Source organism: Lycorma delicatula, chromosome 1, assembly GCF_047948215.1.
Source record: "Lycorma delicatula isolate Av1 chromosome 1, ASM4794821v1, whole genome shotgun sequence".
NCBI lineage: Eukaryota > Metazoa > Arthropoda > Insecta > Hemiptera > Fulgoridae > Lycorma > Lycorma delicatula.
This window is the reverse complement of record NC_134455.1, coordinates 134,939,934-135,084,112: the sequence shown is the minus strand read 5'-3', so window position 1 is coordinate 135,084,112 and position 144,179 is coordinate 134,939,934. Positions and strand designations below refer to the sequence as shown.

The window sequence follows — 144,179 nt, the reverse complement described above, 5'->3', positions numbered from 1 at the left end:
AGATAGATCGACTCTGCTCATCGTTGAATGTTTCAACCAGAATCGATCCGTCGCGTAATTTCCTGATATTCTTCGGGGAGCCACTTGCACCTGTTATGGTTTTGTTTATTAAAAACGGTGAGACCTTTTGAAGGGAGCCACCTTCCTGACTATTTTTGAGAACAACGAATCTGATATTTTTATATTTTGATTTTAAGAAATTCTGTTCAGTAGGACTTTTATCCTCGTCAGACGAAGCTGATCGAGGTCTCTTCGCAAGACTTAAAATGGTGGTTTTTTCAGATGGACCACCAACCATCATAGTGTTTATTATTGGAACTGAAATTTTGGTCCCACGAGTACCGGCGAAAAATGGACCACTCCAGCAGAGCGCACGCGTACTGGAGCTAGAGCTAAATACAACTGGGTTCGCCCTGGTGCCCAGAGGACATCGTTCGAGACTCACTACGTAGAGCCATTCACCCATCGGCACGATTTGTTCCCACCTTGGGTTACGGTTGCGTTTCGTAAGATGTCGCAACACCACCGAGTGTAAATGTAAGAAATATCAGTGTAGGTTGTTGTTGTGTAATTGTGTATGTGTGTATGTTGTAATTTATGTAGTGTTCTTGGTGTAGTATATGTGTAAAATGTAAAGTGTTCCGCAGCTCATTGTATAGTGGGAAAAAAAGCTGCGGAGGCTAGGCCCGTGGGGACGCCAACCCCCAAAGTCTTAAAGAATAAGACTCCCCGTCGGGGATCAAAAGTTGTTGTAGTGCCGAATTAGGAAGGTGTGAAAGCATGGAAAGGTGAATGTTGTCTGGTCCAGGGGAAGTGTCCCGTGAATTTTTAAGTGCATGTAACAATTCTTTAAATACGAATGGAGTGTTTAATTCACCAACCGAATCACCAATGTTTAACGATAATACTTCTATTTGTATCTTGTACCGTTGAAAATCGTTATTATATGATGAGGTGAGAGACACCGAGGGGAAAGATTTTGCGAGACTATTTGCCACTTCCGAGGATGATGAAAGGAGTTCTCCTTCATCAATAAGACCAAGAATAGATTGTTTCGGTGAACCGAAGATTGCACGAATTTTCTTCCATACAGTAGACGTGGAAGTAGTGCGTGAGATAGTGCTCACGTATTTCGTCCATGAATTCCTCTTAGCGTCCAAGAATACTCGACGGCACACCGCTCTAGCCCTGCGGTATAAATTTAGATGTTCTGTTGTAGGCCTACGATTAAATTTACGTAGTGCCTGCCGTCGGTTCCTAATAGCATTTTTGCATTCATCGTTCCACCATGGAACGAAAGGACGTCTAGGATTACCCGATGTTTGTGGGATATATCTATTGGCATTCTTAAGTATCAAGGACGTAAAAGAAGAATATTGGTCGAGGATGTTCGCTCCATCGTCATACTGAGATTGGAATGCTTTATGGTATCCGTTCCAATCTGCCTTTTCAACAATCCATCTCCGTGGCCTTCTTTTAATCTCGCAGTCTACACCGAAACTAATAATAATTGGTCTATGATCACTGCCGTGAAAGTCATCACAAACCAACCAATTAAAATGAGGGAGCACATTCGGTGAGCATATGGAAAGATCAAGGTTAGATACAGTACCAGTTGATAAGGACATGAATGTATGTGATCCATTATTCAGTAGGCAAAGGTCAAAGTCTTGTCTCAATCTGTTTATCATATTTCCTCGAGTGGAGCAGAAGGTTGAGCCCCAGGAAATATGATGGGCATTGAAGTCTCCTACTATTAACGATGGTGATGGTATTTGTGTGAGGAGATTTGAGACATCTAAAGCACTGAACTCAGTGTTCGGTGAGAGATACAGATTGCAGATATGCAATTTGAAGGGAATAGAGATCTTTACTGCAATAGCAGGAATGACAGTGGTTAGTTGAATTCTTGTAGCTGATACCCCATTCTTCATGAAAATCGCTACTCCACCACTTTCCCTACTGTCTACTAGGCAGTCGTATCTCTCGCAGGAGTATCCTCTAAGTGTAATTCGGTCATGTTGTAGAAGGTGAGTTTCTTGGAAACACATGATTAGTGGATCATGTGTGTGCGCTAGTACTCTAATATCTTCAATGCGGGACCGAATACCTCTAACATTCCACTGAATAATGTTCATAAGTGTAAAAAATAAATAAAAAAATAAATTTCGGAAATTATATAAAAATTAGTTGTATGTGATTCGGTTTTTCTTTTTTGTATTTTTTATTTTAAAGAACTCCGATGCCCTAGGGTCGGGTGGTTCTTCAACCATATCCTCCAGTATATGAGGTGATGGTGGAGGAGATTTATTTGAATGGGATGTTGTAGTTGACATCCTAGAGGAGATAGTTATATTGGTTCCCTTTATGGGGAGCTTACTGCCAGCTGTGATAGTCGCTATTCGTGGCGGTACGACTTTGGGAATAGGAACTTTCGTATGTATCATACTGTTTGATTCACTAGCTACGACGGTGGACTTTTTATTCATTTTTGTCAGCTCTGAGATAGTGGCTGTAAGTGAAGCTACTTGATCAGATAGCATCTGAACAAGTTTTTTAAGTTCATTGCAGGATCCGCACTGCTGATTATTAGCATTTGTAGGAATTTGCTTAGATGTAGCGGTGGCAAAAGATACGTCTGGTTTAACCAGGTTCCGTGAATTTTTTATCTTTTTATATTCTCTACGTGTAGCCGGAAAAGATAGTTTTTGCTCCGTACAGATTTTGAGAATTGCCTTTTCTTCTTTAAAAGTTGGGCAATCTCGGGAGCGAGCTGTATGTGGACCACTGCAGTTTGCGCATTTTTCACTTTCTTCGCAGTTAGTGTCATTGTGACCTTCTTTAGCACATCGAGCACAGATCTCGGTTTTTGTACAAGATGTTGTAGTGTGACCTAAACCTTGGCATCTGAAACATCGCCGTGGGTTGTGTATGAATGGTCGTACCCGAACCGAGAGGTAACCCACTTTAATCTTCTCTGGTGGAACAGGGAGATTGAATGTTAATATAAAAGACGGTGTCGGTTCTTCTGTTCCGTTCTGCCGTCTCATTATACGCTTCACCTCAACAACATCTTGGTGGCAAAGCTCATCAACTATTTCCGAGATATCTATATCTAGAAGGTCTCTACAAAAAATTACACCCCGGCTCATATTTAACGTTTTGTGGCATTCTGCACTTATATTTATACCACCCATATTACGGAGACGTAAGATAGATCGACTCTGTTCATCGTTGAATGTTTCAACCAGAATCGATCCGTCGCGTAATTTCCTGATATTCTTTGGGGAGCCACTTGCACCTGTTAAGAGTTTTATTTATAAGGAAAGGTGAAACCTTTTGGAGGGAGCCACCTTCCTGACTATTTCGGAGAACAATGAATCGAATATTTTTAGTGTTCAAGTCTAAAGATTTGTAGTTCTCTTCCATAGGACTTTTATCCTCGTCAGACAAAGCTGACCGAGGTCTCTTCGCAAGACATAATTTGGTGGTTTTTTTCAGATGGACCACCAACCATCATTGTGTTTATTGTTGGAACTGAAATTTTGGTCCCACGAGTACCGGCGAAAAATGGACCACTCCAGCAGAGCGCACGCGTACTGGAGCTAGAGCTGAGTACAACTGGGTTCGCCCTGGTGCCCAGAGGACATCGTTCAAGACTCACTACGTAGAGCCATTCACCCATCGGCACGATTTGTTCCCACCTTGGGTTACGGTTGCGTTTCGTAAGATGTCGCAACACCACCGAGTGTTAATGTAAGAAATATCAGTGTAGGATGTTTTGTAATTGTGTGAGTGTGTATGTTGTAATTTATGTAGTGTTCTTGGTGTAGTATATGTGTATAATGTAAAGTGTTCTGCAGCTCACTGTATAGTGGGAAGAATAGCTGCAGAGGCTAGGCCCGTGGGGACGCCAACCCCCAAAGTCTTAAAGAATAAGACTCCCCGTCGGGGAGATTTTTTCTTGTGGGGGTACATCAAAAGAGTTGTTTATACACAAAAAATTTGCAACCTAAACCACTTAAAAAAATGATTAATGAAGCAATGACAACCATTAATGAAGAAATGTTAACTAATGTTTGAGAGAAGTTGAGTATCATTTGGACATTTGTCGAGCGACTAAGGGCGCACATTTTGAAATTTATTAAATATGTAAAAAATGTTTGAGACGACAAATTTGAAAAATAAAAAACAAACTGTAAGTAATTCTGTTTTAATTTAAACCATGTTCAAAACCGCACCATTCTTTTATGATAACTCGTATTTTCTACCAGCCTGCTTCTTTCTCTTCATATACTTACAAAGAAAGCATATTTCAGATCGGTTGAGTTATATCCTGACAAATACTTAATGCATCACCAAACACTGAATAACAAACAGGACATACAAAATTATATTATAAATTAAAATTAGAATTTGGATATGAAACTTATAAAGATAAAAAAGCCTATCAACCTTGATTGATACACTAAACTATTTGGTACATAACTACAATTTACAAAAATATCTATATATATAATTTTTTTATACAACTTTCCATTGTTTTTGTTTTTTTCAATAATCATAATTTTTTGGATCCATTGAAGCCGGGTATTGTATACCAAAAATGAGTTTAATTTATTATTTGAGATGTTCTTTTAATGCAGTATCTAGCTTTTTAAATATTCTTCAAATGTTTTCCTTCAAGTAGATCTAAAACTAGGGTTTGCTTATTTACTTTTAATTACTTAACAATATATATATTTTTTTTTTTTTAAGTGGTATCAACTGATGTGGTCAGTATCTACTGGATACCATGAGAATAGAGTTACATGCTCAGGAACAACCACATCAAAGCCAGAGTAGTAGTATTTATCTTTCTAATGTCTGTCATAAAGGCAAATAACCTTGCAATTTACCTTTGATGATTAATAATTTTTAAACATGGCTTTCTCCATGTTAAAAACACCTAAATATAGTAGGTCTTATTTAATATAAGAATATATAACAGGGATTAAATACATAAAGGGAATATATTTAAGAAATATATTTAGTACTGTATATTTCGCATATACATCGATTAAAGAAATAAATATATATTACAAGTATACACTTGACCACCACGGGACTTGTACTAATGAATCTGGATTTTCCGCTAGTGATCGGTACATTCCAGTGCCTGTTATCTGAGCACAATATTACTTATTGTTGTACGGAATGACATCACGCGGATTTCTAGTGTTTTATGTGCTAAGCTAAGGGGGACGGACACACAACAGACAGACACACATACAGATGCCCTTTAGTAGGGTAGGATTAACACTGTTAATGCTATAAAAGTATGCAATTTTTTTAAAATAAAAGTAATAAAAAAATAATTACTTAACATAATCCAAAAAATTTATTTTCAGAATAACATAATTAAATAATTAACTTTTATTTTCGTAACATAGTTTTCAAAATAACAGTAATTATTATTATTCTTTTAAAAATTAATCAAAGAAGATATTCGTTCAACATTTCTAAAGTAATAATTGTTTAAAACGTTCGTCTAAATCTTACAAACATAAGATTTTAATAATTTAGTTCAGAAATTAAAAAAATGGTAGTACCTATTACGAAAAATAACAGCGTTTACATTGAACACAGGCTGATTTTCAAAGTAGGTGACGTGGGGACACAATATAATGAACAGTGTTAATATCGGACACCGTAACATCAGCAGACAAACAGTATCATATAAAGGAAGTTATTAATCGACGCAAAATATAATAATATTTGAAGTGGTAGTCGGGGTAAAGATTGAGTGAGAAGAAATAAATCTTAACTGACAATAGGAAAAGACATTATCAGTCAGACAGTCGGTGTAGCCGACTTAAAATATGAAATACGGTCGAATAGAACGTTGAAGAGTAAAGAAATGGCTGAAATGCTGAAAAGCAATTCTAAAGCGGCTTTAGAATTTCCTTCCCTTAATAATGTTAATATAGATCCTGACCGAACCTGGAACTGATAGTTGGTGTATTACTTAAGAAGGAGCTGCCGCATCAGTACCATCGCCTCATCTCCTTTATTCACACATCTTCTACAAGTAGTGTATCATTTGAACCCCGCCTTCTTTCATTACTCTTCTTGTTTGTTTGATTGATTACAGACATTGTTAATCTGTACCCTCTACAACAACCCCTCTCATCTCTTTCTCTTTAATTTTGAGTTTCAATTAATTTTTCATATAACAGCACATTTCAAATCACGTTAAAATATTCGTATTTAATTATTAAAATGAAATTCTACTAGTATTAGAAAAAAAATAATAAATGAAAAGATAATAAAGTTTACATATTTCTTCTCTAGTTGTATAACTGAAAAAAAAAAATCTTAACAAATATAGATTTTTTGCAGTAATAAAATATATAAAAAATATATATTGTGTATATTATAATAGAAAACTAAAAATAAATTTAGCTATTTAATTCGTTTAAAATACTAATTGCTAATTAAACAGCGTATATAATATTAAATTAATTACTGACACAGTTTGATTCAAGTTTACCAAAACAAAAAAGATTAGATTTGAAATTTATTTTTATCTTATCGGCAATTAACTGTTGTTCAGTTAGATTGAAACATCATTTTATAGCTTTGAAAGTATATTTGTTGCCGGGAAAAGTCGTTTAATAGACATTGCCCGGGATGTGTTGTGTGTACTGCTACCAATACATGCGATGTCTCATTATCATAATATAATTACAAATTAGCATAAATGTAATTAGCATGAAATCAATGTATTAAAAATATAAAATAATGGGTAACTTACCAATAACATTAATTTCAACGGATGTAACACAGTATTAAATAATAATATTTACAATTATTAAATACAATATTTTCTCCACCAGAAATATTACCTTATTCTGTAATACTCTGTTGGTTACTCAAAACTTAGGAATACTGGGAGGTATAAACAAGTGTGGTTCTACGTAATTACGAATTTACTACGTTACGTTTGAAATTTACTACTATTTGGTTTTTTTTTTTTAATTTTGTCCGCCATTGGATCTGACATTTTAAATAAAAATTTTTCAGAAAGGTGGATGTACTGATATTTGTTTTAATTATCAAAACATCTTAATTAATAAGTTTAATTCTAAACTTAGTTAAATGTTTTCGGTCCTAAATTATTTCATGCAATAAATTTTGAAATCATAGCTTTCTACGAGAAATATTCAAAATTTACTCCTTAACAGACTATGACAGTGGTAAAATTGAAAGACCATATAAATTGAACTGAGGATATACATAGTACTGAGGATGTACTTCTTTCAGGGTTGACTAGTAAGCTAGTCTAGATAAAAGTCTAGTAAGCTAGTCTAGGTAAGCTAGTCTAGGTAAGCTAGTCTAGATAAAAAAAATTAAAACACCTTTAGGTCCTAGGTGAAAGTTAAACCCGTGTCCAGTCCCCTTATCGAGTATAATTTTATTGAACATAAAGTGATGTGATTTAATGAACCAATAATTTTGAGTTCCAAACAAATAATCGACAGCTACTTAAGCGGGATAAGAATCTGTCGCAAAAATGTACAGACACGAAAAGTTCTCACAATATACTTTTATAAAACTATTGCAGATTTTACACGTAAACATGCAAATTATAAAATTTACAGCGCAGCTAAACCAACCATCCACTCGTAGACCATTGACACACCACGTCGTAACATAGTGCACCAATACGCCCGCAGTAGACCGACTAATCGATAAATTTCAAGTTGTACATGTGTGTACTCTTTCTATATGTGACCGTTGCAGTGACTCATCACTTATACTATACCCATAACGAGAAAGGAACTACTAAGCGAAACTAGTTGCATCGTAGACCTAATTACGGCGAGTCCTTCAATGACCCACCGACTCTAGGACGTAGCTCTACGAGCACGTTAGTGTGCGAGAATTGTAGCCACATACATCAGAGAAATGAACCATTAATAAACCAAATGGCGAATCGTAATAAACGTCAATTTGATCTAGAATAACATCCATTCTGATCTGCGTAAATCACATCAAGCTTCCACCATGACGACGGGAACATGTAAACATATTCGACCGTCCCCAAGCGTCACAAAATGCAACTTTTATCCTAAAATGATCAATCTTATAAAAGCATGGAAAAGATATGAAATAAAACCTACACTTGCCGGGGGTGAGGCCCTCGCCGCATTTCCCCTCTCGCAGTTTCAAATGTTTTTAAGTGAGTATTACTTGGTTTCATTACTACCGCGATTTTTCCGTTTTTTCAAAATTTATTGCTTATAATTTGAAAACCATGTCATTTAACGAGACATGGTTTTTACCATCGATTTTCTCACTAAACGTTACATCAAAACCGCATGCCAACCTTCTTATGTAAATAAAACTTTTCAGTCAATATGGCGGGCGAAACAAAGAAGTAAAAAAACATTCACACCAAAAAATAGTAATTTTGTAACTGTAAATCCGCAATTGTTTCAACAACCCAGTATCTTAAATTTTGAAATATGAAGCCGTTTCTACGCTCTAATATCTCTTTGTACATATATTTTCGTTGAAATCTGAAAACCGAAATTTTCCGCGATTACAATACTTCCTTTACTTCGTGCAGAGAAGTAAAAATGATATCGACCAAGTAACCTACGTCGTTACTCGATTTATATTCAAACGAAAACAAAAGGGACTTTGACCGTACTTGAGCGGTCCGCCGAAGGAGATTTCAGAGTAAGTTAATACTCTTATTTGGAAAAAATTGGACTGTTTGGACGTGTAATGTTTTTGTATTATGGTATGTCTTTAAAATTCTTGTACATATTTTATATTCTCCTTTAGCATTGAACTAATAAATGCGGGAAAAGATTATATTTAAATCGTTTTAACTATGACATCTAGCTGACACTGATTTTATCATCTCCACTAACTTCAGATCGCATAAAAGTTCGTGTATACTCGCTTGGACTAATATTTGTCCTTTCTTTAATTTCAGATCGCTCCAGTTCCATTTAAAATGGACAGGATGCCGAGAAACCTAAATTATCTAAGCAAAAAGATTTTTTCCGCAAGTACATTTCTAATGCAGAGCCTCAAACTCCTTGAAGTTAAAAAAGGTACTGAAGCGGTGATAGTGGGAGAACTCATCCTATTATGTACGAAATTCAAATTATTCAAATTAAAAGGTAAAAGTGAAAATTAGTAATTCATTAAAAAACTCTTAGCATACTTGGATACACTTCTTAGATGCTTCAATCTCTTTCGGCGGACGTGTTTTCTGTAAGTAACTCGAGTAACGATGTGGGTTACTTGGTCGATTCCATTTTTTCAAAAAAGGATCCAATTTTAATACAAAACATATTCTTTTTTATCCTACAACGAATTCTACAGGATGAATTGAGTAAGATACGGAACACGATTAAGAATACTATTTAAAAATACGTTTTGTTCGTCACATATCTTTCGTTGAGCTCTAATATGTAAACAGTTTGAAGAAAACATTAGCTCAACATAAATATCTTTAGGCGTGGAGTTGTATGTAGAAAAAATGTCTTATATTGAAATATAAAAGAAACTTCATGTAGTAGGAAAATAATCGAATGAAAGTTTAAACTTGACAGAATGCGTTTTTATTTCATTCTCTTCGTACAGAAGAAGATGGAATTGTTCATGTAGATAATTTTTGCCCCTAAATAATTTTTTTTTTTTGTAAAAAAAAGAATGATCACCTGATTTTGAAAATAAATTTGGAGACAAATCTCTGTTTTGAATAAGCATGGTTGTAATCGTGAACAGTGTGCAATATAAATATTAAATAAATCATGAATCTTCGGTGACTCAAGAAGAAATGGGTGATATTTTGTCATTAAAGAAAGGAGTAAATGATGACATATATATTCGTGTGCAAGGTTCAACAAAAGCTGCCGAGCTGAAAACGCTACTGAAAACTAAGGCGGCTGAACTAAAAGTCGATCTCAGGTCTCGTGAAAGTAGGCGGACGGTGGTACACATTAAGGACATTGCCATGGATACGTCAGAAGAGGAAACAACCACTGCGTTATCACGAGTACTCTGTGAGGACGAAGACTTTAAAATATCGTCAATAAGACAAGCTTACAGTGAAACTACAAACGTTACCGTAATAAAGAACTTCCGGGCTGCGAAAAAATTGACGAAAGACGGGTTCGCATCGGCTGGGTCCATTGACGAACTTACATAAGAAACCTGAAGACAGATGTTTTAGATGTTGGTCTTTTGGCCACGTCTCTGCGACCTGCAAGGGTGTGGACCGTACGCAACTGTGCTTCAGGTGTGGAAAAGCGGGTCATCACAGAGCACAATGTAAAGACCTAACGACGTGCATGTTATGTGGTAAGGAGGGCCACAGGACCGGTCGGTGTACTATTGCAAAATAAGATTTCTACAAATCAATTACAATAGGAGCCGACAGTCGCTGGCTATATCGTGGGACACCGCTTTGAAGGAGCGATCAGACGTTATTTTTGTGTCAGAGCCTCCTTATGATCTTACTAGTGGAACAGGATGGCTAGTGGATACGACAACGACGGCAGCTATTGGCTTTCCGGTGTCTGGGATCCCTATAGTTAACAACGGCAGCAGCGATGGTTTTATATGGCCCGACCTCGGTGAAATCGTGGTATTTTCTTGCTACCATTCACCAAATGCGGGAATAGATAATTTTATAGTATTCCTAGAAAATCTTGCAGGAGAAGTTACGATGCATAGAGGTCGTAAAATCTTAATCGCTGGGGACTTAAACGCCAAAAGTCCCGAATTTGCGGGAACTGTCAACAGTCTAAGAGGACGTCACCTGAGCGAGTATGTTAATATACTAGGGCTGACGTGCATAAACGGTAAAGATATGACGTTTCGTAGGCATATGTCTTGTTCGGCAATAGATTTAGCTTTTGCAACGAGTGCTGATATTAACGACTTTTTTGATTGGAGGACTATCGATAAAGAGAGTCTATCGGACCATCTACTAATAGCATTCTAGTCCCGACCCAGGGAAATTCGTGTAACACCGGGAAGGATGATCGTCTCCAAGAAAGGTTGCTTACGGTTTAGGGACAGAATAGTCGTAAAACTTGCTGGTGACATGTCCCCCGTAGACTTTGTGGAACAAATTCAAGATGAATGCGGAAAAGCCGGGGTCTTAGTTTATCCCCGAAGGCAGCAGCATGCTTATTGGTGGTCGCCTGATTTGGAACAACTACAGAAGGCAGCATGGAAAGCAAGAAGAGCCTACCAAAGATCGGGTAGGCAGAATGCTAGATTAAGGGATGCTGCGCGTGAGGATACGTGGAAGCAAGGAAGGAATATGGCAGATACATTTTACCCCCCCCAAAATTTTTTGGGGGGCACCCTACCTTGTGGGTACTCTACGGATGCGGAATTGTCTCCGTAGTTCATTTTTGCTACTATGAGACGCAGAGGATCTCTCCCAACTGAGGAAGACATGAAAAAAGCCTCAAGTTCACAGAAGACGGTGTTACCCAAGAAGGCGGAAGGGAAGTGTAAAAAGAGACCTCGTCAAGGATCTTCTGAGGAGGAAGAAGGGTTACCGGAAACCCTAGGCAGCCTGATTTATCAGTTGGGCCTCACAATGGTGGCCCTTAAACAGCATATGGGTCCTGGACTTTCCAGGTATATTACTGTACATGAGCAAGAGCTCAAATCTATTTATGAGGGTCTGAATGCGTTGACAGAGACATCCAAGCCGATTACGTCGATAACACAGGCCACGCAGACGGATCCTATGGCTAGAGAGGATGATATGGAGCAGATTCTGAGCAGGGAACTGAGTGACGAGCAACTGCTTGAATTGCTACCAAAAAGGTGGCCAGATAATCTAAGGAATAAATTGGATGCAGTAACTGAATTATCGGCTGAGGGAGATGTTTGTAGCATCATTGATATTAACAAAATTAGAGGGAATGAGGATCTGGAGGCCTGTAAGACAATATATAAGGCTGGTGATGTGCGAAGGGATGAGCAGATGATACTGGGAGAGAACGAAGAGAGTATAAAACGAAAATATAGAGTATACTATGACTCCAACGCCACAGATAAAGAAATAATGGAGGTCATATTGAAGGCTCTTCGAAAGGTGGTAACCCAGACAAGGAAGGTGGCGTTCATTGTGCCGAACAATAATATTGGAAATTTTTTAAAGAAGTTAGTTTCTTACTTGCTTAGGGAAGAGGAGGGGAAGGTTAAAGTTTGAACGCTTCCCGCGGAGGGTAGAACCCTGAGGACAGGGCAGACGCATATTAAGAAAGCTACGCCTCCGGCTGCGGACAGCAGAACGGTGGTGGTTAAGGCGGCAGGTAAGACATATGCTGATCTGTTGAGATCAATGAAATCGGTGGTTAGTAGCGAGGAGACGAAGGAGGTTATATCGCTTAGGAAGGGCAGGAGCGATGAGTTACACGTGAGGATATTGGGGGCACAGAATGCAGAAAAATTTACCAGCAACCTGAGGGAGAGGGCAGCAGACCTACGGGTCGATGTGCGATCGCGTGCTGGTAGACGAACTGTGGTCCATGTCAGAGACGTGGATTTGGACACAACAAGGGAGGAGATAATGGCTGCCATCACGGAGCGTGTGGGGACCAATGAGGAAGTGAGTATCACGTCGCTCAGGAAAGGGTTTGCTGAAACGCAAAATGTCACTGTTGTTACATCCTATAGAGCTGCGTGTAAGTTAATTGAGGAAAGAATACGTATTGGCTGGGTAAGCTGCCGTGCCTACATTAGGGACGATACTGAGAGATGCTTTAGATGCTGGGGATCAGGGCACCAGCGACATGAGTGTAAGGGTCCCAACAGAATGGATCTATGTTTTAACTGCGGCAGCAAAGATCACAGGATTAAAGACTGCAAGGAACCTATGATTTGTCTTGATTGTGGTAGTCATGATCATAGGACTGGGGCCTGGAAATGTCACAAACATGATTAGATTTCTTATGGTAAACAATAACAGGAGCCTCCTTTCTAGCGACCTTGTTGAGGAAATCGCTGTTAGAGGAGGCTACGAGTTTGTGGTTGCTACAGAACCTAATGTATACGCTGTGGCTAGGAGGCAGTGGGTGTCGGATATGGCTGGAGACGTGGCTATCCGTAGAATTACTGGCAACAGGGGGTACTGCCTTTACTACAGAGCTGAAGGAGTGGTGGCCGTCGAACTAGACAAGTACATAGTCTTCGGTGTGTACATCAGTCCTAATATTACATTAGCTAATTATAACAACAAGATAATTCAGCTCCAGCGAATTGTGATGCAGTCTCCCAAGAAAGTCATTATCTTGGGTGACTTTAACTGTAGAACTGTCGCTGCTGGCGTGTGGTCCTCTAACGCTCGAGGGGAGGTGCTGGAGGACTTTTTGGCGGCCACTGGAGCAGTATGCCTCAATGACGGTACCCCCACATACAGAGCTAGGGGTCATGAATCCGTTCTTGACTTTTTTTTTTTTTTTTTTTTTTTTTTTTAAGGGCGAAAAACGGTTGAACGTTATCATCGCCCGGAAAATAAATAAATAGATAAATAAATAAATAAATAAAAAAATAAATAAAAATAATTTTAGGTTTTTAGATAACCCACCGGGTTGGTCTAGTGGTTAACGCGTCTTCCCAAATCAGCTGATTTGGAAGTCGAGAGTTACAGCGTTCAAGTCCTAGTAAAGCCAGATATTTTTACATGGATTTGAATACTAGATCGTGGATACCGGTGTTCTTTGGTGGTTGGGTTTCAATTAACCACACATCTCAGGAATGGTCGAACTGAGAATGTACAAGACTACACTTCATTTACACTCATACATATCATCCTCATTCATCCTCTGAAGAATTATCTAAACGGTAGTTACCGGAGGCTAAACGGGAAAAAGAAAGAAAAGAAGAAAGGTTTTTAGATAAAATTAAAACTTAAAACTACTATCACAGAAACAAAATCCGGAATGGGTGTAAAAGGCCCATTCTCGGATAACAAAAACACTAATATGTAACTTAAAACTCTGTTAAAAACTATCACATTAAAAATAAATAAAACTTAAAACTATGTTAAAATCTATCACATTAAAAATAAATAAAACTTAAAACTAAAAAAGGAGATAAAACTTAAAACTAATATCACAAAAATCTTACAACTAATATCACAGACGAATTTAAAAAACGAACAAAAAAAACAAAAAAAATCCGATAGGGAGTGTAAAAGGCTGCCTACTCGGATAACAAAAACAATACATAGGACAATACATACAATTATGAAAGAATACATACTTATTAAATTTTTTGCATTAACCCTATACTACGTAAAAATATAAACATCCGGTTTAAAACCTCCTTATCGTCACGCAAGATACCACGGATGTTACTAGGAATTTTAAATTTACGACGCAATGCCGCATAACATATGCAGTCCACGAGTATGTGGCGCACAGTCACGCGGCAGTTGCATCTTGTGCATAGAGGTGGTTGTCCTCTTGTAAACAGGTACTCGTGTGTGACTCTCGTGTGTCCTATCCGCAATCGACAGAGAACTACTTCCTCACGCCGGGGTTTTCTGTATTAGGAGTTCCATGGTAACACAGACTCTTTAATCTGACGGAGTTTATTATCAACAGTAGCTGTCCAATCACCTTGCCACCTTGTTCTTAATAATTGTTTTACATAGTTAATGAAATCAGAAGTAGCGACTCGGGTGGTGAAAGGAGGCTGGGTACATGCTTCTTTGGCAGCGGAATCTGCATGTTCATTACCTGGAATCCCTACGTGGCTAGGGACCCAGCAAAAACTTAATTCTGTGTTGCGATTATTCAACTCAGCGATTGCGTTGTAAATTTCAATGACGATAGGATGTTTGGAATAAAAGTTCTTTAAGGCTTGGAGAGCACTACACGAGTCACTGCAAATAAGAATTTTTCTATATTTAGGGTTAATGATGTTTAGAGCCTTATTTATAGCATATAGTTCAGCGGTAAACACACTCGTAATACTGGGGAGACCAAACATATAAGTTCTCTCATTAACAACAAATGCACACCCAACTGTATCATTTTGTTTCGATCCATCAGTGTATACAACCGCGTCTGGTTGCATCTTGGAGAGAACACACTGAAACATTTGCTGAAAGACAATAGATGGTGTTGATTGTTTATTGCATGTGGTAAGGTCAAAATTAAAATTTATAAGGTTTATTCTCCACGGAGGATATGAGCAAGGATATATAGGAAAGAATGACGGTTTGTCAACATTTATATGCTGCAGCAGACGCCAGGTACGGATACCTACCGGTGCAGTACGACGTGGATGGTCCTCATACTTTCCTAGATTAGGATTTCTAAAGACAGACTCAAGAGCCGGGTGATTTGGTTGTCCTCTGAGACGAGCAAAATACGATAATAAAAGCTGGTCTCGTCTATCCCAAAGTGATGGTTCACCACAGTCTACAAGTAAGCTTGCAATAGGACTAGATCTAAACGCGCCTGTGGCAAGCCGAAGGAAAGCATGATGTACACTATCCAGCATTTTAAGCACGGTTTGACGAGCTGATGAGTAGGCCACACAACCGTAATCTAAACGGGAGCGAACAAAGGAATAGTAAAAACGTATCATACATGATCTATCGGCTCCCCAGTTAGTGTTAGTAAGGACTCGCATCATATCTAGAATTTTGGAACATTTTGTTTTCAATTCTTTTAAGTGTTTGACCCAAGTAAGACGGCTATCAAAAATTAAACCTAAAAACTTAACGTAAGTAGAGATAGTAATAGTCTCACCGTTCAGAAAAATTTGCGGAATAGAAGGGTTTCGTAGCCGAGAAAAAACTACACATTTTGTTTTTTCGGGTGAAAATGTGAAACCAGTAATCCTGGACCAAGCTTCAAGGTGATGTATAGTATTCTGCAGTAGTCTCTCTGCTGTAAGTACCGAACGGCTTGCAATGTAGATAGCAAAGTCGTCAGCAAATAGAGAGCATGAGACAGGAGCCTGAACACATTTGGTAATATCATTTATGGCTACAGAAAATAAGGTGGCACTTAATACACTACCTTGGGGCACTCCATTCTCTAAGATGACACTATCTGAGAGCGAATCATCCACACGAACACGAGCCGTTCGGTGATTTAAGAATCCCCGGATAAAAGCAAGCATATTGCCCTTGATTCCCCATTTTTTGAGAGTGTTAAGAATACCACGTCGCCAGGCTGTGTCATACGCCTTTTTTGTATCAAAGAAGATAGCGACGAGGTGTTGCCGATTGAGGAAAGCGTTTTGTATGGCTGTTTCTAGTGACACTAAATGGTCAATGGAAGATCGTCCTTGTCGAAAACCACACTGTTCTGGAGATAGAAAGCCATGTTTCTCCAAGTACCATGTAAGTCTGCGGTTTACCATTCTCGCCATTATTTTACACAAAACGCTTGTTAATGAAATAGGGCGATAGCTTGAGGGGTTCGTCAGGTCTTTACCAGGTTTTAGTACTGGTATAATAAATGCTTCTGACCAGCCGGGTGGGAAGACTTGTTCGGAGAATAAACCGTTGAAAATATTCAAAAGTTGTTGTAGTGCCGAATTAGGAAGGTGTGAAAGCATGGAAAGGCGAATGTTGTCCGGTCCAGGGGAAGTGTCCCGTGAATTTTTAAGTGCATGTAACAATTCCTTAAATACGAATGGAGTGTTTAATTCACCAACCGAATCACCAATGTTTAACGACAACACCTCCATTTGTATTTTGTACCGTTGAAAATCGTAATTATATGATGAGGTGAGAGACACCGAGCGGAAAGATTTTGCCAGACTATTTGCCACTTCCGATGATGATGAAAGGAGTTCTCCTTCATCAATAAGACCAAGAATAGATTGTTTTGGAGATCCGAAGATTGCACGAATTTTCTTCCATACAGTAGACGTGGAGGTAGTGCGTGAGATAGTGCTCACGTATTTCGTCCATGAATTCCTCTTAGCGTCCAAGAATACTCGACGGCACACCGCTCTAGCCTTGCGGTATAAATTTAGATGTTCCGTTGTAGGCCTACGATTAAATTTACGTAGTGCCTGCCGTCGATTCTTAATAGCATTTTTGCATTCATCGTTCCACCATGGGACGAAAGGACGTCTAGGATTACCCGATGTTTGTGGGATATATCTGTTGGCATTCTTAAGTATCATGGACGTAAAAGAAGAATATTGGTCGAGGATGTTCGCTCCATCGTCATACTGAGATTGGAATGCTTTACAGTATCCGTTCCAATCTGCCTTTTCAACAATCCATCTCCGTGGCCTTCTTTTAATCTCGCAGGCTACACCGAAACTAATAATAATTGGTCTATGATCACTGCCGTGAAAGTCATCACAAATCGACCAATTAAAATGAGGGAGTACATTCGGTGAGCATATGGAAAGATCCAGGTTAGATACAGTACCAGTTGATAAGGACATGAATGTATGTGATCCATTATTCAGTAGGCAAAGGTCAAAATCTTGTCTCAATTTATTTATCGTATTTCCTCGAGTGGAGCAGAAGGTTGAGCCCCAGGAAATATGATGGGCATTAAAGTCTCCTACTATTAACGATGGAGATGGTATTTGTGTGAGGAGATTTGAGACATCTAAAGCACTGAACTCAGTGTTCGGTGAGAGATACAGATTGCAGATATGCAATTTGAAGGGAATAGAGACCTTTACTGCAATAGCAGGAATGACAGTGGTTAGTTGAATTCTTTTAGCTGACACCCCATTCTTCATGAAAATCGCTACTCCACCACTCTCCCTACTGTCTACCAGGCAGTCGTATCTCTCGCAGAAGTATCCTCTAAGTGTAATTCGGTCATGTTGTAGAAGGTGAGTTTCTTGGAAACACATGATTACTGGATCATGTGTGTGCGCTAGTACTCTGATATCTTCAATGCGGGACCGAATACCTCTAACATTCCACTGAATAATGTTCATAAGTGTAAAAAAACAAATAAAAAAAATAAATTTCAGAAACTATATAAATATTAGTTGTACGTGATTCGGTTTTTCTTTTTTGTATTTTTTATTTTAAAGAACTCCGATGCCCTAGGGTCGGGTGGTTCTTCAGTCATATCCTCCAGTATATGAGGTGATGGTGGAGGAGATTTATTTGACTGGGATGCTGTAGTTGACATCCCAGAAGAGATAGTTATGTGGGTTCCCTTTATGGGGAGCTTATTAGGTGGCTTACTGCCAGCTGTGATAGTCGCTATTCGTGGCGGTACGGCTTTGGGAATAGGAACTTTCGTATGTATCCTACTGTTTGATTCACTAGCTGCGACGGAGGACTTTTTATTCATTTTTGTCAGCTCTGAGATAGTGGCTGTAAGTGAAGCTACTTGATCAGATAGCATCTGAACAAGTTTTTTAAGCTCATTGCAGGATCCACACTGCTGATTATTAGCATTTATAGGAATTTGTTTAGTTGTAGCGGTGGCAAAAGATACGTCTGGTTTAACCAGGTTCCGTGAGTTGTTTATCTTTTTATATTCTCTACGTGCAGCCGGAAAAGATAGTTTTTGCTCCGTACAGATTTTGAGAATTGCCTTTTCTTCTTTAAAAGTTGGGCAATCTCGGGAGCGGGCTGTGTGTGGACCACTGCAGTTTGCGCATTTTTCACTTTCTTCGCAGTTATTGTCATTGTGACCTTCTTTAGAACATCGAGCACAGATCTCTGTTTTTTTACAAGATGTTGTGGTATGACCAAAACCTTGGCATCTAAAACATCGCCGTGGGTTGGGTATGAATGGTCGTACCCGAACCGAGAGGTAACCCACTTTAATCTTCTCTGGTGGAACAGGGAGATTGAATGTTAATATAAGAGACGGTGTCGGTTCTTCTGTTCCGTTCTGCCGTCTCATTATACGCTTCACCTCAACAACATCTTGGTGGCAAAGCTCATCAACTATTTCCGAGATATCTATATCTAGAAGGTCTCTACAAAAAATTACACCCCTGCTCGTATTTAACGTTTTGTGGCATTCTGTACTTATATTTATACCACCCATATTACGGAGACGTAAGATAGATCGACTCTGCTCATCGTTGAATGTTTCAACCAGAATCGATCCGTCGCGTAATTTCCTGATATTCTTCGGGGAGCCACTTGCACCTGTTATGGTTTTGTTTATTAAAAACGGTGAGACCTTTTGAAGGGAGCCACCTTCCTGACTATTTCTGAGAACAACGAATCTAATATTTTTATATTTTGATTCTTTCTCTTTTGTAGGACTTTTATCCTCGTCAGACGAAGCTGATCGAGGTCTCTTCGCAAGACTTGAATTGGTGGTTTTTTCAGATGGACCACCAACCATCATTGTGTTAATTGTTGGAACTGAAATTTTGGTCCCACGAGTACCGGCGAAAAATGTACCACTCCAGCAGAGCGCACGCGTACTGGAGTTAGAGCTAAATACAACTGGGTTCGCCCTGGTGCCCAGAGGACATCGTTCGGGACTCACTACGTAGAGCCATTCACCCATCGGCACGATTTGTTCCCACCTTGGGTTACGGTTGCGTTTCGTAAGATGTCGCAACACCACCGAGTGTTAATGTAAGAAATATCAGTGTAGGATGTTGTTGTGTAATTGTGTAAGTGTGTATGTTGTAATTTATGTAGAGTTCTTGGTGTAGTATATGTGTATAATGTAAAGTGTTCTGCAGCTCACTGTATAGTGGGAAGAATAGCTGCAGAGGCTAGGCCCGTGGGGACGCCAACCCCCAAAGTCTTAAAGAATAAGACTCCCCTCGGGGTTCGTCGGGGCACATGGCGTACCAGAAGGATTCCCCTTGTGATACAATTGGACATCAGGAACGCTTTTGGTTCCGTACCTTGGTCAGCAATCATGCGTGCGCTTACCAAGTTAAACATCAGCGACTACCTCCTTAATCAGGTAAACTGTTATTTGAATAATAGGGTGACAGAAGTGTCCACGCTGGAAGGTGTCGAGAGATATCGGATCTTCGGGGGTGTCCCGCAGGGATCTGTTCTGGGTCCCTTATTATGGAATATATTCTACGACGAAATATTCAGATTGGATTACCCAGATGGAGTTAAAGTTACTGCGTACGCTGATGATGTGGCGGTGTTGGTCGAGGACAGGGAATTGGATGATGTAGAGGTTAAGGCCAATCGCTCCTTACAACTAATAGATGACTGGTTGACAAGCAACAATATGGAGGTGTCCCCTGGCAAGAGCAAGTGTATCCTGTTCACCGGGAGACGGAGACTTCGGGGAGTCAATGTCAGGATCCGGGATGAGGTTATTGCTGAGGTCAATAGCACTAAATACTTAGGCGTGATAATCGATAAACACCTGAAATATGGTGGTCATATTGAGTCGGTGTGTAAGCGCGTGGTGCCCACCATTAAAGCCGTTAGGGGCTTGTTCGCTGGACGCTCCATACCCAGGACCTCGACAAGAAGATTGATCATGTCGGTAACGGTATCTTCTGCATTATATGTGGCATCAGTCTGGGCTGAGGCCATGAATATTCAACGTAACAGACGAAGGCTGCAGAGTATGCACAGGATGGCCCTTTTGGGGGTGGTATCGGGATATCGCACCATGTCGTATGATGCTTTGTGTGTCCTAGCGTCGGTCCCGCCTATAGACCTTCAGGTCAGGGGAAGAAGGCTCACGGATGAGGGTCATAGCAAGGATGAAATAGCGGCAATTATAAGACAAGAGTGGAAAACCTGGTGGGCCGGCTTGACGGTGGCTGCTTGGACCAGGCGCCTGATCGGTGACCTGGACGCCTGGATAGACCGTCGACATGGAGAAATGGATTTCTACATTACTCAGCTCATGACGGGACACGGCTGCTTCTGTCAATATCTTAACCGAATAGGTAAGCGGGAGACCCCGAACTGCGATTACTGCCCAGCAATGGATGATGCAGAACATACAATTTTTAAGTGTCAAAGGTGGGCACAGCACAGATTTGCATCGGGTATAGATAACTTGACGGCAGATAACCTGGTTGAATGGCTGATAGCGAATCAACAAAACTGGGACAGATTCAGGAGTTTTGCAGCCACTATTCTCCGTATTAAAGAGACGGAATCAAGGGGACGCGAAAGATAGTGACGTCGGTGCGGGGTAGGGCGGACAGCCTCGTCCTGGAGGGCCAGCATGCTGAGGTGTGCTGGCTTCGATGATGGGGCGGGGACTCCAGGGAGACTTTGTCAACTGTGGGAAAAAAAAAAAAAGACCTAGTCCGGGCTGGCGGTGCTGGTCCTTTGGGGTCGGCTCCGTCAGTTAGAGGCAATGGCATAAAGACCGAGACCCGGTCCCTGTGGGGGGGGCGTGGAACGGCATAGTCGGGCCATGCTGCCCCATGGCAGGGATTAGAGGCAGGCACGTTAAGATCCGATACCGGGGGGGTTGACCTGCCGTGCCGGACATACAGCCGGTGGGTGGGGAGACCCCCTTAGAGTTTATGGACACGTCCCTGGGCAGAGTATACTTAACTGGATGTCCTGCCCAGGGATGTAGGGAAAAAAAAAAAAGGAATATAATGCACCAATTAAAAGGGCTAAAGCCAATTTTTTTTTTTTTTTTTTTTTTTTTTTTTAGGTCGAAAAACGGTTGGACGTTATCATCGCCCGGAAAATAAATAAAAAAATAAATAAATAAAAGTAATTAAAATTGTTACATAAAATTAAAACTTAAAACTACTATCACAGGAAACAAAATCCAGAATGGGTGTAAAAGGCCCATTCTCGGATAACAAAAACACTAACATGTAACTTAAAACTTCGTTAAAAACTATCATATTAAAAATAAATAAAACTTAAAACTATTAAGTTTAAAGTCTTACAACTAATATCACAAAAATCTTACAAATAATATCACAGACGAATTTAAAAAACAAAAAAATATGAATATCTATATATATATATATATAAAATTAAAAAAAATTCCGATAGGGAGTGTAAAAGGCTCGCTACTCGGATAACAAAAACAATAAATAGGACAATACATACAATTACAAAACAATACATACTAATTACATTTTTTGTATTAACCCTATACTACGTAAAAACAGAAACATCCGGTTTAAAACCTCTTTATCATTACGCAAGATACCACGGATGTTACTGGGTAGTTTAAATTTACGAGTATGTGGTGCACAGTCACGCGGCAGTTGCATCGTGTGCATAGAGGTGGTTGATCTCTTGTAAACAGGTACTCGTGTGTGACCCTCGTGTGTCCTATCCGCAATCGACAGAGAACTACTTCCTCACGCCGGGGTTTTCTGTATGAGGAGTCCCATGGTAACACAGAATCTTTAATCTGACGGAGTTTATTATCAATGGTAGCCGTCCAGCCACCTTGCTCTTGATAATTGTTTTACATAGTTTATGAAATCAGAAGTAGCAACTCGAGTGGTGAAAAAAGGCTGGTTACATGCTTCTTTGGCAGCGGAATCTGCATGTTCATTACCTGGAATCCCTACGTGGCTAGGGACCCAGCAAAAACTTAATTCTGTGTTGCGATTATTCAACTCAGCGATTGCGTTATAAATTTCAATGACGATAGGATGTTTAGAACAAAAGATTTTTAAGGCATGGAGAGCACTATACGAGTCACTGCAAATAAGAATTTTTCTATATTTAGGGTTAATGATGTTTAGAGCCTTATTTATAGCGTGTAGTTCAGCGGTAAACACACTCGTAATACCGGGGAGACCAAACATATAAGTTCTCTCATTGACAACAAATGCACACCCAACTGTATCTTTTTGTTTCGATCCATCAGTGTATACAACCGCGTCTGGTTTCGTCTTGGAGAGAACACACTGAAACATCTGCTGAAAGACGATAGATGGTGTTGATTGTTTATTATATGTAGTCAGGTCAAAATTAAAATTTATGAGGTTTATTCTCCATGGAGGATATGAGCAAGGGTACATAGGAAAGAATGACGGTGTGTCAACATTTATATGCTGCAGCAGACGCCAGGTACGGACACCTACAGGTGCAGTACGACGTGGATGATCCTCATACTTTCCTAGATTAGGATTTTTAAAGACTGACTCAAGAACCGGGTGATTTGGCTGTCCTCTGAGACGAGCAAAATAAGATAATAAGAGCTAGTCTCGTCTATCCCAAAGTGATGGTTCACCACAGTCTACAAGTAAGCTTGCGACAGGACTTGATCTAAACGCGCCTGTGGCAAGCCGAAGGAAAGCATGATGTACACTATCCAGCATTTTAAGCACGGTTTGACGAGCTGATGAGTAGGCCACACAACCGTAATCTAAACGGGAGCGAACAAAGGAATAGTAAAAACGTATCATACATGATCTATCGGCTCCCCAGTTGGTGTTAGTAAGGACTCGCATCATATCTAGAATTTTGGAACATTTTGTTTTCAATTCTTTTAAATGTTTGACCCAAGTAAGACGGCTATCAAAAAATAAACCTAAAAACTTGACGTAAGTAGAGATAGTGATAGTCTCACCGTTCAGAAATATTTGCGGAATAGAAGGGTTTCGTAGCCGAGAAAAAACTACACATTTTGTTTTTTCGGATGAAAATGTGAAACCAGTAATCCTGGACCAAGCTTCAAGGTGAGATATAGTGTTCTGCAGTAGTCTCTCTGCTGTAGGTGTTGAACGGCTTGCAATACAGATAGCAAAGTCGTCGGCGAATAGAGAACATGAGACAGGAGCCTGCACACATTTGGTAATATCGTTTATGGCTACAGAAAATAGGGTGGCACTTAATACACTAACTTGGGGCACTCCATTCTCCAAGATGACACTATCTGAGAGCGAGTCATCTACACGAACACGAGCCGTTCGGTGATTTAAGAATCCCCGGATAAAAGCAAGCATATTGCCCGTAATTCCCCATTCTTTGAGAGTGTTAAGAATACCACGTCGCCAGGCTGTGTCATACGCCTTTTTTATATCGAAGAAGATAGCGACGAGGTGCTGCCGATTTAGGAAAGCGTTTTGTATGGCTGTTTCCAGTGACACTAAATGGTCAATAGAAGATCGTCCTTGTCGAAAACCACACTGTTCTGGAGATAGAAAGCCAAGTTTCTCCAAGTACCATGTAAGTCTGCGGTTTACATTCTCTCCATTATTTTACAGAAAACGCTTGTTAATGAAATAGGGCGGTAGCTTGAGGGGTTCGTTTGGTCTTTACCAGGTTTAAGTACTGGTATAATAAATGCTTCAGACCAGCCGGATGGGAAGACTTGTTCGGAGAATAAACCGTTGAAAATATTCAAAAGTTGTTGTAGTGGCGAATTAGGAAGGTGTGAAAGCATGGAAAGGGGAATGTTGTCTGGTCCTGGGGAAGTGTCCGGTGAGTTTTTAAGTGCATGTAACAATTCTTTAAATACGAATGGAGTGTTTAATTCACCAACCGAATCACCAATGTTTAACGATAATACTTCTATTTGTATCTTGTAACGTTGAAAATCGTTATTATATGATGAGGTGAGAGACACCGAGCGGAAAGATTTTGCTAGACTATTTGCCACTTCCGAGGATGATGAAAGGAGTTCTCCTTCATCAATAAGACCAAAAATAGATTGTTTCGGTGATCCGAAAATTGGACGAATTTTCTTCCATACAGTAGACGTGGGAGTAGTGCGTGAGATAGTGCTCACATATTTCGTCCATGAATTCCTCTTAGCGTCCAAGAATACTCGACGGCACACCGATCTAGTCCTGCGGTATAAATTTAGATGTTCTGTTGTAGGCCTACGATTAAATTTTCGTAGTGCCTGTCGTCGATTCCTAATAGCATATTTGCAATCATCGTTCCACCATGGAACAAAAGGACGTCTAGGATTACCCGATGTTTGTGGGATATATCTGTTGGCATTCTCAAGTATCATGGACGTAAAAGAAGAATATTGGTCGAGGATGTTCGCTTCATCGTCATACTGAGATTGGAATGCTTTATGGTATCCGTTCCAATCTGCCTTTTCAACAATCCATCTCCGTGGCCTTCTTTTAATCTCGCAGTCTACACCAATTAAAATGAGGGAGCACATTCGGTGAGCATATGGAGATATCAAGGTTAGATACAGTACCAGTTGATAAGGACATGAATGTAGGTGATCCATTAGTCAGTAGGCAAAGGTCAAAGTCTTGTCTCAATCTGTTTATCATATTTCCTCGAGTGGAGCAGAAGGTTGAGCCCCAGGAAATATGATGGGCATTGAAGTCTCCTACTATTAACGATGGTGATGGTATTTGTGTGAGGACATTTGAGACATCTAAAGCACTGAACTCAGTGTTCGGTGAGAGATACAGATTGCAGATATGCAATTTAAAGGGAATAGAGAACTTTACTGCAATAGGAGTAATGACAGTGGTTAGTTGAATTCTTGTAGCAGACACCCTATTCTTCATGAAAATCGCTACTCCACCACTCTCCCTACTGTCTACTAGGCAGTCGTATCTTTCACAGAAGTATCCTCTGAGTGTAATTGGGTCATGTTGTAGAAGGTGAGTTTCTTGGAAAGAAACACACGCACATGATTAGTGGATCATGTGCGTGCGCTAGTACTCTAATATCTTCAATGCGGGACCGAATACCTCTAACATTCCACTGAATAATGTTCATAAGTGTAAAAAAATAAATAAAAAAATTAAGTTTCGGAAATTATATAAAAATTAGTTGTAGGTGATTCGGTTTTTATCTTTTGTATTTTTTATTTTAAAGAACTCCGATGCCCTAGGGTCGGGTGGTTCTTCAACCATATCCTCCAGTAAATGAGGTGATGGTGGAGGAGATTTATTTGAATGGGATGCTGCAGTTAACATCCCGGAGGTGGTGCTTATGTGGGTTCCCTTTACGGGGAGTTTATTAGGTGGCTTACTGCCAGCTGTGATAGTCGCTACTCGTGCCGGTACGACTTTGGGAATAGGAACTTTCGTGTGTATCACACTGTTGGATTCACTAACTGCGACGAAAGACGTTTTCTTCATCTTTGTCAGCTCTGAGATAGTGGCTGTAAGTGAAGCTACTTCATCAGAAAGCATCTGAACAAGTTTTTTAAGCTCATTGCAGGATCCGCACTGCTGATTATTGACATTTGTAGGAATTTGTTTAGATGTAGCGGTGGCAAAAGATACATCTGGTTTAACCAGGTTCCGTGAATTATTTAACTTTTTGTATTCTCTTCGTGCGGCCGGGAAAGATAGCTTTTGCTCCGAACAGATTTTGAGAATTGCCTTTTCTTCTTTAAAGATTGGGCAATCTCGGGAGCGGGCTGTATGTGGACCACTGCAGTTTGCGCATTTTTCACTTTCTTCGCAATTAGTGTCATTGTGACCTTCTTTAGCACATCGAGCACAGATCTCAGTTTTTGTACAAGATGTTGTAGTGTGACCAAAACCTTGGCATCTGAAACATCGCCGTGGGTTGGGTATGAATGGTCGTACCCGAACCAAGAGGTAACCCACTTTAATCTTTTCTGGTGGAACAGGGAGATTAAATGTTAATATAAGAGACGGTGTCGGTTCTTCTGTTCCGTTCTGCCGTTTCATAATACGTTTCACTTCAACAACATCTTGGTGGCAAAGCTCGTCAACTATTTCATTGATATGTATATCTAAAAGGTCTCGACAAAAAATTACACCCCTGCTCGTATTTAAAGTTTTGTGGCTTTCAGCACTTATATTTATACCACCCATATTACGGAGACGTTAGATTGATCGACTCTGTTCGTCGTTGAATGTTTCAACCAGAATCGATCCGTCGCGTAATTTCCTGATGTTCTTCGGGGAGCCACTTGCACCTGTTACCGTTTTATTTATTAGGAAAGGTGAAACCTTTCGGAGGGAGCCACCTTCCTGACTATTTCGGAGAACAACGAATCGAATATTTTTAGTGTTCAAGTCTAAACATTTGTAGTTCTCTTCCATAGGACTTTTATCCTCGTCAGACAAAGCTGATCGAGGTCTCTTCGCAAGACTTAATTTGGTGGTTTTTTCAGATGGACCACCAACCATCTTGGGATTTAATATATGATCAGAAATTTTGGTCCCACGAGTACCGGCGAAAAATAGACCACTCCAGCAGAGCGCACGCGTACTGGAGCTAGAGCTAAGTACAACTGGGTTCGCCCTGGTGCCCAGAGAACATCGTTCAAGACTCACTACGTAGAGCCATTCACCCATCGGCACGATTTGTTCCCATTTTGGGTTATGGTTGCATTTCGTAAGATGTCGCAACACCACCGAGTGTTAATGTAAGAAATATCAGTGTAGGATGTTTTGTAATTGTGTGAGTGTGTATGTTGTAATTTATGTAGTGTTCTTGGTGTAGTATATGTGTATAATGTAAAGTGTTCTGCAGATCACTATAGTGGGAAGAATAGCTGTAGAGGCTAGGCCCGTGGGGACGCCAACCCCCAAAGTCTTAAAGAATAAGACTCCCCGTCGGGGGCCTGTAATCTGATAATGTATCATAGACATAAATATTGTTCAGCTGTTCTTATCAAGGTTTTGTCACGGTTACCCTTGATACAATAGCGTAAATGCCGGAACAGTTCATTTAGTTTTCCGTGGAATTTAATCTCTGATATCCTTATTCTCACCTAAAATAATAAAAATAAATATTTATTTATTTGTTGTAATTGTTTTCATTACCTGCTTAATGCCGACTTAACGTGACCCCGTTAACCATTAAAAGTTGAAATTTAGCTCAAATATTGCGGTATATCTATATATAAATGTAAGGCATTGATAAAAACATTTTGAACTTGTTTAAAGGAATGGGGTATGTATCGCCGTTTAAAAAATTTTTTAATTTTTGTAAAGGCATTATAGGATCTAAACATTTGGTGCAGTGCTATACGAGTTATTTTCAGTATTGAAATCTCTCTGAGTCGATCGTACTTAGGGGAGGGAATATAATTAGCTTAATTGTTAGAGTTTTTGTAATATATTTCCGAAACAGATAACTAAAAATTCACGAAGCGGGAAAAATATTTCTTCACATAAGTGTAATTCTATTAAATTCTATTCCCGGTCCGACAGAGAACTAATGCCGTACCCCTGAGTAAATAAAAAAAATCTATTCTTTGGGGATCAATATTTAATAAACATTTTTTGTAATTTCTCATATTGATTAAAAAAAGTTTCAACTTTTGTTTGTTAAAGTGCCTCAGTAAAAATTTGAAATTTTATTTCGGCCAAACACCCCGATTCCTTTTTCCAATTTTTGCAAACGTTTAATACATTCCCCTCTTGAAAGTAGTGTCTGTTGTCTACCAAATTTAAATAAATTCGGTCCACGGGTTCCAGAATTATGAGACCAAACACAAGGCAACGTACATAAGCACATACGTCCGACTGATAAAAAATAAATTTTTTGACTTTGATATTAGAATTTAAAAAATTTTCGCAGATTATTATTTATAATTTATTTAAATTTTTTTTTGGGAGGGTTAATTTTTTTAACGGCACCTTAAGGCACAAAACAGACTAATTTTTTTTGCCATTTTTTTTTTACCGATCTACTCGTAATTTCCCGTTACAGCTGCAGCTGTTGTAGCAGCATATATCGCTGTAGCCGGAAAAGTAAAGATGAACAGTCAGAAATCGGGATAAGAGTTACACATTTTTTCCGAATAAAAGTATTGTATTTTATTTCGAAATTCCGTTATATCTACGAGACGTTATGACCAATTTAAAAATTCAAACGCCTTTTTTACCATGCCGAGTGCTAACGTTTGCATAAAAAAGATGTAGGCTTGATCATTCGGTTATCCATTATTTTTTCGAAATTTACTTATATTTCCGGAACGGTACGATCCGTTTTAAAAATTTGATATTTTATTTCGGCCAAACACACTGATCCCTTTTTCCAATTTTTGCAAACGTTTAATACATTCCCTCCTTGAAGGTAGTGCTTGTTGTCTACCAAGTTTAAAGAAAATCGGTCCACGGGAATGAAATCGGTCCTCGGGAATGAATAAAGTACCGGAAAAACAAGTAGTAAAAAATCTTTTAATTATAGTAATTTTTCGTAATACGCAGTTAACGTGAGGCACGCAAAAATAAGTAGCGTCTTGAAAAACTATAAAAAAACCCTCATTTGACTTTACCTCATGGGTTGTGTGGAAAACAGTTACAATTATTTTGAGAAATTAAAGTTATGTATTTTTACACGATTACGATAAATAAATCGGTTTTCAAAAACTGAATCTCCTTTTACGTCCCAAAGAACAGAGCGAATCGGTGCCTGGCTATGAAGCTGGGCTGAGCAGCTAGTATACATATATAAGAAAATTACACTTTAAGTGAATGGTATTTTCGGATTCCTCATACCTCAAAACGAAAAGAAAATTCATTTTCACCCCAATCCAACCGGGCGACCGAAAATAATACGTACTTTCTTTGAAAAGCTGGTAAAAATTGTACATAGTTACATATGTTAATCGTCTTCGGATAATATTTTCATTTATTTCTCACAAGAGATCTTAATCGTTATAAAAATAATTATTTTTAGTTTCAATTTTTTAACAACAATGAAAAATAAAAATCTTAGTTTTCATTCAGTTTAAATGTGAACCAAATGAACACTAAGATTTTATCTGTTTCTAGAAAGTCGAAACAGAACCTGATTGCATATTTAAATCACACGATACAACCCGACTTTAATCAAAACCATTTTATTATTTTTATTATTATTATTATAGATTAAACCGATTCATTAATGTAAATGATTCAGGGTATAATTATTGTTTAAATATATTTCGCATAATGATCATTGTTTAAATATAATTTCGATGTCATGGTTATCCAACAATTTTTACATGCAAAGCTGTTGCTCTTACATAATTTTCTGCTCGATTATCGTGAGACGTAAAACAAATTAGTTTAATAATAAAATTAAGAGAGAATGACTATTTACGTATTTAACAAAGTTTTGATAGTTTGAGGAATATTGAACTACGATATCGATCTTTTCGGAAAGTTTTACTAAATGTAATATCGTTGTCTAGCATAGAAGCACTTTGTAAATGTTCACATACCGAACTAAGAAATTTCATTAGAGTAAGCCATAAACGTAATCGGAACAGATTCGACTTCTAATTCGGTATTAATGTTTACATAATGCCTAGGTCGTCGAGGTCACAGAACTTTCTCAAAGATTTAAAGAGCAACGTATACGCTCGGCTCAAAATCATGTTTGAAAAAATTGTTAGGTCTCAAATCGGCCAGTTTTGATTATCACCTAAATTTGAAAGATATTTCAAGAGGAAACACGATTAGAATATGTAACCGTTGTGATGTCAAAGAATGGAATGATGAAATTCGTGGACACTGCTGTAATGTGGGCAAACTAGTTCCTGAACAACTTTCAATATCCTCCTGATTTCATTAAAAATTTGATTTTGGAAACTTATATTTTACCTAAACGTTTTATTTCATCCGGTAAGTGGTGAATACAACATATGGTAAGTTATATGGGCTATTGCCCACACATAATTCTTTAAAATTATTTTCAATTTTTGAATTTCTGTATGCATATTACGTCGTGCATATTACGTCGGGGGATGGTAGTATAATAATATGCATTTCGATAATGTATAATAATTTTCTTCCATCTTTAATAAAAGAAATTCATAATTAAATTACATTACAATAAATATAATTTAAGTAGAATATATAAAGTAATCTACAATCACTAATACGTTTGTAAAACAAATTGATTATACGGTTTAGATTTAATTTTCTAAGCGTTTGGCATCATTTGTGTTATTATAATTTGTATAAAATAGTATTTTCACTTGCCAACAATTTTTATTGCAACTATCTGAGCACTTTTGGAATCACTTCTCTATCATCAGGGGTTATTAATTTAATATTCATGTATATAATTTTTTGGTGTGTGAGAAAAGTAATGAGATTAGTAACACTCCGAGCGATCTGGCAACGCTGTGCCTATCGGTCTGTGCTAGACCGGTTTGTTCATCCCTTCCACATGCTCAGTACGAGTGTCAACTCCGTTCAGTCAACATATTATTTTGACAGCGCCATCAGTAAAGTTGTGTTACGAAAATGGAGGAGCATCGTAATTTAGAGCGACGTTGTGCAATCAAGTTTTGTGTTAAACTTTGGGAATCCGCGAGTGTAACCTTTGAAAAGTTGAAACAGGCCTACGGGAAACATTGCTTATCAAAAGCACAATTTTTCCACCGGCACAAATCATTTTTGAAAGCCGAGAACACGTTGAAGATCAACCTCGCTCAGGGAGACCTTCAACTTCAAAATCTGACGAAAACGTTGAGCGTGTGAGGGCTCTTGTGAGATCAGACCGTAATTCAACAATAAGGATTGATGAGTGAACAGTTAAATTTAAACACTTTCACCGTACATCAAATTTTGACAGACGATTTGGTCATGCGTAATTGGTGCCGAAAAACCACACAACGGAACAGAAGGACAATCGAAGAAACGTGTGCGTTGATTTTCTGAGAGGATTAACAACGACCAAGAACTATTCAATCGCGTGATCACTGGTGATGAATCCTGGATATTTGAGTACGATCCTGAAACAAAGCGGCAAAGGGAATAGGCCGAAAAACGTCTGCACGTTATCATCGCCCCGATTTTATTTTAGGAAAAAAATAAATAAAAGTAATTAAAACTAGTAGGTAAAAGTAAAACTTAAAACCAATATCACAGGTAAAAAAATAAAAATAAAATACAATTTAACAAAGTCCGAAATGGATGTAACAGGCCCATTCTCGGATAACAAAAGCACTAAAAGAATATAAAAAAAGTAAAAATAATAACATAAAACTTAAAAATAGGTTAAAAACTAAAATAGTAAAAATAGATAAAAACTTAAAACTAATACAAAATATATAATAAAAAATTAAAACTAAATTAAAAAAGGGAAATATAACTTAAAACTATTATGTTTAAAGACTTACAACAAATATCACAGACGAAATTTGTAAAACATGAAAGCAAAAAAAAATATATATATATATATAAAATTTGACAAATTCCGATAGGGAGTGTAAAAGGATCCCTACTCCGATAACAAAAACAAAACACAGTACTATAGAAATTAAATTTTTTGTGTTACGCTACACTACGCAAAAAAGAAACATCCAGTTTAAAACTTCTTTATCATTGCACAAGACACCACAGGTGTTTCTGGGTAGTTTAAATTTACCACGCAATGCCGCATAACATATGCATCCACAAGTACGTGCCGCACAGTCATGCGGCAGTTGCATCGTGCGCATAGGGGTGCGTGTCCTCTTGTCATCAAGTACTCGTGTGTTCTATCCGCAATTAACAGAGGACTACTTCCTCACGCCGAGATTTTCTACATGAGGAGTCCCATGGCAACACAGAATCATTAATCTTCCAGAGTTTATTATCTATTGCAGCCATCCATATCTTAAAGATCTTTGCCACCTTGATGTTAAAGATTGTTTTACATAATTAGTAAAATCAGAAGTAGCAACTCGGGTGGTGAAAGAAGATTGATTGCATGAATCTTTGGCAGCGGAATCTGCAGGTTCATTACCTGGAATCTCTACATGGCTAGGGACCCAGCAAAAACTTACTTCTGTGTTGTAGTGCGTGAAATAGTACTCACGTATTTCGTCAATGAACTCCTCTTAGCGTTCAAGAATACCCGACGGCATACCGCTCCAGCCCTGCGGTATAAATTTAGATGTTCAGCTGTAGTTCTACGATTAAATTTGCGTAATACCTACCGTCGATTCCTAATAGCATATTTGCAATCATCATTCCATCAGCCCATGGTCCATCAGCCTTCCACGTTCCTATCCTTCACTCGTCGCCTTTGTGCATTCTTAATAGTCGACCTCTCACTTCTCTTTCATCTGCTGAGGAATCCTGCACCCTTTCCCCTGGACACTTTCTCATTGGGTCTCCAATCCTTGGACTTCCCGAAAAACCCTTTGTTTCAAATCTCTCTCTTTGTGGTCGCTGGACTCTTCTACAGCAAAACATTCAACATTTTTGGATTCAATGGTCCAAAGAATACCTCATGAGCTCACTTCTCATTCAAAATGGAACAAATCTCAACCCAACCTTGCTGTTGGTGATCTTGTCTTGTTGAAATCTTCCAGTACTCTTCCTCTTCGTTTGCCCATTGGTGTTATCTCTGAAACATTTCCTGGTAAAGATGGTATTTGTCGTGTTGTTCGTATCAAACTTTCTTATGGTTTTATCACTCGTCCTGTGAATAAGATTCACCCTCTGGTCTTCTCTGCTTGATCTTGCTCGCTCGCCCCCCCCCCCCCCCAGTATGTTTACGCCAATGCGTAAAGTTGTTTTATTCCAATAATGTTTTTGTCATTATTTTATCTGCTGTGGTCGCAATGTTTCATAAAAGCAATTTCTATTTAACCACATTAGTTTTAACTGTTTGTTATCTCTAATTTTAATGTTGTCAAGTTCCTAGAAGTTTAATTTTCTTTGTCTGCGATCACGTCATTTCCTCTACTTGTTCGTATTTCAGCAATTTTTTATCAGTCTTACGTAACTCTTTTAATGGTCTGCTTGCTTATAAAATTAATCGTTGTTATGTTCTTTCTTACCCAAACTTCCCGTTTATGCTAATTTCTTTGTTTTACCAATACCAGCACACTACCTCTTGTTGCCAACACACACTCTCTTCGGTCTATTGCCTTCTTTGTTTCCCCCTCTTCTCATCACGCCACTATTTCTTCAGTCCGGAAAAGAGTTTCATAGTATGCGAACCTATGACTCGGGTACTTCTCTATCTCGTACAGTAGCAGAGTAGATCAGACATTCACCATGTGCAGTCGACTGTGACTTTTCTCTCTCGTATAATGTTTAAATACTTTCATCGTATCCATACTCATAAACGTCGTGGTCATTCTCTCCTACACTTCTCGTCAGCTTTTGTGAATTTTGCAGATTTCTATGTTTCGTCTAGCCTCGTTTCTTTATTAATTTAATCTTCAAATTCAGTATATTACGTCTCTGTTGAAAGTGTTTCAATCACTACAAACTACCAATTCTATCGACGCCGAATCTTCTCCAACTGCTGATTACATTTGCATCGATGCAAATTCTCTCCAAACTCGTTGCTACATATCTGAGGTGCTACGTATTATTCAACTTCTAATCACAAATTACCTCTGTTATTTTTGATTCACCATTGTAGACTACGCCAAGGATAAACTGTATGTATATGTGCACTTTAATTTTCACTTTTTTTTCACGAGTTCATTTTTTACCAATATTCATGTGTTATTAAGGCATGTTCAAATCATTCATTATTTATTATAGTAAACAGTTACGTTATTAGTAAAATTTGTGAAATATTCAGTTAATTGTACATTATGCATTTCAATTTCAAGTTTGGTTTAAAAAACCATTTCTTCACTCAAATGTAGTCACGAAAGTGGCTTAGATAAGGTTATGATATTATTGTTCATGTGCAACATATTTTATGTGCTTACTTATTACAATTTGTTTTTATTGTACTTGACTCTATCATTTAATTTAATGTTATTTGTTAATCGCCGAGATTAATTCTTATTTATTCATGTACTGAGTTCATGTTACGTTTCTTATTTAATCTAAAAATTATATCTCCTGAAGTGAAGTCGTATTTGTGGACTTCTCTGTAATTATTGTCATTTCTTCTCGCAATATTTATTGTTTTTGTATTCCTTCCTGTAGTTTGAATAATAATGTATTTAGTTATTTAAACTGTTTTTAGCCACGTTTTTTAATGCAATATTTTCAAATTGATTATTTGAAACACGTATATTTATGTTTTTGTCGCTTATTATTAGAATTGATATATTGTTTCAGTTGATATTATTTGCATAAATTCTGTATAGACTTAAGTTAAATTTGTCTCGTAATTTCATTTTATTTCGTTTAAGTATATGATTGTAAAAAAGGTGTTTTATATTCCTTTGTTTTTCAGGCTGTTTCAATTGTAGATTTTCAACTTGATTATCTGATATATGTATTTTTAGGTATTTCTTATGTATTATCATTATTCATGTTGAGTTAAGTTAATATTTCGTGTATAAATTCTGTATAGAATTAAGTTATGTTTATTGCATAATTGCATTCAAGTTTTAAGGTTATGATTTATGAAAAAGTTTAGATTTTTTCGATAATTAAAGTCCAATTTCTTTTAGCAAATACGAGCTGTGTGTTCTTTTATTTTTGTTAACTTTACCCAACATACATTGTTTAGTAAAGTTTAAATTTTCTACTTCAATAACCATGCAAAGCCATCGCTACAATTGAATTTGTTTGCTCAATTCTTTGTTATTGAAGTACAAGTTAGTGTTGTAAGTAAATGTTTAATTGTTTTAATTTTTTACTTAAATAATAAGTAATTATCTAATAATACCATATATATATTATCTAATTTGTTGTGAAAAACAGTACTTATATATGAATAAATAGATATTTTTTCTTATGAATAAATAGATTAGTATTTTTTATCAAAAAACTTTATTTATGCGAGTACTACTTATTGTTGGCAAGAAAATATTTTGTGGCTCTTTAAAAACTTTGTAAATTGTAATTTTTTACTCTTCCGACTCAAAAGGCTGCCGACCCCAGTTCTATACTGATGTAAGTCAAATTTGTAATGCACATTGTGTGAAAGCAGATAAGACTTAAGAAGTTTTACGAATTTCTCATTTTGTAGAGTTCTATAGTGCTACATTTTGAATTGAAGCTGTAATCTGTTAAAACTCAATATTACTTTTAGTTCGATACTGCTACAAGTCAAGATAGTGCAGTATAGATCTAAAAGATACTTCTGATTTTTACCAGTTGTGGCAGCAGTGAGCACTACAGTTGTAATAAGTCTGAGATAATGTTTTAGGATGTTTGTTTAGTGAAGATTGGATTGTTTTATTTGAAAATGTCAACTAATCACATAAAAAAATGATATAATATTATCGGGAGGCAGAAGAATAAATCAACTTGTTCAAATTTATTTTCTTTATGATGAGTTTGAAGGTAAGTTTTTTTATTGTTTTGTATTGATCTGATCTTTCAGACATAATCTAGATCTGTAATATTTTAATTTATTGTAAATTTTGGTTGTGAATAACGGAACCTAATTAATTTGGAATAAAACATCCTAAAATCCTTTACAAAATCTATTTTATGGTTCAATTGAACATGAAGCTTTCCGTAGATAGCTAAGTAACAAGATGTTTTACAGCTGTTCAACTTATTTTACAATTTTATAGCTACATTATAATGCACATAATATATTACTTCATATGAATTATTTTTAATATTTAAGACAAATTAGTCTTTTAATGACACTACTGAAATATTTATGTGTAAAGCAAAAGTAGTAGTATAACCTAACCAGTTTATTTGTTAACATAAATTATAATAAACGGATTTTTTTCAATTAAAGTTCATTTGGAATGAAATAGTGTAACATTTCTAAAATTGTGGTTACTTTATGGATGAAGACAATAATTAATTTTAATGAATGAGATCTGTAATTATGTAAGTACGTAGGCCTATAGGTAAGTATGTATGCCTATATCATGTGCAAGTAGGCACTTGCACTTAAAATTTGTTGAAGATAATTATTATATTGTTGGCCTATAATCTTTTTTCTCTTTCAGATGTACCTTATGTTAGGCCTACATCAACTGTTACTGAAGTGCAAGAGAATGAAATAAGTCCTGCAGAAACAACAGTACCGGTACTTACCGAATTACAACCTATGCCAAGAGACGCGATTATGAAATATGAATTATTGGAAGAACTGACGAAAAAAGGTACTTGTTTTAGATAACAGTACTTATGTGTTATTGGAAGTTCCCATAATCAACTGCAAACCTTTTTTCTTTGTTTAATGGCACAAACAACTCTACGAGAGGCTAGGCCTACCTGCAAGCGGCTGATTTCACATCCACTTTACTATATACAGCAGTATTGTGGTCAGTACAATGATCTCCCCAGCCATATTCTAGTATTCTCAATCCTTGAGGGGTGCAACACACTGCTGAATAAAAGAACATAAATCAGCTAGTAGTGTATCACAGCAATTTACTGTTTGTCCAAACGTTGATACGAGTATCTGACTATTTATAGAACAGACCAGTCAGACCCCTATTGGAGATGTGCAAACATTTTACTAAATATAATGAAAACAAAAATACATTTTAGTAAACCAACAATGTTCACAAAGTTTGTTTTCTTTCTGTTTTAGGTTGTGTAGAAAAAATGTAGTAGCTGAAACTGCGTCTTTTTTAAGTGACAACAATGACAAAGACATGGATAAGGACTATATTCCAGATGAACCTACGAACTCTTCCTCTGATGAAGGTAGTAATCCTTCTACAACACAAACCACTGAAGCTAGAAACGCATCTTTCTATGAAGGTAGGAATTCCATGACATACATCTAAAATTACCCCACTTAAGAAAGGTGGAAAAGGCGAGTTATCAAGAAAACGCAAGTGCAATTGTTCTGAGTGGAAAAAAATTGTAGCAAAAATAAGGAGAAATTCTGGTAAACGTTATGTTAGTGCTTCTGGTAAAGAGATTTCAGAAAGAACATTATACCCACCTTGCAATAATAAATGTAGGTTATCTTGCAGTAATAAAATTTCACATTCACAGAGGCAGGAGTTATTACAGTCCTATTGGAGGTTAGGTGATGTTAATCGTCAAAGGGATTACTTCTCAAAACGAATGACAACAGTTGAGCCAAAATATAGATATGCCAGAAGCGAAAGTGCTAGATCATTAAATGATGCATATTCCTTCATAGTTGTAGATAAAAATATTAGAGTGTGTAAATTATTTATCATAACACTCTTAATATAAGTAATAAAGTTATTTAGACAACTGTAAAGAAAACCAGGCCAGATGGTGTAGTTGAAATTAGTAGACAGGGTAAGCACGTCAAGAAATCTGTTGAGGAAATTGTAAAGGATGGAATATGTAACCACATAAAGTCGTTTCCGAGAATACACTCTCATCACTGCCGCAAAGACTCAAAAAAAGAGTACGTTGATGGAAGCTTAAATGTATCGCTAATGTACAAGATGAATAAAGAAAAATGTATTACAACCAAAGAACACTTTGCAAAGTTCAATATTTACAACAGTATTTTCCAAAATCAATTTAATATCTCTTTTTATACCAAAAAAAGACCAATGTATGCTTTGTGTAACAAGAAAAAATATGAATGAGTCTAATATCACAGAGAACAAAGAAAAATTTATGGAACACGATGAAGAAAAGAAACTTAGCCGACAAGAGAAAGAGAAAGACATAGAATTAATTAAGAGTGAAGATGATTTGTACATATGATATGCAGGCAGTGTTACCTATTCCATGTGGAAATGTTTCATTGTTTTACTACAAACGAAAATTTTCATGTTACAATTTTTGTGTTTGATGTGAAGGAGAAGAATGGATTCTGTTACTTCTGGCATGAAGGTATTGGAGGAAGAGCAGCATCTGAAATGGGTAGTTGTGTGTATCACTTCATAAAAGATCATTGCCACGGTAAGAACATAATATTTTATAACGACAATTGCTATGCACAAAACAAAAACAAATTTTTAGTATGTCTTTATATACATTGCATTCAAACTTTTAATATCCAGTCAATTACAAATAAATATTTAATAACTGAACATACACAGAACGAAGGGGATTCAATTCAGGTTGTTATTGAAAAAGAAACGTTTTAAAAAGTTGCCCGGTTTTTGTTCCTAGCCTGTGGGCAACAATCATTCGCATGGCAAAGAAAAGTGGTAAACCGTACAATGTCAAAGAAATGGGAACATAAGATTTTTTTAATTTAAAATTGCTTTGCTCCAAAATGGGAAGAAATTTTGTTTATAAAGAAATTAATATCAGAAATAGACAGTGTAGAAATTCATACCTAAATCAAGACCTAACACCTCTGTTTAATGAAGCTCCATCAGTTGCCTCGGCAAAACAAAAATACCTATTATCTCTATGTAATTCTGAAGTTATTCCAGAGGTTCATAAAGACGTTTTCTTAAATCTCAATGCTGTTCAATGTACAGAGTCTGAATGCCAGTCAAGTGGTGATGAAAAATAGTAAAATTAAGCTTGTCGTGAAATATTCTATATTACTTGTATTGTATTATTGTAGTACTGTATATTAGTGTACTATAAATACTTGTATTGATACTAAGTAGTATTATTTTTCAATAAAGCGAATTATGTTTTTCTTTGTTATGGTTTGATTATAATAAAATTTAAAAATTAACCGAAAAATTATTTTAGTTATTGTTATCATCAATACTAACACTAGTTTACTATAAATTTCTGTATACATTATTATTACCTTAGCTAAAAATGATAATAAAAGTTTTTTAATGAACAGCTGAGAAAACCTTCTATAGATAATCCTACAGGAAAGGTTACAAGTCTAATATATATGTCTGTTATTTTTGTTCTATAGTGCTACAACTCAAAACTAAAACGAAAATAATTAAAAAATTAATAAACGTTAACGCCCTGAGGTAGGTAATCCCCACGTCCGGAACACAATATCTACGTTCCACGTCCAGGGCGGTAACAGCTGTACTTATGTACAACACATATAGCTGGCTAACGGGGCTCCGAGTAAATTCCTCGGATATGCTTTTCTTTTGACCTGTTTCCACCTTCAGGTCCTCACATGGTTTGGGTTTTCGGCTATCTGCAGGATATGGAATAATAAACGATTTTGGAAATGGACTAATACCACTTTTAGAGCTGGCGATGTGGCGGCCAGGGTTAATGTTATTGCAGGTGTAACGGAGACCCTTCCGTTGTCCACATGCCCCCTGCAATGGCAAGCATGTAGCAATAGTGCCCATGGATGTCGGTGCATGGGAGCTCTGAAAGCTTCGGTGAGTAGGAGCCTGGAGTCAGTGCAGAGATTGCGCATCTGCTCTCTGCCAGGACATATGCCGGTTCCACTGGAGTACCGGATCGGACCTCCAAGGTTAGTAGCCCTGGAGTGGGGGTGTACCCCGGCGGCTAGCCTTGCTACAGAAGAGATAAACGTTCATGAATATTGAACAAACAAACGTGGCAGAGGGTGCACGTAAACACCCTCGTTTCGAAACCTCCGATTCGCCACAAGCGAAGAGGAAAAAGAGTAAGGAGTCAGACAAAAGTAAGAGAGATGCTGACAAAACCAGCAAGGAATTGAGAAAGTCTTTGTTTGGAAACATTGCTCCCAAACCAAGATTTTTAATTATTACCATGGAGAATGGCAACTTTCAAAAAGTTAGTCCATTCTTGATCGCAAGAGAGAACTAATTGTGCTGGTGGTCCTGTTAAGGAAATTCGCAAAACCTTTAACGGATTACACGTTGAAACTATCAACGACATTCAAAGTCAAAAAGTCCAGGCATTGAAGAAGATCGGTGAATTTGCGGTATCAGTGCAACCGCATAGCACCCTTAATACATCCAGAGGAGTTGTTTTTTGCCGTGATCTTCTAAACTGTACAGAAGAGGAAATAGTACAGGAAATGTCGATTCAAGGAGTGATTCAGTATCGCAGACTAACAATGAGAAGAAATGGCGAAGTTCTTCCTTCTCTCTCATGTATTAACATTTAACAGGCCTACCCTTCCTGGAAAGGTGCGTGCTGGTATACATCGGCTTGATGTACGTGCGTTTATTCCGCAGCCTATGCGATGTTTCACGTGTCAACGTTCGGGCACACTGCAGCTAGATGTGAAGCGCAAGCGCAGGAAATCTGCATATGTGGAATGAAGATACATGAGGGTGAACCATGTAAAGATCCTCCAATCTGTATTAATTGTAAAGGGCACCATAACTGCCGATCCAGGAATTGCCCAGTTTATAAATCTGAAACGGCCATTCAGGAAATTAAAACGCTTCAGAAGATTAGTTATCCTGAAGCGAAGAAAATTGTTAGTCAACGAACCCCTCGACAATCGACCACTTATGCTGAAACAGCTGCTGCCCCTTTATCCAAAATTAATGTGGAGCAGTTGCTTAATACAATGGCACCAAGCCTTGCAATAATGATAGAAAAAATCATTGATGCTAAGATAGAGTCGACTCATCGCACAGAACCATCTGAACATGAGAAGGCACAATCCCGCATTGACATCGTTGATAAAAGAAACGTACCAGCGCAGCATAAAAAACTAGCTAAACCTGCGATCATAACACCATCACCTGAAGTAGTAAATAAAAATTTTGATATGTCTAGAAAAGAGGAAAAGATCACTCCGTCGTGTAGTTACAAAACTAAGGAAATAGTGACAAGAAAATCCGAGTCTACCGAAATGGAGGTGCAAGTCGTTATTGAGAAAGCACCAGAGGTAGACGATATACAAACTGTAACAATGGGGCCTCCAAAAGCTCAAAGAACAGCTTCAGCGAGAGCATCTATTTCAGCTGGACCCAGCACTGCTGTAGAGATAGAATCCAGCTCATCAGCCGCAAAAAGTGCATCGCTTGCTAGTCTAGATTCAATTGCAACGATGTTACAGCACCAATGAAGCTTTCATCACCTGATGTAAGCTGGCGAAGGTCATTGGCATCAGAAAGAGAAGACGATGCCATGTCCGAGGCCTCAGACACACTATCATCGGAAGTTGAGGCCGTTCGCAGAATGGAAAAACGGTGCAAGAAAGGATGGCCGAAAGGAAAGCCTAGGAAGCAATTCGTTGGATCAGAAGTTATAGGAAAATGTAAAATTTTGAACATTTTTGGATACATGAAAATGTGAATTATTGAACCTTTTTTTTTATTTTTATTTTTTGAAGTGGGATGGGGCTAATGACCAAAGTAGTCGATGCCCCTAAAAACCTCAAAAAGAAAAATAAACGTTAACTTTCTTTTAAATGTAAACATTATGCATGCTAAAGTATAATATTTTTACTTTGAGATTTAAAAAAAATAAAGATCTCCCAAATTTAATAAAAATATAAAGCTTTAAATAAGAATAAAAAATTAAATTCACTGTTCTGTGAAATGTTAGGTTTTTGACTTGCAGCCCTATCGAACTAAGCCATCGATATGGTTAGATTATGTACAGTATCTGTTAGTACTGGATGTTATGTCTATGGTAAAGTCAGATTGAGCAGGTATAATATTGATTCATGATGGTGATGTTTTTTTTTTTTTTTTTTTTTTTTTTTTTTAAGGGCGAAAAACGGTTGAACGTTATCATCGCCCGGAAAATAAATAAATAGATAAAAAAATAAATAAATAAAAATAATTTTAGGTTTTTAGATAAAATTAAAACTTAAAACTACTATCACAGAAACAAAATCCGGAATGGGTGTAAAAGGCCCATTCTCGGATAACAAAAACACTAATATGTAACTTAAAACTCTGTAAAAACTATCACATTAAAAATAAATAAAACTTAAAACTATGTTAAAAACTATCACATTAAAAATAAATAAAACTTAAAACTAAAAAAGGAGATAAAACTTAAAACTAATATCACAAAAATCTTGTAACTAATATCACAGACGAATTTAAAAAACATACAAAAAAAAACAAAAAAATCCGATAGGGAGTGTAAAAGGCTCCCTACTCGGATAACAAAAACAATACATAGGTCAATACATACAATTACGAAAGAACACATACTTATTAAATTTTTTGCATTAACCCTATACTATGTAAAAATATAAACATCCGGTTTAAAACCTCCTTATCGTCACGCAAGATACCACGGATGTTACCAGGTAATTTAAATTTACGACGCAATGCCGCATAACATATGCAGTCCACGAGTATGTGGCGCACAGTCATGCGGCAGTTGCATCTTGCGCATAGAGGTGGTTGTCCTCTTGTAAACAGGTACTCGTGTGTGACTCTCGTGTGTCCTATCCGCAATCGACAGAGAACTACTTCCTCACGCCGGGGTTTTCTGTATGAGGAGTTCCATGGTAACACAGAATCTTTAATCTGACGGAGTTTATTATCGACAGTAGCTGTCCAATCACCTTGCCACCTTGTTCTTAATAATTGTTTTACATAGTTAATGAAATCAGAAGTAGCAACTCGGGTGGTGAAAGGAGGCTGGTTACATGCTTCTTTGGCAGCGGAATCTGCATGTTCATTACCTGGAATCCCTACGTGGCTAGGGACCCAGCAGAAACTTAATTCTGTGTTGCGATTATTCAACTCAGCGATTGCGTTGTAAATTTCAATGACGATAGGATGTTTGGAATAAAAGTTCTTTAAGGCTTGGAGAGCACTACACGAGTCACTGCAAATAAGAATTTTTCTATATTCAGGGTTAATGATGTTTAGAGCCTTATTTATAGCATATAGTTCAGCGGTAAACACACTCGTAATACTGGGGAGACCAAACATATAAGTTCTCTCATTGACAACAAAAGCACACCCAACCGTATCGTTTTGTTTCGATCCATCAGTGTATACAACCGCGTCTGGTTTCGTCTTGGAGAGAACACACTGAAACATCTGCTGAAAGACGATAGATGGTGTTGATTGTTTATTACATGTAGTCAGGTCAAAATTAAAATGTATGAGGTTTATTTCCCATGGAGGATATGAGCAAGGGTACATAGGAAAGAATGACGGTGTGTCAACATTTATATGCTGCAGCAGACGCCAGGTACGGATACCTACAGGTGCAGTACGACGTGGATGATCCTCATACTTTCCTAGATTAGGATTTTTAAGGACTGACTCAAGAACCGGGTGATTTGGCTGTCCTCTGAGACGAGCAAAATAAGATAATAAGAGCTGGTCTCGTCTATCCCAAAGTGATGGTTCACCACAGTCTACAAGTAAGCTTGCGACAGGACTTGATCTAAACGCGCCTGTAGCAAGCCGAAGGAAAGCATGATGTACACTATCCAGCATTTTAAGCACGGTTTGACGAGCTGATGAGTAGGCCACACAACCGTAATCTAAACGGGAGCGAACAAAGGAATAGTAAAAATGTATCATACATGATCTATCGGCTCCCCACTTGGTGTTAGTAAGGACTCGCATCATATCTAAAATTTTGGAACATTTTATTTTCAATTCTTTTAAATGTTTGACCCAAGTAAGACGACTATCAAAAATTAAACCTAAAAACTTAACGTAATTAGAGATAGTAATAGTCTCACCGTTCAGAAAAATTTGCGGAATAGAAGGGTTTCGTAGCCGAGAAAAAACTACACATTTTGTTTTTTTCGGTTGAAAATGTGAAACCAGTAATCCTGGACCAAGCTTCAAGGTGATATATAGTGTTCTGCAGTAGTCTCTCTGCTGTAGGTGCCGAACGGCTTGCAATGTAGATAGCAAAGTCGTCAGCGAATAGAGAGCATGAGACAGGAGCCTGAACACATTTGGTAATATCATTTATGGCTACAGAAAATAAGGTGGCACTTAATACACTACCTTGGGGCACTCCATTCTCCAAGATGACACTATCTGAGAGCGAATCATGTACACGAACACGAGCCGTTCGGTGATTTATGAATCCCCGGATAAAAGCAAGCATATTGCCCTTGATTCCCCATTTTTGGAGAGTGTTAAGAATACCACGTCGCCAGGCTGTGTCATACGCCTTTTTTATATCAAAGAAGATAGCGACGAGGTGTTGCCGATTGAGGAAAGCGTTTTGTATGGCTGTTTCTAGTGACACTAAATGGTCAATGGAAGATCGTCCTTGTCGAAAACCACACTGTTCTGGAGATAGAAAGCCATGTTTCTCCAAGTACCATGTAAGTCTGCGGTTTACCATTCTCTCCATTATTTTACACAAAACGCTTGTTAATGAAATAGGGCGATAGCTTGAGGGGTTCGTCTGGTCTTTACCAGGTTTTGGTACTGGTATAATAAATGCTTCTGACCAGCCGGGTGGGAAGACTTGTTCGGAGAATAAACCGTTGAAAATATTCAAAAGTTGTTGTAGTGCCGAATTAGGAAGGTGTGAAAGCATGGAAAGGCGAATGTTGTCCGGTCCAGGGGAAGTGTCCCGTGAATTTTTAAGTGCATGTAACAATTCTTTAAATACGAATGGAGTGTTTAATTCACCAACCGAATCACCAATGTTTAACGACAACACCTCCATTTGTATCTTGTACCGTTGAAAATCGTTATTATATGATGAGGTGAGAGACACCGAGCGGAAAGATTTTGCTAGACTATTTGCCACTTCCGAGGATGATGAAAGGAGTTCTCCTTCATCAATAAGACCAAGAATAGATTGTTTCGGTGATCCGAAGATTGCACGAATTTTCTTCCATACAGTAGACGTGGAAGTAGTGCGTGAGATAGTGCTCACGTATTTCGTCCATGAATTCCTCTTAGCGTCCAAGAATACTCGACGGCACACCGCTCTAGCCCTGCGGTATAAATTTAGATGTTCTGTTGTGGGCCTACGATTAAATTTACGTAGTGCCTGCCGTCGATTCCTAATAGCAATTTTGCATTCATCGTTCCACCATGGAACGAAAGGACGTCTAGGATTACCCGATGTTTGTGGGATATATCTGTTGGCATTCTTAAGTATCATGGACGTAAAAGAAGAATATTGGTCGAGGATGTTCGCTCCATCGTCATACTGAGATTGGAATGCTTTACAGTATCCGTTCCAATCTGCCTTTTCAACAATCCATCTCCGTGGCATTCTTTTAATCTCGCAGTCTACACCGAAACTAATAATAATTGGTCTATGATCACTGCCGTGATAGTCATCACAAATCGACCAATTAAGATGAGGGAGTACATTCGGTGAGCATATGGAAAGATCAAGGTTAGATGCAGCACCAGTTGATAAGGACATAAATGTGTGTGATCCATTATTCAGTAGGCATAGGTCAAAATCTTGTCTCAATCTGTTTATCATATTTCCTCGAGTGGAGCAGAAGGTTGAGCCCCAGGAAATATGATGGGCATTGAAGTCTCCTACTATTAACGATGGAGATGGTATTTGTGTAAGCAGATTTGAGACATCTAAAGCACTGAACACAGTGTTCGGTGAGAGATACAGATTGCAGATATGCAATTTGAAGGGAATAGTGACCTTTACTGCAATAGCAGGAATGACAGTGGTTAGTTGAATTCTTGTAGCTGACACCCCATTCTTCATGAAAATCGCTACTCCACCACTCTCCCTACTGTCTACTAGGCAGTCGTATCTCTCGCAGAAGTATCCTCTAAGTGTTATTCGGTCATGTTGTAGAAGGTGAGTTTCCTGGAAACACATGATTAGTGGATCATGTGTGTGCGCCAGTACTCTAATATCTTCAATGCGGGACCGAATACCTCTAACATTCCACTGAATAATGTTCATAAGTGTAAATAACAAATAAAAAAATAAATGTCGGAAACTATATAAAAATTAGTTGTACGTGATTCGGTTTTTCTTTTTTGTATTCTTTATTTTAAAGAACTCCGATGCCCTAGGGTCGGGTGGTTCTTCAACCATATCCTCCAGTATATGAGGTGATGGTGGAGGAGATTTATTTGAATGGGATGCTGTAGTTGACATCCCAGAAGAGATAGTTATGTGGGTTCCCTTAATGGGGAGCTTATTAGGTGGCTTACTGCCAGCTGTGATAGTCGCTATTCGTGGCGGTACGATTTTGGGAATAGGAACTTTCGTATGTATCATACTGTTTGATTCACTAGCTGCGACGGAGGACTTTTTATTCATTTTTGTCAGCTCTGAGATAGTGGCTGTAAGTGAAGCTACTTGATCAGATAGCATCTGAACAAGTTTTTTAAGCTCATTGCAGGATCCGCACTGCTGATTATTAGCATTTGTAGGAATTTGTTTAGTTGTAGCGGTGGCAAAAGATACGTCTGGTTTAACCAGGTTCCGTGAGTTGTTTATCTTTTTATATTCTCTACGTGCAGCCGGAAAAGATATTTTTTGCTCCGTACAGATTTTGAGAATTGCCTTTTCTTCTTTAAAAGTTGGGCAATCTCGGGAGCGGGCTGTATGTGGACCACTGCAGTTTGCACATTTTTCACTTTCTTTGCAGTTAGTGTCGTTGTGACCTTCTTTACCACATCGAGCACAGATCTCAGTTTTCGTGCAAGATGTTGTAGTATAACCAAAACCTTGGCATCTGAAACATCGCCGTGGGTTGGGTATGAATGGTCGTACCCGAACCGAGAGGTAACCCACTTTAATATTTTCTGGTGGAACAGGGAGATTGAATGTTAATATAAGAGACGGTGTCGGTTCTTCTGTTCCGTTCTGCCGTCTCATTATACGTTTCACCTCAACAACATCTTGGTGGCAAAGCTCATCGACTATTTCCGAGATATCTATATCCAGAAGGTCTCTACAAAAAATTACACCCCTGCTCGTATTTAAAGTTTTGTGGCTTTCAGCACTTATATTTATACCACCCATATTACGGAGACGTAAGATTGATCGACTCTGTTCGTCGTTGAATGTTTCAACCAGAATCGATCCGTCGCGTAATTTCCTGATATTCTTAGGGGAGCCACTTGCACCTGTTATGGTTTTGTTAATTAAGAAAGGTGAAACCTTTTGAAGGGAGCCACCTTCCTGACTATTTCTGAGAACAATGAATCTCATATTTTTATAGTTCGATTTTAAGAAATTCCCTTCAGTAGGACTTTTATCCTCGTCAGACGAAGCTGATCGAGGTCTCTTCGCAAGACTTGAATTGGTGGTTTTTTCAGATGGACCACCAACCATCATTGTATTTATTGTTGGAACTGAAATTTTGGTCCCACGAGTACCGGCGAAAAATGGACCACTCCAGCAGAGCGCACGCGTACTGGAGCTAGAGCTAAGTACAACTGGGTTCGCCCTGGTGCCCAGAGGACATCGTTCAAGACTCACTACGTAGAGCCATTCACCCATCGGCACGATTTGTTCCCACCTTGGGTTACGGTTGCGTTTCGTAAGATGTCGCAACACCACCCAGTGTTAATGTAAGAAATATCAGTGTAGGATGTTGTTGTGTAATTGTGTAAGTGTGTATGTTGTAATTTATGTAGTGTTCTTCGTCTAGTATATGTGTATAATGTAAAGTGTTCTGCAGCTCACTGTATAGTGGGAAGAATAGCTGCAGAGACTAGGCCCGTGGGGACGCCAACCCCCAAAGTCTTAAAGAATAAGACTCCCCGTCGGGGATGATGGTGATGTTTTTCCTTAAAATACAAATGTATTTAATTACGTCACAGTTTGTTAATTTAAGAGCCTAATAAATGTTTTAAATGAATAATTTGTTTTCTGTAACCACTATCATTAATTATGATTTGCTATAATATAATTTTCTTAATTTTTTTTTTGTTATTGTATCTTTTTATACTCTGGATTAATGAATAAAAATACTAAACCGTAAATTTGAAATGAACGTTTAAAACTTGTTATTTTTGTAAATGATGCAGTATTACATGACGTACCTTGAAATTTTGACATTTTCATGCAAAATTTCCATGGGCTAGAAATGGGGGAATTTGAAGCATGTCAAACCTCTTGAATAAGGAATAAATCTGATATTGTAACTTTAAACTTCCAGCGGGTAAAATATATATGTACTTTTATATTTAAGAAGTTTAATAATGAAAGTTGTTTTTTCCTTTGTATTAAATTTAATAAAGTAACATTTTTTACTATTAGTAGGTAAATGTACGTTAACGTTAAGATGTAGAAATTCGCGCATGCGATCTGGTAATATAGTAAGAAACTTTGGGTGGAAGGGGAAAGTTTAGTTTTTCCTACGGCTGACCAGTGTGTGGGAATCACTCACTCTGGATATGTAAGATACAGCAATAAAAAATTTAAGCTCGGGAACCATGTGTACCGTACGAGTCGAAAAATGAAAAACAAAAAAGAAGAGTCAAATATATGTGAAAGTAATTTTCTTTATATAATGTTGTGATTATTTAGTTAACTGCGAAAGGTGAATCCAGTAATAAAAGTATTAATATGATTAGAAAAACTACCAGCAACTAATTTACATAGAAACGGGAAGCATTACAAGATGAGTTCAAAGGAAAGGAAAGGAAACTACACCCTTCGGTAATAAGTCAAAACATTAAAGCACCTAAAATCAGGTAACAACATCTTACATATTAAATATTGTGACATGGCTGTGTTTTCTATTAACAACGGTTTTATTATCGATGTTTCGACCAACAAAATCTTGAAGTGCAAAAGATCAGTTAACCTTTCCATTCCGTGGAGTTATATTTTTATTCTCTATTTTGACTTCAGATTTCAAGAGAGATTATATATTTTTTATTTCAAATTTTAATCAACACTTTTGTTAAAATTCGGACTTGTTGATTTAAATAAAAAACAAATACTTTAAAATATTACATAAATTTATTTGTCATGTAAATAAAATTAATGTTCAATTCTCATGCAAATTGCTGGCCACTCAACCATATTGTAAATTACATTATTCAATATACAGACCTGTTAAATGTTTATTATTATTTTAAGATATTTAATGTTAATAAAACTTTTTATTCATACATTCAAATTTCTTAGCGTTTTATTGTATTTCATTTAAAAAATACAATTCATTTACTTAATGTATGCTTTTTATCAATTTACAGATATTAATCTCGCGTATATTTTCAGTATTTTAGTTATTTTTGTTTAACCGTTGCAACTTAATTTAATATGTTTTTGTCTTAACGTAATTCAGTCATAATTTTTATAACTATTTAAATTTTTTGTCGTTCTTGGCTCATCATTGGTGCAGGGTGAGTGTGGTTGGTCAAGAACGGCGCATAATTTAGATGAAAATATAATAACTATTGTAATATGAAGCTGTAAGTCTTGGAATCAATCATTAATCCCTTAAACAAAACATGTCAGAAAACGACATTCAAAAATTTGGTATTTGTATCCAAGAACAATTTTAAAAGATTTGCAAACACATATCTATACAAGACACACAATTAGGTTTATTAATGAACTTCTAAAGAAATATCATAAAGATGCGTTTTCATTTCTTTACATATATAGTCGAGTGTTTTGTAGGTCTCTAGGGGAGAGATTTCAATCGTCAAAAAAAATCTCAACGCGCCACGGTTGCTACCTCCTGGGTGTAGAAATGCAACAACAACGCTATAATCCATCATACGCTAATGTAGGACTGTTCTAGTTTTTCTTTTAAATTGTAACGAACTTTTTTTCTTTGTATTTCAGTTAGGTGGTAATGAAAACGTTCGGGGCCGCACGTACGCAAGCTTGTTAACGGTGTACGTGTTGCGCATGCGCGGCCGCTTTGAATCCGGCACTGCGATTGGTCGGTAGAGTGTGGTGCTTTCGCGGCTACCACTGTAACGGCCGTTCAAAATAGGACGCTCAACCTTAGGTCATGTTCGCCAGCTGTACTTCAGTCGCACGCCACACCTCGCGTCGCTACAACGTACACATGCGAACACACACGCAGCCGCCGCTGCCTCTTGTTGTACGAGCCACGTCTGAGTGCTGGAGTGACGGGTGACGCCTCCCGGTGCAACGGCCACCGACGACCAGGATCATCCTTGAGGTATGTCTACATTTTTATTCATAAACACACACACACACACACATATATATATATATATATATATATATATATATATATATATATATTTCATTTTTCTCCCGCGCAACTTATATACAACATTTTTCACTCAATACATCAGGGAGCCGCTGTAGCCGATTGGTTTAAGGAGTCAGTCAATCGCGTCCCGTCATGACACACGGTTCGAGTCCTAGTCGACCCGACCAGGTTTTTTCACTTTAAATATTTTTATTTAATTCAAACCAACCACTACACAACAGCTGTTCGTCAGCGGCACCAACCTTTGAATTAATTATTATAAATAATATTCAAAGCGAATATATTACTCAAGTAAATTCCCACAGGGAAACTTCCAGATGGCGGCTGCGACACTAGCGCTCCTAGAGGCCACCAGGAGAACTAGTGGCGCAGGACCGGCTGTGTGTATAATCCAAGATGGCGGCTGCTACACTAGCGGCCACCAAGAGAACTAGTGGCGCAGTACCGGCATTTTTCCACTACTTATATAGCTTGGGCCTTAGATTAAGTCTGAGAGAATGTTTTAATAGGATATTATTAATTATAAAAATTTTATGGAAAAATAATATTTTTGTTCGTTACTTGTATAAGTTGGAACAACTTATACAAGTAAAATAACAAAGAAAGGAAACCGCGTTCTAAGCAAATTAGGGATAACTTCTTATTTAATTGCTTGTCTTCTTGATGAACATTAAGACATGATGGATCATACAGGTAGCTGTACGCATATTCGTTGTATACTGAAAAATACGTACATTTATTCAGTATTTTAAGAAAAATGTTCTTTTGACACAATATCCTAATGAATGCATCAGACATTAATGTTATTGGGTCAATTTTATATGTTTATTATTATTCATGACCCACTACTATCTGTCTGTTTCTAGTTAATTTTACCTTATTAAGACATTTTATAACTCAAAAAATATAATTTTTTTCTAATCCGAACTGAAAAATGCTGTTTATAATCGTATGATTTTATTTGCGGTATCAGTTCATTTCCTCACCTTAGATGTAGTAAATCTATTAACTGCAATTACTAATAATAAAAAATCATAATTTTTATGTGATATTAGTTGATTATGAAGACCTTTTCTTTATATTTTTAGACATTGTTGGTAATTAACTTATAATCATTGTACTCCAGTATTACACTGTTGTGCTAGTTACTGTCAAGGTTCTGTTTTCTTTACAGAACATGATATTTCTGAAAAGCACCTTCATGAGCCCAATAAAAACGAGAATTTAAATGACAATTTACATTCAACTGAAGAAGCTGGCTGTTCCTTCAGTTCAGAAAATAATACTAAAACTGATGAACGAGGTGAAATAACCGTTCTACATACGGACTTGTTTTTGAGTAGCAGTGAGCCAGATGACATATCAGCAGATGAAGATTATGTACCACCCAATGATATTGATTATTCTTCCGAATCAGACAATGAATCCCATGTTAAAAGAAATGGCAGAAATAGGGCTGAGAAAATTGAAGATGTAAATGTTTCAGTACATAGAAAAACTGTTATTGGGTCTGTTATTTATATTGTGCGAAAATCTAACTAACATTAGTCAAGAAGGTAAAAAACGACAAAGAAATCCAGAATTATGGGAATGCAACCAGAGGAAAATAAAATATTTATAGGACAAAGTTACGTGTTCAAAAAGGGTAAGGTTGTTCCTGAAAGTTATGAAACCACCTTCAGTCAGTGCCGAATGTAATGTTATGAAAAAGTAACAGACGATGATAGAAAAATTATTTATGATTTGTACTGGGATGATAAGAAAGATTATGACATAAAACGACAATTTATTGGATCATGTATACAGGTCAAACCTAAAGAAAGAAACCGAAGCAAAGATGAGTTGAGAGAAAAAACAAATTCGCTAGTATACAATTTTAGAATTCGAGGAACTGAAATAAGAGTATGTAAAACAAGGTTCTTAAATACGCTTAGTATATCTAATTCTGTGGTAGCGACAACATTTAAAAAAGAAGAGGCAAGTGGAATAATACAGAGAGACCAACGAGGAAGGCAAACACCAAGTAACAAAACTCCAGAAAGTGTTATAACAAATGTTATTCAACGTATTTCTTCAATATCTACGTATGAGTCATTACTCAAGAGAAAAAACTAAGAGAACTTTTTTTCGGCCAGATTTGTCTCTTAAAGGCATGTATAATTTATATTTAGTTTTGTAAAGAACACCAAATACCCAAAGAAAATGTAGCAAAAGAATACAGGTTATACAGTCATATATTTCGTTTAAAACACCAACTTTTGACACTTGTGATTCTTTCAATGCTAAAATTCTAAATGCCCCTAATCGACAAGAAAAAGATAAATTACAAAAAGAATGGATTGCACATAGCAGATTTTAAAAGGCGATATAATTAAAAAATTTCTGATACGGAGGCAGCGAAAGGAAATCAAGAACATAAATTTTTAATAGATCTTCAAAAATGTTTGCCAACGCCAATCTTAACAAACAGCATTAATTTTTATAAACGAAAATTATGGACTTTCAATTTCACAATTTATGATGGTTCAAACAAATAGGCATCCTGCAAAATGTGGGACGAGTCAAAAGGAGGAAATGAGATAGCGACCTGCATCCTTAAGTGGGTTGATCAGAATGTACCAAATTATACAATAAATGGTCTGATAATTACTAGTCAGAATAAGAATCTTATAGTCGTTACATATTTTTTCTTCATTCTGTATAAGTATCCACAAATTAAGCGTATTAACAAAACTTTTTACTCAAAGGTAATACCCACTTGGAAGCAGATACAGTACACGCTTTAATAGAAATTTAAAGACAAAAAATGAGTTCATTGGCCATATTAACGCCATGGGATTGGCAGCAGTTCATCAGATTGTGTTCGGCAAAGTATTCTGCGACTAATATAGAGGTACATGATTTCTAATACTTTAAATCTCTGTACAATTCTTTGTCATCACCTTTTGTTGCTCGAAAAGTCGATGTTAATAAAATTCCATTTCTTTTATCGAAAAGTGTTTCTCTACAGGTTAGACAAGAAAGTATCGGATCACTGTACATTAACACCTCTTTTGATGAAAATGAGTTTGTTGAAGTTAATTGCCGGAGAAATATCAGGAAAGACGGTGTTTTATTTCCCGAGCGTTACATACAATATCAGACAATCCCAAACCTATTTCAGTCCAGAAATATAATGATCTCGTATCGCTTTTAGATTTCTTACCCACCGAATGTCATGCATTCTACAGAGGATTCCTCCAGTCAAAAAATATTCGAGGAATTTCCTCCTGAGGAAACCCAAGAAGACTGAACTAATAAAATGAATACAATATTTTCATTAAAATCATTTAATGTTATATTTTATAATTACCATAATTTTTTGTCATTTTCTAATTAAAATATTTAATTTTACTATTAGATTCTTTTAGGACGAAAAAAACGGAATAGAAAACCTAATTAATTTTATTTTTATGCGCCTCTTATTATCAATTTTTTTGTTGTTTCTTATCTGCTTTTGTTATTTGTAAACAGATTACTGTTATTTTATTTTTTTAAATCTTTTCTAATTTTTTTTAAATATTCTTTTTTTAATCATAAATTTTAGAGGAAATAACTGTAGTAATTTTACTTGTAATTAAGTACTTTCTTTTTGAAATAGTTTTTAATTTTATTATGTTAATAATACCTTATTAATACAGATGATAAAGCATTTGAAAATAAACCTTATAAAGGTTTAAGAACAAGGCACCCTTAATATTTTTCTTCTTCATGTATATTTTATTGTATCTATATTTTATTATTGTTATTGTATTAATATTAATATATCAATTAATTAATATTAATCATTTACTTCAAAACTTGTATTTTTTGTACTGAATTATTTGTTTGTCAATAAGCAAACTAATTTAACATTATAATGTTTGGTTTTTTCATTATTTTTAAGTATTTTTGTATCAATATTTGTTTTGCTAAAATGGGAGACACAGGCCTTCTAAATCTATTTCGTATGTTCAATAAAGCATATATTACGGTAAAGTTAATTTTCTTGCCCTAAATAACTTTCACGTAAATTTCAACATGTATTCCTATGTGATATATCACACATATTGTAGCTGAAAAGAAATATATTTAGAGGTATAAAACACCATGTCAATTTTCAAACTGGAAAATTGAAATTTTCATTTTGTTTGATTTACATATATTAGAGTATAATGGAACGATCAATTATGGGTAAAAATATTTTGAAGAAAAAAAAAGCTGAAAGAAAGATTTATAAAATGCTTAATTTTAAAACTTCAAATGGCTCTCCTGGAAATTATGAAAATGGCACATAGTGTAATGTACCTCCTAGGCACAGAATTATATTTCACATTACAGTTCATCCGTTTTGACGTGTACATCCCAACCCCGTACGGGAAGACACCCGCCTAGTGACGTTCCGGTCGCCACATCCCCCCCCGTTCCTAGCCCTGTTGGGCTTTAACGGGAGCTTGACGTGTAAAACCAGCTTGCACCGTAGACCATACGCAACTCTAGCGACGAAGAAAACACGCAGCTACCCGATTCACAGCCCATAATCGAATCGCAGCCGGTCATCGGACAGTCTAAGCGAGGAGGCGAGTGCCAAATTGAAACCTCTAGAGAAAACGACGACGACCGCAGCCGCCGACTACAAACGGAAGCTGAGCAACATAGTACAACAGACAAAAAGAAAATCGACGAAAAAGACGTCGCCCCATCGCCAGCATCGAAGAGATAGAGCGTCGCTTCCAAGAAATGTTCGGGCGCAGCTACGAAGAATGTTGACGTCGGCGCAACTCCGAAACGGCAGAAGAACAACGAGAAGGCGACGAATCTACTATCCCTGTTGCACATATTAACCTTTCTGCAGACAGCTGGCCCGCATTGAGAACACATTCTTAATGCGTTGTGTGTCCAGGACGCACAACATGGGCTCCGACACGGCGGATTTTCTGTACACTCTGACAGAGTATCGAATCCATCCGTCCGCAGCCCCATGGAACGACATATTACGAGAGTTGGCAGATTCTCATCAAAGCCATTTCTCGTCAGCCACGTCGTACGGATTCGAGGAGATGATGAATATGAACGGATTCTTTAGAGAATTTGAGCACAGCTCGTCCGAATCGTTTTATCATTCCCGTAAATGTAATAATGTTTTACTCTTGGACTTGCATTTAGTTATTTAAACGTATATATTTGTTGTTTTAAAAAACGCATTTCGATTCGATTTCTTATATTTTTCAATAGTTTTATCATATACACCGTTCATTAGTAGTTTATATACTTTTTCCATCTATTTTTTTTGTACGATATCGCGTGTTGAAATTTTTCACAACAATCTTTCAATAACAGAGATTGATTAAAACAAACAGCTCTATGTATTTTCGACAACACAAACTTGTGTTGAAGGTATTTTACTGAAATTCAACTATCATTGTAAACATGAAACAAATTAATTCTACTGAAATTACCAATGCAATTTTAAATTTTTTTTATCGAGGTTTAATCCTCTAGATCCATCATGTTTTGTGCAAACAGAATCACCTCGAGAAGGTTGTAACAAGTTACAAATGATGGTCTTGAGTTCTGAGAGGCTACATCACATTGCAAACATTTTGGTTATAAAAATAATTACATATTTTTTCGCTAAAATAATTTTATCATTTTCTAATCTATAACTGTTTCCTCTTTAAAAAAATACTACATATTAAAACTTAATTTCTCAATAAAAAATTTCTATAAAAAACAAAAAAAAATCCATTAACATATTTTTTTACGCTAAAAATTTGTACTTTTAACATATTCTATTGATATTTTTATATTAAAAAAAACCAAAAGATTTTCACGATTATAAATGAAAAGATAATACGTAAAAATAAAAATTATAATCTATTATTAATATGAAAATAATATTTTTAAATCTCACTTAGTTTAGTGGTATCAGAATTAAGTATTGAAATTAAACTCATTACGTCACAGCAAAATACATATGTTTAAATAAATACCTTTCAGCATCTCTATTAGTGGAAATACTGTCTGCCATGTATAAAAAAGCATCAGAAACCCCTGAGTAAACTCTTGATTCCATATTACATGCATTCTCATAATCGTCATACACTGATTTCACACAACAAAAAATTATAATGAAATAATTTTGAATAAAATTTTTCGTTAGATTGGACCAAACTTAACTCTTTTTGGACTTGCACAACACATAATATTTTAATGTTGAATAACAAACATCCACAATTATTTTAAATACAGACACAATAAGTGAAAAACATAAATACTTACGTGTACGAGTGTAACTTTTTCTGTTAAAAGAAACCCTTTTATAATATACACTGTCGATGAATTATATTGGTTTTTCTTATTTATTTATCTTTTTATTTTACTCTATTCCATTAATATTCTTTAATCATATGAGATATAACTAAAGTTATATGCCTACAAGTCACTACATTAATTTATCCTAATAAGATATTACACGAGGTTTCTTTATATGTAATTTCCCAGAGAAAGCCCAACTTATACAAAATAGTAACCCGTGTAAAATTCAAGAACTTACCGTAAATTTTTTATCGGTGGTCTGATAGTAATTAAATTGTTTCATCAATAAACAATAAATGTTATAATAAGGACGATGGTTTTAATTAATGAGTACATCTTGAGATTCTATAATTTACGAACCTTAATTTAAAATTTTATTTTACTTCTTTAAAGAAATAAACATTCATCGATTGGAGTCGATGTTTTTTAGTGTTTAAACACAAATTACATTTGTCCAACATCTAAGAAATCAATGTGTAATTATTTTTAAAGAAATTAAATATTTGAATCAAAGTGAGATAAATATTTCGTGATATACAAACTAGTTTCATTAACAATTTGCAAATTCTTCACTTCAACCATAAATGAAACTTACAAATATGAACTTACACCACCTTATGTTTACTTTTGTAGGACAGCTATGTAAAACGTAATACTGCTAGACCTTCTCGCCAGGGTAAACGTTCATTTTACGCATATTTTAATTAAAAAAAAAAATATATTAAATTTTTAAACCAAAACCAAGAAATATAATACGGTACAGAAACAAGTTGAACGATAAATTTTTATTCCTTCTGTGATAAATGTTAAGTAAAATATAAAACGGCTCACAGAAATTATCTCGAGGGTTTAACCTGGTAATACACAAAGAAATGAAATAATATTATCGATGTATAAATTACTGTCAAATGATTAACAAACTGAAGTATGTTGATGTTTTTTTAAATACTAAACAAACCAATTCAGCTTTAAAGTTAATGTTAAAGATAAACCAAACTAAACTGCACTACAATCATGGTTAATGGATGAATGGCTGATACTCTGACTAGTAGTATCTGTTTCCGTTTAGGTTACATAGATTTGAAAAATTGTTATTGAAAGATTACAAAAATCTTAATTGGTTCCTCAGCAAAATTGTAAAATATATTCATTATAAACTTTATAATTTCACAATTCTTGGCATGGATAAGGGAATAAAATATTGGAAATGAAATGGTTAGTCTAATATGTTTTAACAGCTTAGTTTCTTCTTTTTTTTTTCAATGTAAAAATCTATTGAATGATCATCATTGAAATTTTATGGTGTTACAAATAAAAACTACTGTAATGAATTAAAGATTACATTAGTACAAAATAGAAAGTAACAAAAAAGAAATCAACAAAGATGATCAATAAACAAGGCAAATCTTGTTAAGAATGTATAAACTGTCTATCACTATAAAATTCATGGGTTCAAATTCAATTTGACTTGACATATTTAACATTCAATTAATTGTTATTTGTATCGGATTCCTACCCAAAAGCCTTTAAGCTTTCTTTTGTGCACTAAACATCAATAATCAAAGGAAAAAATTCTGCTTAATTTATAAAATAAACATAATAAAGACTGCTGCTTTAGTTATTTTGTTATAGTATAGTTACATGTTTGTTGTGCAGCTTAATTCAAAAGCAGCTAATGAAGGTTTAGCAAACAATTTACAATATTTTCAATATTTCTGAGTATTCTAATCAAGAATCTTTTATTACTCAAGAATCTTTCATTTAAAAAAAAAAATCCAATTCATTTCAACCTTTCTGTTACTTTAACATTAACATATAATATATATTTTATTATCTGACACTTTATACCCAGCAATTAGTAACCAGTTGTTAGCCACTACATTTCTAGTATAACCACACAACAGACATTTTTTAATGTGTTAACTTTCTATAACTTTTACTTTAGTTAGTGTTTCAATTTTATGTCAGTGTTCTGTAAAGCAGTTGTGGCCCGTAATTTTAGTGAATGCTATTGTCAAAGAGGCAATGGCAGAATGGCTCCTGGAATAAATGGAATACCTGCAGAATTACTGCGCAGTGCAGGTGAGGAAGTGATTGATGGATTATACAAACTGGTGTGTAATATTTATTTAAAGGGAAAGTTCCGTCAGACTTCAAAAATAGTGTTATCGTCATGATATCATCAAAGAAAGCAGAAGCAAATAAATGTGAAGAATACAGAACAATTAGCTTAACTAGTCATGCAACAAAAATCTTAACTAGAATTCTGTACAGAAAAACTGAGAGGACAGTGGAAAAGAACAATTTGGTTTCAGGAAAAGTATAGGGACAGGGGAAGAAATTTTAGCGCTCAGATTAAAAGTAGGAAGAAGATTAAAAAAAACAAACAAACATACTTGACATTTATAGACCTAGAAAACGCATTCAATAACGTAGACTGAAATAAAATGTTCAGCATTTTTAAAAAATACACACCTTTGTATAGCTGTACAGCAATTTTAGAATTACTGCAAAAATGACTTCTGTTCCTTTCTTTGCTAGAGTAATCTTCTTTCTATGTATTTCTGATTTTATCCTATAAATAATCAACTCAGTCTCTTGTGTAGTTATGGAGTGATGAGAGATATTTTCCTTCACACCAGCATTCAACTGATTCTTGAAGTTAGGTAATCGCTTATATAGAAGAAATTGCATCACAAAATACTGCAGTCATTCTTGGTTATATCTAATTAAAATCTGTTTTTAGAGTTCTATTATAATTAATCTGTTTTAGAGTTTTATTATACCTAACTCATTACCCATGTGTCAATGTTACCTTTACACCATCGCCTTGTAAATAAATACGTTATTCTGGTAATCAAAGTACATTATACAGACCATGCAAGGAACAGATCAATTCGCTTTTACCTGTAATGTCAAGGGAAACACTCATTATGTTTGTAGCGAAAAAGTTCATCAGTAAAAGTGAATGGAGATACTATGTTACTAAGGAGTTACACTATGTTCATATTAACTACCGACACAACTGACATCAGCTTTTTATTAATGTAATGTTTTTGTGTCTTCCATCATTTGACTAATTTGATGTGCTTGTATTTTCATTATTTTCTATTCTGTGCCCTCCTTTAGATTCAACATACCAATTACATTCTACACCTTCAATCAAATTTGTTCTATCTTCAGAAGAAAATAATAACAGAGGTGAAAATTTTTATTACCTATATCACTTCACAAATTTTTTTATTTTATTGTGAAAAGAAACAAAAATATTCTAGAATAATTTGTTAAACATCAGAAAATTTTTTAAATTTACTGCAACAAAATCACTGTTATGGTGTGATACTAAATACCTTAGCTTCAACTGAAATTAATACATTTTTTATATAATTAATAATAACATATTTATTTATAAGACAATGGTGTAAAGGTAACATTGACACACGAGTGATGAATTAGGTGTAATAAATCTAACTCTTTTCACTAAGTTACCTAGTCATATAAGAAATTCACATGTACTCTTGTAATAAAGTTCAAAACCTCTTTTACCTGCAACGCCTCTCTAGAAAAAAAAGGATAATAATGATAGCTTACAAGATAGATCAAAACAATAAAAATGTTTAGAAATTTATTGAAGAGCTGTTTTTGTATTTTTATGGTATTATCTCTTTAGACTCAGATAAGGTTTGAAAACTATTCCAAATCTGAATATAACATATTTAGAGAAAAATTAATTTAAAAAATACACCTTCACTATTCAAAATAGTAAAGCTAGAAATATTTATCATATATATAATTTAAGGAATGCAGAGCAGTCTAATTTTGTTTTGTCAGAGTCTATTTCTATTACAGAATGATATTAAAATTATGTTTTTTATGAGTTACAAAATATATATATATATATATATATATATATATATATATATATATATATATATATGTGTGTGTGTGTGTGTGTGTGTGTGTGTGTGTGTATGTGTGTGTGTGTGTGTGTGTGTGTGTGTGTGTGTGTGTGTGTGTGTGTGTGTGTGTGTGTGTGTGTGTGTGTGTGTGTGTGTGTGTAAAATCCTTTGTAAAGTCACCACTCAGAGATACAGCACATCTTTTATATTTCTCCATTATCTCAACAAATCTTTAATTTCACATTAATTACATTACAAAAATAATAAAATAAAATATTATAAGGCGTCAAAATTCTGGATGTACCTAGTTTTTTGTTTGCATCATTTGATATCTTGACATCCCTTAAATCAAATACACAAAAACAGTACGAGGGAATAATTCTTTATCAGACTGTTGTCAGATCTGATGCTGACTAAATCATAAAACAAGCAAATATTTGAATCCATCGCAAACAACTGGACAACACTCAAGAATGGTATTTCTCCAAACATTTGTTTGTTTCTATTTAATTTTCCTGAGGATAGAGAATAAAAGGATTATAAAACAAAGAACCAAGGCAGTCACTTCACTCAGACTGCACATTGCAATGCAGTATTCTAGTTACTAATCAACCTGAATGTAATTTCATAAAAAATTTTGAAGAATAAATTTAAAGATTATTAATAGCAAAATAATTTAAAAAACTTTTCTCATATCCCTGCACACAAGTAAAAAAAAAAATTAATGTTATAAAGGATTTTTATTTTTTTGACATTTTAAACAAGAAAAAAGGCAGCAGTGGAAATCTTGTAGTTCTAGCATAAAATAGAAAGAAGTTGTAATGTTAAAATATCGTTTTCATATTTTACACAATGGTTAGTATTTGACATGTTTTACTTTTCCCTCTTTGAATCTTCATTATTAAACTGTAAAATACAATATTGAAATTTTGAAAGCATAACATGAGGAAATAGGATTAAAATATGCCAGAACACTTTGCAACAACGTTTTCTTAAAATTGAACAGAATTAACTCTATTATTAATCAGGCTGCAATACCATAAGCAATAATAGTAGGTAAATAAATTTTCTAAGGAATAAAGCCAAGTAGAAGTGCCCACCAGACACTTATCATGTATACAGACCTACTGCATTTGCATACAGAATGCTTTAACCTAAATTTGAGCATAAAATCTGAGAATTCTCAAATCATTGTAAAACAAACATCTGAGGGAATTTTTTTATCATTAGCATTACTTTCTTTCTCTCTTTATATTCTTCACCAACGAAAAAATAATAGATAATAAAGTCTAGGCATAATCAAAATGGTAATTTCATGTACCTTTTGGGAGTTATTATCAATTATATTGATAATATATTTGTTTAACACAATTTTATTAATGTTTCATTCATAACAGGAGATACTGAAATCTAAAGATTAAACTAACTTTTTTAAATATATTCAATTATCACAATTTTTTCTAACATGACTTTTGTATTTACAACATTTTTATATTAAATTTTCGTTCCCAATGAATTATTTTTTATTTAAAAATACTAAGAAGTTGATTTATTTTAATTAATTAATTTTTATTTTTCCCTTATTTGGCGGATTAATATGATGATCCGACGTTCGAGTATGCTGCAAATAAATAATCCTTTGTACAACTGCAAACTCGTATGCCAACAGCTGATTATTCTTTCTCATTATTGTAGCATGCCAATAATTTTCATTCGTAATCAGTAACTCGTAAAGTGAACATCTTTAAAATATTAATACAATCTTCAAAAATTGAATCACATCATAAGTATATTCATAATTAATTTAACACAGTAACTCTTATCATCAAGCAGTATTATGTATTTTTATCTTAATACTCTGCATGAATGGGGGTATGCAAGGCAATCTCTGTGCATTTATCAGGTGTTTCCTCAAAAGTTAGTCCTTTCAAGTGAAAGTTGGAGTGATGGTAACCAAAAGTTTTACACTAGAAAATGGAATACAACAGGGAAGTGTCCTAAGTGTTATCTTGTTTGCCGTAGCCATAAATGTTACTGTAAACTGCGTGTGGAAACCTGTTATGTATTCATTATTTGTAGATGATTTTTCAATTTACATTCCTTCTAGAACTTTAGCTACTGCCGAGAATCTATTACAAAACATAATAATACATTTGGAATCGTGCTGTAAAACGACTGGATTCATCTTTTCCCTGGAGAAGAAGAAATTCATTTGCTTTTCCCGATTAAGGAAATATGTTGACCCTCAACTATTTTTACACTGTGAACCAGTTAATCCATATAAAAAGATGAAATTTTTGGGATTGTGGTTTGACCTATGACTAATGTGAGTAACTCATTTAAAGTAGCTGAAGGTAAAATGTCTAGTAATGGTAGATATGCTGAGAATTTGTTAGGAAGCTGATCGAGTATGCGTATTCCACTTCTACCGAACTCTGGTCTATTCCTGCTTGGGCTACGGTTGATTGGCTTTTTCTTCTGCATGGGCCACTGCTCTTAGGATGTTTGATATAGTCCATCATTCATTTATCCGTCTTGCTGCAGGTATGTTCATTCATGGCCCATCGTAAGTCTACTAATGGACAGTAGTGAACCATCTCTGGTATAAATAAAATCAAATGAGCTGCTGCTATGTAATTTGCATTAAAGCGCAACCTCATCATTCGACCTTTGATACGGTGTTCTTCAACCCACATCTTAATCAATATCAGGAACAGCTGAGTTTTACTACTCCGCTAAGCATCAGAGCTCAGTGTTCTTTCGTAGCTCTAAATATACAATTACCTCCATTATAAGTTTTTACTGTTACTGGAAGTTATTACGCCTCTTGCCGGCCTTCTCTCGTAAATTATTGCTAGTTTATTGTTGTATTTCAAATTATTATTTTAGATATCATTGAAAACTACACCAATCTTTTTCTCTTATGAAAAAAAAAATTATAATGTTATACTAGCATGAATCCTGATGCTATAGTTTATTCAGATGACACTAAACATATAATTCAGTTAACTGTGCTTTTCTGGTTGGCAATAGAACATACATGTTTGCCCTTGCCAACACCGTCAGTGTTTTTGTTGCGGAGCTCTTTGCTATTAGTAATGACATAAGTATAAATTAGCCCTACAAATCGACATGTACTTGTCTGTCAGATCCTATGAGTGCCTTGCAAGCGATTAGCAACATGTGCCGCAGACACCCTGTGGTCCATGATATAAATTCTATTATTTTTAAAATGACTCAGCGTAACGCAACTATGAGCTTCTGCTGGATCCCCAGCCATACTTGAATTTCAGGCAATGACTGCGCTGAGAGTGCAGCAAAAAAGGTTTGTTTCCAGTCTCCTTTCATTAGTAGAGCTGTTTCTGATGATCTCGTCTGTTTTCTTAAGAGGGTGGTCCATGATGAGTGGAAAAGAGAATGGAATGGTACTATCAACCACAAACTTCATTTAAGTTAAGAACACTATGTCACCATGGAACTCCTCATGTAGGAATAACCATCAAGAGGAGGTTATTGTCATTTGTGAATAGAATACACAAGGTTTACTCATGGATATCTCATGAGTCAGACCAATGCACCCATTTGTGTTCACCGGGACTACCAACTAATGATACACCACATCTTTGAAAACTGTGCCTGTTTTGGGGCTTTATGTCGTAAGTTTAAACTAGGGGCTAACGTCCAAATCATCTTAGGGAACATTGAGACGATGTTTTTGAATGTCTTACGATTTCTTAAAGCAGTCCATTTGTAATCAAATATTTGACTATTCTTATAATGTTTTTTGTCTGTCTATGCCATTCGGCATATGGTAATATTGTTATTTTAAGTTAGATTTTTAATTTTGAACTTATTGTAATTTTATTTGTCCTTCAGTAAATGACTAAGGAGTTTTACATCTTTGCTGTGTTTTTATACTATAGTTGTTTAATTTTTAATATTTTATTGTTAGCTCTAATTAGTTCAAATGGACTAATGCTGAGTGAGTAAGAAAGTAAATGTAGAATTATACCTTCATGCATTGGAGGAAAGCACTTGTTAGTACATGGTAGAAAAGCAATATTACTATACGTAATAATTTAAACTGAGAGGTATTACATGAGTACCACAATGCATCAAAGAGTTAAAAAAGGTTCTGCACTGAATTTACAATTACAATAATTGATTCAATGTAAACAAGAAGCTGAAATTTCATTTTTTGATAAGAATACACTTGTATGTACTCACTTCAAGATGCAGAACATGCAATGCCACAGGGAGTTTCTTATTTATTAATTTTTAAGATTTATTTATTGAAATTAATTTTTTTTAATATTTTATTTTCATGACTAATATTATCTTGTATTTTTTTACAGAGAGGTTAACTCAGATTTCTCTTTTTTTGTTTTTACTTTTTTGAATGATAGATCTAATTTCATCTTAGAACAGAGTAATAACTGCAATAACATTAATAAATACATAATATTAAAAATATTATTATGTATTAATATATTTAATAATATTTTTTGTTTATATTTTAAAATGTTCATGTGCTTTATTCATATGTTAATTATGCTTTAAAATTAATTATGTATTATGCGATGCTGCTCTGATCAAAGTTTTACTCTGCTTTCCCTATATCACCCAGGAAAATATTAGGTCAGTTTCTTTTTTTAACCATAGAGTAGCAAATCTACTCATTCTTAATGTGATCTATAAAATGTATCATTATGTACATTCAGAATAAAAATGTATTTATTTTATTTACTTAATTAAGTAACTCTTGTCTGTACTATTTGCAACAGATTATTTCTCTACTTACATTGTATTACTTGTTCTTTTCACATTCAGCATTTTCCCCTGATAGAGAATTGTGTAATATGAAAAATTTGAAGTGAATTAGCAATATTTAAGTCTAACGGGTAATAATAGAATTAAAAAATAATTATTTATAGAGTTAATGAATTGTTGGAATAAAGTTTCAGTTATGTGATGTTTTATATTTAAATCTGCATTTGAATGAATGATAGTACACAATACAAATAGTGGCAAAAAAATCAAGCATGTCTATTTAAAACTGGCAAAGACATTGCTAAGCTCACAGTATTTTATATAGAATTTACGTACAGCTTAAGATTTAGTTCTGTTAATGATATAGTTAAAAATTATGATTACCATAATATATCTTGTATTTATTATAACATCGGTTGTCTCTTGATTGTTCTCTAACAGGGACCAGTCAGTATAAAAGTGCAGCCATTCTTTCGGTTGATAGTAGTATTTATCATAAGTTTAAGGCAACAGTTTTACAATCATTTTTACTTACTGCTGATTTCTAAAAATTTCATTGAAATCAAACAATAGTGCTAGACAAATGCCAAGAGAATTGACAGGGGATAAACAATTTTTAACCCCCAAGTAAACTGTATTTTTTTTTTAAATACAAATTGTAATTTCATATAAAAGTTACAAACATAAGCAATTTTCAAATATGAATTAAAATTAAAGCTTTATCTCTGTTCAGTAAACCCCACCCAAGGGTATTTGAGAAAATAAATTTTGTTATAAATACTTTGACTAAGCAACATTAATTGAAAAGTTGTTCAATAATTGAAAATAAAATTATTAAGATATACCTTATTTTTATATCCACATGTGATAAATTACATTATACATTTATTACATGAGCAAATATAGAATTTTATTAAAGTGTGGGAAACCTCAAATAACTTTGCATCAGTTAAACCAAGAAAAAAATTTTGCAGCTGCTCCTATCTCAAAACAATTTGTTTTTTCAGTATGAGACTACTTGGGGTGTGATAGTCTTATAACGAAAAGTACATCATCTGGTAAATTAGAATTTTTCAATATTTAACTACCAAAAATTTATTTAAGGGTGCCTGCTATTTACACTATACCCAATAATGAGGGGGGGCCAAAAGTAGATACAGTTACAGTTATTATTTTATATTATTTTAGTCTGTGTTATTTTGTAATTGTATGTCTTATTGTTACAATGAGTTTAATGATTTCCCTTCTCATTTTATGGCTGGTAAAATAAGCAATGATATGAATAGCTTTTAACACCTTTACCATCTTAACTGATCATTTACATAATATACAGAATAGTGATAAATCTGATCTAGTGGGTCCATCTGTATTGTGCAAAAGAGCGGCTGATCAGTCACCATTATTATAACTGAAATCGAAGTGTTAGCTGCTTAGGTATTTATTCACAGCTCAAATAAAGAGGGCATCTAGTGAGTTCGGAATTGAACACAGATCTTTGGGTCATCTGATGCAACATTTAGATTTGAAAATGTATCAGATTAATGACAGATTTAATACAAATTATCATTTACAATTCTGCCTCTTAATTTTAAATGAGGAACAAGAAGGTGATAGCCCTTATTTGAACAATTTTTTGGTGCAACAAGACAAACTTTAAATAGCCACAATTGTGCTTGTTATTAAACAGAAAAACTGCATATAACAACTGACGAACAGTTGACACAACCTTGGGTCACAGTTTGGGCAGGCTTTTAGAATAAAAGAATTGTCTCTTTTTTATCAAATGATCAATTGTCAATTATTGTAAAGGCTGTTATTGGTATTTTGGCCATTATTTCCAACATTCACTGTTTACAACTGGATGTAATTCTGAAGGTAGCATAAAATAAAAAACTTAGCAAGTGTGTTTTAGTTTGTTTTATTCATGGAATGTTACTTCAAAATTTCATAGAACTGCAAAATATGTTTGACTGTAGTAGAATCATAAATAAGTGCCTAAAGGTGAAGTTAAACAGTACCTACCTTCAATTGGTCACTACTAATGTTTCTAGTTTTAATTAATAATTATTCTAAGAGTAAGACAGTTTCACATTAGAGACAGTATTTCAAGTAGGTTAATGATTTCTTTTGAGTATTTTTTTTTTAATTTTTTTTTTTTTTTGTCTTCAGTCATTTGACTGGTTTGATGCAGCTCTCCAAGATACCTTATCTAGTGCTACTCGTTTAATTTCAGTATACCCTCTACATCCTACATCCCTAACAATTTGTTTTACATATTCCAAACGTAGCCTGTCTAAACAAATTTTTCCCTTCTACCTGTCCTTCCAATATTAAAGCGACTATTCCAGGATGCTTTAGTATGTGGCCTATAAGTCTGTCTCTTCTTTTAACTATATTTTTCCAAATGCTTCTTTCTTCATCTATTTGCCGCAATACCTCTTCATTTGTCACTTTATCCACCCATCTGAATTTTAACATTCTCCTATAGCACCACATTTCAAAAGCTTCTAATCTTTTCTTCTCAGATACTCCGATTGTCCAAGTTTCACTTCCATATAAAGCGACACTCCAAACATACACTTTCAAAAATCTTTTCCTGACATTTAAATTAATTTTTGATGTAAACAAATTATATTTCTTACTGAAGGCTCGTTTAGCTTGTGCTATTCGGCATTTTATATCGCTCCTGCTTCGTCCATCTTTAGTAATTCTACTTCCCAAATAACAAAATTCTTCTACCTCCATAATCTTTTTTCCTCCTATTTTCACATTCAGTGGTCCATCTTTGTTATTTCTACTACATTTCATTCCTTTTGTTTTGTTCTTGTTTATTTTCATGCGATAGTTCTTGCGTAGGACTTCATCTATGCCGTTCATTGTTTCTTCTAACTCTTTTTTACTCTCGGCTAGAATTACTATATCATCAGCAAATCGTAGCATCTTTATCTTTTCACCTTGTACTGTTACTCCGAATCTAAATTGTTCTTTAACATCATTAACTGCTAGTTCCATGTAAAAATTAAAAAGTAACGGATATAGGGAACATCCTTGTCGGACTCCCTTTCTTATTACGGCTTCTTTCTTATGTTCTTCAATTGTTACTGTTGCTGTTTGGTTCCTGTACATGTTAGCAATTGTTCTTCTATCTCTGTATTTGAACCCTAATTTTTTTTAAATGCTGAACATTTTATTCCAGTCTACGTTATCGAATGCCTTTTCTAGGTCTATAAACGCCAAGTATGTTGGTTTGTTTTTCTTTAATCTTCCTTCTACTATTAATGTGAGGCCTAAAATTGCTTCCCTTGTCCCTATACTTTTCCTGAAACCAAATTGGTCTTCTCCTAACACTTCTTCCACTCTCCTCTCAATTCTTCTGTATAGAATTCTAGTTAAGATCTTTGATGCATGACTAGTTAAACTAATTGTTCTGTATTCTTCACATTTATCTGCCCCTGCGTTCTTTGGTATCATGACTATAACACTTTTTTTGAAGTCTGACGAAAATTCCCCTTTTTCATAAATATTACACACCAGTTTGTATAATCTATCAATCGCTTCCTCACCTGCACTGCACAGTAACTCTACAGGTATTCCGTCTATTCCAGGAGCCTTTCAGCCATTTAAATTTTTTAATGCTCTCTTAAATTCAGATCTCAGTATTGTTTCTCCCATTTCATCCTCCTCTTCTTCCTCTATAACACCATTTTCTCCGTATAACTCTTCAATATAATCCACCCATCTATCGACTTTACCTTTCGTATTATATATTGGTGTACCATCTTTGTTTAACACATTATTAGATTTTAATTTATGTACCCCAAAATTTTCCTTAACTTTCCTGTATGCTCCGTCTATTTTACCAATGTTCATTTCTCTTTCCACTTCTGAACACTTTTCTTTAATCCACTCTTCTTTCGCCAGTTTGCACTTCCTGTTTATAGCATTTCTTAATTGCCAATAGTTCCTTTTACTTTCTACATCACTATCATTCTTATATTTTCTACGTTCATCCATCAGCTGCAATATATCGTCTGAAACCCAAGGTTTTCTACCAGTTCTCTTTATTCCGCCTAAGTTTGCTTCTGCTGATTTAAGAATTTCCTTTTTAACATTCTCCCATTCTTCTTCTACATTTTCTACCTTATCTTTTTTACTCAGACCTCTTGCGATGTCCTCCTCAAAAATCTTCTTTACCTCCTCTTCCTCAAGCTTCTCTAAATTCCACAGATTCATCTGACACCTTTTCTTCAGGTTTTTAAACCCCAATCTACATTTTATTATCACCAAATTATGGTCGCTATCAATGTCTGCTCCAGGGTAAGTTTTGCAGTCAACGAGTTTATTTCTAAATCTTTGTTTAACCATGATATAATCTATCTGATACCTTGCAGTATCGTCTGGCTTTTTCCAAGTGTATATTCTTCTATTATGATTTTTAAATTGGGTGTTGGCAATTACTAAATTATACTTTGTGCAAAACTCTATAAGTCGGTCCCCTCTTTCATTCCTTTTGCCCAGCCCGTATTCACCCACTATATTTCCTTCCTTGCCTTTTCCAATGCTTGCATTCCAATCTCCAACTATTATTAAATTTTCATCTCCTTTTACGTGTTTAATTGCTTCATCAATCTCTTCGTATACACACTCTACCTCATCATCATCATGGGCGCTTGTAGGCATATAGACGTTAACAATCGTTGTCGGTTTAGGTTTTGATTTTATCCTTATTACAATGATTCTATCGCTATGCGTCTTGAAATACTCCACTCTCCTCCCTATCTTCTTGTTCTTTTTTTTTTTTAATTAGCTTAATATATTACAAATACTATTGTTATATAACAAAGTTAATTATTAACAATTATTCAAATAATTTGTTATATTACATAAGTGCAACTAGTATTCAAAATGAAATATAATTTAAAAAGTTCTGACAGGCTAATATATAAAAACAAACAATTGACAACCAACCTAAATGTTTTCGGAATTACCTCATTATCACTGTTAGCTATCAAATAATGTAATCGTGAAATAAAGTTATTTTAATTTTTTGTTTTTCTATCAATGAAGGTGTAATTAATACTTACGTAGGTTCAAAATTACGTAGACTTGACAGCCGAACTTGTAATGAACCGTTCCTAACCAAATTCGCGAAAATTTATCTTTCCACACTTTGTACACTACGGCGTCAGTGATCTATTTTAATTCAGACATTTTTTTTAAAGATTTTAAAATGATTTCAACTAACATTTTATTCGGCAAGATAAATGTTTTATACATTTACATTATAAATTACTCTAGTGAATAACGTTGACGTGAATTTACACACAAATTATGAATCATTTATAGTATCAGTTCGAAAGAAAATATCGTTTTAAAAGTAATTTCTGGAGAATAAGATCTATTCCAGCACCCACTTGCAGGATGCTGACGAACTAATGACAAAGAAATAACGATTGTAGGCTAACAGCCTAGAATCTACAGCGTAGAAATAACGATTGAAATTACATAGAGAAAACCTTATATCATTATAATTAAAATAATATATGTTTTGTATGCAGACTAATTTTCACGCAAACAATTTACAAAATAATGAAAGCTCAAATCCAAAAGCAATCGTATTTTTTAATTTTTTATTAATAAAAAAAAAAAATACATAAAAAAAAGTATCTTCTCAAAAATAATACTTGAATATTTTTATTAAATTACATGAGAGTGCAAGTTCTAACTTAACATAATATGGAAAGACGATTTTGGTTGAATATTGATCTACAGTGAAAATGTATTTTTTGAATATTAGCGATTTTTTCTATTGTTTACTATTAGGTCTTTTGCTTCTATTCGCTACCGTGACTGTTCGTTGTACTTTTAAGTTTGAGGTTACTTTTGAAAAATATTTCTGTAAGAGTACAAATTTTAGTGAATATTTCAAACAAAAGACTTCTTGTACATTTGTATGACAGCATTTAATTAACGTAAAAGAAAACCTTAATGTAATATAAAAGTAGATTGATTTTATTGACTACATAAATTTGTGATCGATTGTTCTTTCAAGGTGGGCTATATCTAGGATATCGCTTGTTAATCTCTACATTTGTTTTGTCCTACAAATTAAATTGATCATCGTGAGTGGTTTTTCAGTATTGTTTACTTACACCACATGTATAGTACATTTATAATATTTTTACCTATTAGCGAATCGATGAGTAGTTTTTTTTTAATGATAGTAATGGAGTGATCGCTGTATTGCTATGTTTTTATGTGCGAATTAAAATTAATTGTACTTAATTCCATAATATTACTTAAATTAATTGTGTTTGTAGTTATAGTATCATAACCTACTTGTACCTCTTTTATTTTTTTTGTCTTCAGTCATTTGACTGGTTTGATGCAGCTCTCCAAGATTCCCTATCTAGTGCTAGTCGTTTCATTTCAGTATACCCTCTACATCCTACATCGCTAACAATTTGTTTTACATATTCCAAACGTGGCCTGCCTACACAATTTTTCCCTCCTACCTGTCCTTCCAATATTAAAGCGACTATTCCAGGATGCCTTAGTATGTGGCCTATAAGTCTGTCTCTTCTTTTAACTATATTTTTCCAAATGCTTCTTTCTTCATCTATTTGCCGCAATACCTCTTCATTTGTCACTTTATCTACCCATCTGATTTTTAACATTCTCCTATAGCACCAAAAGCTATAATCTATATAGCTATATTTCAAAAGCTTCTAATCTTTTCTTCTCAGATACTCCGATTGTCCAAGTTTCACTTCCATATAAAGCGACACTCCAAACATACACTTTCAAAAATCTTTTCCTGACATTTAAATTAATTTTTGATGTAAACAAATTATATTTCTTACTGAAGGCTCGTTTAGCTTGTGCTATTCGGCATTTTATATCGCTCCTGCTTCGTCCATCTTTAGTAATTCTACTTCCCAAATAACAAAATTCTTTTACCTCCATAATCTTTTCTCCTCCTATTTTCACATTCAGTGGTCCATCTTTGTTATTTCTACTACATTTCATTCCTTTTGTTTTGTTCTTGTTTATTTTCATGCGATAGTTCTTGCGTAGGACTTCATCTATGCCATTCATTGTTTCTTCTAACAACTTTTTACTCTCGGCTAGAATTACTATATCATCAGCAAATCGTAGCATCTTTATCTTTTCACCTTGTACTGTTACTCCGAATCTAAATTGTTCTTTAACATCATTAACTGCTAGTTCCATGTAAAAATTAAAAAGTAACGGAGATAGGAAACATCCTTGTCGGACTCCCTTTCTTATTACGGCTTCTTTCTTATGTTCTTCAATTGTTACTGTTGCTGTTTGGTTCCTGTACATGTTAGCAATTGTTCTTCTATCTCTGTATTTGAACCCTAATTTTTTTAAATGCTGAACATTTTATTCCAGTCTACGTTATCGAATGCCTTTTCTAGGTCTATAAACGCCAAGTATGTTGGTTTGTTTTTCTTTAATCTTCCTTCTACTATTAATGTGAGGCCTAAAATTGCTTCCCTTGTTCCTATACTTTTCCTGAAACCAAATTGGTCTTCTCCTAACACTTCTTCCACTCTCCTCTCAATTCTTCTGTATAGAATTCTAGTTAAGATTTTTGATGCATGACTAGTTAAACTAATTGTTCTGTATTCTTCACATTTATCTGCCCCTGCGTTCTTTGGTATCATGACTATAACACTTTTTTTGAAGTCTGACGGAAATTCCCCTTTTTCATAAATATTACACACCAGTTTGTATAATCTATCAATCGCTTCCTCACCTGCACTGTGCACTAACTCTACAGGTATTCCGGCTATTCCAGGAGCCTTTCTGCCATTTAAATCTTTTAATGCTCTCTTAAATTCAGATCTCAGTATATTTTCTCCCATTTCATCCTCCTCAACTTCCTCTTCTTCCTCTATAACACCATTTACTTGTACCATCTGAGAGAAAAACATCTGAAATGATATCTAAGAGAAAAACATCTGATGAGAAGGTTCCAAAAGAATTTTTCAAACTGGTACCACTTAAAGTGGGCAACTGCCACCTACTTTAGGTATTGAAACTTGTTAACATTTATAATAAATATTCTTTCTTTCACGATTTTATAAAAAGTGCCATATTATACAGTTGTTGTAAATCAGTGTTTACCCACTGTTAAGAGTACTGAAGAATTGGTTCCCAGTTGAAAATTTAAAATCATTTTTGTTAAGTTTTATCCATGTTTTGTATTTTTTTCTTAAACGATATGAGCAATTACTTGAACAAATTCCATCTTGTTCATTCTTTAATATATACATCAGTAGGTTTGCATTGGGTCAGTTAAACACTAAATTTAATTTTTTGAAAGCAGGTTTTGACAGTGGATGACCTGCCACAAGTTTAAAGTGTGTGCTCCATTCAATTAGCTATCAGTTTTGTGAGTTAAGATAGGCTTTTGTAGAGATAGGTTATGGATAAATTGCAAAGGTATGGCAATACTTAAAACCACCCCATTGAACATTTGCCTGATTTTATGTTTAAACAGAAATGAAGCTGTTACAGTGAGAGACTACTCTACATCTTCCATGCTATTATTCATGTGTATGATAGATATCGCCTTACAAAGAGTGCCATCCGTCTTCTTTAATGGCCAACTCTTGACAACTATTAAGGTTAGCTTATGATTTATTTTTTCTCCATAAAATTCTTACTGTAACCTTAAATCTAACCCTAACCTCTCTCCACAGAATGGATTAACATCTGAACAAGTCACTATAACTTACAAAAGTGATTGCTAACTGACTAGAGTACTGATAAAGTGGTGTGGACTTTAACCTTGCACGTTTAACCTTTGTAGTGCTTTCTGATATTTAGATTTGTGTTGTCCTGACACCAAGCATATGTGCTACAGTATATTAAAGTATGAAAAATTTGAATTTGATCTAGTAATTGTTCAGAAATACCCCTTATACTGTACATATATTATTAAGTATGAATTTACTGTTGTAAAATTAAGAGTTTTGTCAATTAACTATTCAAATCATTTGATAATACATATATTAGTCCCATATCAATCATGTTTGGAGTAAGTATGTGTACTTATCTACAGATACCAAAAGAAAGTGATTCACCATTTGCCCGAAAGAAAAAGGAAAATGTGATTCTAGTAGAATCATAAAGTAGAAAATTTATTAATTTTTCATAACAGTGAAATGGAATTATTTTTATTATTATTATTTTTTTGTTAGCAGGTTACTCGTTTGATGTTATTCTTCATTCCTTTCTGTTAACATAATTATTATGTCATATGTTCTCAATATTTGTTTTCAGGATTACAATTTTTGTCTTGTTGAGTATTTTTTACTTCATGTATCGCTTTGTTATTACTTAAATAGTGTAGCCAAACTTTTATGTCTTAACCTATGATACGCCAAACTATTTCATCTTTACAAGATTTCTGGTCTCAAGATCAAGGAACTTGTATTATCTCCTGTTTGTCATAAGATTTCATCATATTTTATTTGATAAATCTATCCAAATTTTCAACATTCTTCTGTACCCACTACTAATATTCTTTTTACTTCTCTTTTCTACATTCTTCAGATTGTAGTACCATAAATTGTTACATTTCTCATATATTTTAAAGAATTTTTTGTAATTAAGTCCATAAAATTTTCGCTTTAGTTTGTATACTATGTCCTCTGAATATTTCCTTTCTTTCTCCTTTCTGAATCAGAGCCTGTTTACAGATGAATTGTATTAATATGCTTGTAAATATTGTTTTATGGATGAGATGTTAAACTGATAGTGCAGTAACAATTCTTACATTTATCTACTTCTATTTTCTTTAGTATGGTGAGATTAGAATTTTTTACACCTGTGAAACTTTTTGGTACTCATTAATTTAACAAGGGGCCACTTTTTTATCAGGATTTGTTAATTTGTTGTGTGTTTCTATTATTTAACGTGAAATATGATTTCTTCTGATACTTACATCATAGATTAATTTGGGGGGGGGGGGGATCAGGATTTTTGCCTAAGTAATCACATTGAATCTGTTGCTAGTCACCTTATATTGCCATTGGAACTTTGCTAAGCTTAGGTGATGTCTCACCTTATAATAGAGTTTCTTATTTCACCATCCGTTAAAGTGGTTATGGAACCCAACATCATGTATTATTGCAGTGTATTACAATCGCCAGAGTCCAAGTAGATAATTGACCCCTGTCTCACATTGTGTTTTATCGTGTTGGTTATTGTTGAAAGGGACCTGTCGAGGAAGGATTCCAAAAATTAATCCTTTATTTCACTACATACTTCAACCAAAATCCATTGCTGTAGAACATGCATCAGGTACAAATACTTCTTCACCACTGATTATAACATATCTACACACCCTTCACCACCGATCATAACAAATTCACACTTCTTGAGTAATTCAATGCATACATCACACTTGTAATTATTCCAATTAATTACAGTTGTACTGTTGAATTTAAATTGTTGTTCATATTTCACTGATTCAATTTCTTCACTCCAATCATAAATGAAACTACATCCATAACTTATGATATGAAGGAATTTTCAAACCAATTACAGCCTCAGATGCTTACTTTTGTATGGCAGTTATGTAAATTACGAAACCACTGGACCCTTTTGCCAAATTACAGTTTATGGAGTTTTATGGTTATTGTGATAGAATCCTGATAGAAACCCTCTGACAGAATCCTGCGTTCCTGGAGAAAGTTTGTTGAAGTCTCCTTAGTTGTTGGCAAATCCTACAATTTCATTATGTTTTTCAGTAGGCCATTTTAAAGGTGTAAAGTAATCATGACAATAGCTTATATAAGACTGAATGTGACATTTCAACCTGTCTTTCAAAATTAGTATAAAAGCATACTAATTTCACTGTTATTATAAACACAATATGACCAGTAAATTAGTAAAAACAGAAGAATATAACAAAAACAGTGCTCCCCTCATTAATGAAGAAGTTTTAGGTTTTCCCATTCTCATTCACTTTGCCTGCTGAAATGTAAAGCTTATTCAGTTGTACTTCGACCACGTAGCATAATAGTTCAAATGGTATAGCATCATTTGCTACTACCTTAATAGCACTAAAAAAATGTCTACTCTTATCAAATTTAGATCACAGCATGAAGTCTCTGAAATCATCAATTTCATCTTCCACTTGTAGTACTTTATGAGTAATTTTTCAACTCTTTGAAGTTTTTCCATATATTCATTGTTGTTAGCTCTTTCTGGAACAGAAAGGAGCTAATGCAAAATAATGTGTGTTAAACCAGAGGGTGACCTCTAGGTCATATTCTTTACATGTTTGCCTAAGGTATGTTGTTTATCCAGGACCACTTCCAAATACTTGACCTTTATTCCAAAGGGAATTTTCTTCCCAGATACCTCCAATTGTCTGGCTGGGGCACGCCGCTTGTATGTAAACAACACCATAAGTTTCTCCCTGTTGACGCTGATTCTTCACCTATCAAGCCACTGCTCCACTAAATCCAGCTGTTGTTGAAGTCTCTCTACCATGTAAAACACATTTCAGAATTAGTAGTAAAAAGATGTGTCATCAGTGAAGAGGACCCCCTCCAAACATGGCATTTTGTTTGTGTATATAGTATACAGGCGGGATAGAACATGATCCCCTGGGGATCTCTGGCGGCTGTCACCCAGATGATGGATATGGATCTCCCCACATGTACTTCGAATTGTCTCTTCATTAGATAAGATTTAAGCAGCGTGACATGATGGTTGGGGATCATTGTCTTAGCCCAACACTTGTATAGTAGGCCATAATGTCAGACTTTATCAAAGGCTTTGGCCACATCTAGGAAAACGGCCGCTGACAAGGCTGTCCACCAGTCATACCAGTTGAAGGGTCGTTGAGTTGCCCTCTCAAAGGCCGAATCTCCGTCTCCAGGTATCGCCGGAGCCACTAAAAAAAAAAACCCCTCCCAATCAGCTTCAACAACACCCAGAGCAGCAAAATCAGTATGTAATTCTGGGGAAAGCAAACTCTTCACCGGTTTCAGTAAGCATACCACTTTTTGCTTGTTTTTCTCTTACTGTACCAAAAGTGTTTTCATTTCCATTCCTTTATTCCCCTAATCTCTTCTCTTATTTTTTCTTTATACTGCTTGTCTCTCTTCCCAATAATCATATTCTTCTTTTGTATATGTCTGTTTAATTTTCTGCTTATTTATTCTCTTGCGTTTTAATACTCTGTTCATTCATCATTATATGTTTTTGTTTCTTGCTATCTGTGGTTTTTTTACACCGTTACGTTTTTATGTGTGTCTCCTTTCCTGCCCTATTTTTTTTTTCTTTACCCACTTGTTGAAAACAAGTCTTTATTGTATCTAATTTTTGGCGTGTGATTTGTTCAGATTTTAACATTAGATAATTTTCTTCGAACCATCTTCATCCCACTTTGTTTTATTATTTTTTCTCAAATCTCTTAAATTTAAATTTCGTCATTATTTAATTGTGGTCAAAATCAGTGATTTCTGTTTATGTTTTGCAGTCCATAATGTGGTCTTGAAATCTCTGTTTAGCCATTGTATAATCAATCTGATTTTTTTCTTAAATCTCTTGGTTTCACTTGTGCATACTTTCTTTTATAATTTTTAAATGTGTTTACAGTCTTTAGCTAAATTTAATACATAATTCTAAAAGTTTAGTTGCTCTTACATGTCATGTCTAGTGTGTAATAGGCAATCACTTTTCCTTTATATCCCTCATGTGCTATGCATTTCAGTCTGCTATTACAATTAAGTTAGGTACCTTTATCAAATAACCAACGCTACTCTTTGTCCCTTTCTAATTTGTGACTTTTTCAGACAAATTTCTTTATTCATTGTTAATTAACAGACTGCTACATTATTTTAATTTAAAAATCACAGAAAATTAACTTAATGATTGCTAACTGTGACCTCCATTGGACAGATGCCTTATTACATTGAATATTTTCTGAAATGAGTTTTCGCCCCCTATCATGTGGTGCCACATGAATTTTGCGAAGTAGTATTCCACTTGGTCCCTGGCAGTTCTCTTATGCTTTTTACTACTCATTATTTCAGTTCCCCCACAAACATTCAATGCCATACAACACTGTATAGCTACATTTAAAGACAATTTTACATTTTGTAAAGATGCATAGCATATCCATTGTGAAATGTCCTGGTTCCTGGGAATCAGTAATTAAGTTTGTTAGAGAAACTTAATAGCATTCCTACATTGTTAAAAGTAAAGTTTGTTAGAAGTACCTAATTTATAAAATTAAGTATTTAAATACATATTCAGTGGTGCTGGTATTCGATAAAAGTACCTTAAATTATCATCATTTTTTACATGTTTGATTAGAACATCTGTTTCTTCATTTAACTTTTTATCTGCTGAAGAGGTTGGTGTAAAAACCTGTACTAGTAGTAGCAGTAGTAGGCTAAGAATCTCAATTTTGACAGAAATAATTCTTTCGCTGTATTGTTTGAAATAACAGATTCTTTGTCCTATTTTCTTATTTATTGTTATGGTTAATCCTCCATTTTCATTTAAGGATTTTGTGGAGATTATCCTCCCTGGCCAAAAACCTTGTAATATGTGGATATTTTTCAACTAAGGTCTTTTTTGAATTTGTTGGCTGTGTTACGTGATGTGAACAGATGTGTTTGTGGTAGCTCAGTTATTTCAATCAGTAGTCAGTTGTTAGCAACAATAGTTTAGTAATTTTCTTATTAATTGTTTATATCCGTTTATTTATAATAAGTGCTACAATTTGTAATTCTGCCAAATGTGAAGTATGAGAAGTAATACAATTTTTGATGCCAAAAAACAGTTCTGCGTCTGAAATTCACAGGCTAATTTGTGATGATGAAGAGACTTATTCTCTTCTTAATCAATTATGACTGTTTCTTCTTGGATAAAACATTATGGGAGTTGATTACTACTGTCGTCGGATCTCTAGATGACTGCTCATGAGGAGGTATGATAAAAATATAAAATAAATATGAGATATATAAAAATATAATCATGACATTCTTTCAGTCAGTGCTTGGAATTGTAGTAATTTAAATAAAAGAGGTAGGCTGCATAATGTAAAACAAGAAATGGATAGGTTAAAGCTAGTAATTAGTGAGATGAAATGGAAATATGAGGCATATTTTTATAGTATAGTTCATTTGAAATAAAAACAAAACTTAAAAATATGTATGAACAAACCTTATTACTTATACACAAAAACTACATTTATTTACTACTTTTCTACATAGCTTCCTTCAACTTCATCACATTTTTCTTAGCATTTCACTAGGTTCTTCATTCCCTCTTCAAGAAATTTAGTCACCAGTGACTTCAATTTGTCGTCATTGTCAAATCATTTTGATGCAAGCCACATTAAGGTGTAGAAAAGGAAAATAATTGCTGGGAGATAAATCAGGGATAGGGTGCATGATTGAAAATTTTTTCTAATAGTCTCAGTCTGATTTGCTTTGTGTGACCATTGTCATGTAAAAATAAAATCCTGCAGGCTAGCATCCCACATAAATGATATAAAACTGCTAATTAATAGTTTGCTGACTTACCTTCTAAGAATTCAAAATGGACAACACCGTCATAATATAAAAAAGTAGTAAGAAAAGCCTTACAGTTTGATCTAACTTGTATTTTTCTCTGTGTCTTTGTTCTTCAGGAAGCTTCCATTGGGATGATTACATCTTTATTTCAAAGTCATAACTATACAGCTATGGTGTTTTGACACATTTGAATAATTCTTAGTTATCGTCCAAATGAGTCGGCTAACAATTGTTCTGTGATGTTTTTCCAATGTCTATTTTTTGAAAATGGAAATTTTAGAATAGATTTTGCTGCTACTCATTTCTCATCCAGAATGTCAGTTAAAATACTTTCTCATGAGCTATAAGAGATTCCCACCTCTTCAGCAACTTCTCTAATAATGATACAACAATTATTGATTACAGTGCCCTTTTATTTTTCGTCTTTCTGATCTTCTTGGAACCATCTATACAACCCACAAGCCCTTTGTATTGACATAATATTCTCTTCAAAAACCTTTTCTACTTTTACCACTTCAATGCACTTTATGCCATTTTATCACAAAATATAAAGCAAATACTTCATTATGTAATTTTCAAACAAAATAAATCATCACTCGTAATAAATTGTATTCTAATTTTAATAACACATTTAACATTATAAACAGTGCTCTATAATGAAATTTTCTGACAATTGGTAAAAGAAAATTCATTTTAAACATTAAAATTAGTCAAAAAAAATTTTCTATTGTGAAAAATAAAATGCCTGACCTTAAAATTTTCCCAACTTGCATGTAACTATCCATTTCATAAGATGAATCTTGCAATCAGTCAGTTTCTGTGACTTGATGAGAAGCATCAAAAGGTGTTTCTTCTACCTTCTTGTGGTGTTTCTAAATTACTTAGTGTATATGTATGGTATTTGACAAACCATGGAGCCTGATAATTCTCTTAAAATTATAATACTCACCCACACATATCCCGTGCAACCACCAAGGCTCTTGTCAAGTTGAAATTTGAACCTATTCCATGCCTTTCTTACTCAGTAGATTTGGCACTCTATAATTTCTTTCTTTTTGCATTTATAATAATGAACTGAAGGCTGCAGTGAGGTTTTGGATTAAGGTATGGTGTTTTCTCATTCATGAAAAAACTGGTTCACTGTTGGGAGAAATGTGTAGTTGTAAATGATCACTATGGAAAAATAAATTTAAGTTTTGTAGCAAATGAAATATATTTTTATGCTATATCTGTATTGTTTGGCTACAATCATTGTCAAATGAAAAGATACACTTGTGGTCTTTTTTGTTTCAAAGAGCTCTTTCATTTGTGAGTTATGAGTGACTCTGCATTACATTTCAGCACTTCTGAACTATAATAATATATTTTGTGAAAGGTAAAACAATTTGTGAAAAATTTTATTTTTTAGATAATTTAGCCCTTTTGCTATTCTAATGATTAGAAATTATTAATTTAAAAAATACCTTAGTGAAGTAATGGGAGAATATTCAACCATTTTACTTTAAGTATACATTTGATGTTAGTTTATAGATCTTTCAGTAATTGATTTACAATTAATATTATTTTTGGTTGTAGATTGTGTAGATTCACTAATTCTTGATTCATTATGGAGGAATATTCATTATGCCCTGATATTAAGGAAGAAATCAGGGATGAAATTGAAGAAATAGAATGTTTGTTTGTACCAATTGCTGTGACAGAAGATGATCAGACTTCTGAGAATGTAAGATTTTATATTTTTTTTAATATTTCATCATCGTTTGATAGATTTGATGAATTTCTGTTATTCTTTGTAATTATTTCTATTATTTTTATTTTAACATATTTACAATACATAAATTCTTTATTACTGTTTTTAGTATTGTAATAGCTGTAATAGATTTATTGGAATTTCCTTACTTGTTATTTCCAATGTACCAAATTGACTTGACAGATTATATTTATTTTTATTATTGGGTTTTCCTGTCAGGCCTTTTTTAGCACATTTGTTAAAATCTTTTTCCATATAAGTTTAATAATTATGAGATTTGAATAAGAACAAGTTGGATGTAAGGAAGTAAGTAGTTCTGTTGCAACTTGTTTGGTTTCCCACTGTATCTTTTAAGTCAAAAGTGCATCCAAATAACTACATAACATTATTAAAGTGTAACTTTTTAATGAAGACCTTAATTATAATTCTCTGTAATATATCTTTCAAAGAAAGTTTAGTATGGTGATTCCTTAACTAATCCATAAGATTGGTTGGTTTCGTATTTTATGCCATCATTCTGTTTTGACATTTAAGAAATTTTCATTCTTCCTGCTTTGCAACCTGTTCAATCTCAAGTTACTGTTGATCATTAATGCCACTTTCTTCATTTAAACGGATCTATATGTACATATAAGATCACTGATTTTCTGTAAGTGCTCATATCTGTTTCTCACCTTTTGCTAAATCGTTTTAAGTACAAAAAGGTTTACAATTTTTTTCCAGATCCTTATTTTGGCAGGTGATTGATTTACAATTTCGTTACTGTGATTGCCCAATTAATATACTTCTTTCAACATCCAGTTGACTATGACTTTGTTAGATAAAGAATTTTATTAGGTTGTAAATCCATTTCATGATCTGATTGTGAAATTTATTTTTTCTTTGTTGAATTCAGTGTTATTCCGTAATATTGTTCATTAAATTAGTGCATAAGCTTTATTGATCTAATGGCACACACTCAGTCCATGATCTTTAGCTCCAAGAGTATATTTATTTTCATGCATTAACACATTAATTAGAAATGAATATAATTTCTGTATATACTTATATGCCTTGTAGGCCATCTCTTTTACATTTTTTTCAATCTAATTGCTAGATTGATACTAATGATTGCTTCCTAATTAATTACTTTCTGTACAGACAAGTATCCTTACCTAATCTTTAATACTGTATTGTCCTTCAGTTTATCAAATACAAATTTTAAAAACCTGACTGCTACACATCACGTCTATTTGATATGAATACAAATTATGGCTGGCCTCTTAACTCTTATTTGGAGCAGTGTTTTCACAGGATCCTGTCCAATGTTCTCGAACAAAATTATTAAAAAGGAAAAATAGTTCAGTTTTTATTTATTTTTTTTTGTCTTGATATAAACATTTAAGAGGTATTTTTTCATATAATGGTTAATTTGTAATAACTATTTATGTGTTTAATTCAAAATTAATTTCTTAGAAATAGAACAAGATAACATTTAGAATAGCATTATTTAGATAATATTTAGTGTACCTAGAGTTTAACCTTCTTGTGAGAAAAGTGTTGCATTTCTTTTCCAAAATTTTGAAATGGCAGTTATCTTAATTTTTAAATCATTAATATTTTAGAATCTGTTAGTCCAAACAAATAATTCCAATTAGCTAAACATTTTAACGATATAACTTTTTTCTAATTAATAAATGACAAAGTGTTACTGTTTAATATTACCAGTAAAATAAATTAACTTCATTGAAGTTTACTAATGAAAATTGAATACAGATAGAAGACCAATCAATGTTAATGCATTTATGCTGTGTAGCATGAAAATTTTCTTATGAGATGGATCTCTTTAGAATTTTCAAAAATGGTATTTTCAAAATATTTGTTAAAGTGTTCAATTATAGGCTATGAAAAAATATAGCTTAATTTAGTGGCCTCTAATCTTAAATTGTCATCTTGTGTCTATTTCCATTATGGAATTTCCATTGCTGCAGATATTTTATAGTCTGCTTTCAGAATGGCTACTAACTGTGCTCTCATATTCATCATTATGTTTATCCAGTTCTAGCAAAATCAAGACCCCTTTAATTGAATCTTTAGCCTGCAGAACAACCAGAACTTTACTTGTCACTGCGATAATAAGCTTTGGTTTCTGGATCAAACCTGTATACCCTCGAATTATCACCACTTTTCATGATCTTAAAGAAGTTTGGATCACTGTTGGCTCCAGCATACTACAGCATGACTGTAAAACAGTAAATAAATCTTTCTGTTCAAGTGAAAGCAGCTTTGACATAAATTTTGGCATGTTCAAATCATCCATTAAAATCATGTGTACATAACCACGGTTAATCCCATTGTAATTTGCAATTTCTTGGACATTCAGCCAATGATTTTCCAATATCAGGCTGCGCATATTGTTAATGAAATTTAGATTTTTGCTTGTTGGCCTACCAGTACACTTGTCACTTTCAACATAAATTTGACCATTTTGAAAGCTGTTGTACTACTCTTTAATTTGTTTAACCCTCATAGCTTTGTTTCTCCAAAGCTGCTTATTCTTATAAATTGTTTTGCTCTGGGTATAGCCGAACTTTGGCTGAACTTAATTAATGTTGTTCAGCATGTTCTATCACAATGCACAAATTAAAACACAACAAGCAACTATTATTCTACAATGGCTGCTGAACAACTGATGCATTCTATAAGGTTATAAAAGACATTTGTGCATTAACAGTACTAGTGCGCGCCAAGTTTACTCACTTGTATTCAAATACTTTTTGTATACTTGTATTCAAAAACAGACCTTAAGTAGTTTAAGTTTATATATCTGGCTTTTATTAATGGCCAGCTTGTCCATTATCCTCCTCTTCAGTACATTTGTATATGAACCTAATTTTATAATTTATCAGGAGTCGCTAGTGAGATACTATTTTCTTCTTTAACTATCAGCAATTTATTAAAATATGTAGAATTTTCTGTTTCGTGAAGAGTGTTTTGAAGAACAACTTTGGCAAAAGAGACTTCACTTGTTTTGTCTTCCATGGTGTGTTTTATCTCTTCCACTCCAGAAGTTATTTTTTTTTGTGATAAGTGATTTGGCTCCTCGGCAACTGAGTTGTTTTTTTTCTCAGGTTCTATAGTTGTTTCTGAGAAAGCTCAATAAGAAATCACATAAGACATCGTCACTTTTAAGATACTGATAATCTTTTATTTTCATAGTTTCAAGGATGATATTGCTTTACTGCCAGCCCAGTCTTTACACTGTCCAAATCGTAAACAAAATTTCTACAGCACTAAAAATCTATGCTTTTGTCATAAATAAAAGATTACCGTATTCAGTACTAAACAGAATACTTACATATTGTTCTACAATCTCTAGAAAGAGAAAATAGAACAGTAAATGAGAATAAAAATGAAAAAATGTTATTTTCTACTTCATTATAAAATTGAGGATACCTGCTGTTAAGAGGTTGAACGGGATAAATAGTAAAATCTGAATACCTGGAATTAGATAGTTTAGATATGAAATTCATATGTCATATGTAAGTGTGTAGTAAGTAATTACATAAATACATACAATTAAAGATCAAATTTAGATCGCATGTAAGTATGTGTGAGAAGTAACTAATTGTCAAAATTGGCTTTTGATTTTTTTTTTGTCTTCAGTCATTTGACTGGTTTGATGCAGCTCTCCAAGATTCCCTATCTAGTGCTAGTCGTTTCATTTCAGTATACCCTCTACATCCTACATCGCTAACAATTTGTTTTACATATTCCAAACGTGGCCTGCCTACACAATTTTTTCCTTCTACCTGTCCTTCCAATATTAAAGCGACTATTCCAAGATGCCTTAGTATGTGGCCTATAACTCTGTCTCTTCTTTTAACTATATTTTTCCAAATGCTTCTTTCTTCATCTATTTGCCGCAATACCTCTTCATTTGTCACTTTATCCACCCATCTGATGTTTAGCATTCTCCTATAGCACCACATTTCAAAAGCTTCTAATCTTTTCTTCTCAGATACTCCGATTGTCCAAGTTTCACTTCTATATAAAGCGACACTCCAAATATATACTTTCAAAGATCTTTTCCTGACATTTAAATTAATTTTTGATGTAAACAAATTATATTTCTTACTGAAGGCTCGTTTCGCTTGTGCTATTCGGCATTTTATATCGCTCCTGCTTCGTCCATCTTTAGTCATTCTACTTCCCAAATAACAAAATTCTTCTACCTCCATAATCTTTTCTCTTCCTATTTTCACATTCAGTGGTCCATCTTAGTTATTTCTACTACATTTCATTACTTTTGTTTTATTTTCATGCGATAGTTCTTGCATAGGACTTCATCTATGCCGTTCATTGTTTCTTCTAAATCCTTTTTACTCTCGGCTAGAATTACTATATCATCAGCAAATCGTAGCATTACTGTTAAATCTAAATTACTGTTGCTGTTTGGTTCCTGTACATGTTAGCAATTGTTCTTCTATCTCTGTTTTTGAACCCTAATTTTTTTTAAATGCTGAAATTTTATTCCAGTCTACGTTATCGAATGCCTTTTCTAGGTCTATAAACGCCAAGTATGTTGGTTTGTTTTTCTTTAATCTTCCTTCTACTATTAATCTGAGGCCTAAAATTGCTTCCCTTGTTCCTATACTTTTCCTGAAACCAAATTGGTCTTCTCCTAACACTTCTTCCACTCTCCTCTCAATTCTTCTGTATAGAATTCTAGTTAAGATTTTTGATGCATGACTAGTTAAACTAATTGTTCTGTATTCTTCACATTTATCTGCCGCTGCTTTCTTTGGTATCATGACTATAACACTTTTTTTGAAGTCTGACGAAAATTCCCCTTTTTCATAAATATTACACACCAGTTTGTATATTCTATCAATCGCTTCCTCACCTGCACTGCGCAGTAATTCTACAGGTATTCCATCTATTCCAGGAGCCTTTCTGCCATTTAAATCTTTTAATGCTCTCTTAAATTCAGATCTCAGTATTGTTTCTCCCATTTCATCCTCCTCAACTTCCTCTTCTTTCTCTATAACACCATTTTCTAATTCATTTCCTCCGTATAACTCTTCAATATATTCCACCCATCTATCGACTTTACCTTTCGTATTATATATTGGTGTACCATCTTTGTCTAACACATTATTAGATTTTAATTTATGTACCCCAAAATTTTCCTTAACTTTCCTGTATGCTCCGTCTATTTTACCAATGTTCATTTCTCTTTCCACTTCTGAACACTTTTCTTTAATCCACTCTTCTTTCGCCAGTTTGCACTTCCTGTTTATAGCATTTCTTAATTGCCGATAGTTCCTTTTACTTTCTTCATCACTAGCATTCTTATATTTTCTACGTTCATCCATCAGCTGCAATATATCGTCTGAAACCCAAGGTTTTCTACCAGTTCTCTTTATTCCGCCTGGTTTTTGAGAGCTTTAGTATAACTAGAGACCAGATTATATGCATTTGTATATTAAGCTCATTCTTACCGGTTATTTCATATTTATCTTAAAAATCTAGTGATGATGCAAATTTTCGCTATATTTACAATATTTTTCGGTAGGGTACCTAGTTAATAAATGAAATTTTACATTGTAGCCGGCCAAACCTATTAGCCACGCGGCCCTTAAAGTGCACTTAGCAGCCGCACATCTATTATTTTTGTGAGATAAAAGTATTATGAAACCAAGTAAAACACAGACTCATGCGAGACAAGGACGGACGATACCATTCAGCTTCGCGCATGCAGCACTCCTCCCACTAGACAATAAAATTATGCATTTTATTGTTCACACGTTCATTGCATCAGTTTAGTTTTTTATTTGTTTGTGCAAAGTTTAATGTGTACCATGTCACCCAAAAAAAAAGTTTCTCTTCATGGATAGCTGACTATCCTGGAAGATTTACATATGACGGAAATGTTTTATATTGCCAAGTTTGTGAAAAAATATTTCGTCATAAAAAAGTTTCAAATAGACCAGCATGTCAAGACAAGTCTTCATATCGCAGGATTGCAAAAGAAAGGCTCACGACCACAACTTGTAACAGCGACAAGCAGCAGTGATTTCACTTCCAATGATAAGCAAAAAAACCACTTTAGCATGGCTTTATGTGAAGCATTGCTTACAAGTTCCTTCCTCTTCACAAACTTAAAAATCCTACCTTCAAAGATTTTCTGCGAAAATATTGCTTGACCAGATGAAATCAACATTGCGTAAAATTACATACCAACAATTTACCTCCATGTTCTGAAAGAAATGCACAATGAACTCAAGGATAGCATAATTGGGATTTCAGTGACAAAACTACCAACAGTTGTGGCCATTACATTGCGAATTTAATTGTCAGTGCATTAAAACTAGAGCACTCTTCTTCCTATTTGGTGGCCTGCAAACACCTTGGAAAGACAAATCATTCTACAATCACCAGATTTGTGAATGAGGGTATTAAAAAATTATTTCTTGAATCTTTTGCAGATGAAAGAATGTTTATATTTCTCTCAGATGCTGCTCCCAATATGATCAAGGCAGCCAAAGCTCTCCAAGTATTTTATCCTAATTTGATTCATGTGACATGCTTTGCTCACGGAGTACATCGAATTACTGAAGAAGTATGATCCACGTTTGGGAATGTAAATAAACTGATTTCGTCAACAAAGAAAGTGTTTCTTAAGGCACCTGCTTGCAATAAGCTCTATAAAGAAAAACTGTCAAATGTGCCTTTACCTCCCGAACCAGTGGTAACTCGATGGGGAACGTGGATTGAAGCTGTGCTGTTTTACATTGAGCATTTTGAGACCATCAAATGTGTAGTAAACAACTTTGATAGTGCAGAGGCTATGGCAGTTTGTCAGTCCAAGAAAGCATTTAACAATTCTAGAATAAAAAAAACGTAACTGTGATTAGCACTCATTTTTCAACATACCTGTGAATATTAAAAAGCTTAAAACTCAAGGTTTGGTGTTGACTGAATCTATTCAGTTAATGAATAAAATCTGCCAGTTGTATTCCGTGTAATCTAAAAGAAAAATTTGAAAACATTTTTTACAATAACCCAGACTTTGAACCTTTGTGTCAAATTGATAGTTTTAGTAATGGCATGGGTGAACTTTTGCCAGAAACAATAAGTGCTAACATAGCACCCACTGGCCAGTTACCTCAGTGGATGTGGAGCTTTCTTTTCCACTTATAAAAGTACTTTGAGTGACTGAAGACACAATCTTACTACCGGACATGTGCAACAGTACCTGATTGTTTACATTTACAAAAGTAAAAAAATGTTAAATAATTATTAATTATTGAATTTATTGATTTTATTCAACAACTTACTAATTGGGATGCAATTTTGAAATAAAAAAACTGAAAATTACTATTTTTGTATTATTTAAAGTTGCATATTTTGACTCTTTTCATGCATATTTCATGCTTTTTATGTTGCATATAATCCAGTCTCTAATTATAACAAATTTGTATGCACATGCTCAAATACATCATCACCTTCAAATTATCATATCATCGTCATCTTTAAATTCATGTAAAGCATGGATAGTGCATGTAAAATATGTAATTTTGCTATAGAATATTTCAGCAGTAGTAAAGCTAAATAGTTTTGATAGTAACAATTGATTTTTCAGTTTGTCACTATATCTAATGAGGTTCGTAGAAATTTATGCAGTTTTAAGAAAATATCCCGTTATTTATGTTTTTGTTCAGATTACAATATTAGTACATCTGTAATCTGTGTAATTTAAAATTATAATCAGACAAATAATAATGTAATATAAGGAAGAGTATTCTACCATATAGTCTGCAGCCTTATTAGGTATAACAACATGTAACTTTATACATAGGTTTTTTTTTGTTTTTTATGAAAATGCTACACCAAATTCCTACTGGAAAGTAAATAAGTCATGACATCTGACATTTTAAGAACTTTCATTTTAGTTTTTAAATTATTCCATTCCAATTTTCAAGTATTAGGGGATTTCTAAATTTGCAAAATTTCCAAATAACTGGCCTTTCTAGTGTTGAATGTTTGTGAAATACAAATTTTAATCAAAATGTTGATGTGTTATTAATTTAATCAATTTTATTTTAAAACAAAACAGATGGAGATTAGATATTTTAATGAATTTATTATTTTTCTTATATTAAAAAAATACATGACATTTTCTATATGTTTCAAATGTAGTACTAGATTATTTTATAATCTATTCTATTATATAAAGAGAAAGAGGGTTTTTGTTTGTTCAGTATAAACAAAAAAAATACCCGATTAATTACAACCAAATTTTTACCCATGTTTCTTTGCATAACTGAGAAGGTTTTTGGTTATATTTCATCCCGAAAAATTTTGATAAAAAAAGAAGATTTATATATATATATATATATCTAATATTGGAGATTGGTCGATTGAAGCACAAACTTTAATGATTTGTAAACTGTGAGTGAGTGTCTATCACTGTGTTAGCTGAGTTTGAACTGAATGATTATGAATATCAAAAAACTGATTTTGGTGCTGTGACTTAACCACCACAGCCACTGTCACCATTACTGTATGTCACTTGCTTCACCTGCCTCTGGTTACTTGACTAAAAAGTATAAAATAAAAATATTGACCACTGTGGGAAATGCAAGTAACCATATAGCATGGGCAAAGCTGTGAAGGGGAGCTAATATTTGTATAAATGATTAAGTTGGTTACTTATTTCAGATAGAAGATGCATTAGTTGATGGTTCAGTTGCTGAAAAAGATCCATTATCTTCCGAAATTAGAATAGGAATCAAGAATGAAATGGAAGAAACAAAATCTCCCTTTGTACATATTGTCAAGATTGAAAGTAGTACATATGAACATGTAAGTTTTTATATCCAACATTTTTTTATTGATTTTTTTTCATCTGGGGTTTTGTTAAATTTTTCACATTTTCTCACTTAGATAAATTATTACTTATTCAATGACAATAAAACTAACTCTAATTTTCAACATAATCCCTGGATAAATTTTTACTCTTTTCCCTTCTTTTTATGAGTTTTTTTATTTCAGTAGTAAAGAATTGTTCACCTCAGTGTCTGAGCCATTCTTGATTCTCTCATTGTTATTAAACTCAAGTGTCCTGTAAAAACTATTTGAGACAGCCAAACAAAACAAATTTGATGGTGCAATATTGGGACTAAGGTGAATATGACAACATTTCTTGATCCAAACTTTTGAATATTTTTGTGTTCTAATGACCACGGAAATAGATTCCTATGTATTTAGGAGTGAGCATTATCATGCAAGAGGTTCTGTCTGAAAAGGTATTTTGAGATAAAACTAGGATGTTTATTTCTTACTGCAGGTTCTATTTCATTTCTAGCATATCACATTAGTACTCACTGTTGGTTGCACATTTTTCCCAATAATGATAATAAATTGGAGCTTTATAGCCCCAAATCACTGTTAGCATCACTTTACTGGATGATTTGTAGTTTAGAATTGTTGCTGGTAGGCGAACTCAGATGTTTCCATTCCCTGCTCTGACATTTAGATATCACCTCAAAATGATGGCTCCAAGTTTCATCATAATTTATTCTGTGAAGTGAATAAAAACCAGTATTTACTTTTACTTGCAATTATACAAGTGTTTACTTGCAGTTCTGTGAATAAACAACGGTAAACCAAATACTTGACAAGTATTCTCTTTACTTGTAAAACAGGGAAGTGAGTAACCTTTACTTATCAAACGTTTACTTGTAACTACACACATTTACTGATTCCGGTCAGACTCTACTTAAAACGAGTGAATAAAATCCTGAGTTCGGAAGAGTATTCAAGTATTTACTGGAAGAATTTCAAGGTAGCTGTTTAGTAACCTTATCAAACTTTCATTTAATTTTTTATACTTGGTATGGCTGCCTTTATCAACATTCTAAAAAATCATTATCTTCAGAGAAAAAAAAACCATGAACTATTGTACAAATACGAATTTTGATATGTGTGATTTTGAGTTGTTTGTCGAAATCCACCTTTTGTGGTGATTTTAGTGTATCATGGATATAGAATGCACACTCCTGACACTTGCTCTACAGATTTCAGTAATTTTCAAAATTTTTGTGTCTTAGTTTTCAAACTTCCAAAAATAATAATTATCATAGCATTCTGTAGTAAATGTTTCAAGCGGAGCTGACATTTTGAGATAACCAAAAAAGGTTTATATTATTGGAAATCTTTTTAAACTGCAGATATTTTGTACATCAGAGATGTCAACTGAATGGCAGATAGTTTCAATTTATTCTATTAAATATTTCTGCTGCTATTTGTCTTTTTCATTGTTGAACAACCCTCATGTACATATATATATATATATATTTATATTTATATATTTACATCTATTATAACTGCATAGGATCACTTACTTTAGTCAGTCAGTTATCCAAGTCTCTTCCAAGGGACTACTCAGGCCTTGCGGTCCTCATTGTACTTTCTGATACGTGTCGATCTCCATACCCTTTCTGCTGTTGAAAATTTACATGTTATGAGTTTTTCTTGTGTGTGAAGCGATTTTTTTTGTTGTTCATGTTTTTGTTTGCTTTATCTTGTCTGCAGTGTCCTCTGGTGTAAGGTCAACCTCCTTCAGATGATCTCTTATTTCTCTGATCCATCTATGTACTGTCTTGGTATTTTTCGCATCAAGATTGTACAGCACCAACCGCTTTGAATCTTGCATAATCTGTTTCTAGATGTTTTGGAGGGTGAAGCAGAAGTCGACATTAGGGCGGGTGTGAGACACCATTCCCTGGCGTACAGGCTGTAGAACCCGTAGATGTAGTCCGAGTGGTTTCTCGAATGGCACTGAAAAAGGCACAGGGGATTGACCAACTTGACCCGAATATTTTCTATCATCTTCTGCTTGTCAAGAGAGCTGCTTAGCAGACTGTTCTCTGTTCTTACCAGGGTGCTTAAGCTGAGGTTGCTTTCCGACTTGTTGGGAGGTGGCTTTGGTGAGGGTGCTCTTAAAAAATGAGGAAAGAATCCGAGTGAGGTCAGCAGTTATCGACCCATCAGCCTCTTGCCAGTAATTGGCAAGTTGCTTGAAAGGCTGGTTGTGGAACAGCTCTGCGAAAACATGGATATGAACTTGCTTCTAAATCGAGGCCAGTATGACTTCATGAAAATGCTGGCACCGATGATTACATCTTAAATGCACTTGCCGAGGTGGAAGGCGCCGATTGTAAATACGTTTTGGCAATTTTTAATGACATGGGCAGCATTTCCTTCCTTGTGTTGTAGTTTTGTCCTCCATGAGTTAGAATGCCGCAGTGTTCCTGTAGCCCTGCAGGCCATAGTACATGACTACTTGTCTGATTGCACAGCTCTGTTTAAGGATGCGCACCTAGTTGTGGAAAAGTCCATCACCAGGGGAAACCCACAGGGCTCTGTTCTCAGTCCCTTGCTGTGGAACCTGGTATTCACTGGATTTTTGGGACTGACATTCCCAGAAGGAGTCATGGCCCAGACTTTCGCTGATAACTGTCTCATGTTAGTTCGTAGTAACTCACGACTGCAGCTAGAAGATCGAGCACAGGCAGGTTTGTCAACCACAGAGGGCTGGATGGACATACAAAATTTAAAGATTTCTGTGCCCAAGACAAAGTTTATGCTTCTCAAGGGTACAGACAAATTATCATACAGTCATAACACCCGTATTAAGTGCAAATTTAAACCAATATTTTTTTCAGTTCTGCCTGGCAGCTGATGAGCTGTGCACCTGCAGGGAGGTCCAGTCAAACGAACACATGATGTTTGACTGCCCAGCTCTTGGGGTGGTCCAGAACTCAGGCCATCCTGGAACTTAGAGGTCAAGGGGAAAATTGACCACAATTATGACTCACAAGCGGCGAGTCAATGTGGCGAGAGCCGCATTGTTGGACCGTGTGGGAGTTCCTTTATGCAGTTGCTTTGTTCAACCAACATCAGTAGTTGCCTAAGGGAAAAGACTCCTACTGCGTTGCTGTAGAAAAATAACCAAGAGATATGTCTGGCTACCAGCCAGATTAAGGCTCCAAGTGATTTAATGGTGGACAGGTACTTGCTAGCATTCAGCGCCCTGGCGTGGCATCGAATTGGTGTCTTTAATGAGATAAATTTAGTTATTGATACTCACATATGTTTTAGTAGTTGACGGGGTGCGCTTAACCAATTTAGTGATATATGACAAGTGGGCGGTGGGACACACAAGCAAGTGGTATATGATGCCGTGCCTATTCCGCTCATGCTTTTAGGATAGCTCTAGGAGCTAGTTAGGACACTTGTCGCTAAAATGTTTTGAGGTTCAGTAGCTGTTTGTGGCACAGATATTTAGTCTTATGCTTTAGAGCGACCGAATGGGGTGGTGGCAGGAGAAATGCCAAGCAAACCAATCCTCATAATGTGTCCAAAGAACTCTAGTCTCTTTTTATGCATGGTATCAGTTGTGGGTGCTATCTTTGTTGGGCACGATCCATCACTGCCCATCTTTCTGATACTTTTTGTTGATGCAGGTTCTTCCAATTCTTTCAATTTTCTAGAGTCTGTCGGTCTTTGTTGTTCATTCAAGTGGAAGAGTGTTTCTGCTGCATATGTGGTTTCCGATTTTAAAACAGTGTTTTGTTGTTTTGTCTTACTGTTGCATTTCTGGATAGACATTTTTTATTGTAGTTGTACCAGGTTAATTTCTGTGCTTTAGCTAGTTTGTTGTTTGAGTTGAGGCTTTTTCATTTATGTTGTTTGTTATTACTTTTTTTGAGGTATTTTAATTAGGTTACTATTTGGTTGTTCAGTTTAGTAGAATAAATTATATTATGGTAAAATATTATAGCCATAAAACATAAATATAAGCTTTTTATTGGTTTTGCTATTCTGGCATTAATAACTTACTAATTCATTTACTCATTAAAAAAAAAAAATTTAATTGTCCTTTTTTCTATCAAAAATATGTTTTCTCTACACACTGTTCAGATATTAGAAAAAAATTTATGCATGAAACATAAATGAATTTAAACTGAATGTTATGCAGTTTTCTGATTTCCTTCTTTTTTGCAGAATATTTATAAATCACACTTTTCATTACCAGAAAAAGAAGATCCTCTCTTTATTGAGAGTGGTTACATTTCATTGGATACAGCCAGTGCAGATATTGCATCAGTTAAATCTGAAAAGTTTGATGTGAAACATGAAGTGGTAAGATGTGTGTTTTTATTTTATATAATTTAATTTTTACTTTAAAAAAGCCATTGCACAATGTATAAGAGTTTGCAAAAGGTTTCATTCAAACATTATAAAATGTAGTGAATGACTATGAAAATTTATTTCAAAAATCATTATTACATATTCTTATATAATTCAGTAGTTATGTGTATGGAATTTGTATAAATTTATATTATGTATACATTCATTTACATAAGCAAAATATTATATTTTTTGATCACATATATGTATTTATAATGTAATAAATAACAAATTTTAATAACAATTAATGCAGTTAGTTTTTAATATATTTATTTATCAATTTGCTGACACATTTCAATATACTTTTATTTAGTCACCTACCTAGTGACTGTTCAACAGTTTAAAATTATACTGCCCATTTCATAACAATTGACTATTATCAAACATCATCATGATCTTTTATATATATATATATATATATGTATATTTATTTATTTTTTATTCAGGAACTTTTGGAGTATAGAATAAAAGTCACATCTTGTTTTTTTTAATATCAAACCATAAATTTGTAGCTACACAGATATTCTGTGAAAGTATCTTTGAAAATGCAGCTTAGAAATATATTACTTTTACCTGGAGGAAAGGTAACAGAATTATTTCTATTTCTTATATTTATTTTTTTTTACCATGTATCATTTTTCTCCCTTATTTTTAAATTAATTTGTTACCAAATCCTAACTTCTGATAGTTATCAACATGTATTTTTATAAATCAAAGTATTTTTGCACCTTATATTGTATTCATGATAAAATGAAGCATTTTAAAGGGTTACGTTTTTTCCATCAAACATTACTATTTTGATTGATGTAAAGAGATATTATCAAAATAAAAAATTAAAGATATTTAATAGGATTTGAGACAGGGTTTCATTAGATTGTAAAAATTGTGACAAACAGTTCACCACTGTCCCCTGACTTTCCCCAGAATATGATTCCATATATAATAAATAAATATACGAGAGCCAGAATTAATTATAAGAGCCCTCCTATTCAAAATCCTTAGCATGAAGGAAATCGTTTGCAAATTATGAACTCTGTCCTTAGTGGAGAAAAATTTGAGCAGAAGGTTGCAGTATTTTGGAATAATTCTAAAGTTAACAGATTTGCATTAAATCTTTAGTAATTTGTTTGAAGTATGATTTACTTCAGCTCTACTTAATTGTGGAACACTTCATATATAATTTTTTGTTATTCTAAAATACCTGTTTATTATTTTAAATTACTTGGAAATTATATATCCCAACATTTAAATGAATTTGCCTAGATTGTAGATTGAGCATTTGAGATTGTAAGTTATGAATATGATGTTTAAAAAATTCAAACTTTGGAATCAATTTAATTCGGCCAACAAAAACTTAAAATGTGGTTGTATAAAATATCAAATGATAACTGCAATTTTGTTTACATAGATGGAATTGTCAGATCAATGTCAAATTTAATGAGCATTAACATTCTGTTATCAAAAAGTTTCTAACCAAATTTGTCCAACATAACAACATTTAATCAAACATAAATATTTATTACAAATGCTCTAATGTTGATAGAAAGTCATTAATCTCTGTACTTGCCAATAAATCTTTCCAACAGACATTCCTTTACAGTTTTTAAAATTGTAAATCACAGTCATTCACATGCTCCAGTTTTTGACATTATTGTCTGTCTTACAATTGACACATCTATATGTAAGATTTATTTTTATTTGGTGCAGATGGGCACCAAGACAGTCATGGTCAATTGTTAACCTGAACATGGCCATGTTTCACATCTAGGACTGTCAGCTTTATTCTCTACTAGTGAAGACCATCTTTATTTTCTTTACTTGACAGGAAGTATTGTCAAATAGAAACTCTAAATTTGTTGTTAATGCTTTGATGAATTATAAGATAATATAGATTGTTGCCAAAGCAAGATTTGTGAGATTTTTTCCCAAGAAATCGGCCTGTTCATTTTCATATACGCCCACATGGGATGGGATCCACTGAAAAATCGCCTCCTTTCCTGCAACTTGTAGCTGTCTAATTGAAGTTCGTATAACTAAAATATTTAAAGATGTTGGATGTTGGAAAGATGTGATTGCCAGAATAGCAGCTTTTGAGTTGCAAAGACAGACAGCCTTACCAAAGGCGTGTATTTGTACAAAGAGTTGTCAGAGGACAATGTCAATTGCAGCAACTTCCCCATCAAAGTTTGAATAGAATTTCCCAATTTAATGTTTAAAAATAAGAGCTTACAGTGCAGAAGCTTTCCCTTAATTCTGTGACATACTGGAAGATACTTGTTTGTGTTTTTAAGTGGTGATTTTCTGTCTGCCAGTAACTGATGATAGGTAATTGAATAAGTTTCTCATATTGTAATACAGCCAGTCACTCCACCTTAGAATATATAGGAGCATTTTTAGTAATAACCATAAGAACTGGAATAGGAATAGTTCTCTTACAGCAATTGTAATGAGCCACACAGCCTGATTCTGAACTAGTTCTAGGCCTGATGTGTTAGTAGTTATAAGGTTTTCGCTGCCAGATCATTGGTTTTATGTAAGTCCTAAAGGTGTCATTTAGGATTGACAGGGAGCTGTCCAACTTCTTACCAACTAAGCATTTGAGAAAACTTAGCTTACCCTTTACTTTGCGGAAGACCTATTTGATGTAATTCTTCCATGTCATCTTCCTGTCAAGGTACATACCCATATATTTGGGGTTATCACTTTCAGTGGTGTTTACATTTCCATATTTCAGGGTGATTTCTGGGACAGATTGAGCCAATGAGGAGATATGATCATGATCATACGATTTTCAGTAGCCCAGTTATGTAACGCCTCATTGCCTCATTTAGCCTTGAGTATAATTTATTCATCTTTGCTTTTGGCAAGGAAGCCCATATGATTAGGTTGTCCACATACAATGCCGTTTTTATATCTTATATGTTTTTAAATTCTCATGGCAAGTCATTTATCATTATATTGAACAGTCGAGCTTAGCATAGCTCCTTGTGGTACTGCGACCCTCTGCTGCCTGTATTTTGAATCACCCCATTGACCCTGGTAGCACCAATGTACTGATTAATAAAAAGATGTATTTTTTGTTTGATGTATGATCATGATCATACGATTTTCAGTAGCCCAGTTATGTAACGCCTCATTGCCTCATTTAGCCTTGAGTATAATTTATTCATCTTTGCTTTTGGCAAGGAAGCCCATATGATTAGGTTGTCCACATACAATGCCGTTTTTATATCTTATATGTTTTTAAATTCTCATGGCAAGTCATTTATCATTATATTGAACAGTCGAGCTTAGCATAGCTCCTTGTGGTACTGCGACCCTCTGCTGCCTGTATTTTGAATCACCCCATTGACCCTGGTAGCACCAATGTACTGATTAATAAAAAGATGTATTTTTTGTAGCAATTTCTCCTTAATACCAAGAAAATCCAATTGTCCAATAGCTTCAGCCTCCATACAGAATCTTAATGCTTTTTTAAAATCAACAAATACCACCACTAAAGTTTCCCTTCAGTCCTTCACATCTTTAATCCCATGATTAACATGGAGCAGCTGCTGAGCAGTAGAACAATGCAACCCCCGTTGTACAACTTTTTTTTTAATTGAAATCAATAGTGGCAATTTCATAAATAATTGTGTGAGAAACAATTAAAAAACTTTTGCTAATTTTGTCAAGTGTGACATGCCAATCCTGTTGGTGGATTCACCAACAAGATGCATTAAATCATATGTAATGACAGACAGGTGATATGTTCTTTCAGTACATTAAAATGTTGATATCATTGCTTAACTGCTGATTTATCAATCGCATAAAAGTTCCTTGGTTTAATGGTGAATATCACACAATCCAGTATATATTGCATTAAGAAATCGAATCACACTTGCAACACATATCATGGCATTTTCAGTTTTTTATATTATTTTAAGACCAAAATTGTTCAAGACCAATCTTGAACACCAAAACAGCAATCTTTTCTAAATTAATTTTTATTTTAACATAAATATCTGGATTCACCATGTAATTTCAAACGCTTGACTGTAAAGTTTTTTATCTTTACTAAACATGGATTTGACATTTTTCATGAAATAAATAGGTTAAATTATGTTTGCGAAAGTCACAAATCACTTTTAAATCATAAAATGACAAAAATGTAGTAATTTAAAATCCCAAAGTAAATTTAATAGAATAATTATTATAAAATGAAACCAGCAAGCTACCATGTAAAATTGCCAATATAATGCAATAAAGAAAAACATTTCATTCTTATTTTGAAGCTTATACCTATAAATATGTATGACTCAATATTAGCCTAATGTGATTATATTATAAGTGAAATCAAACTAATTTTAAATGAGTCACCATGTGTAATGATGACTAAATTACCAGTTTATTGGATTATTTTAATGTTGGAACTACCACTGTTTTTTCAAGTGTTGCTTTGCTTTTGGCAAGGAAGCCCATATGATTAGGTCATTCGCATATAATGCTGTTTTTGTACTTTCTATATTTTTAAATTCTTGTGGCAAGTCATTTATCATTATATTGAACACAGTTGGGCTTAGCACACACGACTCGTGGTACTCTAGCCCTCTGCTGCCTATATCTTGAAGTCAGCCCGTTGACCCTGGTAGCACCAAAGCACTGTAATTTCATTAATATTTATACAGTTATAACAGAGATTGTTGAGATAATAAAACTAAAAAACACCATTAAACATGAGGGAATAAACTTAGTCATATAATTCTTGTCACAATGTTTGTTTAAAAAAAAGTTATAAAAGAAACTATCAATTTAATCTTTTGTTGTAATCTTTTCTAATTGTTTTATGTTTATGACATATGATATTATATTTAATGTTTCATATAAGATGCAGGTGTAATTAAAGGAATTTCTTTTTACTTGATACAGTACCAGTGGGTTATAAAAATTAAAACTTTAGGATCACTACTTAATATAAGGACTATAACCAACAGTATTTGTTGTTGAGTTATTAACTGTAAACCATTACACAACTATTAAATGCTAAAAAAAAAAGGTTTAGGAAATTAGTTTACATTTAATGTGATTAAGAGTAGATCACCAGTTTTGCTACAGGCAATAGAAAATTTTGTAAAAAAATATAACTTTGAATTACAAGATTTTAATTAAACTAGCATTACATGTATCTGATGAGTTTCTACAAAAACAAAAAAATAAACACAAGCAAGGAAACTGTTGGATGGATTTAACAAAGAAAGAAGCATAGTTTCTTGCTTCTAATATGATGAATATTTTGCTTTCTATATTTTCTTACCTTGTAAGACATGAAAATGACCAAGAAAAGTGGATTCAAGATTTTTACCAAAGTTCCATTTTAAGAGACTAAGATTTTTAGGGTTGGGGTTAACGTAATATCTTCATAGATTTAATGTAGAATTTGGAGTATTTATTATCTTATTTATTGGACTAGCTTTTTTTTTTTGTACTCCAAATTATCTAAATAAGGTATTCAAGGTTTCTCTGTTAATCTTTTATTTGTGTGGTTTTTTTTTCATTTTTGTACAAAGTGAAATGATGTATATTTTAACCAAAAATAAACAAATCACTTAAGAACCAAAATTAATCAAATACCTTGATATGAAACCCACCAGCTTTTCTTATTACAACTTATTGCTGTAACTTCTCTTTCTCAGTTGATCATAAGATAACCTCATTTTATAACTTACCTGACCTTTTAAATTCTTTACTAACATCATGTTAAATAAGCATTATTTTTCACTTTCTAACTTTCTTCCTGTCAGTGTTTCACTACCATACACCACTACACTGCTTTCCACATCAGGAATTTTGTTTTTAATCTCAAAATCTATATTTGTTTCTACTTAATTTCTTTTTTGCGTGAAAGTTTACTGTTAATGTAATGTTATAGTCTATCTCAGGGGTGCCAAACCCATAGCTGGCGAGCCACGTGTGGCTTGTGCAGCTTTTAATGTGGCTCATTTTATCAATTTAGACATAAAATGACTAAAAATTATTTGCTCTATAAAATACAATACTCTCATGGTTAATGGCCACAGTTGCTCAGACATTTCTTTAATTTTAATGTATAGAAAGAAAAAGGAGACATTAATTTCAGGTATTAATTTGGTCGGTTATTTGTAAAGTTTTTCGGTTTTATTAAATTATTACGCCACTGACCAGGAATATTTTTGTTCGGAAATGGCATCACCCAAAGCACTGTTCAGGATGCACCACCGGTTTATCTCGGTTTATAGTTGCTGTGTGCTAACCAGTAGCTACCAAGAGGGTAGCAAAATAGGTCCAATTTTGTAATACTTGTAAATACAGAACTCTTATTTATCAGAAATTGTGCATGAAGTAACAAGTAGTTTCATCCAGATCAAAAAATATTTGTTTCTATTTATCACACCATTATTACGTATAAGCAGTTATTTTGTAGTTACCCTAACCATGTCAGCAAAGAAACTAAAGAAAAAGAAAAAATGTATATACAACTACAGTTTTCACAAAGAATGGGAAGAGAAATTGTTTTTATTTATTTAAGAACAAATGTATTGTTTGATTTGTGGTTCAACAGTTACTGTCGGGAAAAAATACGACATAGAATGACATTTCACAACTGTTCATAAAAAATATGATACTTAATATTCTCCTAACAGCAATTTAAGAAAATCAAAATTGAAAGGAATGAAAACTGCATTAGTTGCCAAACAATCTTTGTTTACCAGGTCTGTGAATGAAATGAAAGCTGCTATCATGGATCATTTAAAATACTTGCATATACTTGTATTGCACAAAAAACCTTTTGAGGATGGTAACATAATTAAAGAATCTATGTTTGCTGCAATAGAGATATTATTTCAATAATTTAAAAATAAGAATAAAATTAGGTTTGCTATCTAAGAAGTTCTATTATCCAGAAATTCAGTCACTCATAGAATAGAAGCAATGTCTCAGAAAATCAGAGCACAATTAAAAGATGATTTACAAAAATGTGGTTTTCTACGTTTACAGTGTGATGAATCAACAGTTATCTGCAATGTAGGTCAAATAAATATTTTTATAAGGATAGTTTTTAACAATTGTTCTGCAAAGGAAGATATACTGTCAGTTGTGCCATTAAAAGGAAATACACATGGGAAGGACGTATACCAAGTTATTAGAAACCTTATTAAATTAATCTTCCGCTTCAAAAACTTATGTCCATAACAATAGACTGTGCACCTGCCATGGTTGGTTCTTCATCACGTTTTGCAAGAAAAATGCTGAATTTCCAAATTTTTTTCACTACCACTGCATTGTACATCAACAGGTATTATGTATAAAAGTGGTGAATTATGAACATGTCATGAAAGTTATTCTAGAAATTGTCAATTCTATTTGGGCCAGACCACTTCAGAGGAGATAATTAAAAGAACTGGCCGATGAACTCAATACAGAGTATGGAACTTTAATGTTACATTCTGAAATTGGATGTTTTAGTAAGGGAAAAGTCCTGCAACAATTTTTAGAGCTTCTTCCAGAAATAAAACAGTTTGTAGAATCTAGAAATGAAAATTATGTAGAACTTAGTGATCATTACTGGTTATCTGATTTAGCCTTTCTTACAGATATAACAACTAAAATGGATATACTTAATCTTGAACTTTAGGGAAAAGAAAAAACTATAGTATTGAATTAATAGGAAGTATCAATGCGTTTCAAACCGAAATTCAATTTGTGGATGACCCAAATAAAGGAATGTAACTTCAGTCACCTTACAAATTTGGAGTACTAGAGTACTATGGTAAGAAATATAAGAAAATTGAAACAAAAAAATATTCTGAATCTCTCACAGAGCTTAAAAATAATTTTGAAATTAAATTTTCTGATTTTCATAAAATTCAGCCAATTGCTTCATTCATTTTAAATCTATTTGTTGATACTAATTGAGAAATGGAAATAATTGATTTTCAATCTGATCTACAATTAAAAACAAGAATATCACAAACAGATTTTTGGATACTCATAGATGAGAAAAATATTCACTCTTAAAAGAAACTTTTCAAAGGCTACACTCCTGCTTTGGATCAACTTACCTTTGCCAAAGTGGTTTTTCAACAATGAACTTGCTAAAATCAAAGTTCAGATCCAGTATAACTAATGAACATCTGAATGACTGCATGAATTTAGCTATAACATCATATGTACCACAGTACAAGAAACTGGCAGAAGAAATGCAGTGTCATGTTTCACAGTAAAATATGTTTTTCTTATATTTAATTTGTATTTTAATTCTTAAATTACGCATTTTCTTTAATATATTGCAATTTTTTGTGCATTGTATATGTTTTAGATTAAAATATTAGAAGCAAAATGTATGTGGCTTGCCAAAAAATTTTAAATTCTTAATTGGCTCAAGCCCGGTTAAAAGTTGGACACTACTGGTCTATTTTTTGCAAAATTAACTTAGTTAACATAATTTTGATACTTATGGTACATTATTATCTCATATCATGTATGCTATACTAAATTTTCACTTATTTCACATTTGATTAATTTTTATTTTATAATTGAATCTCTCTCCTAATCATGTATCCATGATACATGACTAGAAGATTCCATTCATTCCTAATTTAATAAAAATGTCACATCAATGTGGGTCTTAACTTTTATTTTTTGTGTTGGAGTATTATTCCAGACCAAATTGCTCTTTTATTTTTGTAATTACTTCATACCAATTTATTTTTTTAAGAATAAAGATAAGCTAACTTCCTTACTTATCAATTTTTCCAATCTACTGCAGTTTGTCATGCTGTTTTATAAGTGTATTAATTTTTTTCACAAATTTTATCTATATAAAATTTAAATAACTTTTTTCTAATATTATTTTCTATATTTGTTAATATTCTTTTTACAATATCAAATCCTTTGTAAAGTTGCCATTGAAGATGATTTTTAATATTCTGTATTTATGGATGTCATCTATTTTCAGTAACTAAATTTTAATATTTTAATTTGTTGATTATATAATTATTCTTAAAACAGTCTTACTTGAATATCTAACCATTAAAGGCTTGATATTCTAATATCCAATAATAATGTAACTGAAAACATTACTAAAACTTACAATAAAAAAATATGTATGCTAGCATGCAGACCTAATAACCACATAATAAAATATTTAAAAACAGAAATAATAAAATAAACAATCTTTGAAAATCTATAAAATTAAATGTAATGATTCTGATGGTATTTATGTAGCAGAAACAATTAGATCCTTTAAAATTAGATTTCTTGAATATAGAAATAAATAAAAAATAATAAATTAAGTTTGTCTAATATGGCAGACCATTTAATAAACAGTAAACAATCTATTTCTGATATTAATACAGATTAGTAATATATTATATTATATTAACAATATTTCTAATTATAAAATAATAAGATGACATAAAATTAAATATATTAGAAAAATATTATATATATATATAAACATAACAAATTTCAGTAAGATAAATCATAGACAATGTGTGAGGAAAACTGTCTTATAAAAACTGCAACAGATTTCAGCACTTGTATTAATTAATAAACAACTTTCATTATTTTAGTATTTTTATTGTGCTATAATGGAATTATTTCAATAATGACTGAAGATGCGGGATTCCTCAAAAGTACTTTCATGGAAAAATTAAGGTAAGATGTACCTTATCTTAATATCTTGTGCTAGGTAGTTTATTTTAATATAATTTAATAGTTCAGAGAAATAATGTGAATCTTTAAAGATCTTAATGGGAAAGGAAATACAAATACATAGTTTACTTGACGTACATTTTCATAGAGCATCTCACGTATCAATATTTTTTTTTATTAAAATGCCAAACAACTCATTAACATGGTTTTACTTTTGCTGATAGTGGTAAAGTCAAACTTTCTGGAAACACCAGAAATGAAGTGTACATCATACCATACAGATTATGTACATATAATTGATTACACCATTTGCAGTTTGTACATTAAACTTGAAAATTATTAAAAACTTTAACGTAAACTAAAATCTTTTTTGAAGAACATAAAATGAAATCTAAGGTATCTTTAAGTATAATTTTAAGTGTGAATTAACATCTAATTGATTAGACTTGGTTATTCAAGATACAAATATAGTCAATTTGATTTGTTGGACTTTGGTAAAGGTAAATTTTAAAAAGATCTAAAGTGGCGTAAATTTTTTTACAGGATCTAGGTACAGAAACAATTGATTATTCTATGGAGGAAAATAATGAGAATAGTTTCATATGTGAGTTTTGTCTGATGTCTTTTAATTGGAGTTCTGCTTTGAAGAGACATCTTTTAATTCATGCAGAAGAGAAAACCTTCATGTGTAATATTTGCCAAAAGTCATTTACAAAAATTTATAATTTGAGAACACATCTTTCCATTCACTCCGGCGAGAAAAATTTCACTTGTAATATTTGTCAAAAGTCTTTTAGTCGGAGTTCTACTTTAAAGACACATCTTCTAATTCATTACAATGAGAAAAAATTTACATGTCACTTTTGTCAAAAGTCTTTTACTCAGAACTCCACTTTGAAGACTCACCTTTCAAGACATACTGGTGAGAAAAAATTTACATGTCATTTTTGCCAAAAGTCTTTTACACAAAGTTCTACCTTGAGAAGACATATTCATATTCATACCGGTGAAAAAAATTATGTATGTAATTTTTGTCAAAAGTCATTTTTTCAGAAATCCAGTTTGAAAGCTCATCTTTCTGTTCATGCTGGTAAGTAAAAGAATACTAAATTAATAAATACAACATTAATAAATCCATTAATGTTGTATGAGGTACCATTCTTTGAAAATATATCCCAAACATCAACTTTATAGCTCCTTGAAGAGTATATATTTTTAACCTTCACATCACCAATTTCAATAAAAAAAACTATTTTTCTAATTTTAAGTATTTGACATTCACAAAGGGAGTTACATATTATCTTCAAATGTTGTAGTATAATGATTTCTATTACTCTGTTTAACTCATTTCAGTAATTTAGAAATTTTAAATATCAATCAGTGTTTGGCAGGTTAGATTCTTTTGCCTATTACAGAAAAAATTATTTTTATACTTTGTTATGAGGAATATAAAAAAAATCAAAATAAGATTACATTGTGATCACTTTTAATAAAATCTTTTGATATTATATTATTGTATATGATTGTGTTCATCAATTCTAATTGATACCTTTCTTCCTTACCAGACAAAATTGAAAGAAAAGTTTATTGCATATTATATCGGTGGCTTAATTTTAAACCTAATAAAAAAAAGTTGACAGTACAGTTGTAGGACTTTCCTGTCATGATTTTTTTTGCTGATGAATGGCTTACACACACAACTTAATTAAAAATATTTATCATTTTATTTAAACATAATAATTTTTGTTTATTTAATTCCATGATTCTAACTAAAGTGCACGCGCATACCATATTTTATTTGTGTAGGTGTGGTGGTACTAGCGGTCACTTTAAATTCTTTTTTACACTTTATACACTATTATTTCATTTACATTTATTTAATTCTACTGTGATGTCTCAACATGTGTTGTCACCACATAGCAGACAACTACAGCAGCTGTATGTCTGCTACACCGGCGCTCCTTGAGGTGAGAGCGGGTACTAATGACTTGGTATTCCCACTTAGCCACTAGTTTATTTAGAGTATTTATTGAAGTAGGGGTGTAATTTTGTAAAAAATCTTTTTTGGAAATATTTTTTTAATTGTAAACATGTGCCTAAGACAAAAGGAAGACCTTAGGAGCTGTAGAGCAAGGTCACCCAAGGTGACCTTGTTCTACAGCCTTACTCCATTGATCTTTTAAGTTGAAAATTTAACGGTATCAAAGCTTCATACATAGAAGTAATTCTGACCAAGTTTGGTCAAAATCAGCCAAGTAGTTCTGGTGATTTAGAGGGTGACACCGAACATACATATGAACATTCGGAAAATTTCCTTCCAGTTTTTGGATTTGTTAGGTGTCAAAACGTAAAGATCCGGTGAAAACTGTATGTGCCCAAATTGAAGCGATTACAATACTTTCCTTTCTAGAGCTATAACTCTGCTATGTGATAGGAAAGTAAAAGAACTGAATTATTTATCATCAATATTAGCATAAATTCTAAACAGTTACTGGTTTTTCTTCTTTAATTTGTTTATCATTTATAATTCAATAATGTTTATTGTTTACTTATTTATGTAAATTATGTTTTCCTCTTAAAACTGAAAGATTAAAATAATACATATTAAATCAATTATTAACACTAAACTACTAATATTCGGTTACACTTTGAAAGTGACAATAATGAAAACTGCTGTTGCAAATTGTATTACAGATATGGTAACATTAGTCTATTAACACTATTAAAATTTCTCTTTATCATCAGTCTCAGGTAAATCGTCTTGCATGCCGAACTGTACAATGGAGTACTCAAAAAATCATATTGATTCCTGTTTGGAATTATACTCTTCAAACTGATGTAGCAAGTCATTGTATTTTGTAGTCGATGACTTAAGTTTACTCATATTGAAGACTGCTTTTCATTTCATGTACTGGAACAGCAATAGGTACTTCTCCATTTTTAGTGTAAATAAAGTCAGCATTAATGATTAGAGTTTTTACTGAAAATAGTTTGTTTGAATTCTGATAGCTTTATACTATTCCCATCATCTATCATCTATTTTTTGTAGAAAAAATACTTTCCTTTAAATGATTTAAAATTTGAATATTTAACTGTCTCAACTTCATATTATAGCTTTTGCTTTACACACCAATGGCTGTCGGCCATTCAGTTGCTGCCCGATGGTCTTATCTTTTATGTTGACCTTGCTTGGATTGTAGAATGAAACACAGAAATAATTAATCCTGAATGGTTATAAGAGGGTGAATCAAATATAAAGAGTAATTTTTTTTAAATTTATTGATTGATTATACACACAGTTCATAGTCATAATTTCTTTATATAGTCAACTGCATGACTGCACACTTTTGCCAATGATTTGGAAGCTTGAATATTCTAAGTTCATGAAAAGTTTGAGGATGAGTCATCAATCAATTGCGCGCAAGCTCTTTGACGTCTTCCATTGTTTTCTATCATTCCCCTCCAAGCAATTATTTCTAGGACACAAACAAAAAATAATCACAGGGAGACAAATCTGGACTGTCGGGAGGATGGTCAAGAATTTCCCAGTGCATTTTTTCCAATTTATGCCTTGTCAAAATCACTGTGTACGACCTGACATTGTCATGGAGAAGGATAACAACTCTAATGGACATACCCCATCTTTTGTTTTGGTAGGCAGCTTTGGTTGATTGTGGCAGCTGGCAATAGTAAGACGCATTCGTTTTTAGTTGATTGTGAAGAAAATTAATGAGCAAAACTTCCCTTGAGTCAAAAAAAAATTATTGCAGGAATTTTTCTGGCTGACACACAGGTTTTGACCTTACTGAGTAGCCCTCATTCTTCCTTTGCTACTCCTTACTCACCATTTTTGATTCCAGATTGTAATGATGGACTTGTGTTTCATCACATGTGACGAAAATCACATCTTGCCAAAATCGATTCAGAAGTCTCTTACAGATCTCCAGCCTGACCTGTTTTTGATTTTCGATTAACAACTTTGGAACCCATCAAACAATAATTTTTCTGAAACCAAGATGATCTGTTTCTTCAACAGTGAACCGGTGATTACCTTTGATAAGCTCTCAAACAGCATAGATGTTGTCAGCTGTGAAACTTGACCTTGGGCATTGATTATGGCTTGTTTTCTACACTTTCTCACCCGCCCTTAAATTGTCTTGCCCACTATACAGTGTAGTGTCCCCAAACTGTACCTTTAACTAAGTTAAAATTTCCATGAGTTCAACACCTTCATTAGTTAAAAACTTTATGATTATACATTGTGTAACAGACAATAGAACCTCTTGCTCATTCATGGCTGTACTGACAACAGAACGGAGCAGAGCTAACCAAGCTGGTTCCCTCCCCTCTCCTTAAACATTAACCCCACTCAAACATCCAGCTTGGAACTGCTTGCTGTGTAGAATAGAAAAATTACCATTTAAATTTGATTTACTTTCATATGAATACTCATTTAACTGCCAATTAAACGAATAACTGGTAATTACTCATTTGCTACTGTATGTTATGTATGTTACATTCTTGATGACCCTTATTTATAGTTTCTTGCTGATTTAATTACTTTCTCATAAATTACTGCATAACATATTAAAACAACTTTACTTTATTTAAAAAAGATTACTTTTAATTGTTACCATTGATTTTTTTTACCATTGATTTTTTTTACTTTTATATACGTACTTAAACGATTCATGATTATTATACCAAAATAACTTTTTATAAATGTTTTCGTTATCAGTAAAAAATATAATAAATTGTAGTTTTACAAAAAGGCTAATTAGGATTTTCTTTTTTGCTTATACTGTCCTGTTTTTGTTTTATTTGTATTACTACGATCTTGGCTCGCATTTACATATATTTTAATGATAAAGATGAAATGAGTGTAAAAGGGAAATACAAAGAACTTGCCAGTAATCAGATCTGAAGCAGCTGATCCTGAAAACCAGCATACCAATTATTGTAGCAACTTTCTGGGCATGAAGGTGAATTGATTCACAACTCAGTACAATATAATATTTTTTTGATGGAGCAAATAAATATGGAGCATTAGTGATAATAATATTTTTTATTTTGCATGAAATTATCAAAAACATATATTATCTGTTAATTAATTTATAATACATTGTTAATTTTACAATAAAAAACTAATTTGTTACTACTTCATTGGTTTCTTTAACTCAAGATCATATGAACAAATAATTTGTAGACTTAAATGTATTTTAAATGTAAAATATATTTACGATTATGTGTAGTATGAACTAAAGTATTAATATTACTAAACTATATTTTGTGTTTGACTTATGCCAGACATATAATGTTTCCTAAAATTCCAGTGTATAATTATATAGTATATGGTGTAACCCAAACATATAACTGTCATACATATAACACATACTGTCGCATGTTTGTGGCTTAATCAGGATATTGAGAGATTGACAGTTGAAAATGTTTATGATATTACAATTTATTAGTTTAAAAGCATAAAAAAAAATACAAATCAATAATAATAAATGACAATAATAATAGTAAACAGTGATTACATACAAAACAGAATTTAAAATAATCATCAGGATTTATTTTCAGGTAGTTAAATGTAATTCAGTCCCATTGACAAAAGACAATTAGCATGACCACTAGTCTTAACACTTTTAACCTTTAGTCTTCTATTAACAACAACAGTACAATAGATAAGACAAGCATAAAGTTTTTTCACTGCAAATGCCGTTGCTGTTCCAAGTAAAACTACCCTAAATTTATGAATGTAATTCAATAGATTATCTCTTTCACTTATAGTCTAACAGTAACTCACTGAACCATATCTTGGTTACATGTACTTTCCACTCTGAAATTACTTGTGACATCACCTTAATCACGTCAAACTTAATTCACACTAGAAATGATCGTCCACCCTCACACATTCCAATGAAATTCCTACCTTGGTACGATAACGTTCTCACAGAACAACATTTGTTTAGATGTGTCAGTGGGCAGTATTACAATGGATAATTGTTGAACGGACTTGTTATATTTACTAAATTAGTTTCTTTTAGTCCCTTTCTGGATTCCTCCCATTATATTTTCTACTACTTTCTTCTAATTGGTAGGAATCCATTACCCAGGTCTGTTGTACCAGTCTTGTTATAATACTTTTATGGATAATATATGTAGATGACATTTTAATAATGTTGATCTCTAATACAGATGATAACATTTTTTGTTTGAAACATAGTAGAAATAAAGTAGATGGGCCACTGAATATAAATTATGATTTTTAAAGCAAAATAGTTTGAAAATTTTGACAAACAAAATTTTCATTACTGATCAGATTCAGATTCCCAGCAGCTTCATATGCAATCTTCTTACAGCTTGTATGTAACAGTTTATTGTATATTACAACAAGTTTTGTTGTAATATACAACAGGAATTTCTTGTTCTTAAAACTGCATTAGCGTGAGATCAGGTTGAAGTATGGTAATGGTTTCAGCAAGATGGGACACCAGCTCTCTCTAACAGAGTTATCTCAAGACTGTGGTTTGACAGATGTTCTACAGACATATCAATATGTAACTATTTTCTTTGAGTTTACCATTAATTAGTGTCCATTAATAAATCTAGGGGCGTTAATGAACTGAAGGTCTCCGTACAAGAAGAAATCAAATCATACCAGACAATATAATACAAGCAGCAGTGTGAAATCTATGGGACAAAGTGCAACAGTGCAAAACAAACATTGGTGGACATCTGACTAGTGCCTATTTAAAAGATAAAGTTACATCCTCAATTGACATCATAATTACTGTAATGGCATAATAAGAAATAAAGAATTTATTTTTGTTTTTGTTCTGTAAATTGTGATGGAAGATTAAATAAAAACAAACCAACATACATGGCATTTATAGACTTAGAAAACACATTTGATAACATAGACTGGAATAAAATGTTAAGCATTTTAAAAAAATGTAGGGTTCAAGTACGGAGATAGAAGAAAAAATGCTAACATTTACAGGAACCAATCTGCAACAGAAATAATCTAAGTGCATAAGAAAGAAGCAGTAATAAAAAAGGGAATCGGACAAGGATGTTCCCTATCCCTGTTACTTTTTAATCTTTACATGGAACTAGCAGTTAATGATGTTAAAGAACAGTTTAGATCTGGAGTAACAGTGCAAGGTGAAAAGATAAAGATGCTGTGATTTCCTGATGATATAATAATTCTGGCTGAGCGTAAAAAGGATTTAGAAGAAACAATGACTGACATGAATGAAGTCTACGAAAGAACTACCACATAAAAATAAACAAAATGCAAGTAATGAAATGTAGTAGAAATAAAGTAGGTGGACCATTAAATATAAAAATATGACGAGAAAATACAATGTAAGTAGAAGAATTTTATTATTTGGGAAGTAGAATTTTTAAAGATGGACAAAGCAGGAGGGATATAAAATGCTGAATAGCACAGGTGAAATGAGCATTTGGTCAGAAATATAACTGCTTACATCAAAAGTTAATTTAACCTGTGAAGAAAAGATTAGAAGAAGCTTTTGAAATGCGGTGCTGTAGGAGATTGTTAAAAATCAGACAGGTGGATAAACTGACAGATGAAGAGGTGTTGCAGCAAATCAATGAAGAAAGACACATTTGTAAAAATGTAGCTAAAAGAAGAGGCAGACTAATAAGCCACATCATAAGGCGTCCTGGAATAGTCGCTTTGATATTGGAGGGATAGGTAGGTGGTAGAAATTGTGAAGGCAGGCAACGTTTGGAATATGTAAAACGATTTTTTAGGGGTGTAGGATATACTGAAATGAAATGACTGGCATTATTTAGGGAATCTTGGAGAGCTGCATCAGACCACTCAAATGACTGAGGAAAAAAATAATTGTGAAATTACAGTCAATAATAATAGATTAATTAATTTTTAGATGTAAAAATAAGAATTAAAACACATTGAAATTACTGCAAACTAAAATATATAAATTATATTATTGCTCTGAATATAAATAAAAATCTCGTTAAAAAGAATACAACAGAAATAAATATACCATTTGAAGAAAAAACAAGATGGAGACTTATTTTTATAAAAATTCAATAAATATCTAATGTCTAAAAAAGTTAAAATTACATTCTTTAAGCCAATAAATAGTAGAATATTTAAATTATAATAACATTGCATGACAAGGTGAGTGTAACAGCAGTGGAATGTATAGTATTAGTTATAACCATTGTAAACGGATATAGATTCTTTAGACCAATTTTTAGAAAATTTAAGAGCATACAAAAATAAAAGAAAGAATTATTAAAATGTTGCAGATTACACATGGACAACATACAATAAATTAGAAAAAATCAGAATTGAAAGTAAATTTGAATAACTAGAAAAAGTATATTCTAACATAAATTTGTGAATGAACAGGTGGTAAATTTTGAATGTGGTGGATTATTTAAATTGTCATACATGTTTTAATAGCTAGTTTAACTGTAATCAGTATTTAATTCAATTGATCATGATCAGTTTTCAGATATAACAGTGGTAATGTATTACATGATATTCTATGTTACTGATGATTAATGTATGGATTTGAAAAAGTTTTTGTATAAATTGATAAGTTTCTATTGAACTTGCTTTGGTTTTGTCATAGTGGTTTTTGTTGATTGAAATATTTAAATATACATGCCCTATAGATTGGGAATGTAGCTGCAAATGACAGGTATGTGCTTGTGTTGTGCATACAGGAAAGACCATTAATATGATGGTTAACTGCATTGAAAGGGCAGTCTTTGCATTAAAGTGTGGTTGGTTATTATCCAACAAGGGATATACACTTACAAAATGCTACATGTAGTATACATTATCCGTATATTAAACTCGTACAGTAAATTTTATGCCTTTGAGAAACAAATGACCATACTGAAGGTGCTGCTGTAATGGGTGGATATCTGTGGAAAGGCCAGATAAAAGGATAGTTTCTAAAAGAGGTTACTGGACTTTTCTATAGATGTTAAAGAAGCTGAACAAAACTAATTAATTGATGGTTGCTGAGGAATGTTTTTTTAATTCCTTAAAAACCTTTGAGTCTGAAATTTCAAAAGTTGAAATAAAAGTGGTATTAAAGTAATTTAAAACAAGGGATGTATACTTATAGTTGAAGCTAATTATAGTAGGAATTATCGAGATAAGATGGAATGATGAACAACATGTTTGGTCTTGGAGTTATAATTTGAAAACATTAAAAATCCATTTCAAAAATTTTGACTAAAATCGAATACTTTGGCCATTTCAATTGATAAAGAATAAAGAAGTAAATGAAGCTTTATGTGTAAAAATATTAATGATAAGTAGAGTATTTTTAAGTATTGCAAAAAATATGTACATTTATAATTTTAGGCAATTCCAACCAAAAATATAAATTCAGCATAAAAGCATCTATACTACTGAAACCTCCAACACAGATTTAGTGGAGTACCTCAAGCTCCCAGAATAAAAAAATTTCAGAATCCAATTACTTTAACAAATTTTCATAAAGCCTCTTGGATACTATTGTTTTTAAGGTATATTAAAAAGTTTACCTCCTAGAAAATGTTGCTTGATACTCAATATTAAAATAGTCATGAATATATATAATCTAATACAAAGTATTCTTAATAAAGCAGTTGTATACAAAAATTGTGATACAAATATATTTTTATTGGGGTAATATTGAAAATTTATAACAAATAACATAAATTTTTCATTATTTTCATCTACTTCATTGATTTCTATAATAGAGGATGCAGTGAAACAGTTATTACCATTGCACTTTGAACACACTTAGTACAATATAATCCACTTTTTCTACATTCGCAGGCAGATCCACATCCTATTTACAATTGAAAACAGCATCTTAAGTAATATCTGGAGCTGGGGATTGAGTCATCATTACTGGCACGAACGTATTGGAAGAATATTTCACCCCCAATTTTTAATAGAGATATCATTACCTAACAATATTTGCACTAGTTGGTATACTATTTTTAGATGTTCAAATGCTGCATCAGATGTTGACACTAACGATGGCAATTGAACACAGGTGTTTTTAGGTGTGCCTTTTAACAAAGGATTGTATCGTAAAGTATTCAAATCTTTTATTTATTGGGTGGTGGGGGGCACCGTATAAAGCCAGAATGCATGCAACATCAGTGTGAAAAAGTTTTCTATATTCTACATTAGCATTTTTAAATACTTCAGCAACATCAGGTAAATCGTTGCATTTTTTAAATTTTTGGGTAAACTTGTTTTTACCTTTATTGAAAAAAGCAGATGTGTCACAACTAGTGAAAAAATGTAGAAAAAAAACGCTGTTAGCATTTTGGTAGTGATTTCTCCAAACTTTTGGATGAAAAACCTTTCTGAGCAAATTTCCCTTGAGGTGGCTTTTGAAAATAAATTTCATGGTCTGTTGGAGTTAGTACAGTTAATAAAACTGCTGTATCTTCAAAAACTATAGCAATATTTTCCAACTGTAAATTAATTGCCGTTTCAACAATCACTCTATCTGCATCTCTTTCTGCTTGGCATGTAAAAATGTTATGGTCAGATAATTTTTCTATAACATTTCTATAAGTAGGCTTTTATTTTTACTATTTATAAGAAATTTTTCTTGGTTAATTTTAAGCAGCATATCTTTATCAAACTTTATCTGCACACTTATTTTTGAAGTACAATGATTTCTTCCAGCTGATTTTATGCTGTCTTTTTGTAATTGTCAAATACTGCATACACATTTCTGATGTAATCATTCTTCAAATGTCTTACTTAGTGATTACATATTGTTCCCATTTTTTCTTCTTACTGCCATTTACACTGGTGTAACAATATACCTCCATCAATGACATAATTAAAATTTTCTACACCATGAATAGTTGTAGAGACTTCGGGAAATAGTTTGTATAATATTGATTTTTTTTTGTCTTTCACATTTAACTATCTTCAAAGAGAACAAAAGGTTATGGGCTAATTCATGTAAGTTTTCAGCTCTTCATCGGATTTTTACAGAATGCAGATTCACTGAAATAGCAATAACAGATAAGCTGGAACAAAATCGTTATTAACTTTAATCTTATTATTTTTTGACAATAAAGGATTGATCACTTTTTTTGATAGTTTAAGATGTTTTAAGTTTTAACCCTTTGCTTTATTCACTATTTTCATGCCTTCTTTGAAAGTGTTAAAACAATTTATTGTTTCGTCACCAATTACTCTAGTTGCAATCGACAAAATAGCATCTGTATCAGGAAAAGGGCTATGGTGTGTAAAAACTTCCTCCAATTTTTTACAAATATAATATCATCTGTTCCTATCCCAGCTTCTGTAGAATCACTATGTTGATGCCTTTTTTTAAATTATATATTACAAAATTTTTCTATCCCTTCAATTATATCTTTAATGTAACTCACTCCTTTGATCCATTTATATACAATCCTTTCAGTGACACCACGGTTAAAAGTACCTCCTTCTGCACTCATTGATTTCATCAATGTCTGGTCAGTGGTAATGCCAGAAGAAAAATAATCTGAATCCTTAGCTGCACTGCATTTTCACTGCACAAAATACACGACAGGAACTGAACATGTGACTGGGCAAACTGATTTAAATAAGAAACGTATATAGTACATTTTACAGCAACATCTGTCGTTGTCCCCCTCCACTTTCTGCCACCTTTCCTTTGCATCTATTGTTACTACAAACAGTTTTAGATACTTGGCATCTCTACAAGTTGTTTTGTAATTTCCTTTTTTCTTAAATAACGGTTATAATATTAAAATTTCAAACAAAATTATTTACTAAAGATAAAATAATTGCAATTACTAAAAAAAAATCAGTAGCAACAAAAATTACTTTCAAACCTTTTAGTACATTATGCAAAAAACATAATTCTCCAGGTTGAACATTGATTAATTCAATGGTTCCTAAGGTCAAAATCTTAAGATACTCCACTAATTGTCTTCTATAATCTAATGCACTTTATTATTTAAACTGATTTTAAAAATAGCATAATTGTTTCCATAACAGGGACAAAGTTAAATGGTAAAATATTGTGCAGTCACTTTAGCATGTGATTCATCAAGAATTATCCTTAGGATAGCTTAGTTTGGTACCAAAAAGAACATGTTTACAACATAATATTAAGAAGAATGAAGTCACTTAATGTGGGATTTACAGATCTGAAAAAAGAATTGAAAATTATTAAGTGGAATAAAATGTTCAAAATCTTAAAGAAAATTCTGACTTAAATGTTGCCATGGGACTCCTCATGTAGAAAATCTCGGCGTGAGGAAGTAGTCCTCTGTCGGTTGCGGATAGGACACACCAGGGTGTCACAAGAGCACCTGATGACAAGAGAACAAGCACCCCTATGCACACGATGCAACTGCCGCATGACTGTACACCACATACTCGTGGACTGCATATGTTATGTGGCGTTGCGTCGTAAGTTTAAATTACCCAGAAACATCCGTGGTGTCTTGTGCAACAACAATGAAGTTTTAAACCGGTTGTTTCTTTTTCTGCATAGTGTAGGGTTAACCCAAAAAATTTAATATTGTCGGGTATATTTCTTATTCTAGAAAAGTTTTTAATAGATTTGATTTTGTTAACTGAGGGGGGGAGCCTTTTACACTTCTTATCCGAATCTGTTAAATTTTATTTTTTATATAGTTTTTTTTATTTATTATTTTAGCTTTTATGTTTTAATGACTCTGTCTGTGATATTAGTTTTAAGATTCTAGTGATATTAGTTTTAAGTTTTATTTTTTTAACTTAGTTTTAAGTTTTATTTAATTTCTTTATTTTAGTTTTAACCTAGTTCTAAGTTTTATGTTTGTGTCTTATTTTTTTAAAACTTTTTTGTATCATTTTTGTGCTCTTGTTATCTGAGAATGGGCCTTTTACACCCATCTCGGACTTTGTTTAATTGTTTTGCTTTTATTTTTTTATTATTATTTTAAGTTTGTTTTACGTACTAGTTTTAATTAATTTTATTTATTTTTTTTTCATAAAAAAAAGAAAAAAACCTGGCCGATGATAACGTACAGACGTTTTTCGCCCTCCACAAAAAAAAAAAAAAAATACATACTAAAATATATGACTTGCCAATAAATTAAAACTTAGTCCGTCAAGGACAGCAATTTGCTGCCACTCCTGCGTCGCTGAATGCCAGCAAGTGTCCACCATATTATAGCGCTCTGAGCTATATTTGACCGATGAACAGCCATTTCTCAAGGGTAGCTTCCTACAGCAAGCATAGGAGTCTTATATCCCTTAAACTACTGATGCCGGTTGAACAAAACAATGGCATCAAGGAACTCCCATACGGTCCGACAATGCGGCTCGCGCCATATTGACTCACCGGTTATGAGTGGCTAACTAATTTTCCCCTTGACTTCTTCCAGAGTGGCCTTAGTTCTGCCCCCCACCCCCCCAAGAGCTGGGCAGTCGAACATCAAGTTTTGTTTCGATTAGACCTCCCCAAAGACGTACAGCACATTAGCTGTCAAGCGGAACCGAAACAAATATTGGTTCAAATTCGCGTGGTTGGAGAGCTCTTGGGCTCCCGTGGCTCTTAAAAACGAAGTAGAAGCGTACCATCCCCATAAGTCCTGTATAAATCAATACAAGGTCCTACCCTTAGTTGTGGCGTGCCATTCTTGCTGCCATGCTTCCATCGCAAGGTTGTAAAACCTCCTCCGCAGGTGGGAGATGGGCTACTGTTCGAAATTTAGAACCGGTGTACTCCGATCACCGTTCCACTCCGGTACAGGCCCGGCTCGAAACCGGTATTTGCCTAATGTGGTTACTAAACAACAACTTCTCATCAACCAAAACACCTAGGTACTTACGAACTCTAACTCGTCTGATTACACAACCTTTATACTTAATATGGGGGTTACGACTGTATGATAATTTTTCCGCACACTTGAGAAGCATACGCATCATCTTGTCCATAGAATTCTTTAAATTTTGCATGTCCATCCAGCTCTCTGCGGTTGACAAAGCCGCTTGTGCCCAGTCTTCTAGCTGTGGTAGTGAATTACCACGAACTAACAGCAGACAGTCATCGGCGAAAGCCTGGGCCGTGTCATATGGCCTTCTGGGAATGTCAGTCCCAAAAATCCGTTGAATACCAGGTTCCACAGCAAGGGACCGAGAACGGAACCCTGCGAGCTTCCCCTGGTGACTGATTTTTCCACAACTAGATGTGCATCCCTAAACAGAGCCGTACAGTTACGACAAGACAGGTCACGTACCATGACCTGCAGGGCTACGAGAACATTGCGGCGTTCCAACTCGGAGAGTACAGAACTCCAACACAAGGAAGGAAATGCTGCCTCTATGTCAATAAAAATTGCCAAAACATATTTACAGTCGGTGCTTTCCACCTCGGCAAGAGCATTTAAGATGCCAACGCCTTTCATGAAACCGTATTTGTCTCGATTTATAAAATCGTTCATATCGATGTTTTCCCAGAGCCGTTCCACACCCAGCCTTTCATGCAACTTGCCGATTACCGACAAGAGGCTGATTGGTCGATAACTGCTGACCCCACTCGGATCCTTTCCTGATTTTAAGAGCACCCTCACCAAAGCCACCTTCCAACGAGTCTGAGAATAGCCCTCCTAGCTGCTCGCTTATGACAGGCAGCAGATGATAGAATGTCAGAGTAAAGCTGGTCAATCCCCGGTGCCTTTCTCAGTGCCATGCGAGAAACCTATATCTACGGGATCCACAGTTCATACGCCAGGGGGAATGGTGTCTCACCCGCCCTGACGCCGATTTCTGCTTCACCTTCTGGAGTATCTGGAAACAGAGTGTCCATGGGATATGGTAATGGAATTTTGTAGTTTATGAAAAATGACATGTGTGATTGAGATTCGAACCCCTCATGAAAGTCTAAATCATACCAGTACGGCACTGAAACCCTCCGGGTTGGTGTTTGTGAACGCGTCTTCGCAGATCAGCTTATTTCCAACAAGTTAAGAGTTCCAACAATCAAATCCTGGTAAAGGCAGTTTCTTTTTTACGGATTTGAATATCAGATCGTGGGTACCGGTGTTCTTTGGTGGTTGGGTTTCAATTAACACACATCTCAGAAATGGTCGACCTGAGCCTGTACAAGACTACACGTCACTTACACTCATACATATCATCCTGTGAAAGATGATATGTATGAGTGTAAGTGATGTGTCGTGTCATCCAATTGGGTCTCTTCTGTCAGACCCAACCCACCGATTACACTATTTGATTTTAAAAGCTTCTCGAAGCACATTTTCCGCAGGTGATTTCTCCAGTTGACAGCCTTGTGGCCGATATTTATTTCGCGTTCTCATATCTCAGTCATTTTATAGTTTCATGAATAAATAAATAGTAAAATTTTATAAAGTCAGTCCTGCAACAATGAACTGGACAGCATTTGTATATAAACTCGCACAGTAGTTTCTTGCACCGCCACCGTTCTTGGTTATTCAAAATATTTTATCATGAAGTGTCCCTGATTACAAAGTTTATGTTCTTCTGGTATAATTCAGAAGGTTGAAACAAACGACGAACACAATTCATTTTATCTCTTCTAAGATAATAATCATAACAGCATCAACCTCTTGTTGGGGACTTTCTTAAATCTGAACAGAGAGGAATGAACATGAACTTAATTACAAATTTCGTTTGCACAGCCTTTAATACGTGCAGTAATAAGAGTGATATAAATTGTTGGGTAATGACGTTCAAGAGACTGAGGGGTGGTTAACGGAGAACGATTCTGTATTGAAAGTTTATTATGGCCCCTTGTTATGCCGGTCAAAATCTGTCGTATGCCCACAACACTTTGAGATGAAAATGATCAGGTTTGCAGCACTTCCAACCAGGGCTAGAAAAATTAAACAGTTATAATTTCAACTGATAAAGGAAATTAGATTTTGTTATGTATGATAAAATCTGTAAAAATAAAAATTAAGACATTACAATATAATTATCAAAACTGAACGCCTATATGAAGCAGAATGATTATCCTTTTAATCAGTATTAAAAGGATAATAACGCTATATTGAAATAAGAAATTAAATAAAATTATAAATGTACTCTAACCAAATTTAACCTATGCTTGGTAACCTTGGCTTGCCAGCATAGATTAACTTTGCTTAGATTATTGCGTGAGTGGTAGCGTTTCGGTCTTTCATCCGGAGGTCTTGGTTTAAGTCCCGGTGAGGCATGGCATTTTCACACGCTCTTTTCATTCATCTTATCCTCTGAAGCAATACCTAACAGTGGTCCTGGAGGTTAAAAAATAGATTTTTATTTTATTTATTTGTTTTCTTATTTCAATATAGCGTTGCAGTGGCGCCATCTAAGAAGTAACTATAGAAGCGTTGTCGGCATATAACTGATATTGACTGTTATGCCATGTAATGGTGGGATAAACGATTCTTTTTCAGAAATTGATTCTTTCGATTCGATTCTCAGAAAAGAATCGTTCGTCCGGTTCAATGATTCTTTTACTTTCCGCTACTACCAGTACTGTAATCTCTTCATATTCCAGTTCGACTCAATTCTTTTTCGGTTCAATACGATATTTAATGAACTTAGAAGACTATTACTTCTAATTCGCATGCTCTCTTTCACTTCTTCGCCCATGTCTAGCAGTTCAGTTCTCTTCATACTCCTATTCGACTCAATTTACGTATACCTACTAAATGCCATTGATGCTTCTCTTTTCAATTCTTATTCGACTCCTTAAATAAACATCTGCTTCTTTTTCGGTTAAATACCGATTTTTAATAAACTTAGAAGCCTATCACTTCTAATGCGCATGCTCTCTTTCTCTTCTTCACCCATGTTTAGCGGCTCATGTCTCTTCATAATCCTTTTCGACTTGATTGATGTATACCTACTAATTGTCGTCGATTCTTCTCTTTTCAACTGTTATTTGATTCTTAAGTTTCTCGATTGAATACGATTTTTAGTCAAATTTGTAGCCCTTCACTTCTAATACGTATTCCCTTCATCTACCCTACGATTATCCTTATTTCATTTCTTATTCGATTCCTTTACGAAAACAAGCTTATATCAACAAACCTCATCGCTAAACAGAGAAGGGAAAATTTAAACTTTTATGCACACATCCTATATGACATCATTATTCTCTTCCCCGACGGGGAGTCTTATTCTTGAAGACTTTGGGGGTTGGCGTCCCCACGGGCCTAGCCTCTGCAGCTTTCCTTCCCACTATACAATGAGCTGCGGAACACTTTACATTATACACATATATTACACCAAGAACACTACATAAATTACAACATACACACTTACACAATTACACAACAACATCCTACACTGAAATTTTTACATTTACACTCGGTGATGTAACGACATCTTACGAAACGCAACCGTAACCCAAGGTGGGAACAAATTGTGGTGCCGATGGGTGAATGGCTCTACGTAGTGAGTCTCGAACGATGTCCTCTGGACACCAGGGCGAACCCAGTTGTATTTAGCTCTAGCTCCAGTACGTGTGCGCTCTGCAGGAGTGGTCCATTTTTCGCCGGTACTCGTGGGACCAAAATTTCAGTTCCAATAATAAACACAATGATGGTTGGTGGTCCATCTGAAAAAAACACCTGCTTTCTGAACAAGTAGCTTCACTTACAGCCAATATCTCAGAGCTGACAAAAATGAATAAAAAGTCCTCCGTCGCAGTTAGTGAATCCAAAAGTGTGATACATACGAAAGTTCCTGTTCCCAAAGTCGTACCGGCACGGTAGCGACTATCACAGCTGGCAGTAAGCCATCTAATAAGCTCCCCGTAAAGGGAACCCACATAACCACCCCCTCTGAGATGTTAACTGCAGCATCCCATTCAAATAAATCTCCTCCACCATCACCTCATATACTGGAGGATATGGTTGAAGAACCACCCGACCCTAGGGCATCGGAGTTCTTTAAAATAAAAAATACAAAAAAGAAAAACCGAATCACGTACAACTAATTTTTATATAATTTCCGAAATTTAATTATATATATTTTTTTATTTATTTTTTTTACACTTATGAACAGAGTACTAGCGCACGCACATGATCCACTAATCATGTGTTTCCAAGAAACTCACCATCTACAACATGACCCAATTACACTCAGAGGATACTTCTGTGAGAGATACGACTGCCTAGTAGACAGTAGGGAGAGTGGTGGAGTAGCGATTTTCATGAAGAATGGGTGTCAGCTACAAGAATTCAACTAACCACTGTCATTCCTGCTATTGCAGTAAAGGTTTCTATTCCCTCCGAATTGCATATCTGCAATCTGTATCTCTCACCGAACACTGAGTTCAGTGCTTTAGATGTCTCAAATCTCCTCACGCAAATACCATCTCCATCGTTAATAGTAGGAGACTTCAATGCCCATCATATTTCCTGGGGCTCAACCTTCTGCTCCACGCGAGGAAATATGATAAACAGATTGAGACAAGACTTTGACCTTTGCCTACTGAATAATGGATCACACACATTCATGTCCTTATCAACTGGTACTGTATCTAACCTTGATATCTCCATATGCTCACCGAATGTGCTCCCTCATTTTAATTGGTCTGTGAAAGTCTGATGACTTTCACAGCAGTGATCATAGACCAATTATTATTGGTTTCGGTGTAGACTCCGAGATTAAAAGAAGGCCACGGCGATGGATTGTTGAAAAGGCAGATTGGAACGGATACCATAAAGCATTCCAATCTCAGTATGACGATGGAGCGAACATCCTCGACCAATATTCTTCTTTTACGTCCATGATACTTGAGAATGCCAACAGATATATCCCACAAACATCGGGTAATCCTAGACGTCCTTTCGTTCCATGGTGGAACGATGATTGCAAATATGCTATTAGGAATCGACGACAGGCACTACGAAAATTTAATCGTAGGCCTACAACAGAACATCTAAATTTATACCGCAGGGCTAGAGCGGTGTGCCGTCGAGTATTCTTGGACGCTAAGAGGAATTCATGGACGAAATACGTGAGCACTATCTCACGCACTACTCCCACGTCTACTGTATGGAAGAAAATTCGTCCAATTTTCGGATCACCGAAACAATCTATTCTCGGTCTTATTGATGAAGGAGAACTCCTTTCATCATCATCGGAAGTGGCAAATAGTCTGGCAAAATCTTTCCGCTCGGTGTCTCTCACCTCATCATATAATTACGATTTTCAACGGTACAAAATACAAATGGAGGTGTTGTCGTTAAACATTGGTGATTCGGTTGGTGAATTAAACACTCCATTCGTATTTAAGGAATTGTTACATGCACTTAAAAACTCACGGGACACTTCCCCTGGACCGGACAACATTCGCCTTTCCGTGCTTTCACACCTTCCTAATTCGGCACTACCACAACTTTTGAATATTTTCAACGGTTTATTCTCCGAACAAGTCTTCCCACCCGGCTGGTCAGAAGCATTTATTATACCAGTACTAAAACCTGGTAAAGACCAAACCAACCCCTCACGCTATCGCCCTATTTCATTTACAAACGTTTTGTGGAAAATAATGGAGAGAATGGTAAACCGCAGACTTACATGGTACTTAGAGAAACATGGCTTTCTATCTCCAGAACAGTGTGGTTTTCGACAAGGGCGATCTTCTATTGACCATTTAGTGTCACTAGAAACAGCCATACAAAACGCTTTCCTAAATCGGCAGCACCTCGTCGCTATCTTCTTCGATATAAAAAAGGCGTATGACACAGCCTGGCGACGTGGTATTCTTAACACTCTCAAAAAATGGGGAATCAAGGGCAATATGCTTGCTTTTATCCGGGGATTCTTAAATCACCGAACGGCTCGTGTTCGTGTGGATGATTCGCTCTCAGATAGTGTCATCTTGGAGAATTGAGTGCCCCAAGATAATGCATTAAGTGCCACCTTATTTTCTGTAGCCATAATCGATATTACCAAATGTGTGCAGGCTCCTGTCTCATGTTCTCTATTTGCTGATGACTTTGCTATCTACATTGCAAGCCGTTCAACACCTACAGCAGAGAGACTACTGCAGAACACTATATCTCACCTTGAAGCTTGGTCCAGGATTACTGGTTTCACATTTTCACCCGAAAAAAACAAAATGTGTAGTTTTTTCTCGGCTACGAAACCCTTCTATTCCGCAAGTTTTTCTGAACGTAGAGACTACTACTATTTCTACCTACGTCAAGTTTTTAGGTTTATTTCTTGATAGCCGACTTACTTGGGTCAAACATATAAAAGAATTAAAAACAAAATGTTCCAAACTTATAGATATGATGCGAGTCCTTGGTAACACCAACTGGGGAGCCGATAGGTCATGTATGACACGTTTTTACTATTCCTTTGTTTGCTCCCGTTTAGATTATGGTTGTGTCGGCTACTCTTCAGCTCGTCAAACCGTGCTTAAAATGCTGGATAGTGTACATCATGCTTTCCTTCGGCTTGCCACAGGCGCGTTTAGATCAAGTCCTGTCGCAAGCTTACTTGTAGACTGTGGTGAACCATCACTTTGGGATAGACGAGACCAGCTTTTATTATCTCATTTTGCTCGTCTCAGAGGACAACCAAATCACCCGGCTCTTGAGTCAGTCTTTAGAAATCCTAATCTAGGAAAGTATGAGGACCATCCACGTCGTACTGCACCTGTAGGTGTCCGTACCCGGCGTCTGCTGCAGCATATAAATGTTGACACACCGTCATTCTTTCATACATATCCTTGCTCATATCCTCCATGGAGACTAAACCTTATAAATTTTAATTTTGACCTTACGACATACAATAAACAATCAACACTATCTATTGTCTTCTAGCAAACGTTTCAGTATGTTCTCTCCAAGATGAAACCAGACGCGGTTGTATACACTGATGGATCGAAACAAAACGATACCGTTGGCTGTGCATTTTTTCTACGCTATAAATAAGGCTCTAAACATCATTTACCCTAAATAAAGAAAAATTCTTATTTGCAGTGACTCGTGTAGTGCTCTCCAAGCCTTAAAAAACTTTTATTCCAAACATCCATCGTCATTGAAATTTACAACGCAATCGCTGAGTTGAATAATCGCAACACAGAAGTAAGTTTTTGCTGGGTCCCTAGCCACGTAGGGATTCCAGGTAATAAACATGCAGATTCCGCTGAAATTTTATATATATATATTCATGTTTTTTTTTTGTTTTACAAATTCGTCGTATAAGATTTCTGTGATATTAGTTGTAAAACTTTAAACATAATAGTTTTAAGTTTTATCTCATTTTTTAGTTTTAAGTTTTATTAATTTTTAATGTGTTAGTTTTTAACATAGTTTTAAGTTACCTATTAGTGTTTTTTTTTTGGTGCTTTTGTTATCCGAGAATGGGCCTTTTACACCCATTCCGGACTTTCTTTCTTGTGATAGTAGTTTTAAGTTTTAATTTTATCTAGCTTTAATTACTTTTATTTATATATTTATTTAAAAAATAAAACAAAATAAAAAAATAAAATGAAAATCCGGGCGATGATAACGTTTAACCGTTTTTCGCCCAAAAAAAAAAAAAGAATTATTCTCTTTTCTTTAATTTCATTCGGGCGGGAAGGTACGTTACACAATATTAATTATTTTCGTTCTTTTAGCGCATACTGTCATGCTTAAGATATATTTTATAATTATTTTTAGTAGACTGGTAAAAGACGACAGTCGTTTCGGTTTTCATGATGCATAATCTTTTCGTGTTCTATTTAGAGTTGTGTTTCTAGTTTGTTTATATGTGTATATATATAGTTTTTTTATTTGGGTCTACACAGTTCGTAAGATTGTTTTACTTTACATAATCAGAAGACAATATTTTTTCTAAATGTTTATTGGTATAATTTTTATAAGTCATTAGTTTTTATATAAGTAGAATATTTTATAAGCACTTTTATAAAAGAGTTTTGTTTTTAAAATTATAAACATGAGCTGTAGAAAAAGAAGTCACACCTGGACTTGCTTTTCTGAAGCAAGCCCAGAAAAAGCCTTGTGTAATCTTTGCCGTAGTTCAGTATCCTATGCTGGTGGGACGACTAGAAATTATCTCTTCATATTAAATACCCAGGAGTTGATATTTTAAGATAAAAAATCCTTGTTGTTCTGATTATCGTTTCAGACATTACGATTTAAATCCTTCTACGTCTATTGTGACCAAAATGAATCGCAGCAATTAGCCCTTAAATTAACAAACCCTATGGAATCGCCTAATCCTTTTTCTGTGTATCCAATAACATCTTTGCCCTAAAAAACACAACAGTTATCCCTTACTTCCTTTGTTAAAAAATTTGTCCCTCAAAGTAAAATCCGAGCGTTAGATGTTCAAATAATTAGGTAAATAACTAAAGAATATCAACCTATTTCACTCGTTGAGGATGAAGGATTCAAGAAGTTTGTTCATATGCTAAAACCTGGGTATTTGCTTCCTTGTCGGAAAACAATTACAACTAGTTTAATTCCACAAAATATGATAGAATTTCTTGTGAGATTCGTATGTCACTATATAATATAAAAGCATGTGCAATAACCACTGACAGTTGGACATCAGTTTCAAATAATAATTATATGGCCATAATTAACCATTTCATAGAAATATTGCTATAATTTGAATCTTAATTTAGAAAGATTTTGTTTCCTGTCATCCATCCAATTCATTGTTAAGAATTGTAAAATGAATCGGTGTCTCCTGTTACCCGATTCTCGATTCTTTCGTTCGAATCGAAGGAACGACTCGTACACGATGCTTCCCGTTACTAATGCTACTTTTGAGAGGTTGATCAGGTGTTACATCAGTTTAATTTTTCTGTCTTGTAGCCTCTTGGTTCTTCAGGTAATATATAAAATTGGTCACTGTAAGTAATATCTATGACTTAAGTGGCTGATTACTGTATATATTCCATAATACTTTTAACTATGTGTGTAACAATTTATCCTTTGTTGTGCATGTAAAGAGGTTTAATTTTTTTCTTGGATCCATGAAAATAATGTGATAACCTTAAAATTACAACCTTGTAGTTTATGTTTGCGCTAAAGAGTTTTAACTGTAAAACTAAGTTATTCTCAACTATAATAACGTTATATATGTAAAGTTATTGGTGTAATAATGAAACTAGTTCAATTGTTGGAGATAGTTTCTTCATATTGCCGATTTTGACCACATTTGGATCTTGTAGAGTAACTTTGTGATGCCTTTTTTATTTCCTTTTTCTCCAGTATTCTTTAATTATTCCACCACATTATTTGTTTATTTCTATCAACCAGATGTTTTTGTCCTTTGCTTTTATACTTCTTTGAAACTTAAATTTCTTAATCTTTCCTTTAAAAGTTTTTCATTATATAATTTCTTCCATTTGTAATGTCTATTTCTTCTTTGTATATATTGAAACTTTATTTTATCAATTTATAAATTTTTTTTGTGATTAAAATTGAACTGTTCAAACATTTTGTTAGTTAATTTGCCCTCACACATTCTAATTATCTGTAAACGTTACACCTCTTTTATTGTACTGACGACGTTTAATTTTGTCAAAAAAAATTTATTTTTTCTTTTCTTTCTGTAACCCTCTTTTTTTAGATTCCAAGATCTTTCTCAGAATTTTCCTTTTACAGTTCTGTATTTCTCCTTTTAATAGTATTGTAAGGATAATCATTCTACTTCAAATAGGCGTTCAGTTTTGATAATTGTATTGTAGTATCAAATTTTTATTTTTATGGATTTTGTTTATTATACATATCCTTTATCAGTTGAAATGATAACTGTTTAATTTTTCTAGCCCTGGTTTATTTTAATTGCTGTTGGAAGTGCTGCATCCCTGATCATTTTCATCTCATAGTTGCCTGAACACTTTCTGTTTTCAATCTCTAATGTTTTATGCCTGTATGTAGGCTAAGACCCCAGCTCAGAAAAACCTAAAAATTTTTTATTAGGTAAAAAGTTTGGCCATAAGATAACTTTATGGACCACCTTCTAGACTAAAATAAATGAAAGTGGTGTAATTAAAATTATGAAAAATGAAATTAAAATGTCTATAATTTAAAATTAAAACTACGAATACTGAAAAACATTAAATTGCAAAAATCTCCACCTTGTTGCCATTCAATTTAAGATTTTTTATTCATTAATATAAATACTTTCTTTGTAAATTGTAAGTATTATAAAAATGAAAATACATCAAAAAAGTTGGTAAAACAATTTTAATTGATTGTACAATTAATTCATGTAATGAATTCCTCCTTTTTCTGAACTTGTTTAGTATTATTAGTAATACTATATAACTTTGGTGATGAGAACCATGATTTACATGACTGAATGTTACATCTTGCTTTGTCTTCACTATTTCACGCTCTTATCACAAGTCTTGAGTTTCTTTTTTACAGTACTTTATTGAAACTTTTGTTGAGACAAATCATATTGTATTGCATTAAGATAGCACACAGAAATTTTAACTAAAAATCTGGTCTCTGAATTGTAAGTTATAACTTACACTTTATATCAGTAATACCCATAATTTTTAGAATGAATCTATTTGTCATAGAAATTAGGCAAAAGCTAGGCTTTTAGACTGCTTGCTAAACCCATCCAACATAAACACAAAGACAGTACAATAAAATTGACAATGGAGTTCAGAAACACATCAACTTATAAAAGAGTGAAGCTGGGAAAGGTGAAAGTACTCAATGTAGAAATATAAGACATTTAATTCAAATAACATGTTAAAAGCATCTAAAACATGAAAATAAACTAAAGAAAATAACCTACTATTTATTGATGTAATAATATTAATCTGTGATAAACTATAGTTTTTTATTGTAGGAATATGGCTGCTGTACTAGTTGGGGATTCATTTCTTGAAGAAGATCCATTATGCACTGATGTTAAAATAGAGATTAAAAATGAAGTACTGGAAACAGAATGTGTGTTTTTACCAATTGCCATGACTGAAGATGAACTTTCATCTGAGCATGTAAGTTTTTTTAATTGGTTTCATCACTTACTTGATTTGATACAGTTCTCCCTTCTTTTGCAATCTATGCTAATTGTTTAATCTTTGTATTTGTGATATCGTACGATGTTTTATACTGTGTATTTGAGTAGGTCTGCCAGAGTTATGCCTTTTAGTATATTTTCCTGTATGCTATGAGTTCTGTCACGGTCCTTGAGGGTGGTTTCTGGTATATAACTTCAGTAGAGACCTTTTGTATGAGTTCTGTATGCTACCTTTTAGCAGTACGTTTCTCAACCAATTAACGAAGCTTGTGGGTACAGATGATCGATTATTCATTATTACTGTACATCCACACCGGTTCTTTGTAGCTAATTCCTGTAAGAAGTGCAATTACTTTTCAGAAGACTGTTAGTATATTTAACCATAGCATATAGCTCCCAAGTTTTGTTTGGAAAAATTAAACTAAGTTAAAATTTATCGAATTCTATGATCCAAAGAAGGGGACTCAGAACACTGTCCTGGGGGCATACTTTAGTTAAGGTCTTACGAACCTCCGAGCCGCCATCAAGCAGAGAAACGGTCCAATAGCTGAAATAACTTGAGAGCACTTCTAATTCTTTTTGTGTATACTTGCATCTGAAACACGGCAGAGGGCCACCATAAGTTGTTAAATGCCCCGGATATGTCCAGAAAAATCCCTAATCATATTTACATGGACTAGAGGAATCTGTATCCATCACCTTAGTATGACATCCTCAGTGCTCTTGGCCGGTCAGAAACCATACTGGTTGTCCATTAGCAAATGATCAGTGGCCAATCTAACATTAATATGCAAATAAATATAGCATCATCTGATAATCCTTGTCAGTCATAGGCAAGAGGGTGGACGGTAAGAAGAACTAACAGTAGTAACTTTGTCGCCACCTTTGAACAACATCACTAAGTCTACATGCTTGTAACACGCTGGAAAGTTGCCAGCGAAGAGCAGCCTATTATGTATTCTAGTTAGAGGACCAAGGACTACTGGAAGCACTCGGACGAGGAGCTCCACTGTAATACAGTCATACCCAGTGGCGTTGTGCCGTGCCATACTACAGATCACCTGGCGCATCTCCACCTCAGTAATCTCAGAAGATAAGTAAGTCGGTCTGGAAAATCGCACCTGACACGCTGATGGTATGAAACCTCACCTAAAGTAGTGTCATCCGGCAGCAAATCATTCAGCAAAATGTTAAGGACACAGTCCTTATAAATTACCACACTCTCATGGGTTGACAAGGCTGACAAGAGAACTTCGTTCCTGCCCGTATGTCCAAGGGCTCTATACAAAATGGCCCAAGGGTCTCTATTCCCTTGCTCCTGAACGAAGGAGCGCCAGGAATTATGCTTGAAGGACCTAATGCTATGCCTAGCTTCCTTCTGCGGAAATCCGCAGTTAGAGCGCATGCTGATCAGGGTCATTCTCTCGTTGCGCAGCCTTTCTGAGTTGACTCAGACTGCTTCATTGCTGTCAGATTCTGAGACCACCAACCACCAACCAGATATACGTCCCCGGCCAGTGCCTCTAGGAATGGCGGCTTCAGTTGGCGCCACCACCGCAGAGTGAAATATTCTGGCAGAACATCGAATAGCAGGCCATCAAGGTCTCGAGAAAAAATCTCCAGTCGGACTCCACTCTGAAATTCTCCACTAGAGGAGAATTTCGGCCCGTCTGCCTTCCTATGCAGGAACTGCCCCCGGTAGACAAGAAAGTGTCCTTCATGGCCATCCTGCAGTTCATCCACTATTTCAAAAACTATCAACCGATGATTGCTAAAACAGTCATCGACCACAGACCAGTCAATGACCCTGCCAGGGATGTCCCTACCAATGGTGATGTCAATATTTGTACCTGAAAAAGCCCCTCGTCCGTTGCTGAAGACTCCATAACTGTAGAACCTTACATGCTTGGGTTACTCTGAATTCTGTCTCATTCCGCGAGTTTCTTTTGACCAGCAGCAACCCATCGTCGGCATAAGCTATGACGTGGCAGCCACCGGGCATCCGAAGGTATTCCTTGATGCGGCAGGATGCAAAGTTCAAAAATAACCTCCCACGGACAGAAACTTCTGGAAGAGACCAGAACCTACTTCGAAGACATAATGATACTGCTGGGCATTATACTTTCCTGTCTTGAAGACCTGCCTGCATTCCTTCTCAAATGTAGTCTCATCCAAGTCTGTGTTCTGTTTCCTCATCAGGGCCAGAACCTCTTCATCAGAGAGGCTGCGGTCGATGTCATATACAATGACACGGGGCTTATACCTATGTTTGGGGTCCATTTTGATTTCCAGGTTCCTGAGAGTAGGAGAGTACTTGATGACATGGACTGCCTCCTTGTCATCTGCAAACACTGCCAGCCCTTTGCTGGTCTCTTTTATATCCCTAATCTTCAGATATTTCCGGCTGTCACGAAGAGTAGCCTGGAAGTCCTTGAGGTCAGTACTCGATTTCTTGGTGCCATTCATTTTTTTTTATCAAAGAGCACCTTGGGTTTCTTTGTTTGGCTGGCATCGTTTTTACCTCAGACTATGTTAGCATAGTGCCTGGGCTGTGCTGGGGTCAGAAATGACTTATGAATCGCCTTGACCTCCTTGGGCTTGGAAGCCAGGGTCTCATATCCTTCTGCCATAGCAGAAAGGACCTCTTGAATTTTGACTAGGCGAGGAAGAATAGTCTTCCTCGGACCTGCGCTCTTACTTCAGGGGAGTTCCAAAAATTTGCATATGTAGTCCAGGTCGCCTGGGGACTGCTTTGATTAGTGGGGCAGAACTGCCAGTTGTGCCCCCCTTTGCTTTCTTAAATGCCTCTAAAACTGGATTGGCTCTGCTTGGGTGGATGGCCCTACAACCATTGCTGAACCCTCATCTTCTGAGGTTCAGGAGGTCGATGGTAAAGGTTGGGCCTCCACTTCTGTTTACTCCACCTTCTGAAATTCTTTGGTTGTAGCCATAGATACCCTAACCTGACTAACTGGATTAACTGATGCTCGCTGTTTTCCTCCTACCACTTTGTTGGCCAAGCCCACAAATGCAACGATTACCTGCAGCAAGCTACAGGTTGCTAAGAGGCACTTTGTACCTAAGAGGCGCTTCTGGATTGGTTACTTTGACAATACAACCACAGATTATGACCCTTGTTCTGAAAAGAACGTAAGTAGGACTTATAGGAAGTATTCCCTTATTTTTCACTGGGTCTTACGACCAGAAGTCATTGCTACTCTTCAGCCGCATTGAGGCAGGTATGCGTTGAGCAAATGACACTGTGATACTTACACAAAATTCGAAAAATGATAAGTCTGTATTCACTTGATGCTAACTGTAGCTGCAGCCTAAAATCAAGAAAAGCTCAGCACTATGGGAAGGTGCTCACTTAACTGACTCAAATTACTGACAGTACACTCAATAACCATAGAACTTTGGTCAGTACATCAAAGGGAGACCAAATTTATTTGTACTAACATCCAACCCAACCCCCATAGGGGAAGCACCCATCTTGTGATGATTCCGGTTGTCACCCCCCCACCCTTTGTTTCTATACTTGTACTAATATCCCAACCCTGCAGGGGAAGATACTTGACTTGTGATGCATCCAGTCCCCAACCCCACACCCCCTGGTTTATAATGCTTTAACAGGAATAATGTACTAAACAGGAAAATTGCACCAATTAACTGAAACTCGGCTAAAAGTTTATAAAACAGCACAATTACAATTCAAAAAGAGTTAATTGTTGGGCAGCTGTTACTGTATTGCCAACTTATGAAATAAAAATTTGTGTCAAATTAAATTTCTTACAAGTTTTATTAAATAGTTTTATCTGTTTATAGGCAATTTAACCAAATTATTACAAGTCAAATGTAAAAAATTATGTTTTTCTATTTTTCGTTGTATATTTCGCTGGTTATCTAAAACACTACAGAAGTTACAGTTGACTCATTTTCATCAATTTATCAGATTGAATTTAGTATGAAACCATCAAATTAGCTTACATTTATATATCCCAAAAATTTTTGTATGGCTTCATTTCTCTGGAGGAGATGAAATCTGTGCGAAATGAAGCTGCGTTATTAGTTACAGACCGAAGAATTTTGTGGACCTATGTTTATATGTACTTTTTTCTTTATTTTTCATGTAGAATGAGCTGATTAAAGTATCTGCATAATGTAGTAAAAATCACTCTGTATTTGAAAACCAAGAATGTCATTATCTGTAATTTGAATTACAATCATCTGAATAAATTATAGCTTAGATTTGCTATAACAATTTGAAAGTCTACCTTTTAGAATAATATTGCAACAAAAAGGGAGTTACTTTGTTTTTCTTAATTTATTTAGGATCTTGCTTGATAAAACCTAATTCTCTGTTTCTACTAATAATGGATATGAATGATGTAATAATGATCATGGTTACTGTTTTGAGATTTCAGAACATATTCACAATATATTTATTTTACAATTAGTTTATTTAAATTTAAATTTTATAAAAATTTCTTAAAATTTGCCAATCTTCTTTTTTTTTCACATGAGTTTCTGTAAAAAAATAAAGAGAAAGAAAACTGAATGATTTCAAGCATATGTTACTATGAAGATTATTGTTACTTTCATTATTATTAAATTTTTATTTACTTTATCATTAATTTTTAGTTGACAGTGAATGACAATTTTTTAGTTTATTTAAGCATAAGCTATTTTCCATATTACAGATAACAGATTCATCAACTGATTATTCATTTGAGAACAAAGATCCTTTATCCACTAAAATTAAAATAGAAATCAAGCAGGAAATGGAGGAAACTGAATGTTTATTTGAATCTTTTGTTAAGACTGAAGAAGAAGAAGGTGACTTGATATATCGGGAGGTAAGTTTAGATGTTATTATTTTATTCGCAGCTGGGTATTATTTTTCTTTTTCGTCATCCATTTCAATGGTTTGATACCACACATACACACACACACACTCACTCTCTCTCTCACCCCCTCTCTCAAGGATTTCTTCTTTTCCTTTTTACTTGATGTCTATGTTTTTATCCTACAACTTTTCTTTTGTTCTATTTATTCTGATTTTGTGTTTACAGACTATTCTTTCCTTTTTTTCAAACATTAAAGTCTGCTACTTATCTTTGTCTAAATTTATTTAAATGTTTTCATTTGTGATGCACTTCATAGTTCTTTTAAATTTGGGCATAACTTTTACTTTCCCATCGAGATAGCGCTATAGCTCTAGAAGGGAAAGTACAGTAATCAGTCCAATTTAGCATATGTGGTTTTCACTGGATCTTGACATTTTGACATTTAAGGAACCCAAAAAACCAGATGGAAATATTTTCCGGGTGTTAATTTTTATATGTTTGGTGTTTACTTCTAAATCACTTTATATCTCCAGAACTGCTGGACTGATTTTGACCAAACTTGGTCTGATTACTTCTGTATATGAGGCATTGATACCATTAAATTTTCAGTTTAAAAGGTCAAGGGGATGAGGCTGTTGAGCAAGGTCGTCACCCTCAATATCTCAAGATTTTTTCGTAGGCACATTTGTTACAATTAAAAAATAATAATATTTGCAAAAGAAAATCTTTATAAACCCCCAACCCAAAAAATGTTGTAGTCTTCTGCTGTGTTGTGACGTCAGAGATGAGCTGTAGAATTAAATAAATGAATAATAAAAATGGTAGAGTATAGGAAATGTATGTTTTTCACTACTGAATAACTTCAGTTGTTTTAATTATAGAAAAAAGTTTTACATTAAATAATATGAATGAAGTAATAATGATCATGGTTACTGTTTTGAGATTTCAGAACATATTCACCATATTTATTTTACAATTATTTTATTTAAATATAAATTTTATAAAATTTTCTTAAAATATGCCACTCTTCTTTTTCTTTTCACATGAGCTTCTATAAAAAAATAAAGAGAAAGAAAACTGAATTGATTTCAAGCATGTGTTACTATGAAGATATTTACTGTCATTATTATTAAATTTTCATTTACTTAGTCATTGATTTTTAGTTGACACTGAATGACAATTTTTTAGTTTATTTAAGCATGTTTTTTTTTCCATATTACAGATAACAGATTCATCAACTGATTATTCATTTGAGAACAAAGATCCTTTATCCACTAAAATTAAATTAGAAATCAAGCAGGAAATCCAGGAAACTGAATGTTTATTTGCATCTTTTGTTAAGACTGAAGAAGAAGAAGAAGGTGATGTGATATATCGGCAGGTAAGTTTGGATGTTATTATTATTTTACTCGCATCTGGGTATTATTTATTTTGTCATCATCCATTTCAGTGGTTTGATATAACACACACTCACACTCTTCCTCCTTCTTTTGGTTTTCTTCTTTTCCTTTTTACTTGATGTCAGTGTTTAATCCTGCAACTTCTCTTTTGTTCTATTTATTCTGATTTTGTGTTTACAGACTATTCTTTCCTTTATTCAAACATTAAAGTCTGCTACTTATCTTTGTCTAAATTTATTTAAATGTTTTCATTTGTGATTCACTTCATAGTTCTTTTAAATTTGGGCGTAACTTTTACTTTCCCATCGAGATAGCGCTATAGCTGTAGAAGGGAAAGTATTGTAATCAGTCCAATTTAGCATATGTGGTTTTCACTGGATCTTGAAATTTTGGCACCTAAGGAACCCCAAAAACCAGATGGAAATTTTCCGGGTGTTAATTTTCATATGTACTTGTGTTTGGTGTTTACTTCTAAATCACTTTATATCTCCAGAACTGCTGGACTGATTTTGATCAAACTTGTTCTGATTACTTCTGTATATGAGGCATTGATGCCATTAAATTTTTAGTTTAAAAGGTCAAGGGGTTGAGGCTGTTGAGCAAGGTCACCCTCAATATCTGGAGATTTTTTCGTTGCACATTTGTTACAATTAAAAAATAACAATATTTGCAAAAGAAAATCTTTATAAACCCCCAACCCAAAAAATGTTGTAATTATCTGCTATGTTGTGACATCAGAGATGAGCTGTAGAATTAAATAAATGAATAATAAAAAGGGTGAAATATAGGAAATGTATGTTTTTCACTACTGAATAACTTCAGTTGTTTTAATTATAGAAAAAAATTTTACGTCAAATAATATTTTATCGCATTTTTGAAATCGTCATACCTGAATTACGTTTGGAAAATAATGTCAGTAAGATGACGTCCTTCTTGTTGGAGGCAAATTCAGAGCCTCTCCACAAAGCTCTGCATAGCATCTTACAATATTTCATTCGAAAGATTCAATTTCTTGACGAATGGAAATTTTCAGGTCTTTGATTGTGTGTGGCTTGTTCATATACACTCTTGATTTAGGTAGCCCCACCAAAGGAAGTCTCAGATTGATAAATCAGGAGGATGTGGGGACCAACAAACATTGCCAAATGGTGAAATGACATGTCCAGGAAACATTTGTTGAACCGCTTCAATCAATACTCTTGTCAAGTGAACTGTGGCACCATCCTGTTGGAACCACATTTCTCTCATGTTCACCTGATGCCTTTCCAGTTCTGTATGCAGTAAATTGTTTAACATATTAATGTAGTGTGCTGATGTCATTGTAACTGTGGTTCCCCCTTCTTCAAAAAAGTAAGGACCACAATCCCTATCTTGGAGACACCGCCCACGTTGTTACTTTTGAGCTGTGGAGAGGCTTTTGGTGTAGTTCACCTGGGTTCTCTGATGCCCAGTACCAACAGTCCTTCAGTATGTATTTATGTTCTGCCACCTTCTTTAGAGCTTTCTTTAAATTAAATAACTTACATACTTGTCTCTAACCTGTCAAGAAATCTCCCATACTTTATTTATGGTTTTTTTTGCAATAATACAAGTTATATTTAAAGATTTGTAAATTTACATTCTTTAATTACATTTATTTAACACTTTTTTCATTAAAATTGTTCACATAATAAAATTTTAGTTTAGGACAATAAATCTTTTTCATACTTTTCAATATTGTAATATGAAACCATAACTCTCACCTGTCATTCAGGTAGCCAGTAATCTTACAGAATCTTAATATATAAATCGCACTTATGATTATACTGACATTATATGAACTCCGCCAGGTACAAATCTACCATTTGCCTGTAGATGATGAACTGTTTCTTATTTGGATTCTTGCCAATCTCCATGTGTATTTAATTGTTGGGTGTGTGCCCTTGTTTGAGGATCAACAAAATTTTCTGAGTGATTAACAGTTAGGTGAACCAGGGAGGATATGATGCCCATGTGTCTGAAATAATAGTAAGCCCATTCTTATGTTATTAGTTACCAACAGTAGCAGCGAGTTTGCTGGTACTATCCAGTACTATGACCATGAATCACTTCTTCGTTGGTAAAACCCACATAAGACCTACTGCTGATCTGGCCGAATGTGATTCTTCCATTTTGAAAATATTTTGACAACCACACCAGGCCTTCCAGTTTATTCCAGATAGTTCATTTAGTTATGGGCACACACATCCCACATGTTGTATCACCAGTTGACTAATGTATGGTTTATTTCTAATTCACCCCTTGCAAAATTCAACTGAGGCTCAACCCTTAGCCCTACAGTAAATGAAAATAAAAAACAATTTTACAGAAAGGCATTTTTCAACCAGTCATAAATATTTCTTGCTGTAGCCGTTTGAAATCCCTACTACAGCTGTTCCTCTAGCATGTCCACCTATCCTGTAACCCATATGTAAAATCATGTCAAGACCACGTTGAAATCTATGTGGATTATGGAGAATGCTATACTCCTGAAACAATTCAACAGTATCATTTTCACTTGTAACTTGTTCAACAAGGTGAATAAAATTTTTGTTGACTGATTGAACTACTGAACACAATTTAAGAAGATTACATAATAACAGGCAAAAAAGGCCTTGAAAGTAGGCTTTAGGCTGGAAAATTATACAACCCTGAATTCATTAACCTACCGAAGTGGGAAATTTACTTTTAGGTTGGCACTAATGGGTGGATTGGTAATGTTTGAGCTTGTTAGCGATAACACATACAGAATAATCAAGTAATCTCTCCCTATTTTGTCTGTCAGTGCCAGGTATGGCTACAAAAAGACTATTATGTTTTATACACAGTCTCAATCTGTATTTTATTATTTTGTCTGCAGCAATATTCAGATATTGGATAGCACTTTCTTTACTTGTGAGGTATGGTTTCATCTAAGTGGTATGTCTAAAGCGAAAACAATCAATACCCGAGTGTAAAGATTAAACCCTTACTTTTTCCATGAAGGTAAAAGATCAGTGTTATGGTGTACTTTTTTCCATAAAAGAACAAGAGTTTGGTGTACTATTACTGGGAAGTGAATTTATGTAGATATTGGCCACCTATATCACCAGATCTGTCTCCCTGGAGAATTATTAAAAATGTTCAAAAATATACTTCGCGCAATGGATAGATTTAAATGGAAAAATGGGGCTTCAATAACCCATATCAGAGCTACAACCCGTTAAAGAAGTGGCTGCTTACATGAAGAAATGTGTTGACGCCTGCAAAACTGCTAATGGAGGTCATTTTGAACATTTATTACAACATAATTATTGTACGTTATTTTTATCAATATTTTGTACAATATTTTTATCAAATTGAAACATATCATGTTAGAACATTTGAAAATCATTAAAATTGAACTTGCAGAATAATAAAAAAAAGTTCATATTATTCTACAAAGAATTATAAATACAGAAAACTCTAACAATGAAAATCAGTCCAGTATTTATTGGTGAGAAGAAAAATTGGAATAAATTGTATTTATTGGTAAGTAGAAAAATTGGAATAAAAGTTAAATAAAAACGTGATAGAAATTTTTTCCATTTTTATATTAATAAGGCTTAAAATCATATCCAGAAATTATTTATTGTGCAGGAAGGTGTCAGTTAAATAAATCCAGAACAAAAACTGTAACTCTAAAATATGAATAATTTAATAATATAACTGCATAATGGGCAAATATACAAACTTGCTTAAATTTTTAGATTAGTTCATGGGTTTAAGAGTTTAAAAATTGTAATATAAGTAAAGAACTATTTGTCCTTATTTTTATTGAATGAAATTGACCTCTATAATGTTTAGTCAAGGGTGAGAATATACAAAAATAAATCCAAAAATAGAAGTAAAAGGAAAAAAGTGGATATATATATATATATATATATATATATATATATACACTATAGAGGAAAGCTAGCCAAAATGAGACACTTAATAGATTAAAACAGTCTTCATTATTACCTTTGTTACAAATAACTTTGCTAAAACAACTGGTAATTAAGTGAAATTATTTATCACTTAATTACAGTTGTTTTATGGATTTGATGTAAGAATTCTTCATTTATCATCATATTTAACTATTTTATTAGTGTTGATTTTTTACTTCAATGTACATTGATATAAAATATGAGAAGCTTTAATAATTAATTATTTTCTGCTATCACTTAGTTGCATTCCTTATTTCAGCATGCCGGTTGTGTGTTATTTTCATTTGTTATGTAAACAATTAATGTAACCTTTAAATTGACCTTTTGATTTCAATCTTGTGTAAATAATGTAAATACTGTTTTAGTGATCTAGTTTGACTTAAATACTGTATTCGGCACTGTAATCAGTGCTGATTCACAATGCACCTGTATCTATATACAACTCAATAGTCATTACCCATATTAATCTCTGTATAATTAATTAGTCATATAGTATTTGTATAATCAAACATTTATAGATTGGTAATATGATGCCTTTCAATTCTATTAAAATCCTTGATCTTTTTATATGATCACTTTTTTGTTCTCATGTTCAATTATGAGATGCTTGTGAATCAGCTGCTTGGACACTTGTATGTGCAGTTTCTGTTTTAGTTGAACTCTATAAGCTAACTGAATCTGGTATAGTTGATAGTTGAAGTTAGATTTGATTGTTGTTTTATTTAGTTGATGCTATTTACTGAAGTTAGTTTTTACTACTTGATAAAGATCAGATTTAATTTGTACCATCAATTAGTAAACTGTTTACTGATAATTATGAAAAATCATATCATTACAAAAAAAATTATTTATTTTTTTGCAAAAACACTGCTCCTAACAGTTATATTGTTAAAAAACATTATCTGTAAAATTTTTTGTTTTAGGATATTGGTGTAGAAGCTGTGGAAAATTCTGTAGAAGAAAATATGCAGAGTAATTTACAGATAACAAAAATTAATAGTAATGAGAAAATTAACAGCGCTATGAATGATAGATTAAAGCAGCATAATAATTCAGACATTGAATGCAGTTCAGAACATAAATACTGTGAAAAATCATTCCAATGTAAAAGTATGGTAATGTACATTGTGAGAGCTGATGGAACAAAGGAGTACAAATGTAGATATTGTCTAAGATTATTCAGTAGAAGTAATGATTTAAAAAAACACCTGACCATTCATACAGGTGAGAAAGATTTCACGTGCAATATTTGTCAAAAGTCTTTTAGTCGGAGTGATTGTTTAAAGAGTCATCTTTCTATTCATACAGGTGAAAAAAAATTCACATGTAGTTTTTGTCAGAAGTCTTTTAGGTGTAGATATAATTTGAAAATCCACTTATCCATTCATACAGGAGAGAAAAGATTTACATGCAATGTTTGCCAAAAGTCTTTTAATCAGAATAATCGTTTAAAAAAGCACCTTTCTATTCATGAAAAAAAATTATGTAACTTTTGCCAAAAGTCTTTTTCCGATTTGAAGAGTCATCTTGTAATTCATGCAGGTGAGAAAAAATTTACTTGTAATTTTTGTCAGAAGTCTTTTACTAGAAACTCTAATTTAAAGAATCACCTTTACGTTCATACTGGTGAGAAAAAATTTACATGTAATGTTTGTCAAAAGTCTTTTAATCGGAATAATCATTTAAAAGAGCACCTTTCTATTCATAATAATGAAAAAAAATTTATATGTAATTTTTGTCAAAGGTCTTTTACGCAGAGTTCTACTTTGAGGAGTCATCTCTTAATTCATACTGGTGAGAAAAAATTCACATGTAATGTTTGTCAGAAATCTTTTGCTAAAAATTCTACTTTGAAATCACATCTATATATTCATACTGGTGAAAAAAAATTTACATGTAATGTTTGTCAAAAATCGTTTAATCAGATTAGTCATTTAAAACGGCACCTATTCACACATAAACATGCACACGTAATACTCTGAAGAGTCATCTTTTAATTTATACTTGAGAAAAATATTAGTGTGTGTTTTTTGTTTTTTTTTATTAATCGTTCTGATGTTATGTTTATTTGAAGAAGCATATTTTCATATAAATGTAGAGAAAAAATTCATGCCTGCATCTATCTGTTATTATCAAGATAGTCCAAGTCTTATATCAAAAGTTCGATAAAGGCTATTGAGAGATTACAGAAGGTTAAAATCCTTACAAATATAACATTTCTTTTTATCCTTGAGTATCTATTTAGAAATTAAGTAAATTATATCACAACAGTATTTTCGATTCTACTGTGAAATTTACATTGACTAATGAAAATTAATATAAAAGTAAGAAGAAATACTGCAATGAAATGACAATTACAACCTCATCGATAAACTTTATACAAAGATTATTTACTCATATTATTCACAAAGGAAACTAGCTTATACCTTAAACATTCCTCTCTTCAAAGTGAACTCACCTAAAAAAAAAAACAGTTTTTGCATTTATCTGCGAACTAAACGTAGATTCACTTTTATGGCAAAACTGCTGCTTGCATTTGTCTGATCATTGTCACACACACTGACTGGTCTTCATATCCCTAGGCCTAGAAATTGTACTATCCTAACAGCAGCTACCCTATCCTCTTAACATTCAAGCATAATGATTTCATAACAACTTCAGTTGCAGTTATTTCTTTTACCAGAATAACCTTGGGAGTTTGTTCTTTATATTCAATTCTAAGAATTTTTTCAGTTTTTCTTTGTTATTGTTTCTTGATTTTTTCTTTTCATATTTTTCTGTCTGTTTACATTCTTCTTTAATTCTCTGTTACCTTTCTTTTCTAGAAGCTTCTTTTCTCATTGCAATAAGTATAAATATTTGTAGAAGAGAAGCTATTTAAAAAAAAAGAAACATTCATATGACATCAAATTTCTAAATGAACTTTTAATTTGATGTCCTTCAGAAACTTTTATTATTATAACATTATATAATTAGTTTCTAGTATTATTTGTTACAGTAGATGAGACTGAGTTTCATTTTTGGTTGGTTTTAATTTGTTTGAAAATACAGTACCAGTAATTTTTTTAAATTTTAAGTAAAAGATCTTCAAAGATTGTTTATGTTATGTAATTTTCTTTAAATGCATTAATATTACTTCTTAATGTTTTAGTAAAGAAACTTAATAATTTTTAGTTCCTGTATGTGGTGAATAATTTTATTTCTAGTCCTGTATCGATACAAATTAATTCTTATAAGAAGTACCTTCCAATACATAAAAAAAACACTGTTGTCTATGTTATATGCAATGTAACTAATAATAATGATAAATGGGTCGAAAGAATAAATCTGTAAGTGGTGCAGTTAATAAATAATTAATTCACTATCCCTAATATATAAATAAATTCTTATGGAAATGATGGATTTTTGTATTGTCTGGCTGGCATCCTTAGTTTAACATTATTAATTGGTAATGGCTATACTAAATTGTTTGCTCTGAACGAATCTACTGAGAATTACATTTCGATAGGAAAAATTTAAAACAAATAATTTACTTAAGGTTTCTTCACTTACCTTCAATAAATTCTTTCAGTTCAGATTGTAACATTCTTCATGGAAATTTAAGGAATCAAGAAATATTACCTCCAGTTTTATAACTTTTTTATAGAATTGTAGCTCTCAGTTGATTCCCTCTTACCAAATAACTTGACATTAGTCTCAACCACTTAATAATTATTTTTTTTATATTGAGATGTAAGGGGTAGTGCAAGTTATGTTTATCTTTGATAATTTTATTGTTGCTTCACTTTGTACCAGAAAGAAGAATCATGATTATATGAATTCCCTCAATTGGAAAATAAGATAATTTGACTTTTAAATATAATGTTTTTGTTTATTTTGGGAATATGCAACATCTGTCAAAAGTAATGTGTAATTTAGGAGACACTCCCTAAATTACACATTACTTTACTGTCCTTACACTTTTGCTAAACCATACAATGCTTGACATTAGCCACATAATCGTTAAAATGGCTAATTCTTTAACCAAATTCATCTTCTCTATCTTTTATAGAATGATTTTATTGTAATTTGTTTCAAAAGTGCATAAACTGTAAGCTGA

At 34.0% G+C, this 144,179-nt stretch overlaps 1 protein-coding gene across 1 annotated transcript; it reads left to right on the top strand.

Moving 5' to 3' along the window:
- Positions 1-71,290: 71,290 nt before the first annotated feature.
- On the top strand, positions 71,291-142,901 carry LOC142317649 (uncharacterized). Its single transcript, XM_075354205.1, has 11 exons — positions 71,291-71,644; positions 74,123-74,249; positions 81,744-81,891; positions 90,625-90,768; positions 94,975-95,112; positions 105,376-105,927; positions 113,515-113,540; positions 129,695-129,845; positions 134,569-134,724; positions 135,938-136,096; positions 141,004-142,901. The coding sequence occupies exons 3-11, from the start codon at positions 81,775-81,777 to the stop codon at positions 142,060-142,062; spliced, it is 2,502 nt and encodes an 833-aa protein (XP_075210320.1). The 5' UTR covers positions 71,291-71,644; positions 74,123-74,249; positions 81,744-81,774; the 3' UTR covers positions 142,063-142,901.
- Positions 142,902-144,179: the final 1,278 nt, after the last annotated feature.

Excerpts from the sequence above, each read along its gene's own strand:
- LOC142317649 (XM_075354205.1), top strand. The coding sequence starts at position 81,775 with ATGGAGGAATATTCATTATGCCCTGATATTAAGGAAGAAATCAGGGAT. Across the intron at positions 105,928-113,514 it reads TTTCTGTTCATGCTGGTAAG|ATTGGGAATGTAGCTGCAAA; the intron begins TAAAAGAATACT and ends CATGCCCTATAG. Across the intron at positions 129,846-134,568 it reads ATGAACTTTCATCTGAGCAT|ATAACAGATTCATCAACTGA; the intron begins GTAAGTTTTTTT and ends TCCATATTACAG.